This window comes from Sciurus vulgaris (genome assembly GCF_902686455.1).
Source record: "Sciurus vulgaris genome assembly, chromosome: 5".
Lineage (NCBI taxonomy): Eukaryota > Metazoa > Chordata > Mammalia > Rodentia > Sciuridae > Sciurus > Sciurus vulgaris.
In genome coordinates this window covers 14,294,261-14,407,983 of record NC_136465.1, presented here as the reverse complement: position 1 = coordinate 14,407,983, position 113,723 = coordinate 14,294,261, and the positions used below count along the sequence as shown (strand labels likewise).

General features: G+C 42.5%; 3 protein-coding genes and 1 long non-coding RNA gene across 11 annotated transcripts; 2 read left to right on the top strand and 2 right to left on the bottom strand.

Annotated features, from left to right (window-relative positions):
• Positions 1–247: 247 nt before the first annotated feature.
• On the bottom strand, positions 248–2,129 carry LOC306662528 (large ribosomal subunit protein eL31-like). The gene is given in 3 exon segments (XM_079142328.1): positions 248–576; positions 580–605; positions 608–2,129. Coding segments are annotated over 3 exon segments (369 nt in total). The 5' UTR covers positions 645–2,129; the 3' UTR covers positions 248–270.
• Positions 2,130–2,288: 159 nt separating this feature from the next.
• On the top strand, positions 2,289–88,043 carry PPP3CC (protein phosphatase 3 catalytic subunit gamma). 4 transcript variants are annotated; one of them, XM_079142293.1, is made up of 14 exons: positions 2,290–2,590; positions 31,564–31,761; positions 32,088–32,212; positions 40,829–40,940; positions 49,762–49,907; positions 51,329–51,468; positions 58,316–58,393; positions 58,480–58,574; positions 62,393–62,518; positions 63,124–63,192; positions 68,568–68,649; positions 69,362–69,459; positions 76,356–76,385; positions 77,487–78,009. In XM_079142293.1, the coding sequence occupies exons 1-14, from the start codon at positions 2,542–2,544 to the stop codon at positions 77,669–77,671; spliced, it is 1,533 nt and encodes a 510-aa protein (XP_078998419.1). In that variant the 5' UTR covers positions 2,290–2,541; the 3' UTR covers positions 77,672–78,009. The 4 variants fall into 4 exon arrangements, with proteins under 4 accessions (XP_078998421.1, XP_078998419.1, XP_078998420.1 ...); XM_079142295.1 differs by lacking the exons at positions 76,356–76,385; positions 77,487–78,009 and adding an exon at positions 87,917–88,043 and having other exon boundaries at positions 2,289–2,590; XM_079142294.1 differs by lacking the exon at positions 76,356–76,385 and having other exon boundaries at positions 2,291–2,590.
• Positions 6,477–31,684, bottom strand: LOC306662530. Its single transcript, XR_013764141.1, has 2 exons — positions 31,547–31,684; positions 6,477–6,953 (listed from the first exon to the last, which is right to left on the bottom strand). It is a non-coding gene; the product is annotated as an uncharacterized lncRNA (long non-coding RNA).
• SORBS3 (sorbin and SH3 domain containing 3) lies at positions 87,936–111,245 on the top strand. 5 transcript variants are annotated; one of them, XM_079142290.1, is made up of 22 exons: positions 87,936–88,068; positions 92,481–92,637; positions 92,907–93,024; positions 94,259–94,452; positions 95,149–95,212; positions 97,778–97,816; positions 98,241–98,334; positions 99,951–100,041; positions 100,256–100,342; positions 100,440–100,493; positions 101,566–101,652; positions 102,123–102,169; positions 102,693–102,835; positions 103,027–103,079; positions 103,173–103,219; positions 103,402–103,516; positions 105,951–106,076; positions 107,569–107,880; positions 108,559–108,662; positions 108,924–109,030; positions 110,792–110,849; positions 111,184–111,245. In XM_079142290.1, the coding sequence occupies exons 1-22, from the start codon at positions 87,962–87,964 to the stop codon at positions 111,242–111,244; spliced, it is 2,265 nt and encodes a 754-aa protein (XP_078998416.1). In that variant the 5' UTR covers positions 87,936–87,961; the 3' UTR covers position 111,245. The 5 variants fall into 5 exon arrangements, with proteins under 5 accessions (XP_078998416.1, XP_078998418.1, XP_078998417.1 ...); XM_079142291.1 differs by lacking the exon at positions 87,936–88,068 and adding an exon at positions 89,814–90,024; XM_079142292.1 differs by lacking the exon at positions 111,184–111,245 and having other exon boundaries at positions 110,792–111,029.
• The last annotated feature ends 2,478 nt before the right edge of the window (positions 111,246–113,723 follow it).

Sequence of the window (113,723 nt, the reverse complement as noted above, 5' to 3'; positions counted from 1 at the left end):
TGACCTATATCACCAGCCCCTTTCCTTTTTCCAATTTTATTTTGAGACAGGCTAAGTTGCCCAGGCTGGCCTCAAACTTAAAATTTTCCCGCCTCAGCCTCCCAAGTAGCTGGGATTACAGGCATGTCACCACGCCCAGTTCTGATTATGCCTTTCTTTTCCTTTTTTTTTTAGTACTCAGGATTGAACCCAGAAGCATTGTACCACTAAGATAAATCCCAGCCCTCCTCCCTTTTTTTTAGTTTTATGACTTTATTGGACAATCAGCAGTTAGTTCTCATCCACATTGACTGTGTAGATTTTTGAACTGGTAACAGGGACGTAGGTTACCAAAGTATAGAGCTTGTTTGGCGAATCTTTATCCTTGTTACGTTTTCTGGACAATCGCACACGAATATGATACTGGACCTTCCTTATTCCTTTGGCCCAGACAGCTTTGTTGAGCCTGGTATCGATGTGCACATCTGGAGTTCCCATCTCCTTCACAGCACATTTCCAGGTCTCTTTGAGTGCTGGAGGAGTGCGCTTCTCCCAGCCCACTCCATGGAAGGGCTTGTGAATGTTGGTGGTGTATTCCTAGGTCACGACCTCGTTGATGGCAGAAGGCCCTTCTTCATCTCACCGCCCTTCTTTGCAGGAGCCATTCTGCCGGGCTCAAGTTCGTCCTTTTTGTTTCGAGATGGGTCTGGCTAAATTGCAGAAGATGGTTTCCAACTTTAAATTCTCTTGCCTCAACCTCACCAGTTGCCCAGCTTTGATTACTTCTTCTTCCTCCTCTTTTTTTTTTTAAGTTGCAGATTGACACGATAACTTTATTTCACTTATTTTTATGTGGTGCTGAGGATTGAACCCAGTGTGTGAGGCAAGCCCCCTACCACTGAGCTACAGTCACAGTCCCATGATTGCTTCTTAAATGTACAACTTCCTCAGATTATCCGGACATTTCTCATTTGGAATCCTGAAGGCAAGACCCATGAAAACGGAACCAAATTCTGTATATCCCCTAAAGTTTTCCATCTCCTGGGGTTACTATGAAAGGTCTTGGGACAAAACACCAAGGGATAATTTAGGGTCCAATTTCAGTGTATATCTCCAGATTTCCTTTCAATACATAAATCTATGCTAATGGTCCTATAGTCTTTTAGCAAGGAGCTGTCCTTTAGCAAGGAACTTTCTGCCATGATGGAAATGGCCTATTCTACCATGTGCAATAAGGTAGCCAGCATAAGCACTTGAAAGGCAGCTGGTGCACAAAAGGAACTGAATTATTTAAATTCAAATTTACATAACCACATTGGCCGCTGCAGTAACTGCTAGGACTGGTTTTCTTCTAACCTGCAGGTGCTTCCTCGGATTTCAGTTCCAATATTCCATTAGCATTGCTAATATCAAAACACTTTTGACTTTGCCCCGTCCTATGTTCGGTAAGAGAAAACAGTTGTAGCAAGATGGTTCGTATTCAGTTTCTAGGCTTATATTTTAAAGAGCAATAAAGTTCAGTTTTTAACCTAGAGTTGAGCCAGACTGTCAATGCTCTATAGAGCCTTGCCCATGGCGTTGAAAGGGAACAACCATCCAGAACACTGCAGAATCACAAAAAAGCATGGAATAGGGAGGCAATTACTGTGTCACTGAATCAAGAGGGAAGGGGCCCCTCCAGTTGGGCAGGTAACACACACACACTTAAGGCAAAGGTCAGTTTCTTCCACTGCTGAGGTCTGGCCCAGAGGTCCCAGGGGCGGGGGCGGTCGCGGCGCCTTCCTCTTGGACATAGAAAAGAAGGGAAGGGTCCTTGGAGCCTAGCTCAAAACTGAGGTCCCCCGAAGTACTGTTGGAACTAGGATGGACGCGAAGGTCCTTCTTACGATACTGAGTGCATTCTGCAAACATGAGAAGTTAAACCAGGGGGCTCCAAGGTTTGGGTCTGAGCCCGGGGAGGATGACAGTGGCGGGCAGAGCCCTGGCCGCTCTGCAGCGGACGGGGCAGGAGGGTCAGGCCCGAGGCTGCAGGGTCGCCGGCGGGGCAAGATGGCCGCGCCTCGCCAGCTCCGCTGCGCGAGCCTCGGGGCTGCTTCTGGCGTTGGAGCCGGGGCAGCGGCACGCGGGAGAGAGGGAGGTAGTCGCGGGGAGCGCGGGCGCAGCCGCTGGGCAGACGCACCGCGGAAGCCGGGACCCGAGCGGGCAGCGCGGAGCAGGCGCGCGTGCGCGGCGGGGCGGCGGCGGCGCGCGCGGCGCGGGGCGCGGGGCGCGGGGACGCGCACGCGAGCGGCCGCGGTCGCTCCGGTTGCCCCGCTCCGCCGCGGTCGCCGGCGCTCTCGACGCGGTGGTCCCCGCCAGCCGCGGGCGCCGCAGGAGGGAGCGGCCGGTGCGCCCGCAGCCTGTCGGTGCAGCCGGAGGCCGGTCCTCCTGGTTGGGGCCGCCCTGGTCGGGCCGGGCGCGGCGGGCTGACGGCCCCGGGAGCGGAGAGCGCCTGAGAGGAAGGCGGCGAGGCGGAGGCGCACGTCCGGCCGTCTCCGGGAGCCGGGAGGAGGCCGGGGGACCATGTCCGGGAGGCACGCACAGTTCTCCACCACCGATCGCGTCATCAAAGGTGCCAAGCGGCCGGGCCTTGCTCGGCGACCCTCTGGAAACGGCCGTCGCTGGGCGGCGGCTCGGGCGCGGGGACGGAGGGGCGGCGCGAGGCGGGGGCCCGGCCGCGCCCACCCCGAGCGGGACCGGGAGGGTGCGGAGCGGCCGGCGGGCGGCCCCGGGCACCGGGCAGCGGGCGCCGTGCCGCCCAGGTGCGGCGGGGATGCGCCCACCACTCCCCGAGGGCCGGCGCCTCTGTTTTTCTTTCTAGATACGGTTCCTCCTTTCTGGTCTCCTGACTCGGGGCAGCTGGGCTGGCGTGGGCAGGAAGTTCCCTGGACCTTTCGGATCGGGATGTGTCGGGATCAGGGCTTTCTTGACCCCTCTCCCAGCCCTCTATTTAGGACGAATATCGGGTGCCTTTCGGCCCACTTTCTCTAGATCGTCGCTCTGTTACTAAAGGAAACTTAATATGCTGACATCAATACAGGGAAGTCTGTTTTATCTTTAACTGGCAGACCTCTTGACATGATGTTGGTCTTTTATTTTTCCTTTGACTGTAGAGACTTGGGAGAGTAATGTTCTCTAATTCAGATGCCCACCTTATTAGGTTTTTGTTGTTGTTGTTATAAGAAAACAAAGTGCTCCTTTCGGAATCGCGAAGGGTTTTATGTTGTAGTTGTTTCTGCCCTTACACTGACAAGACCCGTCAAACATAACCACTAATTCATCTTCTTTTGTCCAGCCCTTCTCTCTCTCCCTCTCTCTTCCTCTCTCTCCCTCCTTCTCCCTCTCACTCCCTCTTCTGCCCTCCCCCACTTAACAACCGGTTTCAAAACCCTATAAGAAAGGAAAATACTTGGATGAGCTGTGTCCGTAGCCTCTGGATGAAGTGGTTAGCATTACAGAGGAAAATTATTAAAATACTTTCTTTTCATTTTGGTATTAGAGGAAGGAAACTAAGATTGTGACAATACTTTTTATTTTTAAAAGAGGAAAAGCCTATTGCATGTTTAGGGAAGGATAACAGTATCAGTATCATAAATGTTGAATATTTACACTACCTAATACTTAGTAAATACGATAGTATTTTTGAGACGTGTCTGCTTAGTTTTTGGATATCATTAGGGATCTAAGTCAACTGTTCTTAAAACTGGCATTTCTTTAACAGCTAAATTATTTTGACCATTTAAATGTAAGTCTTCCTAGTATCTAACCCATAATTATGGAGGATGTAAACTTCTTTTAAGACTCAGAATAGGCTACATATAACCTTTTTTTGATGAATCAAGGTCATCATTATGTACATTAACTTCTGTGCTGTACTGTTAATATGGCTGTTGTGTTCTGCTGGGGTGTTGGCAGTTTCCTCTGCTCTAAAATGACTCCTCACTACTATACCATTTTAGTGTTTTGTCTGTCTTTATCTTTCCAGTACTGTTCTCTGTCAAAGTATGTCCTTACTTCCTTCTAATCTGCTACTTCTAAGCCGAAGTGGTCAGGGAAGCCAGATAAATCAGAACTATGTGTCAAGTCAGGATAAATAAGATCTTAGTGAAGCTTAGTGGCAGCCCTCAGACCTTCAGGAATCTCAAAATTTGATCACCACTGTACAGGTAATTTCTACCATAAAAAAGGAGAATCTTATATGATCCTTTAAGACTGTTAAAGAAGTAAAGTAAAAAAAAACCCTAAAAATTCAGGTGCTGGTTATTGCGAGGCATGTTCATACCTAAGTGAACACCAGCCTCATAGTCTAAATAATGTAAATTTGTTCTTCAGTCAAATTACCAATTAGTGCATGTTGTGTACTTCTAATGCTAATACTGGTTTTTTGTTTTGTTTTTGAGGCGGTCTTACTGTGTTGTCCAGCTCAGTCTCTTTTAACTCTTGAGCCCAAGAGATCCTCCCATATAGGCTGGGACTACAGGCATATGCCACCATGGCAGACATGTGCCACCATATATTTTATATATATATATATATATATATATATATATATATATATATATTTTTTTTTTTTTTTTTTTTTTTTTTTTTTTTTTTTTTGGGCGGCGGGTGCTGGGATTGAACCCAGGGCCTTGTGCCTGCAAGGCAAGCACTTTATCAATTGAGCTATATCCCCAGCCTGGCCTCGGGCTCTTAATCCTCCTGCCTCAGCCTTATAAGTAGCTGGGATTATAAGCATGTGCCACTGTGTCTGATTTAGACTCCTCTTAAATAAGTGAAACAGAAATGATTTCAGGCCCTTGTAAGTGTGGATTTATCTCACATAAAAAAACTTCAGCATAAGAACTTGACCACGCAATAGTTGGTAACAATGTTGCTTTTTTCCCCTCTTTGCTTTCCAGAGGTTGAAATAGTTGAAGTTTCTTTTTAAGAAAATAAGGTGTGTGCCAGGCATGGTGGCACATGCTTGTAATTCCAGCAACTCTGGAGGATGAAGCAGAAGGATGGCAAATTTGAGATCCTGGTTCTAAATAAAAATAAAAAATGGCGTGGGTTGAGGATGTGATTAGTGGTCAGGTACCCCTGGGTACCACAAAAAAGAGAAGAAAATATAAATAGTTAAAGTCCATTGTATTAGGTACTAAATCCTGATCTGATGCTGTCCTGTTTGGCCAGATTTGTCTATATTTATTCACAACTCAAAAGCTTCTTCAGAGGTGATACCACACCCCAGTTATTTTGGGTTTTGTTATTTCCTCTTAACTTTAAATTCTGCTTAATTGTTTTGTTTGAGCAAATCTTGGAAAAGAGTAGGTGGGTGTCAGAGATTTGTATTTTAAATGTTCTTTAAATGGACCTTTCTGAAACCAAAGGAGGCTAAACTACTGGTCAGAAAAACCTAGGTTTTACTTCTGCTCTGGACATTATTTATGACCTTGGGTTTTTTTTTTTTTCCTTTGTCTTTTTACCCTATCTTGTATTCTTGTATTTACATTAAAAATTTAATCTGTAATAATACCCTCCCTGTCAAGCCCAGGTCATACAAATGACATAACAGTTGTGGAAAGCTTAAGGTAAATATTATGAAACACGATGGTAGTTTGACAACACCTCTTACTCTGTAAGTGGTTAGTAGAGAAGCCATTAATATTTGAAAAATATCAGACTTAATATATGAAATTATGTTAGGAAGCCCTTCTTAGGAAAATATCAGTTCTACAATACGAAGGTGCTCTGGGTGGATTTGCACTGGTACAATGTGAAGAGACAGACCTTCTGTAGAACTTCCCTGGCTGCTGATTTCTTCTCTAGCAGTTGAAGGTGTTCATTTTATATTTAAAAATTCTTACACTTTCACCATTAAATGTTTTTTGAGTGATTTGCAGTGAGCCCTAATAGGTACTCATCTCTTTTTTAAAAGTAGCATCCTTGCTCTAGGCTATCACTGTGAGGGGCAACAGACCAGAGGCCCTGCTGGGGTTCCCGTGGACTGGATTCAGTTACCTGCTCCTATTAAAAATAAGAGAAAACACTATAAAAAGGAAAAATGGATTTAATGGCAATTGGCCAGAACTGAGAAGGTAGCTAATCTGCCTCCACCTGCCCTACAGGAACATTTACAATTTATAGGAGTAAAAGTCAGTATAGTATAGCATAGTAAAAGCTATGCTAGCCAGAGATAAGTTATAATTCCAGTTTTTTCAGCTTTTCCTGGCACTGTGCTTCCTGCCTATGCTTTCTGGCTAGTTCCTCAGTTTCCATTCACAGCATGAGGAAGTTCAGTTACAGAAAAACAGTTTATCAGGAAAGTGGGAAGATTTAATTTTAAAGGGACTCAGTTACATTTCCACTGGTATCTGGAGTGGAGAACTAGGAACTCAAAAGGATGGAACTGTGGAATTCTCTCAGTTTGCTCCCCACTCCCCCAACCCCTGATTTCCAAATTTCTTTTTGTTTGGGGGAATTTTTTTTTCTTTGACAGTAGATTTCCATAAAGGCAGTTTATTCCTTTGTACTGAATCTTTTCAGAAGGAACAAGGAAATTTCTGCAGAAATTACAAAACTGATACGGAGAATCCATTGTCCAAGTTTGTCATTTGGTGGCTGAGCTGAATGGGGTCTGTGACTGAAAGTCAAGCCTCTTTTCATTCTCTTGGAATTCAGACAGGCTGTACATTCCTTGTGTCCTTTGCCACTGACTCCTTAACATTGTGACTTTAGGAGTGATGTGGCTGTTGATTTTCTTAAAAGACTTTTAAGAAGAGTAGTATAGACAGAAATTGCCATTTCGCTGAGTGCACCTTTCACTCTCTTTTAACTATACTTCATTTATTTCCATTTTTCTTGCTGCCCTAAAATATTCTTTTTCCTTTTACATACAAGCTCAACCCTGTCAGTCATAGAATTTGAAAGGCAGAAAGGGAAGAAAACGAAGACTTCATATCCTTAAAGATAGAAATAACTGCCTTTAATACTTTTCTGCATTTCAATAGGCTGGTGTATTTTGAATTTAAAGAAAAATGGATCATACATTTAAGACTTTTATAATGAAAATATTTCATATTAGCATGAATTTTGTATTTTTAACAATATTTCTATGATGGTTTGAAAGTGCTCATACTCATAATTGGTTTTCAGCAGAGCAGCACACTAATCACTTACTAGAATACCAATTTCAGAAGAAACATTTCGAGTATAAATTTTCAACATCAATAAGTGTTATAGTGTATATCTGTTGTGTTTTTTCAATAGCATTTGTTTAATTTACAGTTGTAATTAACAAGCTGTTGAACTTTGGAAACTTTAGAAATTGATGTTATTTGAGATTCATCCATGCAAGTAAACTCATAGAGCCCTGGAAGGACTCAATTTACTGGGGAACTGGGGATTGAACTTGCTAGGCAAGTGCTCTGCCATTGCTGCTGCATGCCCAGCCCCAAATGTTTTCTTTTCTTTTCTTTTTTTTTTTTTTTTTTTTGGTACTGGAGATTATTGAACCCAGGGGCAATGAACCAACTGAGTCACATCCCCAGCCCTTTTTAAATATTTTATTTAGAGACAGGGTCTTTCTGAGTTACTTAGGGCCTTGCTAAGTTGCTGAGGCTGACTTTGAACTCCCTCCATCCTCCTGTCTCAGCCTCCTGAGCTGCTGGGATTACAGGCACCACTGTGTCAGGCTCCAGACATTCTTAGAAGTTTGTAAAGCATGGAGATTGTGGCAACTCATAGGAGATCTTTTAATGCTAATGATGATGATGGTGGTTATGACAGCAGCTGACAGGTATGCGGAACCTCCCCTGTGCCTGCTACTGCACTTTGTAGTTTATTTAACCCATAAGCTAGGTTTTATTAAACTTCTTGTACAGGTAGGCAGACTGAGGCAAAACAGGGTTAATTTGTTCATAATCATGCAGCTACTAAAAGAATTTGAATCCAAGTATGTCTGACATCAAAGTTCGTGTTCTAAAATCATTACTCTCTACAACCACCCAGCAGAGGATTTTATGGCCAAATCATGAACAGGTAGGGAAGAAGCAAGTTGTGGGACAAGATTCTACACAGAAGTAAGGCAAAGAGCCCTTTCACAGATACAAAACCTTCCAGGGATCTGCAAGCAGTGACAAAGTGGGTTGGAGATGGGGTGTGAAATGCCAAGGAAGAAGGCTTAGGCAAGGCTAGGGAGGTGTAGCAGGGCATTGTTCATCAGCTGAGTTAGATTTTCTCCCTTCGCAGGAAGTGCCCTTCCTGCCCATGAAGGATTTCCAGCACAAGAAGGTGATGTAGCTTAGTGGTAAAGTGCTTGCTAGCATGTGTGAGGCCCCAAGTTTTATCACCAACACCAAAAAAAGAAAAAAAAAAAAGGTGGTTTTCATGTCCTTTGTTCACACTAAATGGTTCTTTTCAAGGGCAATAACTGAATCCTTAGTGCTGAACACAGTACCTGGTATAAATGGTGCATAGAAAATGTTTTAGTAAATGCAAACATAAGAAACTTATTTTCTGAAAGACACTGTAGGAAAAAGCCCAGGCTCTGCTAATTACTAGCTGTGTGATCTTTGTTATTTTCTTTGCCACAAATTTAAAATGGGACAGATAGGCCAGGCACAGAGGTGCACACCTATAATCTCAGCTACTCAGAAGGCTGAGGCAGGAGTATTGCAAGTTGGAGGCCAACCTCAGCAACTTAGGGAGATCCTGTTCTCAAATTAAAAAAAAAAAAAAAAGGCTGGGCATGTAGCTCGGGTGTAGAGCACTCAGTATACAAACAATAAGTTAACCTTGGTCCGAGGGTATAGTTCAATAGGAGAGTACCTGCCTAAGTATGCTCAGGTGTCTAAATTGATTCCCACACTGTGGCAGGGGGATGTTCATCTTGAATCTTGGTGAAATTTGATAGCAGATCTAGTTTACTTAAGTTAGCAGGTGTTAAATGAAGATTTAAAGACTGAAGGAGGAGGATTGCAAGTTTGAGTTAGCCTGAGCTTCTTAGCAGTCTCAAAATTTTAAAATAAATAAATAAAAAGGGCTGGGGATGTAATGCAGTGGTTGAGTGCCACAGAATTCAATCCCCAGGACCCCCTCCCCCAACACACACACACACACACACACACACACACACACACACACAAAAGTGTTGTATATTTTCCCATATTTTCCCACTGGAGTTTCCTTAGCTTTAAAATACTTAAGGGCTGGGCATAGTGACACATGCCTATAATCCCAGCAGATCAGGAGGCTGAGACAGGAGGATCACAAGTTTAAAGCCAGCCTCAGCAACTTAGCAAGGCCGTAAGTAACTCAGTGAGACCCTGTCTCTAAATAAAATTTTAAAAGGGGCTGGGGATATGGCTCAGTGGTTAAGAACCCTGGGTTCAACCCCTGGTACCAAAAAGTAAAAATAAGAAAGAATAATAAAGAAAATGCTTAAGGTGAAAATTTCTTTTTTTGTAGTATATATAAAATTTTGGAAATCATGTATTCATAAATAAATACTTGATGAATTCCTGTCATTTCTGGTTATACTTAGAAGCTTAAATATACTGCTTGAAATGTACTCACGCAGTATAGTATATAATAGCTTCCTAAAAATGTAACAGAAAATTAGGCCTGTGGATTTGCCTGTGACTAATACCACTGGGAAAAGAGCAGCTGACTAAACTGTAGACCGTGTCTGGTGTGAAACGTCTGCTCTCATGGTCTATAAATTGATGATACTTTAAAGTTTAAACTTGTGATCAGTTGCTGAAAGAGATGAGACTTAATTTGTGTTCTTTCAGTTTGTGCACTTAGGTATTTTTGTTCTTCTGACCTAGGGCTTTATGGAAGTTTTAAAGTGAAACGATGGTTTTAATGAATGTCTGGAGTAATAAACGTAGATTTATCCATGGTAGCAACTTGGTGGTTTTTTAGTATTGTGCACTGTTTTATGGAAAATATATGATGTTGCTGTAGAAGTTATTGTTTCTGTTGGGGAGGCTCCTCAAAGAACTAAAAATAGAACTGCCATACGATCCAGTGATCCCACTGCTGGGTTTGTAGCCAGAGGAACTGAAATCAGTGTGCTGAAAGTTTATGTTTATCCCATGTTCATTGTAGCATTACAGTAGCCAAATTATGCAGTCAGCCTGAGCGTCCATCAACACCAAGTGTCCACTGCATATGTACATAATGGCTAGGAGTCAGCTTTAAAATGGGGGGACAGCCTGCCATTGACAACATGGATGAATCTGGAAGATAAAATATTAAGTGAAATAAGGTAGGCACAGAGAGACAAATACTGCTTGATCTCATAAGTGGAATCTAGTAGAATTAAACTCAAAAGTAGAACGGAGACTGTTGGCTACCCGAGGCAGGCAGGGTGGAGAGGGAGGAATGGGGAGCTGTTTCAGACAGGAGGAGTAAGTTTTGAAGTCTGTTGTACTGTAGGGTGACTATAATGAATACTAATGGGTTGTATATTTCAAAGTAAGTAGGAGTAAATTTCTCACCATAAAAAGTGATAGGAAATTGCTCTGATGAGTATGGTAATGAGCTTTTTAGTTCATCCCACATCATGTACATGTATCAAAACATCATAGCCCATAAATTATACAATTATAAGTTGTCTTTTTGTGTGTGTGTGTGGCACCGGGGATTGAACCCAGGGGTGCTTAATCACTGAACCACATCCCCAACCCTTTTTGATATTTTTTTTAAGATAGGGTCATGCTAAGTTGCTTAGGGCCTTGCTAAATTGCCGATGCTGGCTTTGAACTTGCAGTCCTCCTGAGCCGCTGCAAGGGTGTTCCACTGCACTCAGCTTATCATATTTTTTAAAAAGCAAAACCCCAATACAAAAGAAAACATAATGAGCAAAATATACCAAACTAGCATTCCATGAAGTTAAAAATGTGACTTCACTTCTAACATGACAGATAACCTAATTTTTAAAAATGGCATTGGACAAATAAAGTACCTCTTTATGCCTTCTAGGAAAAAATATTGTTTCAGTTGACCATCACTGAAGGTTGTGATTATTTGACTGGTTCTAGGAGGGCCACATCTTAGCTGTACTTTGAAAGTGAGTTTCGTGATCATCAAAGAGCAGAGGGAATGATTTCAAAGAGCTTGATCAAATCATTAGAATAAAATTACTTGTTCTAATAGGTTTTGGAAGAGACTGAAAGGCAATATAATTTTCAGCAGTAATATTTAATATAACCTCTTCAGCTGTGTTCAACTGGTTCATGATTGGGAAGGCAGGTGAGCAGATTAGGAAATGAATTTGCGAAAGTAGGGCAGGCTTGCTGGCTTAAAATAGCATGAAAGCAGAGTTATTTGTAGTGAATAGAGATAGCTATTTAGGTAAACCCTAATGTCCCAGGAGGCTGAGGCCATACAGTCATCTAAAAATAATAGCTTATAGGCCAGTAACTTTTCAGGCATATCTTTTGTATTTCAGGATTTAAATGATTATCACCGATGTGGCCTTTTTTATTTTTAATTTTTATATTTTGTTTTAGTTGTAGATGGACATAATACCTTTATTTTATTTTTATGTGGTACTGATGATCGAACCCAGGGCCTCATGCATGGTAGGTGAGTGCACTACCACTGAGCCACAACCTCAGCCTGCCTTTTTTAATTTATACAGATTTGTATCAGATTTTACTTATATTACCTAAAAATATATACTGTTTATGTAATAGATGTATATTAAAGCAGTTTACCCAGTTGAATTTGATAGTGAAAAAGCTACAGAATTTCTTCAGTGAACTAGAAACTGAGTTTTGAGAACTTTTTTCTTTTTCATATTGATAATTATAGATTCAGGGATGTTTCAAAGAAATGTACAGGAAGCTCTCAAAAACCCTCCCATAAGGTCCTTTTTGGCCGCTGCATCAACCTCACATACTACTACAGTACTACATCAAAACCGGAAATTGACATTGGCACAATCCAGAGTTTACATTCCATATGCACTTCAGCGTGTGTGTCTGTTCATGCAGCACACACATATTAGCCTTGCCTTACCAGAACAATCACAATACCCCTCCGTGGACTGAGGGTGCAGCTCAGTGGTAGAGTGCTCAGCTCGCATGCATGATCCCCAGCACCAACAGGAAGAAATAAAAAAAGATACTGAATAATACTCTCAGCCCAAGACTTAACATTTCCTCTTTATTTCCTCTTTATAGACATACCAACCCCCTTTCTCCACTGGAAACTAATTTTTATGATTTGGCTTTTGTTTTGAATGATGTGCAGACCTGGTTTGATTAAGGTTTTGACTTCTGAGTTGGACGCACTGTAAAAGAATTTCTGTTGAAATATAGGTAATCTTAACAGTAACTGACACATGGTAGAATCTAGGTTTGGGTGCACTAGCAGATGAATTGGCTTAGAATGATGGTTTTCAACTCTGGTTACTGAACAAAATCACCTGTGGATCTCATAAAAAACATGAAGAAAAAAATGGTAATGTAGCTCCATTTTAGATCTTGACAGCTATGTTGAGTATAAAATGCAATTTGAGCCAGGCATGGTGGTGCACACCTGTAATCCCAATGACTCCGGAGGCTGAGGCAGGAGGATTGCAAGTTCAAAGCCAGCCTCACCAACTTAGCGAGACCCTAAGTAACTCAGAGAGACCCTGTCTCAAAATTCAAAAACTGAAAAGGGGATATAGCTTAGCAGTACAGCACCCCTGGGTTAAATCCCCAGTATCACCACACACACACACACACACACACACACACACACACACACACATATTTATATATAATTGAAATGAATATGGAACACTTAAAATATTTAAAATCTATATGGTAGGTATGTGTATTTGTATTATTTCCTAAACCAATATATGTAAAATTATATGTATATTTAAAATATTTTATTTAAAATATCCTTATGCCAGGCGGGGGATACATGCCTGTAATCCTAGTGGCTCAGAGACTGAGGCAGGAGGATCCAGTCTCAGCAACTTATCGAGGCCTTGTCTCAAAATATAAAAAGGGCTGGGGATGTGACTCGTGGTTAAGCACCCCTGGGTTCAATCCCCAGTACTAATAAATAAGTAAAATATTATCTTTTTTTGTACAGTATTAACATGTATCTGAATATTTCTGTTTTCTCCCTTTTAGTATTTCTTCATTTTATTTTGATACAGGAGTAGGAGACTGCTATAACAAATCCCTTTAAGTATAGAGGTAGCTTTGGACCCACCAGAAAACTTACCCCAGGCTCAAATTCATGCCTTCCTTGATTTCATCATTGATTCCCCCTTATAATCTTCCATTCAATGTCTTCACCATACAATGTATTATGTCAGGTTTCTGTGTATATATTATACCTTGTTTTAAGTGAATTATTTTGCCTACCTAACTAGAGCATCATAATCTCCAAGGTAAACTCCACGTGTTAAACTTGTATATTTCACACATTATCCACAGTGTGTGAGCGTATGAGCATGTAGTAGGTACAAGATAAATAATTATTTAACTAGAATATAATTACTTCCCTAGTATTTCTCCCAAGCATTTAAAAATTTTAGCCCTTTGTCTGCTAAAGATTCCAAATGTAACTTAACAAACATCATGCCTGTAATCCCAGTGGCTCAGGAGACTGAGACAGGAGGATCACAAGTTCAAAGCCAGCCTCAGCAACAGCGAGGCGCTAAGTAACTTAGTAAGACCCTGTCTCTAAATAAAATAAAAAATAGGGCTGGGGATGTGGCTCAGTGGTTGAGTGCCCTTGAGTTCAATCCTGGTACCAAAAAAAAAAAAAAAAAAAAATCACTGTTACCCAGGATTCTAGGAAGGCTAGATCTGTTTAGTTATTGAATGTTGTCTTTTTCAATTGGTAATGTACAATCTTTCAGCCTTTAGAATGATGAGTGGAATTATAAATCTCAACTGGTGTTGGAGATGAGGCTGAAATGTATGAGTTTCAGAAACAAGTTTGTGATTCCACACCAGTCTTTCCTAGCTGTTGTTATTAGGAAAAGAGGAAGGTGGTATTAATTGTGGTCAGTGGATTTCTTCAAAGTTTGCTGCTTTTAAATCAAATTCAGGAGGTCACCAACCATACTTTTTAAGTAACTGCAAAAATAAGGTGTTTCCTTATTATAAAGAAGAGTGCAATTTTAGCTTGTGACATTGTTTCACATATTGAAGTTGACACCAGACAAGTAGATTTAGTGATTTATTATTTTTAGCTTTTTAAAAATAGAGCTGCAAGTTTCTTACTATTCCTTAGTGCAGTACAGGTGTGAAGTGTGTTGTAAATAGTTTGTTACCAGCAGTTTTTGAAATCTTGAATGATTTTGTGTATCTGTGGAAGAATTAGAGTAGATTCAGAATTACCACTAATGACTATTTCACTGTTACTTTGGTGTTGTGGGGGGCAGGGAGAAGGAAGGAGTTATAGTTAACTAAAATTATACAAAATCCATTTGTTTCCATGGCATATCTTATATATGAATGTTATTTGTTGTGTGTTATGCCTATGTAGTTGTTGTTTGGACTTTAGTGGTCTTTCCGAGAGAGATTGATTTCATTCTAGCCTATGTCATATTACTCCAATTTGAGGAAAAAGTGTTAATGACTGTTTGATACTATCGTTTGAATGTTTATGTGCCCCTACCAAATTCACAAGTTGAAATCCTAACCCCCAAGCCATAGTATTAGGAGGGTAGGGTCTTGGAGAGATTATATTTTTATAAATTTCTAAAAGAAAATAGAGGAGAAATATTTGTGACTTTGGAGTAGACACAGTTTTCTTAGGTCACAAAAAGCATGAATCATGAACTCTGGTAATTGTACTTCATTAAATTAAAATCTTGTTCTTCTAAAGATGTTTCATTAAGAAAAGTAAAAAGTAAGCCAGACTGGGAAAAAATATTTACACTAGGTGTGTCTTACAAGGAACTGATATCTATAATGTGCAAGGAATTTATAATTCACTAATAAATGGAAAACCAGCAGAATTTTAAAATAGGCAAAAATTTTAAACAGATAAGTCACAAGTGAAGATGTACAAATGGCCAGTAACTTACAAGAAGACATTCAACATCATTAACTTTTGGGGAAATGCTAATTAAAACCACAATAAGATCCTACTACACAACTGTGAGAATGATTGAAATTAAGACAGTGACTAAGTTCTGGCAGGGATATATAAGTGACTGGTACGCTGCTGGTGGGAATGTAAAATTGTGTAACTGCTTTGGAAAATTGGCAGTTTCGTAGTATGTTAATTATACACTTCCCATACTATCCTGGCATTCTATGCTTGGGTGTTTACTCAAGAGAAATGAAAACACAAGACTTATACGCAGATGTTTATAGCATCTTTAGTTACAGTAGCTCAAATCAGGAAATACCCAATAGATAATCTTAATATGGTATATCCTCACAACGGAGTACTGTTGACTCATGCAAGGTATGGCTAAATCACATATTCATTATGCTCAGTGAAAAAAGCCAGACACATACTACATAGTTCCATTAACATAAAACTTTAGGAAGTGCAAATGAATCTGCAGTGACAGAAAGCAGACTGGTGATGATTGTCTGATGCTGGAGGCAAAGGGAGAGAGGGGTCTTTGGGGGGGGGTGGAAATGTTTCTCTACTTGATTGGCGTAGTGGTTTGACAAATGTAAACATGTGTCAAAGCTTAGCAAATTCAGCACGTCGGTGGGTGCAGCATATAGTCCCTAAATAAACCCTACTTAAAAAACGTTGTGGAGGCTACTGTAAAAGTCCGGATTTCACGTAGATGGTTTGGCTGAAAAGAGATTGCAGGGACTGGGGGTGTAGCTCAGTGGTATTGTCTCATATGTGAGATCCAGGGTTCAATCCCCAGTGCCACAAACAAAAAGTAAGATTAAAAAATAAATTGAAAGAAGTTGGGCTGGGGATGTGGCTCAGTGGTAGAGCACTTGCCTAGCAAGTGCAAGGCCCTGGTTCAATCCCCATCACTGCAAAACAAAACAAAACAAAAAACAAAAACAAGTTGCAGTTAATAGGCTACTCCAAAATTGAATTAAAAGTCTGGGAGAAGAAGAAATGGAGACTGAACTAGAGATCAGTAATTTGCTTTAGAAGGATAACATTTGCTTTGAAATATTGTCTGGAGTTGAAATCCCTCCTTTTAAAAGGTACCCTTTAGGGAAAAAATATTTGCAATATATATAACAAGATTACCGCCAGCTCGAATATATGGGTGTATTTTTAGTCATCTTTTATTTAAATTAGATTTTTTTTTTTTTTCGGTGCTGGGGATTGAACCCAGGGCCTTGTGCTTGTAAGGCAAGCACTCTACTAACTGAGCTACATCCCCAGCCCTAGTCATCTTTTATTTAAAGAACTGTAATCTTAAGTATGAAGAGTGAGCAAAGTATGTTTATAGATAATTTATAAATGGATAAGTTCAAGTTGCCAATAACCATATCTGCTTATAGATGTGTGAATGGAGAGATTTGTTGCCACATTGTTTTTTTCTTTTTCTTTTCTTTTTAAGGAATGGGAACCAAACCCAGGGTCTTGTGCATACTAATCTAATGCTTTATCGCTGAGCTATCCACAGTACACACATTACTCTTTTTTGGGGGGTGTTGGTGATTGAACCCAGGAGAACTTTGCCACTGAGCTTTATCTCCAGTCCTTTTTATTTTGAAACAGGGTCTCACCAAGTTGTGTAGGGCTTCGGGTAGTGGCCCAGGCTGGCCTTGAATTTGTGATCCTCCTGCCTCAGCCTCAAGAGTCATTGGGTTTATAGGCTTATGCCACTGTACATGGCCACACATTATTCTTAATAGCAAAGAACAAAACAAAACTAGTTAAAAACAACAACAACAACAACAGAATAACCAGGATGTTTAATAGCAACATTATACTTTCTCCATTGTAAGACTCTGACCTCTGAAAATTTTATTGTAGGAGAATATTGGCATGAGAAAATATTAGTAGTTTACTACGAAATCAAAAAGATTATATAAAAATATTATCCAGGGCTGGGGATATGGCTCAGTTGGTAGAGTGCTAGCCTTACATGCACAAGGCCCTGGGTTCAATCCCCAGCACCGCAAAAAAAAAAAAAAAAAAAAAAAAAAAATTATCCACCAGAGAAACAACAGTTATACCCTATTTGTGTACAGTGAATCAAAATAAATAAGTTAAAAAATATTAACTTATGCCAATATTTTAGAAGTGGTTATATTTACCTGGTAGGAGTCTTAAGAGATTTGTTTTTGTGGTGGTTATTATTTTTCCTTAGTGCTCTTTTTTTTTTTTTTTTTTGGTGCTCGTGCTGGGGACTGAACCTGGGGCCTTGTGCATGCTAGGCAAGTGCTCTACCACTGAGCCACATCCCCAGCTCTATGCTTCTTAATTAAAAAAAAAAAATACATTTTACATTGAGTATGTAGTATTTTTGATTTAGCAAAATCTTCAAAGAGTAGTTTAAAAGATGAGCAGAATGTTTATGGTTGATACTATATGGTTACTATGCTGTTGTTTTTGTAAATTCTTATTTAAAATTCTAAAAAAAATTTTTTTGGTTTGTTTAGGTGGTACTGGTGATGGAACCAAGAGGTGCTAACTACTGAGCTCCATACCAAGCCCTTTTTATTTTTTGATTTTGAAGTGGGATCTTACTGAGTTGCCAGACTGGGCTCAGACTTGGGATCCTCCTGCCTCAGCTCCTGAGTAGCTGGGTTATACTCATTTGCCACTTTCCAAAAGAGTTTTTAAAAAGCTTGAAAACCTCAGTTTATTTATAGCACTGTGTGAGTCATTTTGTCAAGCATAGCTCCACATCTGAAGTTTATTTTTAACAATAAATTAAAGAGAAAAAGATATAAAGCTAATTATCACCCCTAATTGCTAGCTGATTTTCTAGCCTTGTAGAAGTAGATAGTGAATGTTCCTGTCTGCTAACAGCCAGCAGAGAGTGAATTTCAGACAGATTGGATAGGGATAGTATTACTATAGATTCATTTGCAATAGAATTTTCATTTTACTTTTTGACTAAGTAATATGTAACATGGTACAAAATTTGAAAAGGTGATTTAGCAAGAAGTCTTCCTGTCTTTAACCCTTAGTCAGCATTTCTCTGCCTTGGACATGATAAAGCCCACCACTAGAGACCACTAGGAACACATCTGTGCCCCAAAATATGTCTCAATTATTTAGCCTGCTGTGGAAGGAGTGATATATGCTGGAAGAACCGTGGGGCATCTTGGAAGGAGGGAGTTTAAAGAGGCCTTGAAGGGTTTTAGGAGGTGTCACTAGCTGTGGGATACATGATGTTAGGGTCTATGGAAGTTGGAGGTCTGGTCAGGGATTGGCTAGAATCATTGGGGTGAGTTATTGGAATAGTCAGTGGTTTTGCCTGTAGTCCATGTGAATCCCTGAGAAGTTACTGTTAGATTATCTTATCTGTGGGGTTGGAACCTTTATGTCTTGGAGAGCTAGTATTTTTAAAAGATTTTAGCTTAGAAAGTCTGTGATATACTTTGTGGTTTGGTTTGGTTCTGTTTATCTGTTTTACAAGCAGCATTTTTCTGAGCATTTGTAAGCAATTTGTAGTTTCTGTTTCAATTTTCAATCTCTGCTTTTGATCATTCTGCTAAACTGGAGGATTTCCCATTTAGGGGAGTTGATGAAGCAAGATTTGTACCATTATTTCTTAGGTTGTGACTATTTATCGAGCTGTCAATGGTAGATATTTTGACCTTTAAAGCACTGGGCCATTTTGTCTTTCTTAAATGTCTTAGATGATCATTTATTGCATTGGTTGGTATGAAGACTCTGGAGGTAACACAGTAAGAATCTGCAAAAGATAGCAACTCAGGCAAGAATTATTATTAAATGAAAATAATGTCCCATTTATCTCAAAACCTATTTGATATCTTCCTTTGGTAACCAAGTAAATTTTTTTAAATTTTGGAAATGGATTGTTCACATTTATAAGTGTCTGAGTTACATCCAATATTTGGAGATTGACATGAGTAAAGGTCTTGATATTATTAGTAGTAAAGGAAGGGGTCTTTAGTAACAGTCTAAACTCTTGGACCAGTGGAGAAAGAAGAAAACAACCAAAAGGATAAAAGACAAAATCCTGCAAAGTACATGGTAATCAGTAGCATCAGCCAGTTGGGAGGTTCTGATGTGTTCTGGTGATCTTGGATGTAAATAGTCTGTTCACAGTGTGTTCTGCTTCTGGACCAAAGCAGTTATAGAAATCCTGACTCAGCCACAGTGTCTCTTCATAGCAATGATGTTAGCAATATGCATGAATAATTTGTTCTCTGTAGTATCATCCACAAGACTCAATTCCCAATCTTTAACTGGAAACTTTAGGAGAATGCAAGGAAGAAGCAGAAGCCACTTGTGGTTGATGAGACTGTAGGCTTTAGTTAATTTATTATATTAACCAGTACTGTCAGATGAAAGAAAGAATCTCCTATTTTAGTAAAGTACATAATCAGTTTTATAAGGATTTAAGTCACTGATTATCCTGAAGTAAAGACATTGAACAGAGGACATTGACACACATATAGGCCTTCCATTCATTTATCCTATAAAGTGTATTATGAATTTCATCAGTATAAGCCTATTTAAAAACCAAGACATAAAATATTTTTACTGTCAATTTTTATACATGAATGTATATTTTCTTTAACCTAAAAGACACCCAAATGTTGAAGCGCAATTTATTTATTCTTATTGTATTTATTTATTTTCGAGACAGGGTCTCATTATGTTGCTCAAGCTGATCTGCAGCTCCAGCATTCAAAGGATTCTCTTGCCTCAGCCTCCCCGTAACTAGGACTACAGGTGTGCCCCTGAGCCCCACTAAAGCATATTTATTGTTAACTTATTTTACTTATTCATGATTAACTTAGAAACACCCAGCTTCTCTTGATTTGTTAGGGTTTTATTTTTTCTTTTAACCCAAATTTAATAAAATAAAGTTTTGATTAATTGAAAAATTGGAGAATGCCAAGCAAAACTAATAATTTTTGTAATCCTTTATAACTTTTTAAAAATAAAGTGCTGAAGATCTGTATTATGTAATGACCATTTAGAATAAACTCAAAGATGTCTAGGTGTGAATAAGATTTTAACAATAGCTGGATGCAGTGGGGCATGCCTGTAATCCCAGTGACTTAGAAGACCGAGGCAGAAGGATCCCAAGTCTGAGGTCAGCCTCAGTAACTTCTTTAAGTTACTGAGGATCTCTTTAGATCCTGGCTAAAAGTAAAATTTTTAAAAATGGGCTGGGGATGTAGCTTAGTGATAGTGTGCCCCTGGGTTAGATCCCTAGTACAAGAAAAAATAAAAATAAATAAAAAACTTGTTTAAAGTTCTCCAAGAGGCCATTTGTAGTTTTTAATATTTCCTTGGTGAAATCATGCTGTTTATTGAATTGTACTCATAATCAGAAAATATGAAGGAAGTGGGCAAGAGAGGCCCAGAGGAAACACAGCCTGAGAGAACTCCACGTGACCTACAGCAGTCCCTTTGCAATCACACATCTAGAAGACCCAGTGTGACACCAAGGGCCAGCTGTCATCCACCAAGAGCAGCTCCAGGCAGACAGAACTGAACAAAACGTTTCTTGGGCTTATAAGACTAAGGCAGAGTTTGCCCAAAGACAGATCTTTGAGATCTGAACTTTCCAGCCTGTGGAGGATGGACTTACCAGGCTCCTGTCTGCCCTCTCTCTGTGAACTTCCTTTTAGTTAGGGAGAAGCCAGATTTCACTCAGGAACAGGGTGGTCTTTGACCGCTGCAGTGCCCAACAGAAGTATGCTCAGCAGAAGTATGGGGCTCACTCATTGTATGCAGGGTCATCCTGAGCAGGGTGCTCAAGTGGTCTCAGTTATGCATACTTCTTTGTAAATGTGGGTCTCACCAAAAGCAAGGGGTGTGGCTGAATCTTAGTGCAAAATTCAGTCGGAAAAGCCCATTGATCAAAGGATTTTTTACATTTTTAAAAAAAGTTAGGTTTATTTAATTTGTTTGGACAAAAGGGGAGGAAGTTGGGAAATGGACTCTTAGGAAACAGTACTCACTGGGCACTGTTAGATTAGTGGCAGTTGTTAGATTTTATGCTGAAAGTTTGTAATCTGGGAAAGCATTACTTAGAATTTGTAAACCAGGTGAGTTTATTAGAACTTCTGTTCTAACTTTAGATAAAATCTAGTGTCTGTGCCGAGTTACTGTTAAATTAATTTGCCTGAAGTCTTATTTGGAACATATAGATCTGAAGGATCTAGTTTTGAGTTTAGATAGTCTGTGATGCCTTGTGGTTTGGTTTGCTTAGTTTATCTCTTTTATGAGTCAGAGTACTCATAAATTGTGGTTTCTGTTTCAGTTCTAAGCGGGGCAGTCAGTGTTGCTTTCTCGTGTGTACCAAAAATGCATTTGTTTGAAGGGTAGCGCAGAAAAGATGGGATTACAATTGTAGTTGAGATCAAAGTGCCTGCCAAGCTGAGTTCTCATCTGGATCTCTGGTGAAGGACTTGCTTCTAAGCTCATTTAGGTTATTGGCAGGATTCAGTTCCTTGCAGTGGTAGAAATGAAGCCCTTATTTTTTTGCTGTTGTTTGATCAGGGGCCACTTTCATCTCTTAGAGGCTGCCTGCGTTCCTTGTTTTTTGGTCCCTTCTGTCTTCAGGCCAGTAATGCAAACTCAATACAGCCTTCCCAGCCTGCAGACGTCTTAACCCCTATGTGACCTCTAGGTCCAGATTTAAAGTCTCATGTGATCAGTCAGGTCAACCTTCATAGGCTGATCTGGGATCTGCAGGTTTCCTTCATGGAATGTTTTTTAGTGGGCTAGGGATTGAACCCAAAGCCTCACGTATGATAGGCAAGCACTCTACCGCTGGACTACATCCTCAGCTCAGGGCAGCGTTTGATGGAAGAACTGGGAGAAGTTGTATGTATACCAGGGCCAGGAATCTTAGGGTACGTACCTCCCCACCCCACAGCATTTTAAAACTGTTCTTAAGCGTAAGCCACAGAATTTCCTCTGTGTCATTTTAGTAACTCTTGGTGTTTCGTAAGTATACCTTAAATTTGAGGTTAAATTTTTGAATGTTACTGGTTAGAGTTGGTCTGTGTTGCAGCTGTTGATTTGAGAAAAGGTATATTTACTTAAGTATAAAATTGATTAACATAGGAATAGTGATTCCCAGGGAAATTGACTATTTTTTCCCTCTGGCATCTGTTTACTTTTCATTTTAAAAAGTCTATAAAAATTTGAAATTAAGCAAAGAAGATAGGAAATATAATGCCATTGGTAGTCCAAGCACCCTTGCTTATACTTTCCTCATTTTTCCAGTTTTTATTATTCACTTAGAATGTCATTATAATCATGTAGAACACATATAAAGATATATGCTGACTTCTTAAATATATAAATATATTTTTCCTGATTATGAAAGGAATAGAGAATCATTGAAGAAAAGTTGAAAAACAGGAACATAGGAAGAAAAAGTAATTTAGAATCTTGCATTAATACTTGAATATTTCCTTGCTGTATTTTCCAATGCATTTTTTTAGTTGTGATTTAGATTACACTGTATGGGTTTATTTGTAACTAGAGTTTACACTGGTACACTAATAGATATTAAATATGAGGTATTTGACATATTATTTATCACCTAATAGGTTTTCTTTTTTGTGTGTATGTGCCAGGGACTGAACTGAGGGGCACTTAACCACTGAGCCATATCTCCAGCCCATTTTCTTATTTTATTTAGAGACAAGGTCTCGCTGAGTTGCTTAGGGCCTTGCAGAGTTGCTGAGGCTGGCTTTGAACTTTCGATCCTCCTACCTCAGCCTCCAGAGCTGCTGGGATTATAGGCATGTGCCACCATGCCCAGCACCTAATAGGTTTTCATAGCCTAACCTTTGAAAATTACTTCACTGATTGTGCTGTATATAAATTTTTAAGGTAAAAAATACATCTTTAAAAGTTTTATGTATGTATGTATGTGTGGGTATATACATATATACACACATATAATTAATATTTATAATTAATATATTATATATTATATTTATATAGAATATATTATATATTAATTTTATATTTATAATTGATAATTAGTGAACGGGTTAAAAAAAAAAGCTCTATTGTCTATCCAGAAGGACTTACTCCCAGATAGCCAAGTTTTCACTGCACCTGGTACATGACTGTGGGTGAACTGAGGATAGTAGGTTTCCACTGGCTCTTCCTTCTTCCCTGAGACAAGACATTGTTGCTGGTCATTTTAAATGGGAACCTTGAAATTTACTTTCAAATCAAACATTTAAAAACTTCAGTCTTGGAGCTGGGGAGATAGCTCAGTTGGTAGAGTGCTTGCCTTGTAAGCACAAGGCCCTGGGTTCGATCCCCAAAAATAAAAAAAAATTAAAAAAAATAAAAATAAAAACTTCATGCTTTTCCTCAATAGTCTGTCATTTTTACATTTGTGTCCTTTATATTTATTTAGAAAGAAGAATCATAAGTTGTTTTTTACCACTGGCAAATCAAAAAATACTTATGTAATTTCTAATATGGTACCCTAAATTATTTTGAAATTTGGGAATATATCTTCTTTAATATTTTGCCTGTAATAACTGAGCTGATGTTCCCATTTCATTTGATAATAGCTTGCAAAATATAATGTAGCCCATTTAAGATGGGTTCTTTTTTTGCAGGGGGGCGGGTGGTACTGTGGATTGAACTCGGGGACGAGCTGCGAGGATTACAAAAATGGGCTTTTCGGGTTTTTTGTTTGTTTTTGTTTTTTGCTTGGTACTTGGTACTAGGGATTGAACCCAGGGATTCACACGTGTTAGGCAAGCACTCTACCACTGAGCTATACCCCCAGCCCTAAAATGGGCTCTTATTTAAAGGTATGAATGGAGGCATTGGTAACTTAACTGCCCCAACCTTTTAAATAAAGTATCATAGCTTCTGCTTTCAAGAAATAGCCCCAGTAGCATTCCTAATCTCATATGCTTTCACAAAATTTTGCCTCTTCCCATAAATGGGTGGAATCTGTTTCCCTACCTTTGAACCTAGGCAGGCTTGTGACTGTTCCAACCAGTTGAGTATGTTGGGATGTTGGGGGCTGACTTCTGAGGCTATAGTGTAAAGAGGATATAGCTCCTATTGGTCGTGGTGCTCTGGACCCAGCTACTCAGGAGCATCATTTGGGCCTGAAATTTGAGGCTAGCCAGGGCAACGTAGCAATACCTTTAATTAATTAATAAATAAATAGATAAAGATATAACTGCTTCCAGACGCTCTCTCTTTCTCTTGGGATGCTTCTCCTTGGAACTCAGTCACATGAACAGGCCACATGCAGGTATTCTCATAAAAAACCTGGGCTAAGCCTTGGCTAACAGCCAGCATTAACTGCTGGATGAGTGAGCAAGAGAGACAGCATTCAGATAGTTCTAGCTTGGGACTGTTGAATGTCCAGCTGAGCCCCAGAATTTAGGGCACAGAGCTGTCTCGTGACATATACCAGTAATCCCAGGGACTCTAGAGACTGAGGCAGGTTTGCAAGTTTGAGACCAGCCTCAGCAGTGAGACACTCAGAATAAAAAATAAAAGGGCTGGGAATCTAGCTCAGCGGTAAAGTACCCCTGGGTTCAAACCGTAGTCCCCACCACCGTCTCAAAAAAAAAAGAAAAAAAATGTTGTGGAGCAGAAACAAGCCAGCACCACTGTGTCCTGTCTGAATTCATGGTCTGCAGAACCTATGAGAGATAATAAAAGATTATTGTTTTAAGCCACTGAGTTTTGGGGTAATGTGCTACATAGTAGAAGAAAATTAATACATGTAATTTCTAGGAATCTTTCATAGGGAAACAAAGACTTGGACAAAGACATATAAGCAGGATGTTCATAACAGTTTAATTTATAATAATAAATAAAAAATTTTGAAATAGTCTATGCAACTGTAAGAAAATGTTTAAATAAATTATGATGCATACATTTCTATATTTTCAAAACGAAAGTTGAATAATTGTTATACAGATTATTAAAAACAACCAATTGTATGCTTATGTAAGTAAAGATGATTAAGAACAAAAATGTTTTCATATCTAATAAAGAACATGTACGCAGGATATAAAAGAATATAAAAGAGCTGGGGATGTGGCTCAGTGGTAGAGTGCTTACCTAGCATGTGTGAAGCACTGGGTTCAATTCTCAGCACCACATAAAAATAAATAAATAAAATAAAGCTATTGTGTCCATCTACAACTAAAAAAATTTTTTAAAGTATTTATTAGCATCAGTGGAAAAAAAATCAAACAAATGTTTTAGATGACAAAAAAGTTGAATAAGCATGTCCTCCCAAAAGACATCCAGATGGCCATCAGTTACGGGTGGAAAGGTGTTTAGCATCACTATTCATAGGGAAGTGCAAGTTAGAACCTGAAGAGGTACAGGTAGTCACTTGCTGTGAGGGAATAAAATTTAACAGAGGAGCTCTGCCAGTGCTGGCCAGGAGGTGGAATAACTGGAACCTACACCTCAGTGGTGTGAGTATGAAGTGGTGTGTTCACTTTGTGAACTGTGGGAAAATCAGCGCCTGTCCCATCATCTTTCCGCCTCTCTGCTAGGTGTAGACACAGAGAAATGAGTACTTCATGTTCTCTGAAAGACACGTAGAAGAGTGTTCTTAACAGCTTTACTCTTAGTAGCTCAGGTTGGAAAGCTTGTCTAGTAATAACATTTTGCTGCTCTTGCCTTTACTGTAGTAACGCTTAGCTTTTAGCTGTCTGTATTTAGCTTAATAGGTGATATTAATGGAAATTGATTTAGGGTAACCCCACCCCAGTTTTCTACCTTTTAAAACTATGGTTTCAATTTCATTTTTCTTTTCTTTTTTCTTTTCTTTTCTTTTCTTTTCTTTTCTTTTCTTTCCTTTTCTTTCCTTCCTTCCTTCCTTCCTTCCTTCCTTCCTTCCTTCCTTCCTTCCTTCCTTCCTTCCTTCCTTCCTTCCTTCCTTCCTTCCTTCCTTCCTTCCTTCCTTCCTTCCTTCCTTCCTTCCTTCCTTCCTTCCTTCCTTCCTTCCTTTCTTTCCTTTCTTTCCTTTCTTTCCTTTCTTTCCTTTCTTTCCTTTCTTTCAGTGCTGGGATTGAACCCAGGACGTTTTTTGTTTTTTGTGGGTTTTGTGTGTGTGTGTGTGTGTGTTTTAAAGATATTGATAAACCTCTGTTTTATTCATTTATTTATATGCGGTGCTGAGAATTGAACCAGTGCCTCACACACACTAGGCATGTGCTCTACCACTGAGCCACAACCCCAGCCCTTGGATCATTCTTGAGCTTTATTAATTTTAGCTGCTTTTACACTTTTCAGTTTTCTGTTTAAATAATGTGCTTTTTGTGTGTGTGTTTTCAATTTCCTGTACTGGTTCACTTTGCTCAGATTAACTCTTTATGCTTGGGTTTCTGGTAGATACTAAAGAGCAATGCAGTCTATGAGCTTCCTGCAGGATAGAAGTGCCCTTCTAGACTTGTGGGCTCCAGTATGTGAGTTACCAGACACATGAGGCTATTGAGCACTTGAAATATGGCTAGTGCAATTGGGGAACTACATTTTAGATTTCATTTAACTTTAATTAACTAAAATTTAAGTTTAAATATGACTGATAACTACCTTATTGGATAGTGCAGCTGTAGAGTTAAAGAAGAATGGGCTGAGGAAAGCAAGAATTGAGAATGATGTGAATGAAATTAGGGGGAAATTGCATTTATTGTGATTAAATTAGAGTGGTGGTTCTCATTCTGTATATTAGGCTGCACAGTAGAATTACGTGGAAAGATTTCTGAAAATACCAGTTTCTGGGTCACCAATCTAAACGAATTGGATCAGAATTTCTAAAAATGAAAAGAAGCATCCTATTTTCAGAAGTTTCTGTATGCCATCAGGGTTAGGAATCAGTGGCTTAGTCCAAATGGGTGTCTCAGGCTTCTGTTAAAATGCTTTCATTTCCGTGCTGTTCTACATTTTAGAAAAGCTTCATGTTGATCCTCAGATAAGACTTTATTTTTTGTGGTGCTGGGGATTGAACCCAGGGCTTTGTGCATGTGAGGCAAGCACTCTACCAACTCAGACCACACTTTTGAGAGGCAAAGAATTTTAAGACGAAAGGTTGATCAGGAGTTTGTTATGTCTGAAATGAACATTTGATAGCAGAATTGTAGAATTCAACAATTGTTTTTTTTGGGGGAGGGGTACCAAGGATTGAACTCAGGAGTGGGCGCTCAACCACTGAGCCACATCCCCAGCCCTATTTTTTGTATTTTATTTAGAGAGAGGGCCTCACTGAGTTGCTTAGCGCTGAATTCAACAGTTTTTATCTGGTTCAGATTAGTTTCTATATGTCTCAACAATGATCATGTATATAGTATTTAAGTACTTATAGTAAATAAGTACTTCAAAGTTTCAAACTTTTTCTGCAGGACAGTAACAAAGGAGGAGGCTTTTGTTTAGATTAAATGATCAGGGAAGAGATTCTGAAGAGGTAGCTTTGAACACAGCATGGAGTAGAGTGAGGTACAGTCACTGGTACTAGTGCCTGAGCTGATGCTGTCGGGTGGGCCATATCAGAGTGGGCCACTCTCCTGCCGTCTTTAGTGTTGGACTGTGTTTTGATAAACTCCAGCCCTTCCCAGTCAAAACAATGCAGGGTTAACAGGGATTGAATGGTCTCAACACACCAGCAGAGTTAAGGCTGTGAGCCACAAGGACATTTATTGAGAAATGTGATCATTCAGGGGTGTCAAACTACAGTCCCTGAACTTAACTAGACTTTTAAATATCCGAATGGTGGAGACTAGGGGAAAGGAAGTGAACCCTAATAAAATATGACCAAGTGATGGCTGTGGATGAAGTTGCTGATTATTTGAGCTTAGTTGTGTTTTTACTTCAATTCCCTCTGACTGTTTTTCTGCTTCACTCTTAAGACATGTATGTGTGCACAAGAATTACCTGGGGAATTTTGTAAAACTACAGATCCTGGATGAATCCCCAAAGTTCCTAATTCTACAGGTCTGGGATTCAAAAATACACACCTTTCCCCTCTCCAAGGCACAGACAGATTTATTTAGGAAAGCAGATACATATTCAAGGGAGAAGGTGGGGGTGGAGGGCAATCTCAAGAGAGATGCCTCTCGGGTAAAGTAAGGAATAGGCACTCAAGGGAGAATTCGGGCAGTCTCCAGAGGGAGAGGCAGCCCTGAGAATATATACCTCTTAAACAGATACCTCGGTTGATTCAGAAGGATGTTGTTCCTGGATAGGTTGTTTAAATGAGGGTACTTGAGAGTAAGTGTGTGGGGGGCACTGTTAATAATCACATCGGGACAGAAGCAGTAAGGAGTATCCTGCTAGGCACAGGTTACCGTATCTGTGACACATTTTAAGAAAATGGCAATTTAAAGTTTAATTAGAAGTGTCTGGTCATTTTTTTGTTCATGACTAAACTTGGCTGGATTTCCTTAGTCTTCTCAGGACTGTAGCTGTTCCCATACTACCATGAACTATCTAGTAGAAGGGAGACAGAATTCAAGGCTTTCAAACATAACTAGGATTATGTTTAAAGGGGGGACCCACCCCTTTAAAGGTGGAGATTGTTTTCTCTCTGATTTGGAAGATTTTTTCCCCCCTTAGCCTAAAAACCTAGGACTCTTCTGGAATTTACTGCTAGGCCTGTTGTTCCAAGTCAATCCTAATTCCTGTTAGTGTTCCTGGCTCAGCTGTCTCATTTCTCCTAGATGGGCACAATCCTCTTGGTTCATTTCAACCTTGCTTTTGTTCTCATTTACCTAAGTGACTTGTTAACTTGTAGGGGGTTTTCATTTGGGGGGAGCACTGGTGATTAAACCCAGGAGTGATCTACCACTGAGCTTTTTATTTTTTTTTATTTTAAGATGGATTCTCACTAAGTTGCACAGTCTGGCCTTGAATTTATGATCCTTCTTTCTCAGCCTCTAGAATAGCTGGGACTCCAGGTGTGCACCACCCCACCCAGAGCTTGTTTTATTTTAAGTAAATTGTTTTAAGTAAACCTCTCTGAATTTTCTCCTCCAGAGCTCTTTATGTTGTCACCTCTACTTTTCTCATGGGTAACAAAAAAATGAGTTTCTTATTTTGTAAACTGTTCTTTGATTGCAACTGAGTAGTACGGAGGGAAAATATTTTTATTAGCAGTGTTACCGCTAATAGAAATTGAAAAATAAAAATACCTGCAGGGCTTTTTCTGAAACCATTTGTACTATGGTATTTTTGTTGTTGGTCCAACATTTTTGGGCTTATGTGGTTTCATTTTGTTTTTGGTTTGTTGGGCAAACTACAACAAACTAGTTTCTTTGACTTACAAAGTAGAAGATTAAAAACAAGCGGGTTTCACTGCAGGATTAAGTAGATTGGCTAGCCAGAAGTTTTTTTTTTTTTTTTTTTTTTTTTTTTTTTGTGGTGCTGGGGATCGAACCCAGGGCCTTGTGCTTGCAAGGCGAGCACTACCAATTGAGCTATCTCCCCAGCCCCGCTAGCCAGAAATTGATAATAAAAATTTAAAAACCATAGAGACTGGGCATGGTGGTGCATGCCTATAATCCCAACTACTGGCAAGGTTAGGTCAGGAAGATAGTAAGTTTGAGGCCAAGAGGCCAACCTGGGCGATTTAGAGAGACCCTGTTAAAAAAGTCAGGGAGCAGGGATGTAACACAGTGTTTACCTAGCATGTGAGTGGTCCAGGGTTCAAGCTCCAGTACTGAAACACAGTGCACAAACCAAAAAATGGTAAATTAAGTATGCAAAGAGAACTGATTCATTGTAGAATCTTCTACTTGTCTAGTCTTTGAATTGCATTTCCAGAGGACTACTGGTTTTCTGAAATCATCTACAAGGAATTAGATTAAATATAGTTTGGGGGCTGGGGGTGTAGCTCAGTGTTAGAGCACTTGCCTATCTATGAGCTAAGCTGGGGGCTGGGGAGATAGCTCAGTTGGTAAAGTGCTTACCTTACAAGCATAGGGCCCTGAGTTCGATCCCCAGCACCACAAAAAAAAAAAAAAAAAAAAAAAAAAAAAAAAAAAAGAAGAAGAAGAACATATGAGCTAGGTTGGGGCAGAATCCTAACACTGAAGAAGGGGAAAAAAAGTAAAATATAGTCTTTTTTTGGTGTGTAATACCAGGGATTGTATCAGATTGTATCTAGGGCCTCATACTTGGTAGGCAGGTGCTCCACCACTAAGCTATGTCCCCAGCACTTTCCTTTTTTATTTTGAGACAGGGTCTTGCTGACTTGCCCAGGCTGGCCTTGAGTTTGTGATCCTCCAGCCTCAGCCTCCTGAGTTGCTAGGATTATATGTATATATGTTGTACTGGTTGTTAGCATTTCCAGATTAGAAAACACAATCAATTAGAAAACACACTCTTACCACTGAGCTACATTCCCAGCTCAAATTGTGACCTTTTTTAAAAGTAGAATCGGTCATTTATGAGATATAGTATCTTAGATGCTAGGTAAACACTAAGTTACATACCTGCCCCCCACGCCACTTTTTTTTAACAGGGTCTCCCTAAATTGCCCAGGTTGGCCTCTTGGCCTCAAACTTACCATCTTCCTGAACTGTGTCTGTTCTTCTGAAATTTATGCTGTCACTACAGCAGATGTTTTTCAGATCTTTCATCTCATTTTCAGTGTTCTCCTTGTTATCAGTAGTACAATGCAGGAAGAGCAACTACCTTGTAAGAATAAAGTGTGTATCAGAAACTGGAGTCAGACTTCTAAAACATATCATTTTATTAGCTCAATTCTGTAGAAGAAATAAATGCCAATTTGGTGTTAAAATCATTTTTCTTGCCAGATGAGGTGGCACATGCCTATAATCCCAGTGGCTCAGGAGGCTGAGGCAGTAGGATTGCAAGTTCAAAGTCAGTAATTTAGTGAGGCCCTAATCAACTCAGTGAGACCCTGTCTCTAAATAAAATAGAAAAAAGGGCTGGGGATGTGGCTTAGTGGTTAAGTGTCCCTAGGTTCAATCCCCGATACCAAAAAGAAAAAACATTGTTTTTCTTCCATTTGTTTTAACCAGTTTCATTTTAAATACCTTTTTCATAGATCGAAAGGTATGATATTCATATCATCTAGTCCCTTGTTTCACTTTTTGTTTGTTTCCTGAACCACCTTCAAGTTGTTCACATTTATGTGTAAAATATCATATTTATACACACAGATGTTTTAAATGACTTTGACTTTTGACTTGACCCTCTGTTTTTCTTTTGTGATTCTGGGGATGCACCCTGCGTCTTACACATGCTAGGCAAGAAAGCATTCTTACAACTGAGCTGCATTCCCAGCTCAAATTGTGATCTTTTTAAAAATTAGAATCGGTCATTGATATATAGTGATATATAGTATCTTAGATTTTTTTCCACATAGTTCTGGAGCTGTGGATTGGAAATTATGGTGATTATCAAAATTAATTTGTCACATTTAGGCATTTTAAATTACTTTTTTTCTCATTCTAGCTGTTCCCTTTCCTCCAACCAAACGGCTTACTTTGAAGGAAGTGTTTGAGAATGGGAAACCTAAAGTTGATATTTTGAAAAACCATTTGGTAAAGGAAGGCCGAGTGGAAGAGGAAGTAGCCTTGAAGATAATTAACGATGGGGCCGCCATTCTGAGACAAGAGAATACCATGATAGAAGTGGATTCTCCAATCACTGGTATGAAAAGCATTTATAGGGTTACACTTAGATTTGAGCTAGTTTTAAGAAATGAATACAAACTTAAAGGTGGTATGATAATTTTTTCTGTGAATTTTGAGATAGTCTTTGTCTTAGCATTAATGTTTGTTGTTCCTTGAAGAAATATACTTTTAAATGCCTAACATTTCTAGTAGGAATATTTCATATCAATATGTTGACTACCATTACATAGCAATCCTATCAAAATGTGATTTAAATGAGTTAAAATGTGATTCCTGTTGGTGTAATGCCTTTTTTCTTCTAAGACGTAAATTTTCACTTTACATTATATGTTTTTTGCCTAGTGTGTGGTGATGTTCATGGACAGTTCTTTGACCTGATGAAGTTGTTTGAAGTAGGGGGATCACCAAGTAACACACGCTACCTCTTTCTGGGTGACTATGTGGACAGAGGCTATTTCAGTATAGAGGTAAAAATGAAACTGGCAATGTTGGAGCTATCATGTTACCGTTAAAAAGATTTGTTTTCCATTCTTTGGTAGAAGAAATTAAAATGTGAACACTGATAAAATTTATATAAATTTTGTTACTTCAACAGTTAAAAAAAATGTTTTCCATTGATAGGAAAAGACTTCCTTTTTCTATCATCAGAAATCTGGCATATGGAAGATTATAATAACCCAGTTTCGAAAGTACATTTAGTGTTTACTGACCTTTCCTTTCTGAAGGTAGTATACCTGCTACATATAAGTGACATAAATTGCTTTTCCCATAAACAGGGTTTGAATTAGCTGACCTTAATTATAAGACCATAAGCTGCTGAGCTACAGTGAACTCTTAGATTATAAGCCAACAGTAAATAAGCAGGCACTTAGCTTTTTGTAGGTATAATTCCTGATACTGTTATACATAGTAAACTCCTAATAAATGTTCATTGAAGGGAAAAATGAATTGCAGATGAGTTAATGAAAATTCACAACTTACTTTTATATATTTTGAAAATTGAATTATAAGATCATGGTTAGAATTAAAAACCAATACAAGCTTTTATGTATAAAAGATAAAACTTTTGGGCTGGAGTTGTAGCTCAGTGGTAGAGCACTTGTTTGGAATACATGAAGCACTGGGTTCAATTCTCAGCACAATATATAAATGCATAAAAATTGAATTCCATCAACAACTGAAAGATAAAACTATTGTAGAACCTAATGCAAGGACTTGAGTACAGTGGAACCACCATACACTCATATTTAATGTCCATTGAGTGAACTCTATGTGCTCGGCAAATAAAAGTGCAGTAGCTTTTGAAATAGCATGGTGAATTGAATTTGTAATGTGCTCCAGAAGAAGCAGGAGGTGAGAAATGGAGTCTGCTTGTGCCATCTTTAGTCCTGCTTGCCCCTCAGAGTATGAGAATCTCAGTGTACTACATATGTCCCTGGAAGTGAATGGTTTATTTTTCATGTAGCATCTCTCCTAAGTACAAGTCAGCTATGTCACCTGATGGTCAACCAAAGCAATGTCATTTGAAGCTCAAGGAAAAATAAGCAGCAGAATTAATTGATTTTATTCTTTAGTTAGATTGGCATTCTAAATTCATGACTCAGAGAAGTTCAGTGTTATTTGCTAGTGCATAAAATTAATTTAGTGTCAAATATGAGGACAAAAGTTAATGGTATGAACTAAGAAAATAAGCCCCTTTTCCCTGCTGTAAGTTCTCCTGCTACTCAGTTGATGTCCACATTCTCTAAATTAAGGTACTGGGGGTAGGTGGAGTTCATCATGGACTGTCACTGAAAAGCTTCCCTGTTGCTATTCACATTGTGTTTCAGTAGACAATAAGTGAAAAATGTGAATGTTTGTAAGACACATTGAAAGTTTATTTCTTGGGCTGGGGTTGTGACTCAGTGGTAGAGCACTTGCCTGGCACATGTGAGGCCCTGGCTTTGATCCTCCACACCACATAAAAATGAATAAATAAGATGTTGTGTCCATCTACAATTTAAAAAATATTTAAAAAATAATTTTACCCTGGGTTTGATCCCCAGCACCGCAAAAAAAAAAAAAAAAAAAAAAAAAAAAAGACTTTTTAAAAAAAGGAAAGTTTATTTCTTTGTGTGTTTTGTTTTGGTTTTGGTACTGGGGATTGAACTCAGGGGCATTCAACCACTGAGCCACATCCCCAGCCTTATTTTGTATTAATTTAGAGACAGGGTCTCACTGAGTTACTTAGGGCCTCACTTTTGCAGAGGCTGGTTTTGAACTTGAGATTCTCCCACCTCTGCCTCCTGAGCTTCTGGGATTATAGGCATGCCCAGCTTGTCTTTGTGTGTTTATGAGTATGAGGTTTCAGAGGCTGTAGAGCTTTTAATTTTTTTTTTTTTTACTGAAGTTTTAGTCATTTTATTTAATTAGACATCTTGTTAAACATAACTGTTAGGTCAAGTTATCTTCTGATTGTTAACTCATAATTTAAAAGTTGTTTTAATTGATTTAATAAAGCACATGTAAAAATATGTAGTGATTTTTGTGCACCTATGCCATATTCAGAGGATTTTGCATTATGCATTTTTTTCCTCATTAATCAACAAAGTTTTCTGAGTGCCAACTCTGTGGCAGGCTACGAGAATAAAAATCATGAGCTGGAGGTATAGCTCAGAGCACTTGCCTAGCTTGCACGAGGCCCTGGGTGCAATCCCCTGTACTGCGAAATCAAAGCATATTCATGGGCTGGGGTTGTGGCTCAGTGGTGGAGCACTTTCCTAGCATGTGTGAGGCACTGGATTTGAATCTCAGCACCACATACAAATAAGTAAATAAAATAAAGATCTGTCAACATCTAAAATAAATATTTTAATAAAAAAAATCATGTTCTCTGAAAAAGCTGACAGTCTTATAGAGAGATACACTTATGAATAGATCTTTGAGTATAATATGAAAAGTGCTTGTTTAATTATCTGCAGTATTCTTCATATTGAGACCTAGCACAGTCTTCTGACACATACTAGCTACTCAATATTTGTTTATGAATGAATATTAATAACTCATAGTTTCCATATGGATTCATTCTGTTATTTGATGTTTTCTAACTTTGAAAGGGTTTTTCTAGAATGATATAAGAGATATATGAATTGAAACTGGAAGGTGACAATGCTTTATCAGTTTTAAAACTGAATTGTGGGATATATTTAGTTTCAGTTGGAGGTCGCTAGATTTATAAACTACTTACATTATAAACTTCTATTGGCTATAGCTTAGTCCAACGTAATACAAGTATATACATGAGAAATACTATGTTACCGATTCCCTTGATAACTGTGTTATATTTTTGTCAAATGGTGAAAGTAAGATTATGGAATCCCAAATATATATTTTTATCACAAATAGTTCTTTTTTTGTAGAAAAATTTGGAGATGTAGAATCTAAGAAAACAAAAACCTTCTAAAAATCAGTACTCTAGAAATCATTAACATTTTATTTTTTGCTCTCTTTTTTTCCCTTTATGTTTGTATATATTTTGTGTTTTTTTTTTTAAATTGGGATCATTTTGGACATATATATATTTTGCAGAGTGTGGGGTACAAGGAATTGTTGAACCAGGGGCACTCAACCACGGAGCCATATCCCCAGCCCTATTTATTTTTTATTATGAAACAGGGTCTCACTAAGTTGCTTAGGGCTTGCTAAGTTGGGAGACTGGCCTCAAACTTGTGATCCTTCTGCCTCAGCCACTTGAGTTGCTGGGATCACAGACATGCACCACTATGCCTTGCTTTTCGTGACCCTTTTCTATTTAACATTGTATCAATAGAATTTTTCTCTATCCTTCCAGTTTCTCCAAAAGTATAGTTATGATCTAAATACCATTTACCATTCTTCTACTGTTGGATAAATAGGCTCATAGCTGGTAGTGCGTGGTGCCTGCCTTTTCCCTCCTTTTCCTTACTGAAAACATAACCTGTTTTATTCCAGGTAAATGGGACTGGGGCTTGAGGGAGAACTTTGATCTCAAGGAAGAAAGGAAGGGCTTTATTCCTACCCCAGTGAATGGGCTCTTACTGGTCTGAACTAGTTAAGTTAAATCCATTTTCTATCACTTGTGATTGGTTTAGGGCTCAGTATGGGATTCTTTTCTGCCCACTAATATATAAGGCAGCTCTGTTAGGTATGGCTTTTGAAACATTTTCTTTCTGGATGAAAAGGCTCTTGGAAGGTGAAAGCTTTTAGACACCCATTCTACCCTGTCATGTCAAATGTTTAACAACATTAGGCAAGAGGTGGAACACTTGCCTAGCATATGTGAGGCACCGGGTTCGATCCTCAGCACCACATAAAAACATAAATAAGTAAAATAAAGTTATTATGCCCATCCACAACTTAAAAAAAATGTGACTGTGTCCTGTGGCAACCATTTGGTCACTAGGAGGAGGTGACATGGTTAGGGATGAAGCAGATATGCTGTGAATCACAGATCAGAGAGATGGCGAGAGCCTGATTTCTGAGTGACAACGTTGAGCTAATATACCAAAACTGGACATCTCATCTCCCAATTTCTTATTTTGTGAGATATTTAAATGGCTTTTTGGTTTATGTGACATTAATTAGATTTTTATCTCTTGTACTGTAAGTAGTACAGCTGTTTTTTGTTGTTTTGTTTGTGGTGCTGAGAGTTGAACACAAGGACTCTCACATGCTAGGCAAGTGCTTTTCCTCTGAGCTATACCTCCAGTCCTTTTAAAATTTTATTTTGAGGGGCTGGGGAGATAGCTCAGTCGGTAGCGCGCTTGCCTTGCAAGCACAAGGCCCTGGGTTAGATCCCCAGCACCCAAAAAAAAAAAAAAAAAAAATTATTTTGAGACAGGGTCTTGCTAAATTTTAGCCCAGGCTAGCCTCAAACTTACGATTCTCCTGCCTCAGCCTGGGGTCACTGAGACTACAGGAGTGCACACAGCATTGTTTTTCAATTATTTCTGTTGTATATATTACTGAAGTTAGCATCTTTTTGAGTACATCTTTGATAATATGTCTGATATTTCCTTAGATCAGATTCTTATAAATGAAATACCTTGCTCAAAGAGTAGAGCACACACCTGTAATCCCAACAACTTGGGAGGCTGAGGGAGGAGGATCACAAGTTTGAGGCCAGCTTCAGCTACTCAGAGAGCCCTAAGCAGCTTAGACTCTGTCTCAAAAAAGAGGGGGGGGCGGGGGGGGGGGGGGAGGGCACTGGAGATGTAGCTCAGTGATTAAGCAACCCTGGGTTCAATTCCTGGTAGCCCCGCACCCCCTCCAAAAAAAAAAAAAAAGTAGTAATTGAGTGAGCAGATCTGATAATCATGACCTTATAAGTGAATTCCATAAGAAAACTGTTCAGCTACATTCTTTTCTTTTTTTGCTTTTGTTTTTGCAGTACTGAGTATTGGACCCAGGGCATCTTGCATGCTAGACCAACTACATCCCCAGCCCTTTTTTTGTTTTTTTATTTTGAGACAGTATCTTTCTAAGTTGCCCAGGTTGGACTTGAACTTGTTATCCTCCTGCCTCAGCCATCCAAGTAGCTGGGATTATAGGCATGTGTCATTGCATCTAAGATACATTTCATGATTAAAAAGGGATCAGTTCTTTAAGAAGATATAATCCTAAATGTTTCTGAATCTAAAAACAGTTTCAAAATTGATGAGACAAAAACTGATAGAACTGAAAGGAGAAATGGGCAAATGTACAATTTCAGTTGGGCATTTCAACAACTTTCAGTAAGTGATGGAAAAATTAGAAAATCAATAAAGGTATAAATGCTTAAACGAAACAGTCAACTTAGCCTTTTATGTTCTTCCTCTTTCTTTGAGCCCTTTTTGATTTTCTTATATCACAGGATGTTCCAGAGCTGGAGGTACAACTCAGTGGTGTAGCGCTTGGCTAGTGTACGTGAAGCCCTGGGTTTGATCCCCAGCACCACCCCCCACATACACACATAATCAATCACAAGATGTTCCAGATTAATTTTGGTTTTAGGTTTAGGTTTTTTTTTGGGGGGGAAGGGGATACTAGGGAGTGAATCCAGGGCCACTGAACCACTGAGCCACATCCCCAGCCCTTTTTTGTATTTTATTTAGAGACAGGGTCTCACTGAGTTTCTTAGAGCTTGCTAAGTTGCGATCCTCCTGTTTTAGCTCCTGAGCTGCTGGGATTATAGGTGTGTGCCACCATGCTGGACTGGTTTGGGTTTTTAAGATGCCATCTTGCTGCGTTGCCCCACTGTCCTTGAGTTCCTGGGCTCATCCTCCTATCTTAGCCTCCTTGGTAGTTGGGACTAGAGGAGCAGGCCACTAAGCCCAGCTCATCTTGTATTTTTCCTGCTCCATCCCTATGACTAACCACTCCTCCATAGTCCTGGTTCTTGCCATTGAAGAACAGTATTCTTAAAATAAGACGTAAGTGCTAGGAATACACATGGCTGCCTTTTAAAAATGGGGGTATGGGGGTTGGGGGTCAATGGTGATAGGCCCTCTCAGCAAAAAGAGTTGGGAAATACACGTGTGCACTAACCTATGCATATACTCATGTTTTTTTATTTCTATATGTATTTGTGCATACCTTAAAAACCATAAATTCACGTGATACCTTTGATATCAACCCAACATCACAAGTTTCATTCTGGCCTTACCCCTTTGCTGCCTGTCATTATCAAAAAACTGTTTACTTATAGTGCTCCGTACGTAGCTTTCCACCTAACTGTATCCTGGAACTCACTCCGAATCAGTTTATGGAGATCTCATTCTATTTTATAGCTTCGTAGTGCTGCACTGTGTGTGTGTTCACAACTTGTTCAGCCTCTCTCCTGTTATGTTCATTTAGATTGTTCCCAGTATTTTGCTATTAGAAATAATGCTGAGTTTTGATATATATTTTCATATTGTTGGAAATACATAACTTCTAGAAGTGGTACAAAAGTTAAGTGAATATGTAGTTTTTAGTTCTTGCCAAATTATTTTCTTACTGTGCAAATTATTTTCATTTCTTCAAAGTTAAATTTATATTTTATTGCCTCTGGATTTTTGGTTATTAGTTATAAAGATTTTTTCCTGTGTCCTTGTTTTCTTCTAGAACTTGTATAAATTTTAATTTTTAGATTGCTCATCAAAAATCTTTAAAAAAACATGTAGATTACTCATCCACTTGCCATTTACTATGTATTACATAAGCTGTGGATCTTATTTTACCTTTTTTAAAGTGACAACTAGTTGTCCCAGAGCCATGATGTGAGATGCTACCTTTCTTTTATGTAGATTTTCAGATGTGCTTGACTCTATTGCTGTGCTATTCTAGAACACTGATAGATTTATATTCTGCAAGTGCCAGCACTTTTTTTTTTCCCCAGAGATTGAACTCAGGGGTGCTTAAGCACTGAGCCACATCTCCAGCCCTTTATTTTTTATTTTGAGATGGGGTCTCCCTAAATTGCTTATGCCTCACTAAGTTGCTTAGGCTGACTTTGAACTTGGGATCCTCCTGCCTCAGCCTCCCCAGCCACTGGGATTATAAGAGTGCACCACTGTACCCAGCTCAGCAGAATGTTCTGATTATAGAAGGTTATAGTATGTTTTAGGTCCCACATCAAAGTTTCTGTTTTTGTGGTTTCCTGGCTATTCTTATATGTTTGTTTTTGGAGTTGCAACTCAGTGGTAGAGCACCTGCCTGGCATGTGTGAAGCCCTCAACACCACATATAAATAAATAAAAAATAAAAATAAAAAGATTCATTGACAACTAAAAAATATTTTTTTATCAAAAAACATTTTTATTATCAACTTGTTTAATCTCACCAAATAGTTGTGGGTATTTTTATTAGAATTTCAATGGTTTATAAATTAAATTAGGGAGAACCATAATCTTTTTTTTTTCTGGTGCCAGGGATCAAACCCAAGACCTCACACATGGACAAGTGAGCTCCATCCTGTGCTCTGAGAACTGTAATCTTTTAACCGTTGGGTCATCCTGAACAAGAACACCGGGTGTATTTCCATTAGTTAATGGTTACTTTTCTATCATTCAGTAATGTTTTAACATTTTCCTTGTATGAATTTTGCACTTTTCTTATTAAATATATTTCTATGTGTTGAGGTTTGTTTTGAAGGGTTTCTCTACCCTTGGGTCCTGTTTATCGTTCGCGTGTAAAAAAGTTATTCATTTTATATGTTGATTTTAATTAATTTTAAATTTTTTTAGTTGTTGATGGACTTTTATTTTATTCATTTATTTATATTCAGTGCTGAGAATCAAACCCAGTGCCTCACACATGCTAGGCAACCGCTCTATCACTGAGCCACAACCCCAGCTCTGTTTGTTGATTTTATATCTTGCTCTTTGACTGAATTCTTTAATTATTTGAAGAATAATTTTAAAAATTATTAGTTTTGTCATTTTTTTAAATTTATTTTTGTTATTCTGTTGTTAATTTGCACATAATGATGATTTTACTTTAGATGTTTTTAAGCCTTTAATTTAATCCAATTTTTTATCTAACTCCATTGATCTGTACTTCTACAATGTCAAATAGTAACAGAGAGTCAATGTCCTCACCTTGCTCTTGATCTTGGTGGAAATGCCTTTAGTGTTTCATTATAGAATAATTATATACATTTTAGGACTAAGATATGTATGTGTGTGAGTGTCTTTGTCAGAGGTCTACATATTTAGATAGACGATGGAAACAGAAAGGGTTGATTTCTATGAAGCTCTTCTCTGTCCGATTCTAGGGCAACAAGCATATCGCATTCAAAAGCTGGTTTATTTTGCACCTTGGAACTAACAGTGAGATATGCCATTTATAGCAAGTCACTTGGATTTTTTATTTGTTCTTTTTAGGTATACATGATAGTAGAGTTATTTTGGCATCTTATAGATATATGGAGTATAACTTATTCTAATTAGGATCCCACTCTGGTGGTTGTACATGATGTGGAGTTTTACTGGTTGTGTATTCATATATGAACATAGGAAAGTTATGTTCAAACTTGGATTTATGTAAGATGTCTTTGTGTGTTATGATAATCACAAAGAAATTTTATCCTTCAATTTGTCTTGTAGTGTGTGCTGTATTTATGGAGTTTAAAGATTAACCATCCCAAAACATTGTTTCTGCTTCGAGGAAATCATGAATGCAGGCATCTTACAGAATATTTCACCTTCAAACAGGAATGTAAGTATAATCACTTCTCTGGAGCCTTTTTAGTTATTCTTTAGCCTATTCCAAAGTGAATCAAATATAAAGGAGGAAAAACAAAAAAACAATCAGTAGAACTCAAATGCTTTTTGAGTAGAACTCAGATGTATTTTTTTCCTGGCAAAAGCTAAGTTTCCTCCTCTTAGGATATTTGTTATTTATTTTGAAAATAACTTTTGAGTTCTCCCCACATTTATAAAGTAATAAATGTTGGATATTTGGAAAACACAGAGAAGATAAAAATTGTCTGTAATTACACCATTTAGAGATAATCACCATCTCATTAATTGGGATATAGTTTTCTGGCCTTTTTTCTCTCTCTATAAAAACTTGTTATGAAATAATTCAAATAAATATATCTATATATTTTTTTAAAATAAAATTTGGCTTTTATTACATATATGGGTTTTTGTTTTGATTTTTGATACTGGATTTGGGTGTGTTGCCCAGACTGACCTCAGACTCTTGAATTCCTGAGATGGAAAATATTCTTGCCACCATGCCCAGCTTGTACTGTTTAATAAATTTCTCTTTTCACGTAGCATAATAGCATTTTCCATATTGTTATATATTTTTAAAAACATGATTTTAGAATGTTACTTTAATATTTTTTAAGTATTCTATCTTATTAATGCCCTATCACGTGTGTAGTCAATTTAGTAACAACTATAGATATGGGGGTCCTCTCTGCCACGTCCCGCATGGAGGAGAAAAGGGTTAACTGCCGGAGGAGGATATTGGCAGTATATCACTCAATTACCCAAAAACTTATCTACTCAATAAACACACAAGAGCCAACACTCTTTTTAAATGAGAGGGGACATGATGGGTCTGGCCATACCAGCTCTGGCCTCTTACAACAACTAGCCCAACTCTCTTTTATTTATAGTATACAGGTAAAGGGGGCAAGGACTAGGAGGTTCTTCTGTGATGGACAGGATAGGATAGAGTTGGGGGATCCATTCTCTTAGGGGAAGTATTTCAGAAGGAGACAAGGAACGACTCCCACACAGCGCCACGTGCTTCCTGGCAGTTCCTAGAAGCCAGGCCTCTGCATCCCATGGGTCAACCTAGTCTGATTCTGCTAAATAAGGATGGCTTCCCACATGTAGGGAATTTAGGTTGTTTTCAATTGTCAATACAATAGTTTAAAACAAAAAAAAAGTTTAATATGAAAGTGAATTTTTTTTTGAAAATTAAAACATTAGTAATTAATTTAAAAACAAACCAGGGAATGATCAGGAGGCCAGGAGTCAGCAAACTGGTCTGCTGAGGTCCCTGCCCACTAACAAGAGGGTTTGTTCAGACCACAGCTCTCAGTAGCTGCTGGAAAACTCTCAGGATCCTGGAAGTGAAAGCTGAGAAGGACTCTCCTTTTGTAGATTGAAGGATCACCCAAACTTGTGAAGAACTTTTGGACTCCAGTTGGGAAAGATGCACAATTCACTCCCTCATTGGAGGTTTCTCACCAAGAGCCACCAACCCACCAACTCAACAAGGCACAGGACCTTGAACTAGTGCCTTTCTCTGTATGGGTCGTCTTCTTCTTCTTTGGCACCAGGGATTGAACCCAGGGTGCTAAACCTCTGAACAATATTCCCCAGCTCTTTTTTATATTTACTTTAGAGACAGGGTCATGCTAAGTTGCTTTGGGGCTTTGCTTCTTTGCTGAGGCGGCTTTGAACTTGTGATCCTTCTGCCTCAGCCTCCCAAGCTGCTGGTATCACAGGCATATGCCACTGCGCTGGCCTAGCATGTTCTCCATGTAACGAGGAGGCTAAGCTAAATCTCTCCAATTCCATCTGGCTTTATTTTGTTTTAGTTTGGTTTTGTGTTTTTTGTTGTCATCATCGTTGTTGTTGTTGTTGTTGTTTTCTGAGATGTCTCAATACCTTGCCTAGACTGTCCTTGAATTTATAATACTCCTGTCTCAGCCTCCCAAGTAGCTGGGACAACAGGAATACATACCACACTGGCCCCTCTTGGCTCTAAAATTTACCCTTCCCCAAATAATCCTTAATACGCCTAAATACTAGTGTTCATATAGTTGATATTTTGATCATGGGTTTCACATTGTGTCCTATTCAGATTTTTCTTCAGAGATTATTATCTTGAAATAATATATTATAAATATATAAAGTTTTATTCCCCCCAAAATATTCAAAGTTTAAAACTTTTAAATTGTTTTTCAGAAACTCAGAGTTTATCAAACTCCCACCACACTGTGTTGGTTGGTAGACCTCATTTGATAGTGTGTCATATGTTCCCATTAGTTCTAGTTGCCAGTCACAACTAGATGTGAGATGGCAGATGGAATGGCAGCCTCCTTCCTTGCAGAGCCTGAACAGAAAGGTCTTTGCTATCAAAATATATTTTAGAGTAGTAACATGTTTTAAAATCTCCCTCTGATAGAAAAGTCAATGGCATTTGGGCAAGATACAGATCATTGCAGCTCTGGGGAACTTAGTAGAATAAGTACTTCAAATCTGCAGATAATTACAGGAAGAGTTTTAACAAGTAGATCTACTATTGGTGGATGTTTAAATTGGTATATGTATTTAGAGAATAGTTTGCAATATCTATAAAAAATTTATGTACATCTCATCTACCCAGCATTTTGACTTCGTAAGAATTTATCATGCAGGCCAGGCTCTGTTGTACACTCCTGAAATTCCAGAAGCTGAGGAGGCTGAGGCAGGAGGACCTCAAGTTCAAAGCCAGACTCAGCAGTTTAGCAGGGCTCAAAGCAATTTAGCAAGACCCTGTCTCAAAATAAAATATCAAAAAGGGCTAGGGATGTGACTCAGTGGTTAAGCACCCTAGGTTCAATCCTGGTACCCTCCCCCCCAAAAATTATCATGTATGTTGCATAAGATTTTTAATGCTGTAAAACAATTATAAACTTTGTGACTTAAAAGAGCACATTTATTATCTCAGAGTGAGGGTAGGTCAGAAGTCCAAGTACAGCATAGCTGAATTCATTGAGCTAAAATCAAAGAGTTTTTTTTTTTCTAAGGTCCTAGTTGTCGCTGGTCCTTCAGCTGCAGGATTCAAGTTCTCATTTTCATGCTGTCTTTTGACCTGGGATCACTCTTAGCTTCTTGACACCCAGTCCCCATAAGTTGTTCCCAGCGTGGATGTTTACTTTCTTCTAAGCTAGCCCAAATGCATCATCTCTGCATTCTGCCATTAGCCAGCCCTCTTCTGTTAAAAGGCCCATGTGCCATAATTTTCTTCTTCCCATACATCAGAACATAATCATGGGAGTTTCATCATATTCAGTTTCACAGAATGTAGGTCCTTACAGGTCATTTTAGAATTCCACCTACCACATAGATACATGGACAAAAAGGTAAGATAGGGATGTTCATTTCAGTGTTCATTGCTAAACACCAGATGACCTAAACGTCAATAGGACTTATTAAATAAGTGATAATATATTTTTAAAAAAATGGAATACTAGGCATCTATGTAAAGACTATGTATACTGTTATGGGGCGATGATAGATAAATTGTTAGGTAAGAGAAGCCATTAGCAGACCAGGTATACCCTGTATAGAAGAAATTGTTTTTGTTTTCTGGTACTGGAGATTGAATCTGGGACACTCTACTACTGAGCTTTTTACACCCCCAGCCCTTTTTATTTTTTATTTCGAGACAGGGTCTCACTAAATTGCTAAGGCTGGCTTCAAACCTGTGATCCTCCTGCCTCAGCCTCCTGAGTTGTTAGGATTGCGGACATGTGACACCACACCCAGCTCAGAAGAAATGGTTAAAAGTGATCACCTCTGGGGCACTGTGTCAGGAGGACTTATGCTTTTAACTGGGGCACTGTGTCAGGAGGACTTATGCTTTTAACTTTTTATCCTCTTTAGTACTGTTTGAATTATTTTTCACTTCCACCTGTTTTTTTCAAACAGGTAATTTGAAAATTACCCAAACATTTAAAAGGCTTTTTAAAACACTCACAGTAATTTACTGAGTGCTGTTGGTTAAAAAATGACTGTTGCAGGGTTTTGGACAGCTTCTACAATTTATCATTTGGGAACCACTTCACCAAATGTTTTAAAATTTTGAAATATTTTACACTGGTTTTCTAAAACAAATATTAGGATATTTCTCAGCACCTCTGTTTCTTAGGGGAAAAATTAAATCTTTGTGTATTAAATTAAATTAAATCAATTAACAAAGACCCTGCAGTATAATACTTGATAGAAGTCAGCTTGTATTGTTTAGAAGTAAATAAGTAATGAATAAATGTGCCTGGGGATGCCTCTGTTCTACATTAAAATTCAGGTTGGTGGTTGTTTGTTTGATTTGAGATGGGTCTCATTGTGTTGCCCAGGCTGGTCTTAAACTGCTCAAGCCTTCTGCCTCAGCCTCCCACGTGCCTGGGACTCCAGGCATGCACCACCATGTCTAGCGTAAGGTTCAGGTTCTTAAGTGACATTTGATCTACTTCCTCTGTTTTATCAGAACTTTGTTGTTATTTGTGTCTTGGTGCTGGGGATTGAACTTGCAGTCTTTTTTTTTTTGGTACTGGGGATTGAATCAGTGCTTAACCACTGAACCACATTCCCATCTCTTTAAAATTCTTTTTTTTCTTTTTTTTATTTTGAGACAGGGTCTCACAAAGTTGCTTAGCAGCTCACTGAGTTGCTGAGGCTGACTTTGAACTGTGATTCTCCTGCCCCAGCCTCCTGAGCCTCTGGGATTAAAGGCGTGTGCCGCCACATCTGGCTTTGGAGTTCTTTTTTTGATAGGTATATTTGGTTCAAAACATTTTTAGAACAGGTTTAGGAAACATTTTAAGTATCTCCCTTTGCACAGAATTTTCTACCTCAAGTTTTTATTTGCTGTCTCATGCTTTAATGCACTTTTAGGTTTGGGTTTTTTTTTTTTTTTTTTCCTGATACTGGTGATTGAACCCAGGGCCCCATGCATGCTAGGCAAGTGCTCTGCCACTGAGCTACACCCCTACCTTCTTTAATGTAGTTTTAACCCAGTTGCTTAATTTTTCCCTTGTCTATCAAGATATCTTTCTCTTTCATTCTAATGCTCCAACTGAAATTTTAATAAGTCTTGGAACAAGAACACAAACTCAAGTGAAAACTTAAATGTTTATTCCTGTATAAGGAAAGAGCCTTTTGTTTTGTATGGATGTTCTTACTGATAAGCTTGTCTCTCTCCAACTGCCACTGTGGCTTTTAGAATCAGTACCTTATAATTACTGCTAAGTGGTATTTAGGATCAGATTGTGCAGCTGCAGTCTTGCAGTTCTGTTAATGTTTTTAAGGGGTGTGGATGGAGTCTTCTTGTATCAGTTCTTAAAACTGCTTTATACTGTGGAGATTGTTTTTTTCTAATTTTTTTTTCTTCTTGTGTTCAAATTCAGAGATAATTTGAGTAACAAAGAAAAGTGTAAAAACAGTTAATTTTTGACATATCATTTGCATTTACAAAACTACTTTTTTATTGAAGAAATCCAGTGTTTTTACGATTCCATCTCATGAACTTTTGGATCCAAAGTTCTATAGTGCAGTAATTTCTGGTTCACTTGGGCCATCTTTTGATGGCTTACTGACAAGTTTCAGACACTCTGGTAATTCTGTTAATGAAAACAGTATTATTATGACAAGTTCATCTTTTTCAAAAGCAAGCATTATTTGTTATTGTAAATTGCAGCATTATTTAGCATAGGAAAAGATCAGCCTGGTTTTCTGGTGGTATAGCCATAAAGTGAAACACTATGTAGATATCTTAAAATAATAATTACAAAGCTCCTTTTGAAGAATAGGCAATATTTTACCTTTACCATCTTATCATTTTTACCAGTTTTTTTCAGCTAGTCCTGAAAATTAAGTTGGCCAGACAGATCAATAGGAGAAAAGCACATGTGTGTATTTAAAATAAGGTTTACATGACATGGGAGCCTTTTAAGAGTTGAATGTTACATGCATACCGAATTGGACAGAGTACCAAGTTGTGGAAAAGTAGCTAAATGTTATGGGGAGGCTAGAAGATAAAGAGTTGTTTTTTGTTGTTGTTGTTGTTGTGTGTGTGTGTGTGGGGGGGGGAGGTTTACAGTGTTGCGGACTTAAACCAGGACCTGTGCAGAGCAGAGCCCTTGTCTTGCATATACTCTACCACTGAGCTACATCCCCAGCCCACTAAGGGTTGTTTTAATGAGGTCTGTACAGAATTATCTGAGTCAGTCTCTCTTTCCCGTTCTTGCTCACAATGTTAGTTTCCTTCTAGTATAGAGAGGGTGTCTTTCACAAGAGATTTCATCTCCTGCTTTTAAGAAACAGCATGAAAGTCAGTGTGTCAGAGTGATCTTCTTGCACCTGCTGTTTTTCAGCTGCCTTTGACTCAAAATAGTCAATGTGCCAGAGCAGCATATTTTAGGGTAGCATATTCTCAAATCCTTCATTCTTCATATTAAGATGTTTCATGTTCTTCAAAATGTTATTAGAATGTGGTGGTGCATGACAGTAATCCCAGCTACTCAGGAGTCTGAGAGGCAGGAAAATTGAAAGTTTGAGGCCGTCCTCAGCAAGTTAGCAAGATCTTGCCTCAAATAAGAAAATAAAAAGATCTGGGGATATAACTCAGTGGAAGAGCACCCATGGGTTCAATTCCCAGGACCACACACATGAAAGTTATTATTAGGTACAAAAAAGCAAGATCAGAACAGCTACCATTTTTGGAGAAAACAGAGATCTGTATAAAGAGAATAGTACACACATATCTTCTTATCTGCTTGTGTATGCAGAGAATATCTTTGTAAAGATACCCAGGAAATGAATACTGGGTGCCTGTGGAGAGGGGACAGGAGACACTATGGACCTTATAGTATTTTAATTTTGAATCAGTGTATTGCCTGTGTTTTTAAAAAATAAAAGCAAATAAAAAATTTAAAGCAACATAATCAATGACTGGACCAGGTGGTGGTTTCTTGCAATTAGTGCTGACTCAAAATTGCTTTCAGAGAATTTCGTTAAAATTTCTGTTTTGTTAGTGATGTATATTGATACCTGTTAGAACTTGTATGGGTGTGATCCTTAATTAATTCTTCCTTAATTATAGAAATAATTGTTTTATGTAATATATCTTAAAATTTCTAAAGAAAACAGTGCTCTTAAATCAGCTCATTTAACCTTTGAGAATTATATTTTTAGTTATTTGGTTCTGCTGTTAAAATAATACTTTAAAATAATGATTAGGGCTGGGCTTGGTGATGCATGCCTATAATCCCGGCAGCTCAGGAGCCTGAAGCAGGAGAATTACAGGTTCAAAGACAGCCTCAGCAACTTAGCAAGGCTGTAAGCAACCTAGTAAGACCCTGCTCAAAATAAAAAATTTTAAAAAGGATTGGGGATGTGGCTCAGTGGTTAAGCGCCCTTGTGTTCAATTCCTGGTACCTCCCACCCAAAATTGCCAAAGATGACCTCGAACTTGTGATCCTCCTGCTTCACTAGGATTATGGGTATATACTACCACGTGGGGCTAGGCTTCACCTTTTCAAGGTTCATCCTCTTAAAGTTCACACACCCTCTCCCCCTGGGGACCAGGCTTCCAGCACATGAACCCTTGAGGGGCACACACAAACCATATCCAAACCATAGCACCAAGGAAGGAAAAAAATATGCTCCTTTTCTCTTAAAAAAGCCCATCTTTCAATTTCCCACCTGTTATTCCATGACCTTTCCTTCCTGGAGGATTGTGGACACTCCACCTTGTGCCCAGTGGAATGTTTTCTTGTTCCATGGTCCCAGCTTGACAACCACATTAAAATACAATTTAACCAAACATTTCTAAATAATAGATTCAGGATGTAATTTACTATAGATCTTTAAAAAATCATGCTCAGAAAGATTATCAATATTTCATTGATGTCTCTTAAATTCTCCAGTTTCCACTTATATGTCTTCAGTATCTTCAGGGAATCTTTTAAGACCCAATAAAGCTGGGCATAGTGGTGCTCACCTGTAATCCCAGAAATTTGGGAGGCTGAGGCAAGAAGATCGAAAGTTGGAGACCAGCTTCAACAACTTAGCAAATAAATAAATAAAAAGGGCTGGTGATATAGCTCAGTGGTTCAGTGCCCCTGAATTCAGTTCCCAGTACTGGCGGGGGGGGGGGGGGGGGGTGACAATAAAATTCAACTCATAAGACTATCACAGTCTACACTTGGCTTCCATCTACTTAGAAGGATAGATGGGTCAGGAAGGACTGCAGCTGGCACTGCTTTTCAGTGATGTGGTCCTCTTAGGAGTGCACACAGCAGTCCAGAGCTTTCTGTCTCTCTTGCTACTATTTCCCCACCAAAGTCACAGCTCAGGTGCAAGCACATAGGATCCACACTTGGCAAATCAGGGAGCCACTGATTTAGAAGCCTCATGTGCCACAACTGACAGTATCTCTTACAAAAGCTCTATTGGCAGAACTTTCAGTGTCCCAAAAGGGACATACCCAGTTATGAGTCACCACCCTCAGAGGACCCCAAAGCTGTAGCTTCCTGCCAGGAATTGGGTAATTTTTACCATAAGCAATGTGGCCTAAGAAGACAGCTGGCAGTTACCTTATCAGTTTTCCAAGGCAACAAAACTTAAAACTTAATCCAGGGTGACATTCATTATTAAGGAAGAGAGGTTTTGTTAACCCTTTATCTGTGACTCTTCAAAAATATCTTTACAAAGATGATTGTAGTTTCAAATTTGACTAAAATAAATGGCTTCGAAATAGCTCCGTACTCTTCTGACTTATCCTTTGAACTTTTTCCCTTTTTTGGTAGGTCGAATCAAATATTCAGAACAGGTGTATGATGCATGTATGGACACATTTGACTGTCTTCCTCTTGCAGCACTCTTAAACCAGCAGTTTCTCTGTGTACATGGAGGAATGTCACCTGAAATTACTTGTTTAGATGACATTAGAAAAGTAAGTAATCTTTTTATTATTCTTATATTTTTAAAATTTTCTTTGTTGCAGTCAGCTAATAAATCCTTAGCTGAAATCTTTAAAATATAATCAAAAGTAAGGAAATACCTGTGGTCTTATCATTTCAAGATAACTACATTTAATACTTTGATATATATCTACCAGAAATTTTCTCTCATTTTTAAAAATTAAATCTGCTTTTACCAACTGGAAGCATAATATATTTAGCTCTGAAACTGAACTACATGGAAGGAAAGAAACCAAGGTTGTAAAGAATCCCAGTCCTGCCATTAATTGTGTAACCTTGACCCACTCAACTTCTTGGCACATTTTCTTGGTGAAATGAGGAAGTCAAAATGGATGGTCTTAGGACTCTGCCAGCTCTGAATCATGACTTTGAAATTGTAGATAATATAATTTAATTTCTCCACTTGATTTACATGGTAATTATTTCCAGGATTCTCTATCTTCATGATTGAAATCAGAGGACCAATGTTTTATTTGCTTACATTGTTCTACGGGACCATCTTTCTCTTCTCTACCTTTGTATTCTCCTAGTTCTCTTACATAGGTACTGAAACTAAAGATTTTTCTGTTCAGTGTCTCTGGGCCCTGGCTTTTCTGCTGCTTGACTGTCTCTTTTTTTTTTTTTTTTTTTTTCAGTGCTAGGGATTTGAACCCAGGGCCTTGTGCTTGCAAGACAAGCACTCTAACTGAGCTATATCCACAGCCCTTGGCTGTCTCTTTTATATAGTTATTCTTGGATTTAACCATTTGTAATCAATTGTATTAATAAAAAGCTCCCCTTCAACTCAGCAGAAGGCCTTTTCTTGTCACTCAACTATTGTAGTTGCTTATGTTCTTTTGGTTTTTATGCTTTTAGCTAAAGCAGCAGTGACAAAAACCTAAGTTAATAACTAATATTGAAATGCCATCACTGCATAGAATAAGAAGAATAAAAACCCTATCAAAAGAAAACTGCTCTTTCAAAATCTCTGTTGGAATGAAGTGAACACAGCCGCTGTCAAACCTTTTCTCCCGGAGGCAACTGGAATTAAATACATCCAGTCTTTCCAAAGTAGTGTTTTGATAGTGGTTGATCTCATGTAACTGAGTGAGCACTGCCTTAAGTGTAGGATGTAAGGGATCCTTTTCTTCAGTGTGGGTAGATGGCAGGGATATCTATAAACATTTATTATAGAAAAAATATTAAAAATCATGGATCTGAAATTTTTTTAAAGGTTCATTTTCTTCTAGGAAAATCCTGTAGGGACTTACTGCCTTCTCTCCTAATAGATTCCTATAAGTGGAAAAGTTTTTTTGTTTTGTTTTTTGTCCCACCTGCTTCCAAGAGCTCTTTTGCTTTCCTGATTTTGTGGTTTTTTTTTTTTTTTTTTTTTGACTTTTGTGTTGTCTTCCAGTTAGACAGGTTTATTGAACCTCCTGCCTTTGGGCCAGTGTGTGACCTGCTTTGGTCTGATCCCTCCGAGGATTATGGCAATGAAAAGACCTTGGAGCACTATACCCACAACACTGTCCGAGGGTGCTCTTATTTTTTCAGGTAAGCTAATCTTCAATGTAGAAAATTATGAAAGAAATACATTTTATCAAATTGTTTATAAGCATTTAAACATGTAGTATCAGTATTTTTATTTAATTTCTAAATAGAAGTTAGAAGATTCTTGTCTGTTTGTTTTATATTTTCTTACTTATTATGCCCTAAGAAGTATAATATACCTGACATAGTTGGACACTTTTCAGTGCTTTGGTATTGCCGTCTGATCCGACGTGATCTAGATTATTTGTTCCTGAACATTATCTATACACTTTTATAAAAATAAGGATATCTTGGCTCTTTCCCCAGAGATTCTGTTTCAGTAGTTCTGAGACAAGGGAATCCTGTTATGTTTTTAAGAGCTTTCCAGCTTTTGGAACCTCTGGTACAGACCAAGATATAAAAAGAACAGGACATTGTGATCTAAGCCCAGGACGTTTCCTGGAAGTTGGCTATTGTCCTAAGTCTCACATGGGAGCTTTCATTCTGGTTTGCCAGTCAAAAACTAGGAGATACAGCTGGGAATGGTGGCACATACCTTAATCTCAGTGACTCAGGAAGCTGAGGCAAGTTCAAGTTCAAGACCAGCCTCAGCAACTTAGAGAGACCCTGTCTCAAAATAAAAAATAAAAAGTATTGGGGCTGTAGCTCATTGGTACCGTGCCCCAGAGTTCATTCTCCGGTACCAAAGAAAGAAAGAAATTTTAAAATATCAGAAGATACAAGTTTGAAATATAAATTATTTTAATCTGAGTATTTTATTGTGATAAAAAATACATATTTTTGTCCATGCACACACAAGAAAACTCGATTTTGCCATTCTTCTAGACAGCCTTTTTGCATTCCTCCCTGCCAACCTTTTCTATAACTTATATGAGAAATCATTTAAATTTTTTTACATTGCTTAAAGAGCATAATACTTACTTATTATTTCTGTGGTGGTCAACTTGGCAATATCTCTCAACTTTAAGTGCTTTTGATCCGGAAATTCTGCTTCCTAAAATTTAATCCTGTGGATAGGTAGTTGATCCTCATTCTTTGCAGGTTCCATATTTGTGAATTCTCCTACTCACTAAGCTTTGTTTGTAACCCTAAAATCAGCGCTCATAGAGCTTTCACAGTCATTCACAGGCATGCCCTAGGCAGAGGGACAAAAAGTGTGATTTGCCTCACGAACTGTTTCCCCGCTAAGGTTAACCCTTAAGGTGATACTCTACCTCTTGATTCGTCTCTCCATATTATAAACAAGTATTCTTGTTTCAATCTATTAAGGACAGTATTTTTCATGTTTTATGTTTATTCTTAGTGATTTGCCATTTAAAACTTCCCCCAAGCATAGTGTTAAAGTGCTGCCTAATGTGCCCAGAGGCAAAAGCTGTGTCGTGTCTTTCAGAGAAAATGTGTGTGTTAGATAAACTTTGTTTAGGCGTGTTATGGTGAAGTTTAAAGGCAGTGAATCAGTAGTGTTTTTAAATAAAGTGTCTTTGCATAGAAACACATCCAAAACAAGGTTATGTATTAATTGCTTAATGAAAATGCTATTACTGGAGGTTCTCGAGAACTCAACCCTGTGTTTCCCCAAGGGACAGTGGTTCATACTTCACTAATTCAGTTTCCAAAGCAACATTATAGAACATAGCTACTTGAAATAATGAGACTCGATTCCACTTGCATGTGTGAGAGATGTATATGCAAGTGTATTCCTTGCTTTATTTGTGATAGAAGGTTGAAAATAACCTGAATGTTCAATAGAGGACTAGATAAGTAAATTAAGGTAAATCCAAAGAAGGCAGTAGTATGAGGCTGTTTTTAAAAAGGGAAAAAGAGAAAGAAACAAACTCTCTGTAAACTGATATAAAATAATCACTAATATAAAAAGTACTGGATTATATATTATATACTATACACCTGCCAACATTTCTTTTTCTTTCTTTCTTTCTTTTTTTTTCTTTTTTTGGTGCATGTATACAAGGGATTGAACTACCAGAGAATCACATCCCAGCCCTTTTTATTTTTATTTTATTTTTTATTTTGAGACAGGGTTTCCCTTAAATTGCTTAGAGTCTTGCTAGGATGCTGAGGCTGGCCCTGAACTTGTGATCCTCCTGCCACTATACCTGTCCCATCTGCCAACATTTTTTTTAAATCAAGGAAGGAAGGAGTATGCATATGTAGTTGTCTGAAATTGAATAAATTATCTCTGAAAGAGTATTCAAGAAATCAAGAACATTGGTTGCTTTCAGGGTTGCTGGAATATCAGGATAGAAGGGAGGTATTTCACTGTATATCCTTTTATATGTTTAAATTCCACCTCGTGTGAGTATGCAGTCTTTTATTTGTTCATTTTTAGTGTTATCCAGATATAATTGGCAAATAAAAATTGTATTTATTAAAGGTATACAACAGATATTCATATACATTGTGAAATGATCACTATATTCAATTAACATATCCTTCACCTCACATAGTTACTATTTTTTTTGTATGTATATGGTAAGCACTTAAGATCTACCCTCTTAGCAAATTTCAAGCAACCAGTACAATATTGTTAACTGTAGTCACCGTACTGTATGTTGGATTTCTAGAAATTAACTAATCTTTTATAACAAACTTTGTATTCTCTCTCTGTCTTTATTTGCCTGCTGGGAATTGAACTCAGGGCCTTGAGCATGCTAAATAAACCTGCTATTACTGAGCTGTACTCCAAGTCCTACTGTGTACTCTGACTGACATCTCTTTTTACTCAATTCTGCAACCCCCTGGAAACCTCTGCTTCTTTGAGTTCACCTAGTTTAGATTCTACATATAAGTGAGGTCATATACAGTATTTATTCTTTTGTTTCTGATTTATTTCATCTAACAGTGTCCTTCAGATTTATTCATGTCATAATGAATGTCAGGGATCTCTTCTTTTAAGGCTAAATTTTACACACATACACACGTACTTGGGTGGTTTCTGTAAATTGGCTATTTTGAATAATACTCAATGAGTATGGAAGTGCAGATACCTCTTCAGGGTGCCAAATTTATTTTCTTTGAATGTATACCCAAAAGTAGGATTACTGGATCATGTGATAGTTCTCTCTTTAATTTTTCAAGGAATTCCCATACTGTTTCCCTTAATAATTGTACTGATTTACTTTCTCACCAGCAGTGCACCAAGGATTCCGTTTTCTTCAACATCCTTAGCAGTACTTTTTTGTCTTTTTGGTTATAGCCATTCTGACAGGGATGCTGTGATATGTCATTGTGGTTTTGATTTTTAGTTTCCTTATGATGGAGTGATGTTGGGCTTTTTTAAATATCCCTGTTGACCATTTGTATGTCTTTATTCAAACATCTTTTCAGGTTCTTTGCCCTTTTTGTAATCAGGTTATTTCTGGATTTTCCCTCATAACAGTTTCCAGCTTAAAGCCTGTTTTGCCTTACATATGGATAGCCATTCCTGTTCTCCTTTGATTACCATTTGCATGGAATATCTTCCTCCACCCCTTTACCTTCAGCTTATGTGCATCTAAAGTGAGTCTACAACAAACCGCGTATACCTGGGTCTTGCTGTTTTGTCCAGACATTCTGTGTGTTTCTATTGGGGAGTTCAAATAATTAGCAATAGGTAAGAACTTCACTATTGCCATTTTGTTCCTTGTTTCCTGCCTGTTTTGTGATTCTCATGTTTCTCTTTTTCTCTTGTTTTTCTTTGTGATTTGTTGATTCTTTCCTCTTTGTCTTTGTATTATCTCCTGCACTGTTTTATTTTACGTGATACGTTTTACAATTATGGAGGTCTCTCTTAAGCTAAGAAGAACTTAATCACATATAGAAACTCTACACTTTATTCTCCAAGTTTCCATTTGTAGACTTTTGTGGTCATGGTTATTTTTGCTGCTTTTGTGAATTATATACTGGTTTTAAAAGTGATTTACATGTATTCACTACAGTATAACAATATTCTCTGTCTTTATGTTTACCTTTAACAGTGAGATTTATACTTTTATATATTTTCATTTTGTTCAACATCTTTTCATTTTGACTTGAGTAATTCCCTTTAGCAGTTCTTTTAAGGCCGGTCTGGTGGTAACAATCTTCCTCAATATTTGTCTAGGAAAGTCTTTGTATCTCCTTTTTTTTTTTTTTTTTGGTACTGGGGATTGAGCCCAGAGGTGTTTAACCACTGAGCCACATCCCCAACACTTTTTTATATTTTTTAAATTTAGAGACAGGATCTCATTGCATTGCGTAGGGCCTCACTAAGTTGCTGAGACTGACTTTGAACTTACGGTCCTCCTGCCTCAGCCTCCCAAGCTGCTGGGATTATAGGCATGCACCATTGCTCCCAGCTCTCTTTAAGACTTTGGTTGTCAGGGTTTTTGTTTCTTTGTTTTGTTTTTCTATTACTAATTTGAATATAGCATTCCCTTTTCTCCTTTAGTACTCTCATTTGTAACTAGCTGTTTTCCTTTTGCTCCTTTCAAAATTCTCTTGTTTTCACTTTTGACTAGTTATAATGCATCGTGGCATAGACATCTTTGTGTTTACTTATTCGGAGACCTTTGGACTTCATGAATCATGATGTCCATTTTCCTTTATAGATTTGGGAAATGTGCAGCCATTTTTTCTTTAAAGCTTTCTGTCCCCTTTCCCTCTAAATTCTCCTTCTTATATTCTCTTAATGCATATGTTATTTTGCTTAATTCTGCCCCACAAGTCCCATATACTTTCAATACTCTTTTTTCCCCTTTAACTGGGTAATTTTAAATGACCTATCCTTGATTTTACTAATGCTTTTCTTCTGCACAACTGAGTTTGCTAATGAAGCACTTTTTTGGACTTTTCAGCTCATTCATTATGCTCTTCTGCTCCAGGATTCCTGTTAGGTTCTTTTTCAGTGATTTTTGTCTCTTTATTAACATCTTGGTTTGTTCCTGTATAGTTTTTCTGATTCCGTTTAGTTATCTGTGTTTTCTTGTAGCTCACTGGGCTGCTTTAAGATGATTAACCTGAACTCGGTCGTGCAATTCATGGCTCTCATCTCTTTGGCATCATTTATTGGAGCTTTAATAGTTCCTTACTAGTGGTGTCATGTTTGCCTGATTCTTCATTATTCATGTATACTTGCATTGGTGTCAGTGCACATGGTTTTGTCAGGGAAGTATCTTTTCCTGCTTCGTGCTGGACTGATGGCACAGCTTCTGGGATCATGGTTGAGGAGGGCTGGAGCTGGGTCTCAGGGCTGCAGTAGGTCCACATTTGGCAGGCTTACTACTGGGCACAAGAACAGGCGTATCTCCTGTCAGGTTCCTGCAGGACCACCTCTGGAATTCAGTAGAGTGGGACTCAAGCTAGGTCACAGGGCTGATTCAGTTCAGCATTTGGGTCCAGCCAGCAGTATAATAGTTGTGGCTCCCACCAGGTCTCTGGAAAGGTAGGGTTACCTCTGGGCCATAGTATAGCAGGAGTAGAGCTTGGTTGTAGGGATGCTCAGGTTGTACGGATGCTGGGTCTACATGGCAGGTCTGTTACTGGGGCAGAAATTGTCATAGCTAATTTCAGGGACCTAGGAGTGTAGGGCTGCTGGCAGGACTGGCGCTACATCCACAGAGGGACAGTCTGTTTCTGAATCTGTGACTGAGACCCGGAGGTGGTGGAGTGCATGGAAGGGAACACTTTCCTGCTCTTAAGCATCGCTCCTCAGTCTTGGGTCCACCAAGACTTCACAACCTCCTACCTCAATCCTAACACCCCCGCAGAATCACTTTGTCTATGAATGACTGCAAATCACTGTTTCTGTGCAGGCACAGGGGCTGGGGACTTTCTATTTTGCCATCTTGATAGTGTCCCCTACAGTCTGTTTTAAAAGTTAATTTTTTTCTAATGAGCATAATGAGAAATAAAGTTTTTTAAAAAAATAAGCTTAATAATTAATACCTGAATAATTCCAGGTTAATTTTGTATTCTCCAGTTCTTCCTATCAGGTGTTTATCATTCAAAAAGATAGTAGTACCAAGACTAGGTTAAGAGTATTAGAGATATCATATTTTTCATTAGAATATGGTTGACTGTAATATTTATATCCACTACTGAAATATTGCTGTATAATATTGTCTTGGTGTTCATAATATTAGTGAAGCTTTAAGTAGATCCTTTTGTTTTCTAACAGTTTGGTAATCTGATGGTTGAAGAAAATTGTGTGCTGTTTGTACCATCTGCTGATTCTCACATACAAGCGTGTACACACACTTGCTGATATAGCACTTTTTTATACATCAAGAAGAGTTTTGGTGCTGTATTAATATTGTTATGGGTTAAGAGGAAAAAATTAAAAGATGAAGGCTGGGTGTGGTGGTGCATGCCTATAATCCAGCAGCTCAGGAGGCTAAGACAGGAGGATCACAAGTTCAAAGTCAGCCTCAGCAACTTAGCAAGACCCTGTCTCAAAATAAAATACAGAAAGGGCTGGGGATGTGACTGTGTGGTTAAGGGCCCCTGGGTTCAATCTCTGGTACCAAAAAGAAAAAAAGGAAGAGCTCTTTCAATTCTAGGGTTGTCTGTTATCTTTGTGTTTGATCTGTAATGTATTGGTGAAATGGAGAAACAGGGTGGGGAGCACTAAACTTTTAATAGAAGTTCAGTTGTGTCATATATACAATCTTGAAACAAAATCAGCTCATATCATCTTGGCTTTCACTTTCCCTCCTATTAAGAAATAATTGTTTTAGGGGCTGGGGATGTGGCTCAGTGGTAAAGTGCTTGTCTGGCATGCATGAGGCCCTGGGTTCAAATCCCCCAGCACCAAAAAAAAAAAAAAAAAAAATGGTTTTAGTTCTGGATTTATATTTCTTATTTTTTTTTTCAGTTATCCTGCAGTTTGTGAATTTTTGCAGAACAACAATTTATTATCAATAATCAGAGCCCACGAAGCTCAAGATGCTGGGTAAGTTATATTAAAACTACATCAAATATCACTGCAGAGTTTTTATCTTTACTATCAAGACAGACCTGCTATTATCTTTCTTCCAGGTATCGAATGTACAGGAAGAGCCAAACAACCGGCTTTCCATCACTTATTACAATTTTCTCTGCCCCCAATTACCTAGATGTCTATAACAATAAAGGTAAAGGAGTCCAGTGATATTTGAGTTTGTGAGTAAATGTGATCTCTAGTTAAATATGTGTGTGTGTTCTTTTACTTTTTAATTTTGGGGTATCGGGGATTGTGAACCCAGGGCCTCATGCTTGTTAATAAGCATATACTGTACCACTGAGCTATACCCCCAACCCAAGATATCTTGGGAGCCCCTATTTTTAAATATAAGTTTTAAATAAGCAAAAAAGATGTGTTTAGCATGTGTGAAGCCCTAGGTTCAATTCCTACCACCTTAAAAAATAAAGAGAGAGAAAAGCAGTCTTAATTGAAACAAAGCTAGCAAATTTAAAATACTGCTGTGTGGTCTTCATCTCCTAGGAGTTATTGGGCTCTTTATGAATATAAAAATGATTAAAGTAAGTTTGTGCTGCTAAGTCAAAGCATAAGAAGAATAAAGAACTTCAGGATTATGTTAGAAAGTTAGCATAAATTATGGGCTTTTATGAATTTGTTCATAACAGAATCTCAAAAAATTACCATTTGGTGTTTTAATGTTTGTGAATTATTAAGCTATTTTTGTTTTCCGGAGATATGGTATGGGTAGAATCAATAGCATACAAAAAAATAAGAAAACAAACAAACAAAAAAACTCCTTCATTTCAGTCCAAGCCCTGCCAGAAACTAATAGTGTGACTATGGGTGAGTCACATAATTGTTATAAACTTCAGTTTTCTATAAAAATAAATATGGAATATGTGCATGCCTTCTATTCCAGAAATCCTACTTCTAAGACTGTATCTTGTGTTTTTTGAAATTTTTCACAATTTCAAATTATGAATCAGGGCAGTGGTCCTACCAAAAACTTCATGTCTCTGTAACTATTTTGTTGTTTACAAAGTATGACTATAAAATAATAGGACTTTTTAAACAAACATGCCAAAATGAATATATTCAGATGAGTATTGTCCCTTCAAAGTAGTTACCCTGGGAGGCCAGATTCGTACTCCAACAGTGCAGTCATTGTTCAGAAACATTTTTGGAACTCCTCTTTTGGCATTGCCTTCAGAGTCTGCGATACATTCTTTTGATTATCCTCAATGATGGGAAATCTTCGTCCTTTGAGGGTGGATTTGATTTTTGGACAGCCAAAAGTCATTCGGAGTCAAGACTGATAAATAAGGTGAGTGATCCAGCTAGATGATACATTTGGGGTCGGAACAAGGTATGATTATAAGGTAATGAGACTGTTTCTCTCATGTTGCTTGTGCACTGGCTCTGGAGGCAATTCCAGAAGAAGAGTTCCAAAAGCATTCTGAGTAATGGCAGCAGCTTTGGATTAATTATATAGCAGGGCAGCAAACTGTGTTGAAAAGAGCACTAAACTAGGATGCTGAATTCCTAGTTTAGTCCTGCTTCACTTTTAAGCGTGTCATTTTAACAAGATACTGAACTTCTCTGGGCTTCAGTTGATCTTTAAGATACCTGTCACATAGAGTTGTTGAGGATAAGTTGGAATCACGAAAATGAATATTAAGCATCACTTAAAGCAAATGATCCTGTAATGTTTTGCTGTTACGGTGCCTGATGTGATGACATCAAAGGACCACACTCATCTGATATATAAGGTCTTGTGTGTTTGTAGTTGGTGTTTTCTTAAGTCTCATTACTTTATAGTCATACCTTGTATATGCAGTTGGGGAGAGAGGATTCAAAGAGATCCACAATATACTTAATATTTACTCTGTTTAAACTGTAGAGGGCTAGGGATGTAGCTCAGTGGTAGAACACGTGCCTAGCATGTGCGGGTCTGCTGGGTGCAAGCCCCAGTACTAAAAAAAAAAGTAAACTATGGAATGACATGTCTCATTTAAATCTGATTTAGTGTCAGTTCATTGCATTCTTCTCTGACTTGCTATCTTTAAAAAAAAAAAAAAAAAAAAAAATTCTTTAAATTCTCTCCTAGCCTTATGGTTTTTTTTTGTTTTTTGTTTTTTTTTTATTTCTCCTAGTTCTTCTCTGAGCTATCCTATAATGCTCTGCTTCTCCACAAGTTCATTCTTTCTTACTTGCTTTTTCCTAATCTTTACAATATATGAACAACTGGTTTTGTTCTGTTCCTCCCTTATGGTGATATGCGCTCCATGTGTTGTTGGATATCCTTAAGGACATCTGTGGCCTCTCCCCGGTATTTGTAATGAAGACTCCCTTCACTCTTTTTTTCTAGCTTCCTTATTAGGTGTATCTGTTGATTGCCCAGTGGGCTTATCAGTGCGCTCAGTTGAAAATTGCCACCTAAATCAGCAGCACTAGGAAACTTAGTAACTCATTTTCTGCCCCATTGGAATCTGGTTTTATTCTTGAATTATTCTTCAGTAAATCTTTTAAGCCACGGTTCATTCTATTTGGGTTTTCCTGTTAGCTTTGACATAATTGGTAACTTATCTCAAAGTAATCTTATTTTCTTTGGTTGTTTCCCAAGTGTTGTTTTAGGGAAAAGGCATAAAATATGACATCTGAAACAACCCCACTATTACTCAATTACTCCCAGTACAAGTGTCTTTTTTTATTTAAAAAAAGGAAACTCCATCACCCTTTTCTGCTTCCTCTTTCTTCTGTTCCTTTTCTTTTTTCTTTCTTTCCTTTTTTTTCTGCATATTCATTAGGCTTATTGGCATCTGCAGATTTATCAGTTCTATTGGTTGCCCGAAAGACACTTAAATTAGGTTTTTTAAAATAAAATTCTCATTCCACTTTTTTTTTTTTTTTTTCCTGTCTCCTGGAACATACCCGAACAGAATTTTTTAAGCTGTTGTTTCTAATCATCCCTTATTGAGATCCACCTCCTACTTCTTTTTCCCATGTAGATTGAGAGAATTATTGAATAGTGATACATTCATTGAACCTAAATAAAATACATGTATGTGAAAATAAGGGATATGTACATGACAGCCAGGGTTAGTTTTTAAGAATTGGAAATCCTGTATTCGTGTATTTTCCTTTTAGTCAATTATGTACATTTTGGGCTTTCAGTAACCCAAATTTTAGGAACACCAGGCTGTCTATCCTATGACAAAGAAACAGGAACCAGGAAATGACCTGTAGCAGTCATTTCTAGAGAACTACTGTACCTCATTCTATTTTTCTGCCTATAGTAAAAATAAAAGAATAGTGCAAATAGCATTACTGGTGATGCAGACTCAGAACTGGTGGATCTCAGAACTTTTAGAATAGAAAGAAAATCTTTTTGGCATCAGAGCATGCATACAACTGTATGAACTGTGAAGAGGAGTAATGGACATTTTAAAAACCCACTGTATTTTACATGGAGATGGTATAATCTACTTTTGACCATTAATTGTAAATTGCTCCAAGTTTACCATTTGCATCCCCCACAATGAATTGATAACTTCTATTTATAAACTCAGAGAGTTTATTTAAAAGCTTTGGGTCTGGCTGAGGACTGGTAAAATAGGCTTTGTCCATTTGACGAGTGGCATTTGCCTTCAAAGAAGAATTATGACTGTAACCCTTCGGTCTATAAGAAAAAATAATGGCGAAATTTTTCTCATGTAGAACCCAGTGTTCTATAGTTACTGTGCAGTAAGCCCTTTAAAGTTGCAGAGCTCAATTTTTTGTGTGTTTTTATTATATGAGCTCTTAGGTAACTTTTCCTTGGAATACTTCTTTAGAGAATGAACTATATAAAATGCCTAAAATTTTTTGTCAGCCTTATATCTAGTTTTGAATCTCCATATGGAAGCTAAGTCCCTGATTCTCTGTAGTAGATACGCAGCTACTACACGTCATGTTCCTCTGTGCCAACTTTTCTTACTTTTTCCTTTTTAGCTGCAGTGTTGAAATATGAAAACAATGTCATGAATATCAGGCAGTTTAACTGTTCTCCACATCCCTACTGGCTTCCGAACTTTATGGATGTTTTTACATGGTCTTTACCTTTTGTGGGGGAAAAAGGTAAGAGAACCAAAACATGCCTCTGGACCCTCCATTCTCTAGTGACTAAGTGCTCATTTGTATTTGCATGAGCCCCCTGGATGGTTCACAAATTTTTTTCTTAAAGTTCATAGAAACATTTGCTAAGTAGTTGTCTTAGTGTGATCAAGTTGTTAAAATAACAGTCACTATACCATTTCCTCAGTGATTTCTTCAGTACTGAAAAGATTTCAACAGGATTTATTGTCCTTAGAATATTATTTGTACAGCTACACAAATAAGCTATGTAAACATAAAACAAGCCTGTTGAACCTAGGCTGTTTGTAAAATGGGAAGATATTTTTTTCATGTGTGTATCTGAACAAAAAGCTCTGAACAGCCATCTGATAAAATCAAATAATTCTGCCACAGGATCCTTAAAGCCTGCGGTCTCTTATTGGAGCAAGTAATCTACCTGAATTCTCTGTAAACCCAGTGATCTACATTTAATGCCAATGCTTTAGAGCTATTCTTAATACTATATTAAACAATGTTATGTGTATTTATTTAACATATATTTATTTAGATATCCATAATACTTAAGAACATGTCCCTTGTGAGTTTTGTAACACTCTTGTCTTGTGTAGTTACAGAGATGCTGGTGAACATCCTCAACATATGCTCCAAAGATGAATTGATTTCTGATGAAGAAGAAGGTAAACTATTCCTCATTTGAACTATAAACCTAAGATATTTTAGGTTGGATTTTAGTTTATTTTGAATAATTTTAGTCCTATTAAGATTATTATGTTCATCATAGAAAAATACAGGAAACCATAACTAGAAACAACATTCACCCATAATGCTACCATTACATGGATGTCCACTGTTCACATCTTGATATCTACTATGTTTTTATCTTTGCATGTATTTTTACTCTCATTATTCTTATTCACAAAAAATTAGGTTATGTAGTGGTACCAGGAACATTTACTTTTTCTTTGTAGACTAATTTCTAATGGTTACATAGTTGTCCATGTTAATCATTTTTATATTAAACAATCCCATGTTGTGGGATAATAGATTTTTTTTTCAATTTTTTGCTTTTAAAATCTCTACTGTTTTGAAAAATTTAAGTTTGTATGCAATGAGCAGGGCTTCATAATATATAAAGCACAAGTTGATGGAAATATCCACAATAATACTGCAAGAATTTGACAGAAATCTCTCAATAACTAAAAGAATAAGTAAGCAAAATCAGCAAGATTATAGAAAATTAAAACAAGATAATCAGTGAACTTAACCTAATGAATATTTAAAAAACACTATGCCCAATGAATGTAGAATATACCTCCTTTTCAAACACACTCGAACATTTACAAAGTTGATCATATGCTGATCAACTTTCAGATTTCGAAGGTTTAAAATCTAATGACTTTGTTCTTTGATTATATGAAGTTAAGTATAAATCAGTAACAAAAATAAGTAAAATACTCCCACATTTTAGGAAATATTAAAATATACTTATCTATGGTTCAAGAAAGAAATCAAAATGAAAATTTCAGTATAATATTTCAAACTAAATGAAAATTAAAAGTATGATCTGTTGAAACTTGTGGTGTACAGCTAAAGCTAAACTTAGAGGAAAATTTACAGCCTTAACATACATGTATTAGAAAAGAAGAAAGGCAAAAAATCTGCACCCATATCAATAAATCATCAAAGGACAGACAGCATATTAAATCTTAAGACAATAGAGCGAATGAAATAAAACATTAGGAGTGGTCTTACTGGACTGGGGTTGTAGCTCAGTGGTGGAGCACTTGCCTAACATGTGTGAGGCACTGGGTTCAGTTCTCCACACTGCATATGAAGAAATGAATAAAATAAGATCCATCAACAACTAAAATATATATATACAAATAATTTTTAAAAAGAGTATTATTGCCAAAATATAAAAGAATACAGTGGAAAGGAGCAGCAAAATCAAAGTGTGCTCTTTTGAAAAGACTGATAAAATCGATGAACCCCTTGTAATGTTGAATGAATAAAAAAGAAGACAAAGACTGGGAATGTAGCTCAGTGGTAGAGCATTTACCTAGTATATCAAAGGCCCTGGGCTCAGTCCTTAACAGTTTCAAACAGAGGAAGACAAAAATAACCACTTCTAGTTCCAGTACGTAGGATACAACACCACAAGTTCTATAATCTCATACCTCACTAAGAAACAAAATCTCTCATTTAGTTTTCCTACAAAGAAAATACCAGGTGCAGATAACATCACCAGCAAATTCTACCAAACATTTAAGGAATAACATCAGTCACCAATCTTATACAGATCCTCTACCAACTGAGCTATCTCCCCAGCCCTCTTCCTGAGAATAAAGAAGAAATGCTCTCCAACTCATTTAATGAGGCTAGTATAACTATGATACTAAAACCTGACAAGGATGTTAATTTAGATACTATGAGTGTAAACAATGCTAGCAAACTAAAACCAGCGGTATATATGAAAAGGATGTTACCTCCCAACCGATTTATTCCAGACACACTTAGAGATTATTTTGGGGGGTTGGGCACCAGGGATTGAACTCAGGGGCACTCAACCACTAAGCCACATCCCCAGCCCTATTTTGTATTTTATTTAGAGACAGCATCTCACTGAGTTGCTTAGTGCATCACTTTTGTTGAGACTGGCTTTGAACTCCCAATCCTCCTGACTCAGCCTCCAGAGACCCTGGGATTATAGGCATGGGCCACCACACCTGGCACACTTGGAGATTTAATATTCAAAATATCATTAGCATGTAAGAAAACAATGGCATTTTTAATATTTGGTTTATATCCACTTTTGAAAAAGTAAACCTCATCCCTATCATATTCCAAACACAAAAATAAATTCCAGGTGAATTTACACATTCAAACATGAAAGGTAAAGGCACTGGGGTTATAGTTTAGTGGTAGAGGGTTTCCTAAAGTTGAGTTCCTGGTTCAATCCCCAGCACCACCACCAAGAAAAAAAGAAAAGCAATAGTTTCTAATATTGATAATATAAAACATCTTCATGACCTTGGAGTAGAAAGAAAATTTATTAAAGAGGACATACAGGAAACTATTAATAAATTGAGCAACATTAAAAGTAAGATTTTTTTTTTTATTCAGACTCAATTAGATGAAAAGCAAGCTACAAAGTGGGACAGGATTTTGCAAAACAGCTAACAAAAGCTGTTTTGTGAAAGATAAAAAAGCCAGGCACAGTGCACACACTTACAATCCCAGCTGCCTGGGAGGCTGAAGCAGGTAGATTACAAATTGGAGGTCAACTTGCATGACTTAGCGAACCCTGTCTCAAAATTACAAAAAGGAAAGGACTAGGGATGTAGCTCAGTGGCAGAGCACTTGTCTGGTATGTGTAGAGACTTTGGGTTCAATCCCCAGGACTGCAATACTAATACTAATAATAATAACTAATAATAATAATAATGGCAAACTGTTATCCAAAGTTGATATATTAGAAATATGCTTAACAGAAATATGTGCAGTGGAGAGATAAGTGCAGGAATGCTCGTAAGCGGCTAAATTCATAGTAACCAAAACTTAAAATCAGCCCAAATGACTGTTAGCAGTAAGAAGGATAAATCATGGCAGGGTCACATAGTACAGTAGTACATGGTGATGAAAATGGACTCCAGCAACAGGGAAAAGCACAGAGGAATCTTACAAAGATAATGTCGAGCAAAAGAAGCCAGACCAAAAGGTACATACTTGGTTGTTTCAGTTATATAAAATTCTAACACAGTGACAGCTATATGTCAGCTATATTGGTATGGATGCATGTTTGCATAGTAGAACTGTAAAGAATGGCATGAAAACAATTCCAGTGAAAGGCAAAGAATGATGTCCTTTGGGGAGGAGAGAAATTAAGTATTAGGAGGGGCCTGTGGGGAGCTTCTGGGGCACAAGCATTGTTCTGTTTATTAACCCAAGTGACATGGTTTTATAGGCATTTGCTCTTCAATAAATCATTGAGGTATATATTTGTTTTTTTGTAGTTTTTTGCATATTTATTAACGTCACAATAAAAAATATTTAAAAAGTTACATACTCACAAAAATGGAGAGATTTTTATAGGAATTTTTTGAAACTGGAAGAACAAGTGTCTTAGTATTACTGACTCAGCTGATTCAGGAAATCCAAAGCCCCCATTAGCATAGGGAATGCCGAGTTCCAGCATCTGCTAGAATTGGGAACTGGGGGATGGGGGTGGGCAGTGAGCTAACTTAAGTAGATTGAATGAAAGCAGTTAAAGTCCTTATTGCCACTGGGAAGCTGCCCCTTCTCCTGGGGGCTAATCTCTCTCTCTTTTTTAATTTTTATTTATTTTTGTGTGGTGCTGAGGATTGAACCCAGTGTGTCACACATGCTAGGCACCCCAGCCCCGTTAATCCCTTTTCTAAAGTGTAAACCAAAAGATTTCTGGACTGGGGATACAATTGACAGCATCAGTACCTGTCAAAAACAAGTGAAATAAAAAACTAAATGCACACTCAGTTCCCTAACCAAGGTCTACCCTGATCCCCCAACTTAAAGCTCAAAGTCAGCAGCCCACACGCTCTGAGTCATGAGTGAACAGCAAGGACTATCAAACACCTAAATAGAGTCTCCAAGAGACAGCAGAAAATGCAAAAGGCAACTTGAATCAACTTGAAATTCTGAATATTTAAAACTTAAAAAAGGAAACTATCCTTTGAAAATAACAGAAGATATTGACTCCATTAAACAAAATTATAATGTTCTTATTAGATTTGTAAACTGTTTTTTCCTGTATTTCTGTTCTTTGTTCCACAAATGTCATCTTTTCCTTTGTCTGATGTTATTTTCATGATGTATGAGAAGGAGAAAATATTAGGCAAAATAGATGGAAGTAATGCAAAAACATTAAGATTTTAAGAAATGGAATAAATGACTGAGAACATGACTGTTTAATGTTCTGTCCTGGCACCAAGATGTCTCTTATTATGAGCTGGTAGTAAAAATGACAGCCTGCTTCCCTCAGTGCATTTCACTTTGATTTTTTTCTCTTCCATAAACACATTCTCTTTTCATATTTCTGTCTTCATCTCCTTGTTTCTTGGTGTCTCTTCTTCCAAAGATTACTACATTTCAAGCTATCAGAAAGGTACCCAACTAAAACATGCTAAGAGGTTAATACTCACAGTCTGTAAGAGCTTAATACTCACGATCTGTCCCACAATGATCAGTTAGACATTTTTAATTGGTAGTTGAACAGTTTCACACCGCTCTGCACCCTCCCTGTGAGCAGTAATGTCTGACTTTTCTCTGTGCCTGCTGCTCCATTCAGTAGGACATTGAGAGCTAGAGGTGAGGAAGCAAAGTCCAAGCTTTCTTTTCTTGGTTTTTCAATACCATCACCTGGTGCATTCCTGGACCTTGGCTTTTCATGGGTGGGTATTTCCTAGATCTTAGATGAGAAAAAGCCATGAAGTCTTGCATTAACTTTGTCTATATTGCTTTCTAAAATACCCATCCTTGTATTGCACAGTTGTCAGTAGCACTGTGAGGAAATAACTCACCTGTACCAGTAAGCAAAACTTATAAAATAAGAGCAGCCCTCACTAAGTTCAGGGGAGCTGGCTGGATGTTCACGTGCAGAAGACTGCTGCTCGGATGATCACTTGCCCTTCGGCAGCCCAAACCCTGCATCCTCAGGTGGCCCATAGCATTCTGAACAGAGAGAGATCTTTGCTGTAGCAGCTGTCTGTGAGGTTCGTGTGCATGTGTCTCATTCTTCATCATGTTTACATTTCAGAATCACAGAACTTTCTACCCCTTGTAGATCTGCTCAGTCTCTTTCATGGCCCCTTCATTCTGTACTTCACTTTCCCCTCCTCTGGGTTCTGTTTAATTTTAATTGTTCGAAGTTTTGTTTGTTTAAACAAACTAAGGCCTTAATTTCTATAGAAGAAAAAGTTTCTCTTAAATAAGAAAAACACTTCATCCTGCATTTTTTTTTTTTTTAAAACCAACCTGTTGACACATTTCTTTAACCCACTTCTTTGTGTTCTCTAAGGAGGTGCTACGGTTCGAAAAGAGATCATAAGGAATAAGATCAGAGCTATTGGAAAGATGGCCCGAGTCTTTTCAATTCTTCGGTAAGAATCAGTCTATCATGAATGACAGTGTGGGATAAAGGCATTTTGAAACTAAATTAGATGTTCATTATAGAGTAGTTTTTTAAGAATTGGAATTTGGTATTGGAACTGCACGTCTTCAGGTTGAGTGCAGATTCAACCAGATTTAACTTGGTAAAGTGACTAAAAATGTTCTGGCAAACATTCTCTTGTTTCTTGCATAGAGATAGTGTGGTTAGTGACTTAGTGGGGATTTTGGAGCATACGTTCAAAGCCTGACTCTGTCTCTTAGTTTTGTGGTCTTGGATTTAATGTCTTTGCCTCAATTTCCTTATATATAAAATAAAAATAATTGGACCAGGGCTGGGGATATAGCTCAGTTGGTAGAGTGCCTGCCCCGCAAGCACAAGGCCCTGGGTTCAATCCCTAGCACCACAAAAAAAAGAAAAAAGAAAAAAAAAATAATTGGAGCAGATTCACAAGGTTATTAATTGGATTACATGAATGTATGGGTCATATTGCCTAGTGGTAAGTGCCTTAATTAAAAAACAAGACCTGGCTAAGTGCTTCAAATTGGAATATTTAAGGAAAACATTCCTTTCTTTGAGTCAAGGACTGGCTCAGAGGTAGGGGAACCTGCTTTCCATCCCTGTGCCTTTTTCCTGTGCGGGTTGTTGCCTTTGCTGAATGATGGCTCCCTGACATTAAGCAAAGCTTCAATGTTCCTTTGCAGGGAAGAGAGTGAGAGTGTGCTGACTCTCAAGGGCCTCACTCCCACAGGCACCCTCCCGCTGGGTGTCCTTTCAGGAGGAAAGCAGACCATTCAGACTGGTGAGTACTCCAGTACACCTTGCATGATGCTCCCCTCATGCGAGCTGCGCCCCCACACCTAGCAGTCAAGGTGAAATTAATAAGTAAGGCACTGAGCCGGGGGCTGTGGTACGTGCCTATAATCCTAGGGGTTTGAGAGGCTGAGATAGGAGGATGGCAAGTTCAAAGCCAGCTTCAGCAATGACGAGGCACTAAGCAACTCAATGAGACCCTGTCTCTAAGTAAAATAGAAGATAGGGCTGGGGATGTCGCTCAGTGATTGAGTGCCCTGAGTTCAATCCCTGGTACCCCTACAAAAAAGTAAGGCATTGTTCAGCAAACAATGCTAGAGCAGTTGGATATCCATCTGCGGGAAAATGACTCTTGACCCCTGCTTTCCTCTCTGCACAAAACTAATTCCAAATGGATTTTAACTTAATGTAAAAGATAAAACAATAAAACTCCTAGAAGGAAGTATGGAGAATAGGTATCAGGGTAGGTAGAGTCCCATAAGCAGGACCCAAGTACTAACCTTAAGAGAAAAATGTAAGTTGATTTCCATTAAAATTAATTTCTCACCAAGTGCATTGGCGCACACCTGTAATTACAGCAGCTTGGGAGGTGAGGCAGGGGGATCACAAGTCCAAAACCAGCCTCAGCAACTTAGTGAGACCCTAAGCAATTCAGCGAGCTCCTGTCTCTAAGATATAAAAAGGGACTGGGGATGTGGTTCAGTGGTAAAGCGTCCTTGGATTCAGTCCCTGGTACAAAAAATTTTTTTAAATTTCTCTTAGCCAGGCACAGAGGAATATGCCTTAGTCTTAGCTACTCAGAAGACTGAGGCAGAATATTCACATGAGCCTTTGAGTTCAAGACCAGCCTGGGAAACATAGCAAGACTATCTCAAAAAAAAAATTTTTTTTTTTAATTTTCATCATGAAAATGCATGATTAAGAGAAGGAAGCTGGGCACAGTGGCACACACCTGTAATCCTAGAGGCTTGCCAGGCTGAGGCAGGAGGATCAAAGCCAACCTCGGCAACTTAATGAGGCCCTAAGCAACTCAGTGAGACCCTGTCTCTAAATAAATAAAATACATGAAGGGCTGGGGATGCGGCTCAGTTGTTAAGTGCCCCTGAGTTCAATTCCTGGTACCAAAAGAAGAGAGAGAGAGAGAGAGAGAAAGGCAAGTCACAAACTGAGAATTTTTTTTTTTTAGTTGTAAATTGACACAATACCTTCATTTTATTTATTTGTTTTACTGTGGTGCTGAGGATTGAACCCAGTGCCTCACGTGCACTAGGCAAGTGCTCTACCACTGAGCCACAATTCAGCCCCTGGTCAAATGATTTTAACAGGTACTTCACAAAGAGGATATTAGAATGGCCAATAAGCTTATAAAAGGTGCTTAATATAGTTGTTCTGGGAAGTGGATATTAAAACCACAGAGAGATGCCACTACATACCCACTAGAACAGCTAAAATTTTTAAATATGACAATACCAAGTATTTGTGTTTTGTATGGAACCAGAACTAGATATGCTGGTGGGTTTGGAAAATGGTTCAGCCACTTTGGCAAACTGTTAGGCAGTAAAGCTAAACTTGTCTTTCTGCCTGCCCCATAACCTAGCAGTTCCACACCTGGTATATATCCCTGAGAAATTAGCACATATGTCTACCAAAGAATGCACAAAAGGATGTTACTATAGCTTTATTAAAAATAGCCCCAAACTAGGAGCAACCCAAATGTCCACTGATGGTAGACTAGATAAATAAATTGTGTAGCACTTATACAGAGGACTACTGTTCAACAAAAAATGACATGTTCTGGCTATGTGTAATAAGAGGCCAAATCTCACAAATCACATTGTAAATTTAAAAATTTAAAGATCACATTGTGAAGTTAAAAGATACAAAAGAGCACAGACTGTCTGAGGCATATGATGTTTACCACTCAGTGGTAAGAGAAGTCAGAGTAATGCTTGTTCTGTTGGGGGAATATTAACCCAGAGGAACACTGGGATTTCTGGAGTGTTAGGGTTGGCCTGTATCACTGTCTGTGTGAAGTTATCCATGTGTAAGTATAAATAAAAAAGAGTTGAGCTGGATGCAGTGGGACACCTGTAGCCCCAGCAACTCGGAAGGCTGAGGCAGGAGGATTGCAAATTCTAGGCCAGCCTTGACACCTTAGCAAGACCCTATCTCAAAATAAAAAATTAAAAGGATTGGGGATGTGACTCACTGGTAGAGAGCCCCTATGTTCAATCCCCAGTACCAAAATAAAAATTTTTAAGAAGGAATTGAGCTATATACTTCTGATTTGGGCCCATATGATTTATTTCATGTATATTTTATACCTTAAGGAGTACAGTTGTAGGGCATTAGAGTTTCTCAGTCAGAGAAACTCTGTTTTCTTTTTTGCCTGCAGTCTCCAGTACCATGTTCACCTCTTCAATCAGAGTATCACTTCTAAAACTTATGTGGGAGCTGACTTCTAAGCAGAGGACTTGATGGAGTCCTGGAATGAAAAAAATCAATGCTTTCAGGATGAACATAGATTTGGTCAAACAGGGAAAGGATAGAATCACTTCCTGGAATTACTAATTCTAGGCCTGAGAACTGTCAAAAGCATTACTATCTTAAAGTTTCACCTCTTTTTTTGCTCCCTTTGTTTTGTTGAGCTGTTCCTGAAGTTTCTTTGGTTTTGTTTTTCCTCTTGTTCTCCTGTCACAGACAGGAATTCTTTTCCTCCTGTGGAAATTTTACCTCTGTCAACTCATAGGAACAGCCCCCTTCCTTTTTTCTTTTATATGAGATTGGATTCCTCTTCTTCTTTCTCTTTCAAATTGAATACTAAAATATTAGAATTTAGCTCTTTAAAACGAAGACTGAACATTTTCTCCTTGGAAGTATATAATTTCTTCTCCTTTATTTTTTGAAGAGACAGAGTGTCTATATGTTGCCCAAGGCAACTGGAACTTCTGGGCTCAAGCAATCCTCTTGCTTCAATCTCCTGAGTAGCTGGGATTACACTCATATGCCACAATGACCAGCTTAATTTATTTTCTTAATTCCCTCAGTTTCATAGAAACAATCAGTAAACTATTTCAGATTGTGGGTTTTTTCCCTGAAATAAATGTGCAGATTTTTTTAAGCAAAATGCTTTTCCATTATTGTTTATCTGGTAATTAGTCATATAAGATATTCTGAGAGCAGCTCTGACATGGATGTTTTAGAGTAATAGGAAGTAATAAGTAACAAGGGTAAAGAAAAAAAGGAATGTCCTATAGCATTCTTACTTGAAAAGTTTTGAAAATTTGTTGATCTACAAAGTTGTTTTAATGTAAGCCAATTTTTTTCTAGATTTTGGAAGAACAGATCTGTAAATCAAGAACAAGCAACAAAAAATTGTTACAGATGTGTTATCTGGGAATTTGTTTATATCTTGGTCACCTTGGGTTCAGGCCCTACACATCTAGTTTCTCCATTTTTCATTTGAATGAGTGTTTTAATCAATTTAGAATTATTTATTGATACTTCTGAAATCTATAGCAATCTCCAAAAATGTTTGACTAAAGTTACTACCAACTTTTTAGAGTTTCTTCTCTTTTATTGATTGACAGAAACTGAGTTTATCCTTTTCATATCTGAGGCATTTCCACATCCTTTTCATATCTGAGGCATTTCCACAGATTCACTGGCAAATTGGAGCATCAACTAAAAAAGACCTTTTACTTTTCATATAACTTTACTCGAAGAGTTTTTAATCAACAATATCCCATGGTCTTAAAACATAAGTTCATTTATACTCCACCTTGTTCCAAGAGGGATTGGAGTGAGCTGCAGTGTGCCTGTCATACAGGAAGATAAAACAAATGTGCTTAGACATTACAGCACAGAAGAATTCAAAGTAAAGCTGCCAGCAGCCACAGATTTGACTCAAAGCTTCCTGGTAGCCAAAATAAAGAGGAAGGCCAAAACAGAACAAAATTCACAAAAACTATAGTATAAAAAATCAGATCAGTTGAAAATTGGACTGTAGGACTGGCGGCGTAGCTCAGTGGTGTAGCACTTGCCTAGCATGTGTGAGGCACTGGGTTTGATCCTCAGCACCACAAATAAATGAATGAATAAATAAATAAATAAAGGTATGAAAAAATTGGACAGTATCAAAATTAAAAACTTTTGCACTACAAATGGTACTGTCAAGAAAGTGAAAAGGTCTGGGGATGTAGCTCAGTTGGTAGAGTGCTTGCCATGCAAGCACAAGGCAATCCCCAGCACGGCAAAAAAAAAAAAAGGGAAAAGACAACCCGCAGAATGTGTGAAAGTATTTGCTAATCATGTATCTCATAAGGGACTGATATCTAGAAATGATAAAAACCTTTTACAATTGAATGATTAAAAAAAAGATATCACAATGGAAAAAAATTGATAAAGAATTTTAATTGACGTTTTTCCAAAGAAAATGTGCAAATGGCTCATAAAAAGATTTCTGACATCAGTAGACGTTCAGGAAATGTGAATCAAAACCACAAGGAAATGCCACTTCACAGTTGCCAGGATGGGTACAGTTAAAAAAAAAAAAAAAAAAGTGTTGATGAGGGCCGGGAGGAACTCAGTGGTAGGATGCTTGCTCAGCATGTGCAAAGCCCTGGGCTCCATCCCCAGCATGGAAAGAAAAAAAAAAGTATTGATGAGATTCTAGAGAAATCGAGTCCCTCATACACTGCGTAGGAGCCAAATGCTCCACCTGATTTGGAGAAAACAGTCTGAAAGTTTTTCAGATGATTGAACAGAGTTACTCTGTGATCCAGAAATTCCAGTCCAAGTTATTTCCCTCTACCCCACAAGAAATGAAATACATCCTCACAAAACCTTACAGGCAAATATTCATAAGTGACATTCTTTATAATAATCCAAATGGATACAACACAAATGTCAACTGGATGAGCAATGTTGTGTGTGCGTGTGTGCGTGTGTGTGTGTGTAAATGCTATTTAGCCTTAAAAAAGAATGAAATCCAGGTTCATGCTTCAACATGCAAGAACCTTGGAAAACACTGCTAGGTGAAAGAAGTCAGTCTCCTGAGTCAGCATATAGTATGATTCCATGACATGAAATGTGCAGAAGGGCAAATCTACAGAGACAGAAAATAGATGAGTGGCTGACTGTAATTAAGGAGAAGAGGTGAGGGAGGGAAATGGAAAGTGACTGCTATGAGTAGGATTTGTGGGGGAGGGGGTGATGAAAATGTTTTAAACAAATTGCAATGGTTGCACAACCCTAAATATCTCAAAACGATTGGCATACACACTTTAAACAAGTGAAAACGAAACAAATGAACAAAATGTTAAAAGAGAAAAAGGGCTGGGTTTGTGGCTCAGTGAGAGAGCGTTTGCCAAGCATATGTGACGCACTGGGTTCGATTCTCAGCACCACATATAAATAAGCAAAATAGAGGTCATTTGACAACTAAAAACAATTTTTTTTTTTTTTTTTTTTGCTGTGCTGGGGATCGAACCCAGGGCCTTGTGCTTGCAAGGCAAGCACTCTACCGACTGAGCTATCTCCCCAGCCCTAAAAATATTTTTTTAAAAAGATGTTAAAGAGAAAAAAAACTGTTGAGTTAATTTTATATAACTGTTTCTTATCACGTCCCTTGAGGTGGGCTGCTGTCATAATGCCCAAAGTGAAAAGCAATTCTAGGAGAACCCAAAACAAGGTGATACTAGAACTCACGAGTACCATGTAGATTTTAAACTCAAAGTAGATCAACACTCTGCATACTGTTTTAGGAAAAGCTTGTTCTCCCACTCCCTCACAGTCAAGACCCCGGTGTACTATTAAAAAGCACTGTTGTTCTCTCGTGTAGTTTATTTGTTCTATGGCGATTAGAGAGGGTGGCATTGCTTTGACACACACCTACTGTGGACAGAGTCAGGCACTTGTCAGTTGATCCCATGCACCCGTTTTTTTTCACTTTGCCTTAGGAAGTTAGCTCTGCGGTTCTGTTTCTCCTCTTGTGACTGTAAAGCCTTAAGAACAGCAATCTTGCTGCTCATATTTTTTCCTGCCCTTGTTAAGAAAATTGCTATTGAAGGAAATGATGGTGCTGTCCCGTAGGATATTGCTACAACCTGTAACCTCTTCATATATTAGATTTTTTTTATTGCCTGAAAGAGAAGGCGCTACTTTTTAGATTGCTTCCATTTTGATCAATAAGGGAGGGACAAGATGACTTTTCTAGTAATTTGTCTTCTCTCTTGCACACTGAATGGAAACCTGTGCCACATCTCTAATCCCAGATGGTTACATGAATTTTCATTGGAATTGAATAGTTCTATCCCTTTGCCAGCTTAGTAGTCCACCCAGGACAAGAAATAACCCCTCACTTCTAACTCATTTTTCTTTCCTTCCAAATGCCTTCAAAGGCCCCTAGATTTTTTTTAACTAAGTAATTTAAAAGGATAGTCGGCCCCCACATAAGCCATTTGAGAGCATAAAAAGAAAAGTAGTATTAAATAAGTGAATGGGACCTAGCAGCAACTCATTTAATATCATCTGAGATATTACAAACTAAAACACGGTTGTGATGTTAATTTGTTTGGTTCAACAAATAATTTTGATATATGGTGCACAGACATAAACCGGCAGTTGGCTATTTCAGATGAAGAGAACAACGTTCTGACGCCACCTGAAATGTTCACAATACTAGAAAATCTCCGGAAACCTCGTATTTTGACCCAGTCTAGTTCCCGTCAGTAATCCTCTGGCTTCTCTGGCTAGTGGACTTCATTGTGGACGGGGTAGGCTAGCAGACCGGCCCCTGGGATGTCTGCTGGCAACAGTGCTGTTGGTTTACTCATTCTTTTTCTGTCTTCGTTTTTGCATGCCACTGCGCCTGCCCTCTTACAGCCACAGTAGAAGCGGTAGAGGCCCGGGAAGGTATGGCCGTATTACTCTGATAGATGTGCTCATGTGTCTGTCTACTCGTTTTAAAAAACTTCATCGACATTATAAAACTTTTATTATTGCATCACTAGAACTGTAAAAATGAGGAAAGGAATAGATATTCCTACCATGTTCATATGCCCTGTATTTTTATTCATTTCAATCACCTTCACCACAGCTGAAGTCCTTGCTGGGCTCTGTCAGCGTCATTGCAATGACTGAAGCTTAAGCAACTCGTAATGAGAGGTAATGTGGTTAATCTTATAGCCCCTCCACAGTTGAGACATCCATTTGATTGAGAGTCAGACAGGCCAGCCTCTTTATCTAATGACTCTAAAAATTATTAAGAACAGAGCCAAAAGTATGGTAGAATTTAGATTGATTCATTTCTGAGGTTGCCCTAAGGCAATCAAGCTAAATTATCTTTGTTTTGATGGAGAGACATATTAAGTAGCACTCTTTATGTGGATGAAACCTGTTGGAATTGATAAACCCGTGTTATAAATTTGTTTTATTAGGTAAAGTGGTTCAAAATGGAAATTCCTTTTCTTCATGATAACAAAGTTGAATCAGAAGGAAAATACCTAGAAGCTGTGTTGATGGTTCTTACATTCAGTTCCTGGTAGTGCAAGATAAAAAGCTGTCCTAAACAAAAAGATCAGTCGTTACTTTTTTGTTTTGTGGTCAATGTGGTGTTTGTGCTTAAAGCAACTGCTCTGTTTAACTTGTTTTGTTATCCGAGGGTTGCCTTTTTTCTGGCATTGAGCATGTTTCTGGCCCATTAAAAACTTTCTCAGATGTATTGGGGCTGAGTAAGAACTTGTTAGTTGTTTACCAGGTCTCTCTCTCTGCTGCGATTATTCATATTGAGATTTTTATGAGCATTTCCATTTTGGTTGCCCTTGGGGCTCATGGAAGCAGTAGTTTTTTGACATGACTGATTCAGTCAAATGTTGCCTGTTCCCTTCACCAGATACGTGCTCCCTGGCCATCTTTCGTGTGTTCCTGGGAGGTTGCTGTGTGCTAAAGACTGTTGATCCGTTGCTTTGCCGCCTAACTGAGCACTGCCCATCCCCTTTCCTGTTTTTTCTGTAGCCATCAGTGGGTTTTCACTTCAGCACAAGATTCGAAGTTTTGAAGAAGCCCGAGGTCTGGACCGAATTAATGAGCGAATGCCACCCAGAAGAGATTGCACAAAACCTGATGGGTCAGTGAACTCAGTAACCCCTGCACACCCAAACTTCGCACACCAGAGCGGCCAAGGGAAGAAATCCCCGTGATGTCAGAGTCCTGTTGCTGCACAGGTGGACCCCAAACTCATGCACAAGTCTTATTTATTTATTATTGGAAAACAAAACAAAAACAATTCAAACAACTTAAACCTGGAGGTGCAATCATAATTCATCTGCATTTATTCTGTAAGAAAGGTGATGGTTTTATAAATTTTTTTAATTTATGTTAAATATATAAGAAGTCCATCTGTTTTGTTTTCCCCTTTTTCCTCCCCAATTTTTAGTAACTAATTTGTTGTCAATACATATGTGAAGTCTTGTGCTATAAAGGGACCTTCCCCTAATAAAAGGGCCTTGGAAACCTCAACCCTGGGTTTTGAACTCGACAGCTTTTTTCTCTTGTTTTTGGAGGGTAATTTCTTTCATGTAAGAGCAATAGTTTTTCAAACTCAAAAGATTTTTCACCTTTCTGCATGGTGCCATTGAAGAAAGGCCTCTTAGATTTTAGTAGCTAAAACAGCTTCTTTTCAGATAGAAAACTTGATTATTCTAGAACTTCTAAGCAAATAACCCTGTTTTAGTCAACTTTTTCACTGCTGTGATTAAAAGACCGGACCAGAACAATTGTAAAGGAAAAAAAGTTTACCTGGGGCTCATGGTTTCAGAGGTCTCAGTCCATAGATAGGAGGCACCATTCCTTGGGGCTCGAGGCGAGGCTGAACATCATGGTGGAGGAGCGTGGTAGAGGGAAGTGGCTCACATGATGATCAGGAAGCAGAGAGAGGCTCCACTTGCCAGATACAAACTATATATAGCCCAAAACCACGCCCCCAATGCCTACCTCCTCCAGCCACATCCCACCACTTCAGTTACCATTCAATTAATCCCTATCAGGGAATTAATTCACTGATTGGGTTAAGACTCTTCCTACCCAACCATTTCTCCTCTGAACCTTCCTGCATTATCTCACACATGATCTTTTGGGGGACAACTCACATAAAGCAACCAAAACCCTGTGGTTTTAAGGGCCAAGGAGAATGTTTTCTATAACAATGTAGTTTCTTCTTTACTCAGTTTCTTTTAATGTATTCTACTATAGCCAAATAAAAAATGAGGAATTTTCTTAGAGTTACCTAAAATTTTTGGATTAAATGTCCCTCAGAAGTTTGGAGGAAAAAAGACTTTCAAAAGCTTTGACTGTTGTCAGAGTCTTTTCACTTTGATTTTTGAATCCCAGATGATTTGCGCCACCTGCAGAGGAAGTCATATTTCTAAATGTTTTATAAATGCCCTTAGGAGAACCTTCCACAACTAGAAGTATTTAAGCCCTCCTATACCATTGCATCAGCTGTTGTTTCTTTTGTTCTCATCATTCTTCTGTTTTTTAGTGTATTTCTGCAACTAACTGGGGTAATGGAAACTGAAGGTGGGATGGTCCCCTTGTGAATTGAAAGTCTCGCTTAAGGGCACTGGATGAGTGAAGATTTCCTGTCTACTGGATCTAATTAGAAGATCTCTCCTAACTACTGGGTTGTTTCTCCATCTTTCAACACTCATTAGATTGAACTGTATAGCAACCTTCATTAGCATATTTTTTAATCCAAAAACAAGTGTTCAGATGTAATGTTTGAATACTCTTAGTTTGTTTTTCATGTCACAGTCAACTCATAAAGGAACTTTGGGAGATACTTAGGCCCCCATTTTTTGCTTACCCTGATCACAGGTACCATGTTGCAACACTCACTGACAAGCTCTCTAATGAGTGTGCGTGTCTGAAAATACAATATGGAAGCATGGAAAATGCAAACTGACAGACTTCCTTAATGTCATCTGGGATGAGGAGCAAGTATCTCACACGCAGGACTTCATGGTGGGAGCTTCAAGGAAACCAGAAAAACAAAAAACAACATTCTATTTTTCAAAAAAGCCATAATTTTCTTTAGAAGAATGAAGATTTAACCCATCTCTGATTTTCTATACCTTTTGCTAATAGTTCCCAGTTTGTTTATGACAGAGAACCAACATTCTTGGGGATTGGAATCTGCATGCATGAGTTGTTCTGTTCATAAAAGAACGATAGAAAGGATATTGTGGGTGGAGATGAAGGATCTCCTTCTGGGTGGTGAGCAAAACCTGTGAAAGAAGGGAGGGGAAAATCTTGAGTAACTATCTTTCCTGATTGCCATTTCTTTAATTAATTAGGCTCTGGGACATCCTTATGTCCCTCTCTCCCAGCCCCAGGAATAGAAATCTCTCCTGTGAAAGTCAGCCCACATGACAGATTGTGGAGGAGAGTCCCTTGCCCCTTTCTCTTTGCCTTGTGGATTGAGGCAATACAGTCCACGGGCAGAAACCATACTTAAGGCCTCCATCAGCAGCCCGTAGCTAAATACTTACTACAAACCTTTAGAAGCAAAAAATATTTTACTGATTAAAAAGGATGATTATTTAGGATTGTCTTCATTCTCAAAAAGAAATGGTACAATGATAAAAGCAAGTTTCTTTGAGCTGTTGAGTGTCCTGGAGTGAAAAGGTAGAAAGTCTTGATTCAAGAAAACATGAATGTCACATACAGCAGCACCAGATCCCAGCTCTTAAAGGGAGATAGGGACTGGGCCCGTGGTGCATGCCTGTAAACCCAGCAACTCAGGAGGCTGAGGCAGGAGGATCACAAGTTCAAAGCCAGCCTCAGCAATTTAGTGAGGCCCTAAGCAACTTAGTGAGACCATGTCTCAAAATTAAAAATACAGGGGACTGGGGATGTGGCTCAGTGGTTAAGTACTCCTGGGTTCAATCCCCAGTACCACAAAAGGGAGGGTGAGGCATAAGGAGGTTTGAAAATTATGCTGAATTCTGAAAGTGAAGACAGCTTCTGTTCTCTAGAAAGCTGGGTGTGTATTTCAACATTTTAGAAAGTCATGTGCTAGGTGTGTCCAATTGATATAGAACTTCTTCAAGTGGGTCTCCTGTCTGAGGCTGTAGCACAATAGCCAAGCACTTGCCTAGCAGGTATGAGCCATGGGTTAATCCCCAGCACTGCAAAGTGAGTAAAAATAAATTTTTTAAAAGTGGGGCTCTCAGTTGATGACATATGCATTTGCATTTCTGGCTCAAAACAGTTTAGAAGGCCTAAGTCATCAAACAGACTTCACTGGATACTTTTAAAACATATTCTCAAATGTTTTGATCTAAACAACAGCTTCCAAGATGACTGAATGCCTACCCTGGGTTTGCCTTTGGACTACTGTTTTTGCCTAGGGCCATCTTCCCAAACAAGCACTCTGTGGTTCTCAAAGTTCTGCAGAGTTGAGTTGTCAAAGCCCCTTCTGTTTTATTAAGTTTTTCCCCTTGTGTTCAAAAGTACTAAAAATACTATTCCTGTTTTTCTCCTTCACGTTAAAGTCCTCAGGGACCTTCTTTTTCTGAAATTTCTCCCACTTTGGAAAATAGAAACAAACCAATCCATTTCTCAGATCAGTTCACTGGGCATGTGTGTTGGAGGTCTCTTTTGTAAACTTTTCTGAAGTACCGTTTTGAAAATGACACTTCACCTAGACCAGGTTTTCCAATTTTGGTTGCATGCACATCATATGAATTTTTTAATTGGTCAGTTGACTTTTTTAATCAGAAATCAAAAACTCATCTAACCCAAGTTCAAAACATACTTTTAAAGCTCTGTGTTCTGAAAGTTTAGAGTGAAAGAAAAATAAACAATACACCAGCTAGGTGTGGTGGCGCACTTCTGTAATCCCATCTACTGGGGAGGCTGAGGCAGGAGGATTGCAAGTTTGAGTCCAGCCAGGGCAATTCAGGGAGACCCTGCGTCAAAAATAAAAAAGCGGGGGGTGTAACTCAGTGATAGAGAGTGCCCCTGGGTTCCGTCCGCAGTACCAAAAATACCTGTGTGTGTGTGTTTGATTAATGTTTTAATTGACTCTAATTAGTTGTATATGACAGGAGAATGCATTTATATATTTTGATAGGTCATACATAAATGGAGTGTAATTTCTCATTTTTCTGATTGTACATATTGTAGAATTACATTGGTCATGCGGTCATGTATGTACGTGAGGTAATAATGTCTGCTTCACTCTACTATCCTTCCTACTCCACACCCCTTCCCCTCCCTTCAACGCCCCTCTACCTAAAGTAACTCTTATGTGTGTTTAATGAAATGCTACAGCTTTGATTTTTCTTACAACCTCAAGGTGACACTTTGTTGATTTGCTGGCCTTTTGTCACTAGATATTGATCAACAAAGTAAATATTGCCTGTCGCACATGGATGTACTTGTTAGGGCTCCCTGCCTGGGACCAGGGTCATGCTGTGCGAGGGTATCCATGTGTTTCATATCCTTTTACCTGTGTTGGTATCGTTTTTTCTGGACTTCTGTCAACAGCTGTCCTCCAATGAAGCAGGTTTCTCTCAATGGCAAAGACTAGTTTTCTTATCTGATACCTTAGGTATGATTTCCTGACAGTGCTCAAAATAGAAAGAGAAAGGCCTTATTTGTTTGACCACTAGAATATTTTTACTTAATGTCATTAAGGAGCAAGGACAGGATTTCTGAATATTAGATAGATTTGGGGCCTTTCAGAATTGACCTTATCCCTTAGATCCCCTTCTAAGTAGTTTTAAAACCAAGTTTGAGGCAACTGGCTTCTATTAAAAAAAAAAAAAAAAAAAAAAAAAAAAATTATAGCCATCTGAGATATAGCTGGGCTCGCTGCTTGGGATTATTACTCCAAAGTCACTCTAGCCTCAGAATGAGGAAGGCTGAAATCAGTTCCCTCAACCCTCCCTTATTTTGTGTAAATAGTGTAGCTGATCTCCAGAATTTTTTACTGTACTATGTCTCTAAATAAAAATATAAGTACTTCAGAATTAAGTTTGTCCTGGCCAACCTGGGTGATCAGTCAGTTAGACTAATTTTAAGAACTTGTCCCACATTGACTGATTCTAGTTTTTCTTTATATTACTTATCAAGTTTTTCTCCCCAATCTTCGCATTGAAAAGTATTTCCTATTCCATAAAGACTTGTTGAGATGGCATTCTAGAATACCCAATATTTATTGTAGTTGTTAAAGTAACAGTGGAACCCAAGTTTCTTCCAAAACACTCAGCTTTCCCTGCCCTGGCAGAAAAGAGCAGAGCCCCAGTCGTGGGTATGAGGCTCCAGTTTGCTAAGTTATTTGTGGTTATTAAACCATGGGTTCCATTTTGTCTGGCACCTGGCCCCATCTCTTCTGAAGTCTGCTATACTGGCACTAATGGGCCACCTACAACTGGGTATTCAGAGACGGAGGAGGGTCTGGGTTACATGGTGGACAGTTCTGAAGCACAGTATTGCCACGGTCTCTTTTGAGCCTTGCTGTGATCAGAGGATGGGAGGAAAGCCTCAAGAAAGAGCAGTTGTGTGTAGTGGGGAGAGTTGTGTGACCAAAGGACAGGGTGGTTACTCTTTATTTGGGGTGCCAGCTGCGAACCTGATTAAAGTAGAGCTTTGTGCCATTGACCGTGAGAGGGAGCCTGTGTTAGGCTGGCACTGGGGACCTGCTCTGCCTCTCTCCGGCTAAAGTGAATGGGGTCATGTTAGCTGCCTTCATCTATGCAGTCACAAAGGTGAAGATGATCCTGAGCGTATACTCCCCCTTGGGAGGCCTTGGCCTCATGCCCCGGCAACCGTGGCAAGACTTGCCAAATAACACCTTTGTCTGAGACGGGTTATGCAGCTTCTCCTCAGTGCCCTCATGACAAGTCAAGGTGGCTTCAGATCAAGAAGCGAGACCAGGACTGGGCGCATTTGCCTGCGCTGCTCTGGAGCGAGGCCGTGCACACTGCCTGCCTGTAAGTTCTGGACCAGGTTCCCTTCATGCGGACAAGCACCTGTTTTGCATGTTAAAACGAAGTGCATGTAATGAGGCAGCCATAGATTTTGATTTGGGGCAATAAAGCTGTGCTTTTCTATCGCAGAACCCTTTTGAAGAGGCCGTAGTAGATGCAGGATTTCCCCTTTTCTGTGCATTGTACCCAGTGTCTGTGTTTCTTAATAGAAATGTCGGCCAACTTTTGCCAAGAAAGGATCCTGGTTTTGCTTCCTAGATGGTGAGGTAGTCAGAGGTTTGAGGCTGGCTGGTGGTGTCATTTTTTTAGGTTCTTCTGAATGGTGGGATGTTTGCTTGCACTTAGAGATGACCTGCTTTTTGCTTTCAGTTATGTTAAAGAAAATGGCAGAAATGTTACACTGGCAGACGTCATTTAGTAAGTCTTTTTTGTGAACAAGAAATTAATTTGTTAGACCTTTCTTACTGTAAATTGGAAGTCGTCTTTCAGGTTAAAAAAAGAAGGGAACACCGTTAAGATTGATTGATAACTTTATTGGCTCCTGCATCTGCATTTCCTTTATTTCCTGGTGGAGGTGTTTCTATTTGACTGTTACCCATTTAATAATTCCAGAAGAGAAAGCCTGGCTTGTGATGTCTGGCCTAGTCTCCTGACAATGTCAAGGAATTCCCCTCCCAGGGGAGGTTCCCCATCACAATAAGGATCTCTTTCCTTCACCCTCCAGCCCTCTAGTTTTAGAGTCCTTTTGTGTTTCTGTTTTTCCTCACTCAAAATCCACTCCCTTGCCCCTAACTGGCTCCTGGCCTCTTTTGCCCACCACTAATTCCTGCTCAGCCCCACACCCCTCTCCTCCTCTGGCTCCTCCAACAGAGGCTACTACTCGAAGAAAAGAAAGACATCCTAGGAACCTAGTGTCTTTATAAAAGATAAAAATAGACTTTTATTATAGTAATTTAATAACCCTGCATGTGATCCTAACAATAGACATGGATGAAGTCCAGCTTAGGAGAAGTCAAAGCCAGAGGAGTTGAGGTGCAGTTGGACTACCAAGAACAGGAAGCACAGGACCGGCCTTTTGATTCCTCTGAAAAGTAGAAATGTCTCGAGGTGTTGTGGACTCACAAGGACAAATAAGTTCTCTGGGCAAGTGGGGGCTGGGGATGGGAAGCACCAGGCCTTGGAGAGGGAATTCTACAGATCATGACAGTTGAGGTGGAAAGGCTAAATCCAGGACTGACAGGCACAAGCAGCAATCATGACAGTAAATGTAGCCACATTAAGGTCATGGTGCAGTTTGCAGGCCAGAAAATGTTCCCAGGTATCTAATGGCACAAAAGCTAAGTGTGTGTTGTGGGTTCTGTTCTCCTAGTGGCACCCTGAGTTAGCAGCATCCTCTCCCTTAGCTAAAGCCCCAGTGAGGTGAGATGATATTTGCCCTGATTTGCGGGAAGCTTTTTGAGAGCCTGGGAATGAAGGACTGAAATACAAATTTATATTGACCTTGCACTAGATCTCGATGGAGTTCCCACTTGCCTGCTATAATAATGTATGGTCTTTTTCTTTTGGGGTTGGTTGGTTTGTTTTTTAATCACAAAACTTTCAGGTCTTAGGAAGAAAATTTAATGTTGATACAGTGGGTTGATAATTTAATGGTAAATTAAGTTGCCATTTAATGTTGATGCAGTAAGGAGAAAGTTCATCACAGAATTCAAAGAGGTGGGAAGACAAGGTTGTTCTTTGTGTGGAGACCAGAGCATTACTTCATGATGTCCCCTAGCCAATCAGCCTCATCCTCCTCATCTCAGTTTACCTGAGTGGGAAAAAGACTGAGGCAGACCTAATTTTCCAGCTCCTGGTTCTGTGCCCTTCTCGTGGCCAAGTTGACTTGGCATAGTTTCCCCTCTGAGGTCACTGCTTATTTATCCTTCCCTTATAAAGCCGGCTTTCTAAAGAGCTGACAGCCACTTGCTCTTCATCCTTTCTGAGAACTAAAAGAGGCTCCTCCAGCTCAGTTTGTCTCAAAGACATCCCATCTGCCCATTGTGCTCATTTGCTCATCCATGAAAAGGGAGAGAGAAGAGTCATGGATGTGGTGTTGCTGTCAAGGTTTCCTTTGGGGACAGACTGGATAAACTGGATGAAAGGCTAAGTTCTGTCACAGCCTTAGGGGTTTGGATAGATTCCTGTTACATCACGGTGTGCTATGGGAAGCTCATTCTCTACTTCTGTGGTGTTCCATAGCCCTAACACTGTCGCTGCTTGGTGGGTACTTTTTCACTCCGAACCACTTCACAGTGACTAGACCAAAAAACTCAGATTCCAGGTGGGCCAGGTCATGCCATTGTTAGCATAGGAGGGCCTTTGAACCCCCAAAGTGGGTCACTTGCACTCTTCTCCCTTGCTTGACCCTGTTCCCATGAGTGATTGGCATGGACAAGGGCCATCCATAGAACTTGGCCAGCATTGCAGGAGCTGGAATCAGGAGAGGACCCAGGAGAAAGGATGGGGCCCAGGGGATGAAACAGAGTCCAGAGGTGCACTGGTATGTCCAAGGTGACTTGGTTTCACTTCCTCACGGTTGTGTCACTGTGGTCACCCCTTTAGAGAAGTCCTAACTACTGAACTTCTTTACTAAGCCTTTCTGGTCTGCAGGAAAATACTCTGTTGAGGGCACAAATGAAAAAGGGCTCAGAGCCTATTTGAAAAATGTACCAGAGGGGCTGGGGATATAGCTCAGTTGGTAGAGGACTTGCCTTGCAAGCACAAGGCCCTGGGTTGGATCCCCAGCACCACCAAAACATAAATACATAAATTAAATAAATGCACCAGAGTCTATCCCTGGGCGGGAGAATGAGAGGGACAGCAGAGGCTCTTCCTTTATCTAATGTGAGGGGACTAGTGCCTAGTGCAGGAGAGATCTGAGTGCGACTAATGGCAAGTTCCCAGGAACTGTCTTCGGGGATCCCTAGCTTCTCTTTCCCTACTTGGGAAGTGAACCCCAGTTCTCTGCACCCTACCTACCTGGTCTTTCCCTGTGAAAGGAAAGGGCAAGTTATACTTCCTCTTGGTGATGGAAGTTGCTTTTTAGACTAACTTGCTTTTTACTCTCCTGTCCTTCCCCACATGAGGAACCCCAACATGTATCGGTAGTCCTTGGCTGATCATGCCCTGAAGTGGGGGCTAAGGACAAGAGTGCTGTGGGGGGATATGGGCCCAACAGAAGTTGACTGCCAGGGCTCCATGGCACATGCTCATGATCCCAGCTGGGCTGGAGGCTGACACAGAGGGTTGTAAATTTGAGACCAACCTGGGCAACTAGCAAGACCCTACTCAGAATAAAACAAAAAGGGCCGGGTATGTAGCTCAGTAGTAAATTGCTCGCCTGGCATGTACAAGGCCCTGAGATCATTCCTCAGTACTGAGAGGAAAAAAAAAAGTTGGTGGCCTTGGGCACGGGTGGGGATCCTGGTGACTGGAATCAGATAGCTGAGAAAACAGAGCAGTTATATAACTGTGACTATGTTTACTAGGGCTCAGGTGGCTGAGGAGGCTGAGGCAGCCCCCGGCCAAAGGCAGCAGCAAAGGTAGGTAAGCGGCAGACTCACAGGGAGGGCTCTCCCTCAGACAAGAAAGCACACAGGGGCAGGAATGGAATCTGCCCTGGGGCTGATCAGGGCCTGTTATCTGGGACAACCTTCCCCAGCTCAGCCTGGCCCGGAAGCTGTGCCAGCCACAAGGAACCAAAGCCAGGGGTAGGAGGTGGGAAATCGGACACCTGATTCTTGGCTGAATCTCAGAACCTTGCTATTTTCCCTGCTTAATCTATTTTTCAAAGAGGAAATCTCCCTAAATATGGACAGAAAAGGAGGAATTGTTCAAGTTTCCTTTATGTTTTTCTGGCCCATTGGTCCCAACAATCTCTTTTTTTCTTTTGATACCGAAAATTGAACCCAGGGGTGCTTAACCACTGAACCACATCCCCAGCCCTTTTTATTTTTTATTTTGAGACAGGGTCTGACTTAAGTTGCTTAGGGCCTCGCTAAGTTGCTGAGGCTGGTTTTGAACTTGCAATCCTCCTTCTTCAGTGTTCCAAGTCACTGGGATTACGGGCTTGTACCACGATGCTCAGCTCCATCCTGCCTTCTTTGTACCCAGTTGAGCCCCAGGGAACAGAATAGGTTAAACCTTCAAGGGCAGGTGCTGAGGTGAGCCAGGCCCAGGCCTAAGTAGACATGAGGGGCTGAGGAACAGGCCCAGGTCTCTAGCAGGCCTTCCCCGCCAACTCCTCCAAAGCTGTTTATCTAACTCCCCATTCCCATAGAGATGGAATCGGTGGCGGTCCCCAGCTCCTTGCCCATTGCTGCCACCTCCCTCTGTGAGAAGCCGGAAGTTGGAACCTTTGGTAGCTCAGCATCACCCTCTACATTAAATATTTATCTTGGAGTCCAGGTCAGAGCCCTAGAGAATAAGAGAAGCTTGCTGCTGGTGAGGGATATGGCCAGGATTCCTGGAGTTGGAAGACCTTCAGCTTCGCCATGTTTGGAGAACAAGGAAGATAATGAAAGTGATGTGGCCCTTCTTAGACTCAAGGACCCTGACAGGTGGGAAAGCGTGCGACAAGGGAAATGGGTATTTGATTTATCCCCAAGGGAGGAAAGAGGCTGGTGCCAAGGGGTGGTGTGTATCCGAGTTTCAGGGGAGAGACACTCCTACCTGCCCTGTCCCAGGGCAGCTGCCTTCTGAGGACACTGGCTACCCACACATTCTCATCAGGAGAGGCAGATGTTGGTGGAAGGGACCTCAAAGGTTATCTTGCTCAGCCCCTGCTCAGTGCAATAGTTGCCTCTGTAAAAGTACCTCACCGTGGCAGACTTGGAACCCCTTAATCATTTTAAAAATCTTCCTTGGAAGCCTGGGATCTGCAGCCTGCACCTAATGGTCCCCTTTCTGCCAGTGCAGTTGATCTGTGACCATGCAGCAGCAGGCAGACACTGGAAGCCTCTGGCATGCCCTTTGCAGAGCTCCCCCTCAATCTTAGCTTTCTATTATGATCTTGTGCCAATGCTGCCAGGATAGCTCTTTACCGGAACTGGGAAAAGAAAAATAATAGCAGTCAGGGCAGTATGGGTTGAAAATTGCTTCCTCTTTGCTCCATTGCCTTTCAAATTTTTGAGCTGAACGCTGCACTTGAAGAACTCTAAAGTGCATGGTGGCCTTGGGTACCACTTTGTCACTCAGTAGGTATCCAGTAGATACTTTCATAGTCCCCTAATTTATCATCGATCATTCCCAAAAGTATCTGAAGTGGATGAGTAGCTATTTGATGGTTGATTGGTTGAGGTTTGGGGATCTCAGAGGTAAGCCAAGGGCTAGAAGCACTCTAGGCTTGACTTCCACTGTCAGTAAACAGTCATGAAGCACCCTCACTTTCTGTGACAGGCCCTGTGCCCCTATACAGGCTTGGCGGGGAGGAGGGAAGAAGTCAGCGCCAGAGTGAAAGGGGCGGGGCCCTGGGGACCCGTGTCAGAGTAGCGGGAACAGCGGAAAAGCAGGAAGATCAAAACAAATACGGCGTATGGGAACACCAAGACCCTCCTAACCTCATCCCCGCCCAAGGGACCCCACCCTCATCCTCTTTAGGGGCGCGGCACGCCCTGGGCCGCTGCCTGAATCCAATTTCCTCCGGGCGCTTGCACGTGTGAGCATCCGCACATTTGCCAGTGCACGCGCGCAAGGTTTCTTTGCACACGCCCGGCGCGCGCTTGTGCATGCACAAACCTTCCCCAAGAGCCCGGGAGGCGGCGGGGCCTTCGCTCCTGGGCCACCCTGCCTGTGGGGCGCCTTTATCTCGGTCCCAGCCTGCCTGCTCGCGGGCCTGGCAACCGCCTCTTCCAGGCCGCCGGAGGCGTATCGGCCGTAGGCTCCACCCGGGCCCTGGGACTCGCAGCGTGTGCTCGTTAATCACTCCTGCCCTCCGTCCTGGCTCCGCCGCGCAGCAGCTCGCTCCCCACACCCTGGAAATGTCGCTGGAAACTCTGAGTGGCCCTCGCTGGCCCGCCCGCCCCCTTCCGACGCAAGCCCTTTGGTGGGGGCCAGGGAAGGCAGCTGGGAAACCGAGCGGGCTCCCCGGGGACCCTCGGTGGCCCCTCCCGGCGCCGCCTCCTGGCCGGCCCGGCCCCTTCGGAGAGGGCGCCAGCGTCCCCGCCGCGCGCCCCGACGGAGGGCACTCGCAGCCCCGCAGGAGCGAGGGAGGGGAGCCGGCCCTGCCGCTCCGCCCCACCCGCCGGCCCCAGTGCAGCAGATCCGAGCCTCGAATCCCCCGCCGCGCCGCTCGCTCGCTCTGGCCTCCCAGCGCAACCCCCTCGGCCTCCCTCTTCCTCCTCGGGCGCTCTGCCTGGCCCAGCGTCCTGACCCGGTCACGAGGGCCGTGACGGCCCGCGCTTCTCCCTGTCCTCGCTCCCCGAGGGCCAGCCGCGGCCGCGCCAGGCTGGAACCGGGCAGGGATGCTCCAGCCCTCCCAGGCGTCCTGAGGCCCGGCCACCTGCTCGCCAGGGAAGGTAGGTCCCTGGGAAGGAGAGAGGCGGGGAGGAGGCGAGGTCGCAGCCGGGAGTGATCTCAGCCCAACCGAAGGCACAAAGCCCCTCCCCCAGGGTCCCTGTCCCAAACTCCAAGTGGAAAGAGTTGTGAGCAGCTCCTCCACTTCTATCCAGAAAAGGCGAAAGTCTTGAAAACTTGTCCCTGCCCACGTGGACTTGTAGTTGGTAAATACCTGTGGAAGCATAGCGCCAAGTCCCCAAGGTCAGGGACTCAGAGGTGAGAAGGAGTCTGCCAACCACAGCTCCCCACTTCCAGCCTTTTGGTGTTGGCCGCGTGGGTGAGGGGTCTGCCTGAATTATGGGAGGACTCCAGAGTTTCCCATATCCTCTGTCCTCAGCTAGGCAGGGGACCAGTTACCCCAGCATGCCTCCATCTCTCCTGGCTGGGCTGCCATGAGAAAAACTGGGACCACCTTCCTACCCTACCCCTGCGTATTCCTGGGGTGCATCACATGGAGCAGAATTGGGGAAGGAGCACATTGGGGCCCCAATGGACAGCAGACCCTGAGAACTGGTGGCCTTGGAACCTCCTGCCCTGCTCATCCTAGAAGAGGGTACTTCTCTGAACTGGGAGGGTGGGAAGGGACACTAGAGGAGGAAGGATCTGTCAGCTGATGGTCAGGACTGCTGATGCTGATCCGGCAACTTGGCCTGGGCAGTCAGCAGGGCAGGGAGGGGTGGCTGCTAGGAACTAGCCTGCCCCAGGTCTCCTGACCTTCCACTGTCCCTGCTTCACTTTCCTTATGAAGGGAGGCTGGGCAGCAGGAACTGGGGTGTGTCTCCATGTTTTGCTTGGGTTAAGAGTCCTAATAGGATCCAGCTGGTGAGCTGCCCCTCCTCCAGACTCAGCCCTCCACTCTCCCCCATTGGCACTTGGCATGGAAGATCTGTGTCCCCAGTAGGCCACTCTGATGTCAGAAGGCATCCCCGCAAATGCAGACCAGAAATAGGGTGCTACTCACAGCCTTGTTTTTACTCTTGCCACCCCTATGCCCACCCCAGACCTGAGCAGGAACTGGGTACAGGAGACGAGAAATCACAGCCCCCTATTGTAGCTTCATCCCCTCGGGTACCCACAGCTCTTATGCTGTTCATATGACTGCCCACTGCACACCTCCCCACCTGCTGCTACTCAGCTGACACCCCTCTTAACCACAAATCCCATGTGACTCACAGGACCCTTGTGATCCCCCAAGAGCTATCTCATAACATTGCATGTATATTCCACCGCACACGCGGGGCACCTGCAGGCATCTGCTGCCCTGGTGAAAGCCCCACAGACCCCACAGATGCATACGAGTCTGATTTGGTCCAGTCCACAAGGTGGTGGAGGTTGGCTCCTTCCTGGCCTATCCAACAGCAAAGGTGAGAGGGCCCATGTCATAGCTCTCTGGCTACAAAAGCCCCCTTGGACACCTCGATCCAGGATCTCCTCTTGGTTTTCTTGAACTTGTCTTAGTTTGCTTTTGCAGTACTGGGAATTGAACCCAGGGCTTAACACCTGCTAGGCAAGTGCTCTGCCACTGAGCTACATCCCTAGCCCCTCTTGCGTACCTCCGTCTCCTGTTGCCCGCAGTCTCTGACCCCCTGACCTAAGTTTTTCATGACTGGCTGGGCACGGTGCTTTCAGGGAGGACCCTCCATGCAAAGCACAGTCTGGAGGCGCAGGGGAACCAATCAGGGTGACACACCTTTGCTGGCCCCCACTGTTCCCTCTCCACCCCACGCCACCAGCACCAGCACCTGAGTTCTGGTCTCCAGTCTGTGAAGGAGGCCGGAAGGGAGCCGTTCTCCCTGAGCTCTGGCATGGTTCCGCTGCCTGGAAATGCTCCCCTGGGCCTGGTAGGGATCAGGGCATTGCTGGCTGCTTCCCAGTGGGCAGTGGGCGGCTGGCCTTGCTGTTGGCCAGGGCCTCTCCCCTGGCATGGGCCCAAGTGACTCCTTGTGCTTGTGGACAAGCAGATGCTGCTGAGAGCCCTGAGGCAGCAGAGGAACTGAAACAAAGTCCTGAGCGCCCAGTCCTCCCTCTCCACCAGCTGCCGCAGGTCCCCCATGCCTGCCCTCTGGGGAGCAGACAGGGCTGGCAAGGAGAGCCCAGGGGGCCTAGCCAGCAGGCCCACAGGCCTCTCCTGGCCAGCCTTCCCTCCCTTCCTCCTTGCCTGGGCCTCCCCTCCCCCATTCCCACCCGGAGCTCCTGCCTGGACCTAACAAGGGCCCATTGTGCGTCTGGGAGCCGGCACGGGCAGCCTGCAGGCGGGTGCCCGGAGTGGCCTGTTTCCTGGGTCCTTAAGCTCCCACCCAGCTGGCCCCAACCTCCTCCCACAGCCTGACCCTCCTCCCCCACCCCAGGGTCGGCCACGGGGGCATGGACAGTCCGGGCCCAGCAGGACTTTCCCATCCTCCCTTCTTCTCTGCAGAGGACTGGAAGAGGAGCAGCTGGTACACTCGGAGTCCTCCAGCCTTGACCTGAGCATGCAAGGCCCACCCTGCAGCCTCCCTGCTGGGCTCAGCCTAGATGACTTCATCCCTGGCCACCTACGGGCCCACGTAGGGTCATCCCCCCCGGGGACACGGGTGAGTGGGACAGCGAGGAAGCAGGTGCACCGTGGGCCCACAGTTATGGGGACTAGCAGGTCAGGCAGGGGAGCAGAGAACTGAAGGGGTGAAGAGGAGGGAAGAGGTCTGAAGAGAGCTCTAGGGAGCCTGGTTAACTGCCCACAGAAAGGTGAGGCCGGGCCTTGGACCCTCTTTGTGGGTGCAGCCTGTGCCCTAGGAGCCATCCCTCCCTTTCTCCTGGGGAACCTTCTGGGCCCTGAGCTGCAGCTCCTGGCCCCTCCCCACAGGTGCCTGTGATCCGGGATGGTGGCTCCAACACCCTTAATTTCCAGTTCCATGACCCTGCGCCCAGGACCGTGTGCAATGGCTACATCCCACAGAGGAGAGAAGCTCCCCAGCACGCAGGTGGGTCTGCTCAGGAAAACCTGCTCCAGGACCCCTGTGCGGGCGAGGCGGGGGTCTGAGCCCCTGGACCCTGCCATTTGGCACCACTGTATCAAGAGGGAGGGGCAGCAGAGGAGGATGGATGTCTCAAGGTCATGAGGTACCCAGGGTCCTGTGAGCTCAGCTCAGGGCCCTCCTGAAGTACTCCTTCCCTCCCACTCCTGCCCAGTGCCTGAAGAAGGGAATGTGCGGGATCCACAGCCCCAGGTTCAAGGGCACAGTCAGTAGGTGGGGAATGGCTAGGATTGGGCTGCTCAGGTCTGTAGTCCCAGAGCCCAGCAGGAGGTTGGAGAGGCAGCTTGAGAGCCTATCAACTAGGTCCCAGGGTCCCCAGACCCTGGGAACTTCTGGATGCAGGCCAGCCCCGAGGACTGCTTTGTTGAGCACTCTCTTGAGGCAGACACTGTAAAGCACTTCTGTCATTCAACAAGCAATCCCTGAACGCTTGCAGCAGAAGGCAGCCATTCCTAGGACGGTTTGCAAGCCTCATCTCATTTAACCCTCCATGTTCCGGCCAAGCTAGGGTCAGGAACAGAGGCTGAGCGGAGACCCTAACCCTTTTCTGTCTGGCCCTGAAGCCCTTATGCTGCTACCTGGCTACTTAGGGGCTACGTTGGGGACACAGGACGATGACTAGGAAACCAGTTTCTGTCCTCATTGTCCTCGGCTGTGTAAGCACAGCCTCACAAAGTAGGTGTCACTGAAGCCTTGCCACCATTACCCTCCTTTTACAGAAGTGGAAACTAAGGCACTGAGGGGGTGATTGATGTGCCTGAAGTCACACAGCCAGTAGGTGGCAGAGCTGGGGTCTGAATTCAGGTCTGTTCCCTCCAAGCCCAGCCTCTATTCTACCCCGCCCCCGCTAGGACATGGCCTGCATTGGCTTAAAGTAATGATTGCCAGCCCTCATTCTGCAGACTCTTAAGACAGCCCCAGGAAAGCAGGACAGGGTGAGTGCGGACACATATTTCTCAAAACGAAATCCATCTTAATTCACTTTAAGAAGTAAACAAACAGAAGCCTGTGGTGCTGCTGGGATCAAGAGGTTCGTAGAGCGTGCGTCATCCACTCAAACAAACAAGGAGCTGTTGAAACTTTGAACCCATAGGGATCAATGTTCTGAGGATCTAAGTGACAGACAAGGTCAGGTGGGGCCCCTGCCTTTAGCTAATGCTGTCCTGCATGCGCCCCACAGACCCTGCGTGGTATCAGACCTGGCCAGGCCCTGGCACCTGGCCCTCTGCGAGCTCTAAGACCCCCACACCCCAGCATGCCCAGAACTGGTCAGCCACATGGACCAAGGACAACAAGCAGCGGGACAAGCGCTGGGTCAAGTACGAGGGAATCGGGCCTGTGGATGAGAACGGCATGCCCATTGCCCCCCGATCTGTGAGTCGGGGCTGGGGGTCACGGACAGATGGGACCTAAAAAGAGCTCCACTTGTGTGGGATAAATCAGGGATGGGGCAATAAAGGCTGCACCCAGACCATTGCAGACTAAGCAGGGTGAGTTTCGGGGGATCATGAACCCTATAAAGTTATGGGCACCCTCGTGAGTGGGAGTTGTAGGAGCGGGAAGGCCTCACAGCACAGCAAGCACTGACGGATCTGAGGAGGCCTTCAGCATGCCACCAGCCCCCTCTTCCATCCGCCTCCACAGCTTGGGGCAGCCATGCTTCCTCGCCAGGAAGCTGGCCCTGGTAATATACCCTTCCTGCCTCCAGGACTGTTTTGAGTCTTGGGCGAGCCGGTGATGTGAAATACCATCTCCCCCTTCATTATCACTCTTATCTTTCGTCACCTAGAAACACATGTTCTTTGTAGAAGCATTAGAAACATAGAGAAGCCAAGAGGAAAAGTAAATCACCCCAAATGCACAGTGTAGGGATCAAGATCGTATACACTGATGGAGGCCTGCTTACGTGACATGCTGCTGAAGTTATTGCTCCTGAAGACATTCCCCAGCCCACCCACAGGGCCTTCACCAGTGGCCAGAGAAGGGCTCACCAAGGAAAGCCTTTTGTGGCTGCTATGGGAGGTGGGGCAGGTGAGCAGGGAGGCCCAACTTTGCATTTTCTGATTCCAGAGCGTTGACAGCCCCAGGGACTGGTATCGGAAAATGTTCCAGCAGATTCACCGGAAAATACCAGGTTAGACATCCTCTCCTGCCCGAGTAGATTTTGGTATCCAGAACTTGGGGAGGAAGGGACAGAGAAGGGGACTTTCCTGCTTGGGGGATTCTTCTCCACCTGCTTGACCCCAAGGCTTTAAGGTCAGTGATCCTTAGGATAGACAAAAGAAGTGACCAGCTGCTGTCCCCAGTGTCCTCTGAAGGTACAGGAAGACAGTCCTTCCCTGAAATCTTTCTTTGACTTTTCTGTTAGGCTGAAGTTCCAACATTAGGGGTCATTCTTCCACGTGAAGCGTTGGTTTCTTCCACAACTCAAAATGCAGACAGGGCACCTCATCCAGTCAGTCCCTGACTGTTGAGCACTTCCTGTGTTGAGCACTCATCTAAGTGCTAAACTTATAAGGGTGACACACAATGAAAAGAAACCTTCTATGTGGCAGATGGCAGAACCAGCGGAGAAAAATAAAGGCCAGAGGAGGGACCAGTGCAGATAGGCTGGGACTTCACCCAGGACGGTCTGGGAAGGCCCCTGTGAAGAGACCCTGGAGCAGAGAGCCAGGGAGTGAAGGAGGCCAGCCAGCAGAGCTGGGTGAGGAGCCTTCCAGCAGAGGGAGCTCTGAAGACTCAGAGGGAAAAGCATGCCTGGCATGTTGGGGACCAGCAAGGAGCTCTTGGACCACAGGGAGGGGCCTTTGGTGGAAGATAGAGTCAGAGAGGTCATAGGCCCTTTGGGCTTGTTATGAGAACACTGGCTTTTACTGTGCAAAAGATCAGGAGCCACGTGAGGTTCTGAGCCAAAGAGTGGTAAGTTCTGACCATGATGGCGGATCAGGCTGTCTGAGGCTGCCAGGTGCAGAAGAGTTGGTGGGAGTAGGGGTCAATCCCCTGGTTGGTAAGGCTAAGGAGAAAATGGCTGCCACGAAAGCTCCACTGTAATGAGACCTAGACCTAGAGACCTAGACCAGGGCAGCGGCAGCAAACCTGCTGGAATCTGGTAGGGACTCTGAATACACCCAAAGATAGACATTGGATTTTTTTTTTTTTTTGGTACCATGGATTGAACCCAGGGGCCCTTAACCACTGAACCACATCCCCAGCCCTTCTTTTATATTTTATTTAGATACAAGGTCTCACTAAATTGCTTAGGGCCTTGCTAAGTTTTTGAGGCTGACTTTGAACTCTTGATCCTCCTGCCTCAATCTCCCAAGTAGCTGGGGTTACAGGCATGTGCCACTGTGCCCGGCAGCATTCAGTTTTAGTACATGTCACATCTGAGAAGAGATGTCTAATAGGCAGTTGACTAGTCAAGATTGTAGTTCAGGGGAAAGGTAAGCTGCAGGTGGGACTCACTCAAAAATGAGATATTGATTTAAAGTTCCTCAGGTAATTCTAAAATGCAGCCAAGGTTGTGACTCTTAGGATAGCTGTTGTAGTGGTTGTTCCTTGGTATCTGATGGGGATTGGTTTTAGGACCCTCTGAAGATACTAAAATTCCCTCATGCTCAAGTCCCTTGAATGAAATGACATAGTACCAGGCAGAACCCACTACTCAGGTGTGATCTGAGCCCCTGCTAATACTACCCATCCTCCCATATACTTTATTATTATTATTATTTGGTACCAGGGATTGAACTTGGGTGCTCAACCACTGAGCCGCATTCCCAGCCTGTTTTTGTACTTTATTTAGAGACAGGTTCTCACCGCGTTGCTTGGGGCTCTCTAATTTGCTGAGGCTGGTTTTGAACTCACATCCTCCTGCCTCGGCCCGCCCCCCACCTCCAGCCCTGGGATTCCAGCTGTGTGCCACCGTGCCTGCAGGATGGGATTTTAAAAGGCGGAAGTGGAGAGTGGTGCAGAATTTTGACCCTGGAGGTCAATGGGCTTCATATATATATTCAGTTGCAGATGGAAACAATACCTTTATTTTATTTCTTCTTTATGTGGGTCTGAGGATCAAAGTCAGTTCCTTACACATGCTAGGCAAGTGCTCTACCTCTGAGCCCATCAGTGGGGTCCTTGATAGGAGTGGCGAGGCCAGGCGTGGTGGGCTGGGGGCAGGCGGGAAGGTGGTGATCCTCGGATAGTTAAGGTTTGCTATGAGGAGAAGCAGAGAAACTCAGCAGCCAGTGGGCTCCTGAGAGGGGCACTTTGGTTTGCTGAGGGGTAGGTGAGCTGGCTGGTTAGTAGCTCTTCCCAGGACACCCCCGCCCCAGAGGAGAGGGTCTAGGCAAGGGGGAAGCAAGCATTTAGAAGAGAGAGCAGAAAGAGAAGGGGAGATCCAACCTGACAGGGCCAGGGCAGGTCTGCAGAGGTCAGGAGAGGGCGTGTGTGGGAACTGGGAGGGAGAAGCAGGCGGCTGGGGCCCAGCGGCTGCCCCTGCCCACTTGGCTCACCCAGGCCCTAAATCTGCCATTGGCATTTCAAGCCCTCCCAAGAGCTGCTCTCCTAATTCCTCCCTCCCTCGGGACATTCCTCAGGCCCTGACTCAGCGCTCAACTCTAGGCAGGAGGGAGGCTGGGAGTGGCCAGGGCGTCCCATCCCCACTTTCTGCTCCATCTGTGACCTGGTCCTTTCTGCTCCCCAGACCTGCAGCCAGATTGGACCTTCCAGGACCCACCCAAAGGTGAGGGGGTGAGGGCTTACTCATCCACCCTGACCTGCTGCCTGAAGCTGGGAAGGCAGCCTGGCTTGACTTCAGGGCTCCCCAGGTAGCTCTGTTCAACCTGAGAAGTTTTGCACTTCATTCTGGGAAACTCCAAATCCCCTGGGAGGTAGTAATTAGTAGACTTAGCTTCCTTCCCCATCCTGGGAATCCTTGCTCTGCCACACCCTGGCTGAGATTCCCCTGGGCCTCTTTCCTCATCTGTACAATGAGGACCACCTACCCCAGAGCTGTAAAACTCTTGGGGCAAAGTCCACATTTAGTGGCCTGAAGAACTGTCTCTGCCCCCTGTGAGCCAGCCACCCAGATGCAAGGGTGGACGTGGATGCTGGAACTTCAAATGGTCACCCAACCCCAGCTCCTGACTGTCTTCTTCCACCTCCAGTGATTTCCCCGTGGACCTCCTCTGCAAACCCCAAGCAGCCAGGGCCACAGCAAAGAACAGCCTCCAGGCCGGACCCTCCGGTGACTTCCAGCGGGTGAGCTGTGGGCTGGGGCTGCATGGCGGGCCTGCACCTCCCTGAGGGGACCAGTGCCCCCTCGTGGGTGTATCCGGCACAGCCTCAGAGCATGCAGAATGAGGTCTGGCTCCTCAGCTGGGCTCTGTCCTGTCACCATCCTGTCAGATTTTTCCCTCCCTCCAAGACAAAAGGGGAAAGGTGACCAGGAATGGGCCTGGCATCCATTCGTGGCCAGGAACACCTGCCATGTGTTTGTGGTGGACAGGAGGAACTCATTCCCTGCAAAAATCCATGGGTCATGTGCACCTCATGCGGTTTCCTAGGCACCCACAGATAGAGCTGTGGAGGGCAGCTTGGTCCTGTGGCCGTCTACTTTGAAGCCTGAGAAAAAGCAATCGGTGTGGATGAACCAAGGTTCCCATCCACATGCAGCTGTGAGATGCACTGCAGAGAGCTGAGGGAGGAAATGCCTTCCTCTATGTGACCGTTCAGGCCCATGGGAACCAGGAGCTTTGCTCTGAAAGTTAAATCCAAGAGCTTCTCGTGCCTTTATATGGAGGAATCCCACTCACTAGCATGGCCATGACCAGCCTGTGGCTCTTGGCACCATCAAGAGACTGAAGATCTCCAAACAGAACCCAGAATTGGGGTTGAAGCCAGTGCACTGCCACTAGCCATGTGGCCTTGGGCCACTTACCCAAGCTGAGCCTGGGTGTCCCTATCTTGAGTGGGGACCATGTGTCAATTGTGAGGACTGAATGAGATCATGTTTGCATCCTCATCATGATTGGCACATAGCAAGTCTACACAAACATTAGTAATATACAGGCTCAATTATGACTAGAGCTTCCTTTGATTAGCAATGACACATTCCATTCTCATGATCACTTTTGTTATTCCTAAAATCAGAATAGAGTCATAATTATAGCCAACAAATCCTGACCCTCTGGGCAGACATTCCATCATTTGATAAGCTTGATACAGTGGTTTTACTTGGTACAAACTTTCAAACTAAAAACAGAGGCTGGAACATTAAAGCCAGCCAGGAAAGAGCCTTGGAGGGAGACAGCAGAGTGCCTCAGTAGCTGGGGTGGTCAGATAAATGAGGTCACTGAATCCAACCAACACCCCCATGAAACAGAAATAACTTGCCCAGGGCTCCTAGGAAGGGCTGCCCTAGGTTTTCCTGGAATAGCATGCGGCCTATATTCTTGGGTACGTGTGTAAGTCCACTCAGCTGTGGCTGCAGGAAAGACCAGATTCATGGAAACTGCACAGACTATACCAGGCCAAATAAATGCTGCACTGTGCAGCAGAGTTTTGTGTCAGACCCTCTCCTGGGCACCCTTACCTAATCACTCCCGTTTTACAGGTGCTGCACCTGAGGCTCCATACAACTTCCCAAAAGGTCAACTAGGTGATGGAGCTGAAATTTGCACTTGGAGCTTACGCACTTGGCACTATTTAACGCTGTTTCTGCAGTAAGAGACAGGGGCAGGCAGAGATAGCATAGGCCCCTTGGTGGGATGGGGCCAGGAAGAAAAAGAAGTAATGCTATATCTTCTCCCAGGACTATGTTCTCACGAATGCCTCAGTTTCCCTAAAAGGAAACTGATGTCCTTCCCTTTCTGCAGGAGAAGCTGGGACCACTCTGAAGAGTTTTCCAGAAGCACCTTCACCTATGATCCCGGAGAATTCTCCCCAGAGCTCCAGCCCCCAAATCAGGTAGCAGCTCATCCAGTATGCTCCCCATGCACCCCAGCTGCATGGTCTGGCCAAACCCCTCTGCTGACTATCACAGGCAGTGACCTTTCAACTTGAATCTTTAGGAGGGCACTGGTGGTACAGGATAGGGCAGGGCCTAAAAGCCTGCTTTTTGAGCCTGGGTAGAGCCCCAGTACCCCTCTACCCAAGGTAATGGCTACCCACATTTGTGCAGGTGCCCAGACATGGAGAGAAAGCAGACGAAGTCTGGACAGAAGATTCCTGGAACCAGTTTCTACAGGAACTAGAGACTGGGCAGAAGGTGAGTGTGAACCTGGTTCTCTGGGCATGCACATGGCTCCTCAGCTTGAACATTTGGAAAGTGCATTCACCCCCTTACTTCCCTTCCCACCCTTCAGCCCAAGAAGCCACTGGTGGATGACCCTGTTGAGAAGCCCTCCCAGCGCATTGAGGTGAGTGGTGCAGCGGGTCTGGAGGGAGATTCTGGGTCATGTGGGCCCCAGTAACCATGAGCAAAAGCCACGAACCAAAGACCCAGACCCTCTCTGCTCCCATACAATTCATTTCTATCCCCAGCATCCAGGACAGTGCCTGGTATACAATAGGTACTCAATAAACACAAGTTGATCAAAGCAGGAGCAAAGAAGGGAGTGTCCAGTGTGGACTGGAGTTATCAGAAAGTATTTTTGGACCCAGAGCTGAGTGTTTTGTTTTGTTTTGTTTTGTTTTGTTTTTGTGCTGGGACTGAATCAGTGCTTTATCACTGAGCTACATCTCCAGTCCTTTTTATTTTTTATTTTGAGACAGGTTCTCACTAAGTTGCAGAGGCTGTTCTCAAACTTGTGATCCTCCTGCCTCAGTCTCCCAAGTCACTGGGATTACAGGCATCCACCATGCTGGGCTCTGGAACTGAGCTTTAAAAAGATCAGAGGGTGGGCTGGGGATGGGGCTCAGTGATAAAGCTCTTGCCTAGCTGGGTTAGGTTCTCATTAGGGATACAGGGAGAGCAGAGAGCTTGGCCAGGCAGAGCTAGAGCTGCTCGGGGAGATATGTATGCACATAAGCAGAGACTTGGAGAGGAAAGCATGGAGGCAGAGCTTGCACCTGTGTATGAGTGCATGTGTAATATGCGTGGTTCGCTGGGGTGGGCACTGTGGGGGAAGCCTGGATGGGTGCAGTGAAGCCAGGCCATGGAAGGCCATAGAAAACGATGGCGTGGAAATGGACCCCACAGACTCTTGAATAGAGACATAACATGGCAAAACAAATGGTAGGGAGGTACCATCAGGAAGTACTAGGGCCTTAGCAGCACCTGGAGTGCAGGCGCAGGAGCGGGCAGGGAGGCCTTCGGTACACCCGGAGCCACACCCCTCCCAAGCCACTGCAGGCATGCCCTTGACCCAAGCACTGTGGGACCTGGCCTGCTGCTCGCATCTGACCTCTGAGCAGCCCCGCTCGCTCACGCACACCGCGCTGCCCTCCTCCCACCCCTCCCCCCACCGCCCAAGTCTTCCCCACTCCCAGGTCCTGCTGGAGAGGGAGCTGGCCAAGCTGAGCGCTGAGCTGGACAAGGACCTGCGGGCAATTGAGACTCGGCTGTCGTCCCCCAAGGTACCGGCCTCTTGGGGTCCTCCTGGGGGACGCCGTTGGCCGCAGAGGCGGGGACTGGGCGGAGGACAGGCAGTCTCTGGCTGCGGCCACCTTGGGCAACTTCAGCCTGTTGCTCGCTCCCCTACAAAATCCAGGGCGTCGACTTTCTAAGTGACCCCTGGGAACCCTTCCAGGCCCACTCCACGTCAGCCCGTCGTCCGGGGCTCGGGTCCCCGCCCACCCCGCCCCGTCCCAGCCGCAGCCCCAGGGACCCCGACCGGTACCGGCCCTTGTTTCCCGGGCCGGCCTCCCTCTTCCGCCGCGCGCCTCCGCCCGCTCCTCGGCTCCCGCGCGCGGCCGACTCTAGGACCCCGCGTCCCGCCGCCCTCCCGCCCTCCTTCCCTCCGGAGCCGCGAACTTTTCCGGAGGCGGCCTCGGCTGCCTGGGCCCCGGGACCCCGGGCCCTGACCGCGCCCCGTCTCCCCGCACAGAGCTCGCAGGCGCCCCGACGGGCCCCGGAGCAGCGGCCGCCGGCCGGGTGAGTGCGGAGACGCGGGCCGGAGGAGGGGTCCGGCCGGCGGGCCGGGGCCGGGAGCGGACGTGGCGGGCCGGGCGGCGGCGCGGGGGCGCTGGCCCGGCCCAGTGCGGGGGACGCGCGGGCCCGGGGGAGTGCGCGGAGGAGGGGCCCGGAGAGCGGGGAAGTGGCCGGGAGGGACCCGAGCCGCTGCTCTCCGCAGGGGGCTGCCCTCCCGCGCCCCGAGGGTCGCTTGCCCGAGCCCGAGGACTTGGGTGGCGGCGGTGGGACCGCAGCCCCGCCACTTCCCACGCGCACTGTCGCCACCCGGCCGTCTCCGGCCTCTCCCTGCCCAAGGCCTCACCCTTTCCCGGCCGGCTGCAAGGGAAGTAGGACATCCTGTTGAGAACCCAGGACCTGGGAGACGCCTTGGGAGGAGGTGGCCGGGGTGGGGGTGGCGGGAAGATCTGGGGGAGCGGGGAAGTCTGGAGGGGCGTCGGGTGGCGTCCGAAGCCCCAACCGGTGCTCACTCTGTGTGTCCGTGCAGCCCGGCCTCAGCCTGGAGCTTCAGCTCCCCGCATGCACCTTACCTGGGTCCCTCCCAATCCCTGAGCCCACACAGAATGGCGGATGGAGGAGGAAGCCCCTTCCTAGGTCGGAGAGATTTTGTCTACCCTTCCTCAGCCCGAGGTATGGACCGAATCCTCCCCCCACCCCCCCCCCCCGCCTAGATGTCCAGCTCCCAGATAGGCTGGTGCCCCTGGTGGGCAGGGAGGTCACAAAGCCCCTTGCTTCTCTAGCGTCTATCCTGGGTGGGGGAGCATGACCCCATCCCAACCCCAGATATGACCTCCCCAAGTTAAGGTGGTACTTCTCCACAGACCTTAGTGCCTCCCAACGAGGCAGCAGCCCAGCCAGGAAGGAAGAGAAGAAGGTAAGGAGGGGGCACCAGGGTCAGGGTGCAGGGGGACCCTGGAACAGGTCTCCTGCCTGAGGTGACCCACTCTGTTCTCTTCCCCCTGCCCAGAGAAAGGCCGCCCGGCTCAAGTTTGACTTCCAGGCACAGTCCCCCAAGTAAGTGGCCGTCTCAACCCTTTCCTTTCCACTTTGAGTAGTCTCTGCACTATTGGTTGGGAGACAGGGCTTCACCAGTCACCCCTAGAGGGTGGAGGGGACCTGGGTGCTCTGGGCAGGGTCTGAGGAGAAAGAGGCTTAGGAGGGCCTCATCGCTGTGACATTCTGACTCTGGCCTGCAGGGAGCTGTCTCTGCAGAAGGGTGACATCGTCTACATCCATAAGGAGGTGGACAAGAACTGGCTGGAGGGGGAACACCATGGCCGGCTGGGCATCTTCCCTGCCAATTACGTAGAGGTGAGTGGGAGGAACAGGTGCAAGCAGGAGCCAGGCTGGGAGGGCCCAGGGCTGGGAAAGCCTGGAGTGCAGACACCAGGCTTCCTAAACTGTGAAACTGTGAGGGGCACAATGCCTTTGACCTCAGAGGGCCCAGTGCTCTGCAGGTACCCAGGAAAGGTTTGCCAGCTGAGGGTGGAGCCAGCCCAGGGGAGACCAAGTAGCCCAACTTCTCAGCCAAAAGCCACAGCCCCATTAGTGTCTCAGACTTCCACGGTTCAGAATCCATCTCCTAACTGCAACCAGCAAGAGTTGGGAGCGTGTGACTGTTTATGAGCCACACATAAATGCATTGCCTCTTTCGGATATTTTGCCTCCTTTGTTCCTCACTGCCTGGGGAGTGATAGAAAATCCCCATTTTACAGATAGGACTCCATGGCAAATTATAAAGTAGAAGATTAGAATCTGAGCATGGGTCTTTCCATTCCAGATACAGATTCTGGACTTCACAGAGGCCTATAGGTTATCTTTGGTATTGGTGTCTTCTGAGGAATGTCAAGTTATCGGCATAAAGTTGTTCATATGATTCCCTTAGTATCCTGTCCTCCCTTTTTTTTTCTGGTGCCATGGATTGAACCCAAGAATGCTTAACCACTGTGACACATCCCCAGCCCTTTTAATTTTTTATTTCGAGACAGGGTCTCACTAAGGAGCTTAGCGCCTCGCTAAGTTGCTGAGGTTGACTTTGAACTCACGATCCTTCTACCTCAGGCTTTCAAGCCTCTGGGAATTACAGGCATGTGCTATAGCACCCAGCCTTTAGTGTCCTCTTAGTATCAGTGAAACCTGTAGTGATGACCTCCCTTTAATTCCCAATATTGACAATTTATGTCTTATTCTCTCTAGAGATTTATTTATTTTCTTTTTAAATATTTTTAGTTTAGATGGACACTACTTTGATTTTATTATTTTTTATGTGGTGCTGAGGATCAAACTCAGCACTCTGTCAGCACTCTCACTGAGCTACCACCCCAGTCCATTATTTATTTTCTCCATCCTTTCAAAGAACTTATTTCATTAATTTTTCTCTATTGTTTTTGTTTCTAATTTCATTGATTTCTGCCTCTTTATTATTTCCTTCTTTTGACTTTTTTTTTTTTTTTTTTGTGGTACCAGGAATTGAACCCAGGGGCGTTTAACCTCTGAGCCACATCCCTAACCCTTTTTGTATTTTATTTAGACATAGGATCAGATGCTTAGGGCCTTGATAAATTGGTGAGGCTGGCTTTGAACTCGTGATCCTCCTGCCTCAGCCTCCCGAGCTTCTGGGATTACAAGCATGTACCACCGTCCCCAGTGACTTATTTTAATAATATATAATAATAATGTTTAATTTGCTGTTACTTTTGTAGTTTCCTAGAATGGAAGTTTAGGTTATTGATTTGAAACTTCTCCTAATAAAAATATTTGATATTATAAATTTTCCTTTAAATACTGCTTTAGCTACATCTAGTGAATTTTAATTTTTTTATTCAACTTGAACTATTTTATCATTTCCTTTGTGACTTCCTCTTTGACTAATGGGTTGGGTTGTTGTTTCATTCAGATTCTTGATTTGATAGCCATCATAAGGCCTCTCCTCCCTATAGGTTATTTCCTCTGACCCTGAAATTTCACAAAGTGGGTCCACTTTTCCACTCTACCAGTTATTTATATCTTAGTGTGAAATTGTTGATTAGCTTTCTGTTTTTTTGTTTTTGTTTTTGTTTTTTTTCCAGTACTGGGGATCGAACCCAGGGGTATTCTACCACTGACCTACAGCTCTAGCTCTTCTTAGGGTCTCCATAAGTTGCTGAGGCTGGCCTCAAACTTGTGGTCCTCCTGCCTCAGCCTCCCAAGTTGCTGGTATTATAGGTGTGCACCACCATTCCCAGCTGGCTTCTTGATATTTATGAGCAGGGGGAAGCAAAAGCAGCACAGGGATTTGGGGCACCTGATGGGGTAGAAAGGGAAGGGGAATCAAGACACTTGAAGCAAGGGACACTTGGTTCCCAGCAGTGGTAAAAAGTTAAATCCTCAGTTTTCAAACAGATTGCCAGCTGTTTTCTACAACTCCAAACACCAGGAGTCCTCTGCAGTCCAGCCTAACTTTCCACCTGGACTGCCTTCCACCTCAAGCTTGCCATACCCGCTCCACCAGTACCTATTCCACATACCTCTACTGGAAATTCTTCCTCTGGGAAGCCTTCTTGGACCAACCCCTCACCCTGCTTGGGCGACTCACCCTGGCCACCCCCAGGGCTTGTGTCTGGGTCAGTGTCCACCGCCAATGTCTTCTCTTGTCCTGGGCAGCTCTTGCGTGCTACTGCCTTCTCTTTGGTGCCTTGCCCTCCCAGTAGCCCGAGCTGTGCGCCCAGTAGGTGCTGGGCCAATCCTTCTCCTTGCCTTTCCATAGGTGCTGCCTGCAGATGAGATCCCCAAGCCCATCAAGCCCCCCACCTACCAGGTGGTGGAGTATGGAGAAGCTTTGGCTCAGTACAACTTCAAGGGGGATCTGGAAGTGGAGCTATCCTTCCGCAAGGTGGGAACAGGGGGAAGAAATGGAGTAGGGTGGGGACAGGAGAGGACATAGACAAACTTTTTTTCCCCATTGCTGGAGATTGAACCCAGGGCCTCATGCATGCTAAGCAAGCACTGTACCACTAAACCACATCTCCAGCCCAAGCCCTACAAAAATTTATTTAGTCAGGCATAGCCATCTGCACGCAGTATTTCCCATTTTTTCAAAACCCTTAGAGTCTTGTTCCCCTTAACTTAATCCATCTTTAAAAGACTGTTTTAAACCTCTAGAGGTGTATTTTTTCAGCTGCATGTTGGTAGATGATGAGAATCATCATCTGCACTTCTTTTTCTCTTGGGACTGGCGAACCTCAACCACTGGGGCATATCCCTGGCCCTTGGTATTTTTGTCTTGAGACAGGGTCTCCTAAGTCGCTGAGGCAGGCCGGAGCTTGCTCTGGTCCTGCCTCGGCCTGTAGAGTAGCTGAGGTCGCAGGCTCAGGTCGCCATCCCTGGCTCTGATCTGCATTCCTGAAGGCATAGATAGAAATGCCAGACTGCACTGGGTGCAGAAAGGGTGCTTTCTCATACTGTGACAGTTGTGTGTATGTATAAAAAGACATTTTAAAAATGTGGATTGTGGTTAAAAAAATAATGATTTTTTTTTGAAGAACGCAGTCCTGGAAAGCAAGGGCCTGGTCTCCCTTGGGTTGATGTTTTTGAGGGCATGGAGGCCATCAATGCCCATAGTCAGGGCCACCTTCAGAGCCAGCCCCAGGCACAGAGAAGAAAGGAAGGGGCTGGATGGGGAGGGGAAGGGGCAGAAGCGGGTAGGTAAGGTGAGGGCTGGGGTCCATCCGCCCTGGGCAGCCCACCAAGGTGGTGGCTCTGACCCTAATGTCGTCAGCATGAGGGCTTGAGGAAACCACCTGCTCTGAAGGGTTTGTTTTTTGATGCACTTATGACAGGATAACCCAGAGGGTGAGGCAGGGACAGGCCTGAGTCGTGGCAGTGGTGACTAACACCTGTCCAGTGCTTCTTGTAAGTGTGCTTGTACCTCACAGCAGCGGCATGTTTATCCCACTGAACACAGGAGGAGGTCGAGGCTCAGAGAGGCAAATCAGCTTGCCCAAGGCCACACAGCTTGGACTTGGCAGAGCAGGTTTGCGTCTCTGTCATCAGTCACAGGCTCCCCTATGACTGGAGCTCTAGGAAGGGACTGCTCTGAGCTCAGTGTTTGGAGGGGGGACACTTTAGCCAGATGGGCTTCAAAGAGGCAGGCCGTGACTGGAACCCAACGCTGCCTGCTGAGGGAAGAGCTTAGATGTCTGCTTGCTCCCTCGGGTGGTGTGGGTTTGGCTGGGCTTCTCCTTTCCGTCTGTGTGACCTTGGGTAATCTGCTGAGCCCCTCCGAGTCTGACCTCTGTTGTGCGCAGTGTCAGTCCTGAATGAGACAGCGCAGGTAAGCATCCTCAGGCGCCTGTCCAGTGGACACTGACTCTCCCTGCCCCCAGGGGGAGCGCATCTGCCTGATCCGCAAGGTGAACGAGAACTGGTACGAGGGGCGCATCTCAGGCACGGGGCGCCAGGGCATCTTCCCCGCCAGCTACGTGCAGGTGTGCCGCGAGCCCCGGCTCCGGGTCTGTGAGGACGGCTCCCAGCTCCCTGCCTCTCCCCGCCTGACCACCACTACCCATCTGGCCCGGCACCCCAGCTCTCCCTCAGCGTCATGCAGCCCAGCGGACCCCACCGACTGGGGGGGCCGGACCTCCCCCCGCCGCGCCGCCTTCTCCTTCCCCATCCAGGAGTCCAGGCCCCAGACCCAGGTAGAGGTGGCCAGTCCCCCACCTGACACTGGGAGGCAGCTGGGCCAAATCTAGCATGGCAGCCCCACCCCCACCTTGGGAATCCCAAATTCCTTATATGGATTCTGGCTGGTGAGCTCCAGTCCGGGGAAATACTGGCAGCCAGCCAGTTCTAGGTGGGACCCCTAAAGCCCGCCACTCTGTCAGACCAGACCACTCTGCCATGATGTGCGAGTGACCGTCTCCAGGAGGGTGGTGCGGAGAGTCAGGGCTCTGTCGCTTGCCTTGCCTGCTGTGTGACCCTGGGCAGGTGATTTGTGCTCTGTGGGTTTGCATTTTCCCCCTGTAAATGGGGATGATAATCCCCACTGCGGTGTGTGGTGGGGTCAGTGTGAGGCCAGGTTTCTCTTAGCTGCAGGGCGGGGTTACTCCACTCCCCGGCTGGTGTGCTCCTGGCTCGCTTGCCAGGTGCACTTTGTTGAGCACACAGTGTGTGGGACTCTTCTGGGGGTTCCAACTTTGTTCATGCTGCCAGAGAGAAATCCAGTCACTGACCCCACCTGGACCCCACCTGGATCTCCCCGGGGACGTGGGAGATAAACTAAGTCAGGGTGTAAGGTGCTCAGCAGGGAGGTGGGCCACCCATGTCTCCTCCCTCATTCTTCTTTGGGACCCTTCTTTCCTCCTGTGGACCCCCAGAGTGTCAGCACTCCTGGGCCAGCCCTGTCCCACCCTCGAGGGTCCAGCCGTCCCCTGGACTTGGGAGTCTCCTCCCCCAACACCATGCAGATACACTGGACCCCGTGAGTACTGTCGGAGGGTTCCTGGCCAGGGTGGGGATCACCAGCAGGCAGTGCTGAGCACAATGACTCCCCCTCTGCCACTCCTGGCAAACTCCCACTCGCTGGTGCTTGTCCTCGAAGAGCTTTAGGTGACTCCGGGGCGGGGCGAGAGAGCAGGAGGGGCCTCGGGAGACTCACAGGAGGTGGGGGCTCCTGGCGGAACTGCCAGCCTGGTCGGAAAGAGGGTGAGGTCTCCGGCGGCCCTAATGATGTCTCCTGCAGGTACCGGGCCATGTACCAGTACAGGCCCCAGAACGAGGACGAGCTGGAGCTGCACGAGGGGGACCGAGTGGATGTCATGCAGCAGTGCGACGATGGCTGGTTTGTGGGTATGTGGGTCTGGGGAATGGGGCAGGCCAGAAGAGGTGTCACAGGGTCCCAGGGAGATTGGGTGGGCTCTGGCCGCCTGTCCACACTGGTTCAGCAAAGATGCTCGGTCTGACTGCCTCCACTCAGCATCTGACCTGAGTCCCGGGCAGCCCAGGACTGCTGCTTCCCCAAAGCCAGTGTTCCCTTAGTGCCTTCCTGGTACCCTGAGGAGGAATGAGGCCCAAAGGAAACTGGCCCCAGCCCAGGGCCATTGACAGGTCACTGTCTGCTCAGGGCAGGTGTCTGCTCCAGGCCCTTGGTCCTTCCCACTGCACACATTGACTCCTAGGGGAGAGGTGGTGGGAGGGGACCAGGTCTCACACAGGGGCATAGTCCCCACCTCCCCTGCCCCAGCCCACTCCTCCAACCTCAGGAGAGGAGGCAGTAACTGTCCCAGGGCAGCTCAGGCAGAGGACTGACAGGAACCCTCTACTGACTCTGACCTGGTTCAGAGTGACCTGCCCACCAGGCTTCACCTGGCCTTTTTCCCAAGAGTGGACAGGTTCTGTCCAGGACTCAGCATCAAAGTATGGACCAAGTAGAGTGAATAGTCAAACCCCCCCAACCACCACCTCAACAAGTAGGCTCTGGAGTCCAAAGGTTGGGGGATTGCCTGGGAAGGGGTGGCCATGGGGATAGTCCCCTTGACCAGGTGAATCCCAATACCTCAGTGCTGACCAAGCTTCTGACACCGAGGATTATTAAGCACTAACTTGTTAGGAGTCCTTTCCTGCTGAGGGATGAGCTTCAGCACATTCTCATTTTACTCTCTACACTTATGCTTTTGATTTTTTTTTAACACTACTAACAAGATTTTACACGTTTCTATAGTCAAGAAGAAAAAGCAGCGCTCTTGTGGCATAAGCCACAGTGCTCCAGAGGAATGGCTTGCACCTGCTCTGTCTGTGTGGTAGCCACTAGCCACATGTGGCCGCTTGAGTTTAAATTAGTCAAAATGAAAGAAAATAAAAAAGTTCTTCAGTGGCACCTGCACATTTCACGTGCTTATTGCCACCTGCAGCTATGGTTATGTTTGGACAGTACAGGTCAGGGAAGGTTTCCTGGAGGAAGTGGGGACTAGGCCTGGATGGGCAGGAGACTGACTTGGGGAGACTGATGGGTAAAGGAGATGCTCTGGGTGGAGCCGGAGCATGGTGGGTATGCTTCTGGGTGGCAGCCTGGAAGAGAGGCCCTGGAAGGGGGAGTCCACCCAAGGCCTGCAGTACCCTTCACTTCTTTCTGTATTCCTGTGTTTCTAGCATCCCCCACTTTCACCCCAGAGGCCTGGATGACTCCTAAGCAGCCGAGTGGTTTTGGGGAATTAATTCCCTGGACCTTCTTTGGGTCCTACCTGCCCATCTCTGAAATGAGGGGGCATACTAATCCAGCAACTTTCCTCCCAATATAAGTTCTGTGATTCATCCTCCTGCTTCCTGGCTTTCTGGAAGAAGGTGGAGTATGCAGTGCTGCGTGCAAAGCTGTGCACATTTGTCGATTGCTCTGATTCTTTGATTATGGAATTTAGGGAGTGCAGCTTCGCCTATCTAAGCTTCTGCCACTAGGGGGCAGGAACGAGGAAAGCAAACCAAATCCCCCCCTCCCTGGGAAAGGGACTCTCCCTGCAGTTCTGGGCACTGCCAGCAGGGGACCCGCCCCTCATCCCTACATTCCTGTTACATGAAGGAGCCTGGGGGATCCTCTTTCTGTCTTTCCTCTTTCAGGTGTCTCCCGGAGGACCCAGAAATTTGGGACATTCCCTGGAAATTATGTAGCCCCGGTGTGAGTGGTCTCCATGGCAACTTGGAGCCAGCCAGGATGGGGTGGGGAGCAGTAGCACTTACAGGAGGGAGCGGGCCCCCCACATCTCCTCCTCCCCCAGACCTGCTCTCCCAGCATCTGCAGAGACCCCAGCAGCCTTCCCTTGGAGCCCCTTCAAAGCCCCCTGGACTGATTCCCACCCACAACTCACAGGCATTCCTCTGAAAGCCCCTTCACCCCCACCCCCACTCCCCAAATACAGAGGTCTGCTTTGAAGTGGAGACTGTTTCCAGGCCTTATTAAGACCAGACTCCTAGCCCCCCACCCCCACCCGCCATTGCGTTTCCTCTAACAGGGACGGCTCCCAGCTTCACCCCCGTGGGGTTCCTCTAACAAGGACCAGCCTCCTAACCTGATGCAGACCAAAGGCCTCCAGCGCCCGCCCGCCCGCAGGACTTCCTCCCCTTTCTTACCAGCTTGCCTGCTGCCCCTTTGCCTTCTGGCCTCCAGCTGGGCCTGGGAGTGAGGTGGGGGACAGATGCAGCCCTTCTTAGCCTTCAAGGCCTAGCAAGACACCACTGGCCTATCCCAAACAATGCGCAGGGAGACGGAGACTTTGCTGTGCTCTTACCTCTCAGCTCTCCCCCATGCTCAGATTCCGGCTGGAAGATGGTATAAAATAAATCTGGTTACCAGGGTCCTTGTCTCTGAGTCCTTTTCCTCTGGGGTGGGAGAGGCCTCCTCCTGCTTGGGATTGTGGGGCTTCATTGCAGTGGGCTGTGCAGTGAGGCAGGGGTGTGTGAGTTGAGGCTAGCTAGTACTCAGTCCTCCGCATGCAGGGATGGGCAGCCCCTAGGACTGGGCAGCTAATTGACAAGAAGTGCTGAGAACCAATGTCACAGGGGCCAGGACAAGGTCTGTGGGAGACACCAGAGCCTGGAACTGAATGTGGCCTTGTTTAGAAGCTGTTTTGATTCTGGAACAGCCACCGTGGGGTTGCTGGACTAGAAGACATTCTAACTGTTCTGCTAATGTTTTCCTTCTGTGCACTCCATTTCCACACTGATGCCCTGTTTATTCTCTGGGCTCAAGTTTTTGAGCAATCAGTTGCAGGAAGCTGGGAGAGGTGGGGCACAGCAAGGCAGAGCAAGTCTTCTTTCCTAAGGTTTACAATCCTGGGGCTGGGTTGGCTCCTGGGGGCCATCAAGGATGGCACAGCCGGGGCCTAACTGCTCCTCCATGAAAGGAAAGCTCCATTCTTGGGCTGCTACTGAGAGCTGATCAGGGAGTAGGCATTTCCCCTGTATTACTTGATGTAAGCCTAACTGGCAGATCAGGATTCCTTTTTTTTTTTTTTTTAAATATATTTTTTAATTGTCAATGGAACTTTTAAAAAATATATTTTTAGTTACAGGTGGACACAATACCTTTATTTTTACATGGTACTGAGAATCGAACCCAGTGCCTCACACTTGCCAGGCAAGCGCTCTGCTACTGAGCCACAACCCCAGCCCTCATGATTGCTTTTTACAGGAGAGACTGAGGCTCTGAGATGTTCAGGTGTCTAGGTCACATCAGTCTTAAATGCTGACATGATTTGTATAATGCCCAGGTGATGCTTGTCCAGAGATTCTGAGGAGGGTCACACAGGAGGTCAGGGACTGCCCTGGGGTGGCCCAGGGTCAGGCTGCTTTTGTGTTCTTGACCTGTCACTTAAGATGCCCCCACCCCAGGTGGGTGGGGAGAGCTGGTAACTGATGTGAGGGGTGGAGATGCCTGGTTTTGTCAGGACAGAGGGGAGGGACCTGGGCCCATAGGGCAGTGGCCTGGCCCAGCCAGGTTGCTTAAGCCTGGGTGGGGTAGCTCGCTCTTCATCCATTTTCTCCACCCAGCACTCACCTCCACCTGGCTCTAAATTGGCAGTTCCCAACCTTGACTAGAAGTGACCACTCTTCAGGAAACTGCTGGCCTGTGTTTGATCCCCCATCCTGGCTCTCTTCACATTCCCTGATGCCCTCATAAAACATCAGGGTTGAGACTTCTTTTCCCTTAGAAACCAAATCCACACCCTTACTTTGATGGGGCCCTGGAAACTCCCAGGTAGCAAATGAACCCTTTACCCCCCACCCCCAGTCTGGCACCATCCTAGTCTGTAAGATGGCCACTTTTGTACCTGGCATGAGGGGGTAGGTGAAGGGAGGGTCAGGATTTCTGGGGATGATTTACCCCATCAAGTGACAAGAGTGATTTGTACACAGGGCACAGAATCACAGAGCAGGATGGGTCCCTTCTGTGTCACAGAGTCATGACCCAGCTCAACTGACTTGTCTTTGTGGTAGGTTTTGTGAATGCACAACCCGCAGAGCAGGAAATGCTGCAGATGAACCTGTAGATGTTTATAGACTGTCCAAAGTACACTGGTGGAGGATCCCCCTGAGGACCACATGGCTCACTGCCTGGCACCCAGTGGACACTCAATAGATATTTGCTGAATGAATTTGTGTGTGTGTGTGTGTGTGTTACTGGGGATTGAACCCAGGGACACACTACCACTGAGCCTTTTTTTTTTGAGACAGTATCACACTAAGAGTGACCCTGAATTTATGATCCATCTTCCTGCCTCACCTGAGTAGCTGGGATTACTGGTGAAAACTACCACACCTGGCTTGAATATTGTTTGAATCATTGACTGGCTGAATTGAATGCACAAATTTCCCTTCCTTTCCCCGCTCCCTGCCGCCACCTTCCACCCTCTCATTTGTGGCAGGCACTCTGTTTTTACATCTCTTTGTGATCCTTGGACTTTGCCTATGGAGAGCAATCTACATGATGGGAGGGTAAGCTAAGCATTACTACATAGGGAAACTGAGGCCTGGAAGAGCTGAGGAAATTGCC

Coding starts and splice junctions, on each gene's coding strand:
- SORBS3 (XM_079142290.1), top strand. CDS start 87,962: ATGGCCAGGATTCCTGGAGTTGGAAGACCTTCAGCTTCGCCATGTTTG. Junction 97,817..98,240: donor CTTCCAGGACCCACCCAAAG/GTGAGGGGGTGA, acceptor TTCCACCTCCAG/TGATTTCCCCGTGGACCTCC. Junction 98,335..99,950: donor CCTCCGGTGACTTCCAGCGG/GTGAGCTGTGGG, acceptor CCCTTTCTGCAG/GAGAAGCTGGGACCACTCTG.
- PPP3CC (XM_079142293.1), top strand. CDS start 2,542: ATGTCCGGGAGGCACGCACAGTTCTCCACCACCGATCGCGTCATCAAA. Junction 32,213..40,828: donor GAGGCTATTTCAGTATAGAG/GTAAAAATGAAA, acceptor TTTGTCTTGTAG/TGTGTGCTGTATTTATGGAG. Junction 58,575..62,392: donor AGATGTCTATAACAATAAAG/GTAAAGGAGTCC, acceptor TTTCCTTTTTAG/CTGCAGTGTTGAAATATGAA.